The sequence below is a fragment of the Schistocerca gregaria genome, chromosome 2, assembly GCF_023897955.1.
Source record: "Schistocerca gregaria isolate iqSchGreg1 chromosome 2, iqSchGreg1.2, whole genome shotgun sequence".
NCBI lineage: Eukaryota > Metazoa > Arthropoda > Insecta > Orthoptera > Acrididae > Schistocerca > Schistocerca gregaria.
The window spans coordinates 320,829,341-320,973,519 of NC_064921.1; the positions used below are offsets into that span (position 1 = coordinate 320,829,341).

A 144,179-nucleotide genomic window follows, 5' to 3' on the forward strand; every position below is an offset into this window, starting at 1 on the left:
TATAGTTGTTCAGGAACTGAATGTCAACATGAAAGACAAAAATACTACATTCTGCTGTTGGTTTCAACAATTTATTGCTCAGAGGCCAGGAATATTGCAGCGTACATGGTTCAGTGATGAGGCATGGTTCCATATCTCTGGCTGTTTAAACTCTCAGAATACATGTTTGTGGTGTAATGAAAATCCACATACACTAGTTGAGTAGCCCATGTATTCACTATAGATTGGTATGTTCTGTCAATATCACAGCATCACATCAATGGACCAATTTTTTTCAAGTCTACTATGACAAGTGCAGTTTACATCAAAATGTTTTGGGAGTTTGTGAACCAGATGGATGCTGAAGAACTTACCTGTGGCTGGTACCAACAGGATGGCACCACATTACAAATCTCTTGAGTGCTTGCAGCTGAAGACAAATCATTTGTCACCTGCAAAGTAAGGTCACCTGATTTAACACTACCTGGCTTTTGCCTCTGGAGTGGCCTAAAAAGCAAGATCTACAGGAACAAACCACACAACTAGGATGATTTACAAGAGAACATTATTCATGAAATCCATGCAGTGACACCAGAGGTTCTCTCAGCAATATTGGACAATCTGCAGCATCATGTTCAACTGTGTTTACAAGTCAAGGGAGGTCACTTTAGCACCTTCATTTTTATTTCCCTATGAACATGGTATAACATGTTCATTTCATTTCCTGATATTCATGCAGAGCCTTTATGTGTAATTTAAGCAAATGTTTGTTTGTGGGGCTTCTTTCAAGTGGGACACCCTGTATCTGCGATGTTTGAATATTTGATCATATTTCACCAACATGTGTAGAGCTATGTTGCCTGCCTGCAGACAACTGCAGAGATTTGCATACCCTCTGTCTTCCCTGCTACCTTATCAACATACACTGTTCCTCATTTCTCTCCTCAGCCTTAAAGTTATTATCTGAACGACATGGCAGAAACACTCACCTCCATCAGAGCAAAATCATTTCTGCCCCACTACATCATTCAGCCACTTTCTCAAAGGCCTTCTCAGTTGCACGAACTTGACTGTGGAATAGCCTCCCACACTGTATTAAAGAAATGAATAACATCTCCAGCTTCAGAAGACAGTTAATGACATATCTACTGAATCAACTACAGTAACTACCATTGTACCTGTATGCACTTATTGCTCCTATTTATCCTTCTTTCCAAACACATCTTTTGCATTTACCAGTATTCTTAGCTTTTACAGTCTCCTTAAACTTCCTCTTCCCACATCTTGCTATATCAGGAAACATCTATTTTGTACGCCTGTAAATTCTTTTTTTACCTGTCACTATTATTATTGTAATTGTTCTCATTATCATTATCATTATTTGTGGCAGCAACAGGAGTTCTAGTAGAAGTACTGCAGTATTAATTGTATTAGTTCATGATCAGTATTACTTACTCACATTGTCTCTATAGACACTCAAATCATTTGAATACTATTTGTCATATTAAAATTATTATTTATTAGGTAACTATGAGGTAAAAAAGGTACTGTATAAGTGAAATGATGGTCAGATGTAAGAGAGGGCCTGATGGCCTTAATCAAAACAGCCTTAAATAAATAAACAAACAAATAAATAAATAAAAATCACTGCATCTCCTGAAATTACCTGGATTAGTACTTGTGAGGGTCGTATGGCAATACTAGCATTTCTCAAACTGACTGCCATTCTTGACAAGTCTGCATCAGTTTGCACACTTGTTCATTGTGATACGCAAGGTATTTGCTTAAAAAGTTTTGTTCAGAGGAAGATACCTAACAGGTTAATAAATGAGATTTTTTGGTAAAATGCATAGAAGGTAGAATTAGTGACAATTGCATTATATAATTTAAATATACAATATCTTTTAAGGTTAAATAGTTTGCTGGTTTCTGCAAGTCCATTAATGTAGTGAACCTCTTGTGATTATACTATTACATATGTGATTTGATGAGTCATGGTCCAAGTATTGCATTCTGATGTGCTGTGCTAATCATATATTTGAAAATGGCTTTACAATTAAAATCAAATTAAAGGAAGTAAAATAAAATGAAATTTGACTTAATCTAATGACAGCCATTGTAGTAAAATGTTGACATTCAGACAATTTTTTGGTGGCTGTGCAACTTGTTGGAACCAAATTAATAAATAAGAAATGTAACAATTATGTAATTTCTAATTTTTTTCTCTGGTGACTTAGAGGATATTATTTCAGGTACACATGAGGGCTAAAAACTCCATTTTAATGTACAATATGTCAATTACTTGCTTAATTGTCTTCCTAAGAGACATTTTAAGGTATTTGTATTCCAGTCAACTGAGATCCTCAAAAGAATAAAAAGAAATCCTTACCCTAATTCTAGACACAAAAGTGTCTTCTAGTTTCCAGAATGAATCTTCACTCTGCAGTGGAGTGTGCACCGATATACATCTCTTGGCAGTTTAAAACTGTGTTCCGGACTGAGACTCAAACTCAGGAACTTTGCCTTTCATGGGCAAGTGCTTTACCAACTGAGCTATCCAAGCATGACTCACAACCCATCCTCATGGCTTCAAATTGTGTATTGTGCTTGAGTAGCTCAGTGGGTGAAGCACTTGCCCACAAAAGGCATAGGTCCTCAGTCTGGCACACGGTTTTAATATGCCAGGAAGTTTCATATCAGTGCACACTCTGCTGCATAGTGAAAATTTCACTCCCTCAATATCTCCCAGGCTGTGGCTGAGCCATGTCTCCACAATATCCTTTCTTCCAGGAGTGCTAGTTCTGCAAGGTCTGAGGGAGAGCTTCTGTGAAGTTTGGAACTGAGGCTGTGAGAATGGGTCATGCGTCATTCTTGGGTAGCTCAGTTGGTAGAGCTCTTGGCTGTGAAAGGCAAAGGTCTTGTGTTTGAGTCTCAGTCTGACACACAGTTTCAATCAGCCAGGAAGTTTCATGTCTTGTAGTAATTTAACTGCTAAATTGGTTATATCTCTAATTATTTTTTCATATGCATAGTTCTATCAAACAGTGAATTATGCTTTAATCTGTTCAGTGTTGTGTTAAGCACTGATTTCTCATTCATTACACGAGACTCACTAAGGATTACATGTGCATATATTTTATTCAATCTGCAGTTGTCATAGCACTGTTATATGCATCTTGAATTTCTGTTTCTCCCAAGAAGCAGCCATGCAATAATATGCTTCCTAAACAAATATTTTGCTTTCTATTTCTTGGCTGTAATAAGTCATTCTGTTACACGCTGAAAAGACAGCCTGCATGTATTTCATGCAGCCTTTTGTTGGGGGAGGGGGCACTAGAATCAGGAGCAGATTGGAAAGTAAACTCTGCAAAACATGCCAAAAGTTTGAAACTTGCAGGAGATAAAAATACTGTATGGAAAGTTCTGACAATAAGTAATCATTTTAGGAATAAAGGACACTTACTGAATAGCAGAGGATGTTAAGTCATTGATAGGCATCCAAACAAGACTGAAAACTTTATTAGCTTTCAGACAAAATCTATTTTGAGCTAGAATGCGCATATACTCAAATATTTGTGTGTGTGGTTCAAATGGCTCTAAGCACTATGGAACTTAATATCTGAGGTCATCAGTCCCCTAGACTTAGAACTACTTAAACCTTTCTAACCTAAGGACATCTCACACAGCCTTGCGTGAGGCAGGATTCTAACCTGCAGCCATGGCAGCAGCATGGTTCCGGAGTTAAATGCCTAGAACCACTCGGTCACAGTGGCCGGCCTGTGTGTGTGTGTGTGTGTGTGTGTGTGTGTGTGTGTGTGTGTGTGTGTATGTGTGTGTGTATCATAAAGTAATAACAGCTAAGTTACAATGGTATGTAAAACTGATGGAAGAAGTGACTTTCACATGATGTGGTATATCGCCATGTATCATAGCTCAATGAAAATTGTACCATACATAGGAAGGACTGCTATATAGACTGCTGTATAGAAGGTAACTGAAAAACATACACTATTAGATGAACATAAATGGCATTCTTATTCAAAGACAATAATTAGACTGAAATCATTGCAATTTATGGTGGGGCCCAGGACATTACAAAAGGCTGGACATGGTCCATATTGCATGCAAGACCATAGATGGCAATGCATGCTCTGCAGCATGCTCCCTTGCAAGCCACGAGTTTTGTAAGGCATTCTTGTGGTGGGGTGTTCCGTTTCTCCACTAGTATGATTGACAACTGCTGTAAGGTCTTTGGTGAATGTGGATGTGGTGCAATACATCTCCCCAATGCATCTTGCAACCATTCAGGGGGATTTAAGTTGGGGGAATGGTCAGATCAGTCCATTCATTAAATATCCTCTTGCTCTGTGAGCTGCTCCACCTGCACTGTTTGATGCAGTTACACATTGTCATTCATAAAAATGAAAAGATACACATGAGGAGGGAACACAGTGTCACACTTATGTTGAGTGGTGAGTGTACTCTTTTAAAATATTTGGAGGTCAATATAAGCATTATGTCTCCCCACACTGTAACAGCTGGACCACCAAGCGATCATGTTTGTGACTGTTCCTGGGTGCAATATGTGTTCCTATTTCTTACTGTATGGGGTTATGTTCAGAATCACTACTCAGACTGAATCTGCTCTCATCTGAGAAGAGCATGTCTGGCCTCATTACTTGTTCCCTGGTCTCTATCTTTTGACACCAATGCAAACACTACTCATCAGGTAAAGACAACACCCTGCAGTTGCTGTGTCTCCATGGAGAGTGATGTTGCTTGTCTTGCAGTTCTGTTAAAAATGGTTGCAATGGCACCCACTGTTTGACATGGGTCCCTCATTGTCTGTTGCACAATGTAGCGATCATCTTCCTCCTCTCCTACAGGCAGCTGTGTCTGTAGTTTAGAATGCTCCCCATGCACGTGAAACAATGCTCTAAGCAATAGCAATCTACTGAACTTCACTCATCATACTTCATTCTTCTTCCAGTTTCCTGACAGTTCTTCCTGATGTGAAGCCATCCAAATGTTGTCTCTGAGCCACTCTGTAATGAAGAACATTGCCACATTGCACCATAACTATTTGCTATTTTACTCTCTCCATCTTGTGATGCCCAGTTTTCTGTGTACAACTAGGAGTCCTCTGGGAATATGCACTTTATTCATTTCCTCTAAATTGTTAATATTCTATGTTATTTTATCTATCTTATCCTTAAATTTTGCAGAGCAGTATGCTATGAATTTTAAAGAATTCAAAGCAAGGTACATCATGTAAATAACTGGGAACACAGAGCAACATCCTTAAGTTATTGAGACTTTCAATACCTTTTACTTTGTTGTGTCATAACTTCAGTACTTGATGAAGGAGCCACATATTACACAAGCAGAGGTATCATTACTTTTGAGAGTTTTGTGTTTATAATGTGGCACTGTCAAGAAATTATTAATGTGGCAGTTTAAAACTACTTTTGTTGCCAAAAACAGTTAAGTGCTTGGAAAACATACTCAGATGTCAATGTACTTGTGTACATGTACACACCATCATCTGCCATGTAAATGATTAAAGCTGCAATTCTCTGTGACAGCTGGAACAGCCACCAGAGTGTGCTTATGTTGTTGTTGTTTAGTTTTCTCACCAGGCCTCACAGAATATACAAGGGGAACTCAAAAAGTAAAGGGACCTTTGAGTAAAGGAATCTCTGTTCTAATGATAGAAAACTAAAATTATATTCTTTTCTATACAACCTCCCTGCGCTTCAATGTACTTTGTCCAACGTTTCACAAGTTTTTTGATTTCACCAGTTTTTTTTTTTTTTTTTTTTTTTTTTTTTTTTTGTCGCACATGTAACCAATTTTGTACAATATTAATGACTTCTGCATTGGCTGCAAATCTTATTCCACTGAGTGCTTCCTTAAATTGTACAAACACATGGAAATTGCTTGGAGCCAGGTCTAGACTATAGAGCAGGGTGAGGGGGGTTTCCAGCAATTCCAATCCCAACTCCTTTATTGTTTTGGCCATTTGTTTGGCAGAATGTGGCTGAGCATTATCTTGCTGCAGGATCACACCTATTCATAGTTTTTTGTGATGTTTGGATTTGATTGCAGGTTTCAGTTTAGTTCACAACACATCACAATAGTTCTCAATGTTCTCAGTTTTGTGTTGTGGTGTGAAATGAACAGTTACCACACCTTCCATGTCCCAGAATAGTGTTAGCGTAATCTTACCAGCTAATAGTTGACATTTAAAATTTTTAACATTTGGTTATGATGGGAGTTTTCAAACTATGTTCACAGCCTTACTTCCCACTTTGTGATGGGGCACCCATGTTTCATCCACACTAATGATTTGCTGTAGTAATCCATCTCCCATGCAATGATGACAGTCCAAATGTTTATGAGAGATGTCAATCATTTGCCCCTTATCCTGCACTAGCAATTATTTTGGTAACTGTCTTGCACATACTTTCTGAAAATTTTGCATGTCACGTAAGGTGGAATATGCTGAACCATGCCTGATATGTGAAGTATTGGCAATTTGTCCACTATGATTCATTTGTTTTCCATCACCATACCCTCCAAATTGTCCTCAGTTATTGAAATTGATGGCCTGCTCAATCTTTCCTTACCACTTAGAGAAGTTATTCCCTGTCTGAAGCACTATATCCATTCATAGGTCTGACTTTGCAATAAACAGCTGTCACCATACTGTGCTTGCATTTGATGAATAATTCCTGCAGATTTAACACCTTCCGCAAACAAAAAGTGAATCACTGCCTTCATTTCCTCCTTGATGCAGATCCACAATGGAGCTGCCATGTCTCACAGTCTGCTACAATATAGTGACTTACAGGGGAACAAGAATGACACATTGTATAGAACTGTGGTGGACAAAAATACTTCAGCCCTGGATACTATCAGTTTTACCAAGCCCTATGGTGAAAAATTGCAAAAGTCACTTTACTTCATGACTTCCCCTTGCATAAAAGGTGTGAACAGAATCAGATGATGAGAGATCACTGTGAAGGACATGGAAATACCGTGTACTTGTGTGAGACAGAATTATCAGCACCAGACAGTGTTTGAAAGAGGGCTCAATGTGCGTCTCCTTTTGACCGCTGGTTGGATCATGCAGTATCCAGATTTGTGTGTCAGTTGGAGTGACAGGGCCCTAATGCTGGACACATGGGAATGTACCTGCCGTCAAGCTTCTGGATGACCATGTCTGACCACCACAAGGAGTTATCCCAATATTGTGCACCAAGCACATTGTAACACCTTCACATGTGCACCTGCTGTCTGAGAACAAGGCAATGATTCCCTGCAACATCCTGTGTTACCCTGCACCATTGGTCAGAGATTAGCAGCAGCTGAACTAGGGAAATACCATCACATGTGTAGGCTGCCATTAACACCACAATGCAGATGGATGTATTTGGGGTGGTGCCATGACCGGAAAGCATGGACAGTTGATGAATGGCATAACAATGTTTCTAGCAGTGAATTGTACTTCTGCACTACCCCACATGACCATTGTCCACAAGTATGGCAGTAGCTTGGAAAGAGGTCCTATTTGTCCATTGCTTTGGAGAGGCACAATGGTGTTACTCCTGATTCCATGGTGTGGAGAGCCACTCAGTATGATTTCAGGTGATGGCTGGTAGTGACTGAGGGAACTCATGGCACAATGGTATGTTACAGATATCCTGTGCCCTTATGTGGTGCCTCTCATGTGACAGTAGTGTGGTCCAGTTTTCAACAGGACAACACTCATTCACACATGACATGTGTCTCAATTAAATGTCTATATGTCCCTGATAGGACATGTATGGGGCCAGCTCAGATGCCATCTCCATCCCAGTGGCAGTACCCAAGATATCAAGGACCAATTACAACAGCTGTGGGCTACCTTGCCTCGGGAGAGAATACAGCAGCTTTATGATACCCTTCTTAACCAAATCAGTACAAACATCCATACCACAAGTGGTGCAACATCATACTGATAAGTGGGCTCATACTGCCAAGTTCTTTATGAATTTGACTCGATTTTGTAATCACTGAAACAACATCGCATATCTTTCTCAATGCACGAAGTTTCGTTTTGTTTCCTCCTCTGCTTCTGGATGCTTCAATTTTTTAAACAGACAGTGTAGATTTTTTTAAAGTTTCATTTTTATCTGAGGAAAACTCTTACTTTCCATGCAGTGTATTGGTAAGTAACATTCCAATGCAGTCAATTAAATAGTTTACAATTTCTTAGTAATTTAAGACAACACTGTATGTCTGTATCTGTCTGTTACAGACAGCTTTCCAAGTTTCCTTAAACATGTATAAGAGTCTGTTTATATTGTAATTCTCCTCTGATATTAACTACATAAGTCAAGCTAACAGATGATAGTTTATGAAACTTCTTGGCAGATTAAAACTGTGTACCCAACTGAGACTCGAACTCGGGACCTTTGCCTTCCTCAGGCAAGTGCTCTACCAACTGAGCTACTGAACCATGACTCACACCCAGTCCTCACAACTTTATTTCTGTCAGTATCTCATCTCCTACCTTCCAAACTTTACAGAAGCTCTCCTGTGAACCTTGCAGAACTAGCACTCCTGAAAGAAAGGATACTGTGGAGACATGGCTTAGCCACAGCCTGGGGGACGTTTCCAGAATGAGATTTTCACTCTGCAGCAGAGTATGCGCTGATATAAAACTTCCTGGCAGATTAAAACTGTGTGCTCGACTGAGACTCAAACTCGGGACCTTTGCCTTTCGCAGGCAAGTGCTCTACCATCTGAGCTACCGAAGCACGACTCACATTCGGTCCCGAGTTCGAGTCTCCATCAGGCACACAGTTTTAATCTGTCAGGAAGTTTCATATCAGTGCAAACTTCGCTGCAGAGTGAAAATCCCATTCTAGAGGATAGTTTAGTTTCACCCAGTCTCACAATGTTGCATTTATGAAATCATGTCTATTTGTGCTACTGTAGAAGATGTAGTTGTTGTCACCCTCTTCACTACATACACACAGTTTTGCGTAGGAGATGATGTATTACAAATCTAGTCCATATGTCTTGTGAAGAGATTATGTTTGAAGCTCCAGAGAACATCATAATTTTTAAGTCCATTGAACATCAGCAGCTGCAATACCAATGTTGCACATCATCAGATGTCATACCAGTGTTGCATTCATACCATAGACTGTGTCTGTGTGTAAGTTTTACTTCCTGTTTCAGCTGGACTACTGCCCTTCTTTGTTCCTTGCTTACCTGTTTCAGAGTGTAACACTGCGTACGAAATATGTCACTAGAATTACACAGTGAATAGTATCTTGATTGTCAGTGGCCTTCTTAGCCAAAACATCTTGTGACATAGCAGTGTGGATTCTTCCCATCTGTTACATATTTATGTACCCATAAGTAACCAATCTTTTTGCTAATTTCTGTCTTATTTGCAATACATTTATCTACTGGTATGTAAAATGTACATACAAATCTCAAGTTATTATTTAGACTTAATTTCACTGGAATTTATTATTCAGATTCTTGTTTGCATTGTTCTGATTCCATTGATATAATTAATTTTCATTGTGGCAATCTTAATTAGAAAATATAATTAACTGCTAGATTGCTGTGTAACAAAAACCTATGAGCTAGCCAATGTATTTGAGAAAAGTAGCGTATACCATTTAAGCATTCCAACTTTCTGGTTACATATTTTAAATTACCAAAAATGAATTGTTTACTGAACTTGAAGTTCAGAACTGCTGCCAATTTTCACTGCAGATTTTGTCATTGCCACTGTTAGATTCCAAACTTTTGTTACTTCCTTTTTTGTCTGTATAAAAGAAACACAGCATTGACTGATTAACTCATTAATTAATAATTTCGTGTAATTTACTGTAATTTGCAATATAGTACTCACACATGTAAACAAGGGATTCACATGGTGTAAGGATAACAGTGACCAAGTTGTTGTTGTTGTCGTTGTCTTCAGTCCTGAGACTGGTTTGTTGCAGCTCTCCGTGCTACTCTATCCTGCGCAAGCTTCTTTATCTCCCAGTAATTACTGCAACCTACATCTTTCTGAATCTGCTTGGTGTATTCATCTCTTGGTCTCCCTCTACAATTTTTCCCCTCCACGATGCCCTCCAATAATAAATTTGTGATCCCTTGATGCCTCAGAACATGTCCTACCAACCGGTCCCTTCTTCTGGTCAAGTTGTGCCACAAACTCCCCAACTCTATTCAGTACCTCCTCATTAGTTATGTGATCTACCCATCTAATCTTCAGCATTCTTCTGTAGCACCACATCGAAAGCTTCTATTCTCTTCTTGTCAAAACTATTTATTGTCCATGTTTCACTTCCATACATGGTTACACTCCATACAAATACTTTCAGGAATGACTTCCTGACACTTAAATCTATACTTGATTGTAACAAATTTCTCTTCTTCATAAACACTTTCCTTACCATAGCCAGTCTACATTTTATATCCTCTCTACTTCGACCACCATCAGTTATTTTGCTCCCCAAATAGCAAAACTTCTTTACTACTTTAAGTGTCTCATTTCCTAATCTAATTCCCTCAGCATCATCTGACTTAATTCGACTACATTCCATTATCATCGTTTAGCTTTCATTGATGTTCATCTTATATCCTCCTTTCAAGATGCTGTCCATTCCGTTCAACTGCTCTTCCAAGTCCTTTGCTGTCTCTGGCAGAATTTCAATGTCATCGGCAAACATCAACGTTTTTATTTCTTCTCCATGGACTTTAATACCTACTCCGAATCGAATTTTTCTTTTGTTTTCTTTACAGATTGCTCAATATACAGATTAAATAACATGGGGGGGCAGGCTACAACCCTGTCTCACTTCCTTCCCAACCGCTGCTTCCCTTTCATGCCCCTCGACTATTATAACTGCCATCTGGTTTCTGTATAAATTGTAAATAGCCTTTCGCTCCCTGTATTTTACCCCTGCCACCTTTAGAATTTGAAAGAGAGTATTCCAGTCGACATTGTCAAAAGCTTTCTCTAAGTCTACAAATGCTAGAAATGTAGGATTGCCTTTCCTTAATCTATTTTCTAAGATAAGTTGTAGGGTCAGTATTGCTTCACATGTTCCAACATTTCTGCGGAATCCAAACTGATCTTTGCCGAGGTCAGCTTCTACCAGTTTTTCCATTTGTCTGTAAAGAATTCGTGTTAGTATTTTACAGCTGTGACTTATTAAACTGATAGTTCGGTAATTTTCACATCTGTCAACACCTGCTTTCTTTGGGATTGAAATTATTATATCCTTCTTGAAGTCTGAGAGAATTTCGCCTGTCTCATAGATCTTGCTTACCATATGGTAGAGTTTTGTCAGGACTGGCTCTCCTAAGGTCGTCAGTAGTTCCAATGGAATCTTGTCTACTCCCGGCGCCTTGTTTCGACTCAGGTATTTCAGTGCTCTCTCAAATTCTTCACGGAGTATCGTATCTCCCAATTCATCTTCATCTACATCCTCTTCCATTTCCATAATATTGCCCTCAAGTACATCACCCCTGTATAGACCCTCTATATACTCCTTCCACCTTTCTGCTTTCCCTTCTTTGCTTAGAACTGGGTTTCCGTCTGAGCTCTTGATATTCATACAAGTGGCTCTCTTTTCTCCAAAGGCCGCTTTAATTTTCCTGTAGGCAGTATCTATCTTACCTTTAGTGAGATAAGCCTCTACATCCTTACATTTGTCCTCTAGCCATCCCTGCTTAGCCATTTTGCACTTCCTGTCGATCTCATTTTTGAGACATTTGTATTCCCTTTTGCCTGCTTCATTTACTGCGTTTTTATATTTTCTCCTTTCATCAATTAAATTCAATATTTCTTTTGTTACCCAAGGATTTCTACTAGCCCTCATCTTTTTACCTACTTGATCCTCTGCTGCCTTCACTGCTTCATCCCTCAGAGCTACCCATTCTTCTTCTACTGTATTTCTTTCCCCCATTCCTGTCAATTGTTCCCTTATCCTTTCCCTGAAACTCTGTACAACCTCTGGTTTAGTCAGTTTATCCAGGTCCCACCTCCTTAAATTCCCACCTTTTTGCAGTTTCTTCAGTTTTAATCTACAGTTCATAACCAATAGATTGTGGTCAGAGTCCACATCTGCCCCTGGAAACGTCTTACAATTTAAAACCTGGTTCCTAAATCTCTGTCTTACCATTATATAATCTATCTGATACCTTCTAGTATCTCCAGGATTCTTCCACGTGTACAACCTTCTTGTATGATTCTTGAACCAAGTGTTAGCTATGATTAAGTTATGCTCTGTGCAAAATTCTACTAGACGGCTTCCTCTTTCATTTCTCTCCCCCAATCCATATTCACCCACTATGTTCCCTTCTCTCCATTTTCCTACTCTCAAATTGCAGTCACCCATGACTATTAAATTTTTGTCTCCCTTCACTACCTGAATAGTTTCTTTTATCTCGTCATACATTTCATCAATTTCTTCATCATCTGCAGAACTAGTTGGCATATAAACTTGTACTACTGTAGTAGGCATGGGCTTCGTGTCTATCTTGGCCACAATAATGCATTCACTATGCTATTTGTAGTAGCTTACCTGCACTCCTATTTTTTTTATTCATTATTAAACCTACTCCTGCATTACCTCTATTTGATTTTGTATTTGTAACCCTGTATTCACCTGACCAAAAGTCTTGTTCCTTGTGCCACCAAACTTCACTAATTCCCACTATATCTAACTTTAACCTATCCATTTCCCTTTTTAAATTTTTCAACCTACCTGCCCGATTAAGGGATCTGACATTCCACGCTGCGATCTGTAGAACGCCAGTTTTCTTTCTCCTGATAACGACGTCCTCCTGAGTAGTCCCTGCTCGGAGATCCGAATGAGGGACTATTTTACCTCCGGAATATTTTACCCAAGAGGACACTATCATCATTTAACCGTACATATAGCTGCATGCCCTGGGGAAAAATTACGGCTGTAGTTTCCCCTTGCTTTCAGCCGTTTGCAGTACCAGCACAGCAAGGCCGTTTTGGTTATTGATGCAAGGCCAGATCAGTCAATCATCCAGACTGTTGCCCCTGCAACCACTGAAAAGGCTGCTGCCCCTCTTCAGGAACCACACGTTTGTCTGGCCTCTCAACAGATACCCCTCCATTGTGGTTGCACCTACGGTACGGCCATCTGTATCGCTGAGGCACGCAAGCCTCCCCACCAACGGCAAGGTCCAGGGTTCATGGGGGTAGTGACCAAGTATTTCTCTAAATTTCTGACCAGCAACATTTTCTATAAGCCAAAATCACATTAGTCCTTGTAGTTCATCAAAATTGGTAAATTCCAACCTACTCATTTTTTGAAGCATTACATAGTTTTCAAACTAACACTTTGTCCATATGCCCATCTATAAGTAGTCAGACTTCATCCAGAATTCCCAATTTGTGGTTGTAAGATGGTAAGATCTCTCAGTGCTGACTTCAGCCACAAATGTACATATCACATACAGGGTGTTACAAAAAGGTATGGCCAAACTTTCAGGAAACATTCCTCACACACAAATAAAGAAAAGATGTTATGTGGACATGTGTCCGGAAACGCTTACTTTCCATGTTAGAGCTCATTTTAGATTCGTCAGTATGCACGCTCAATGGAGCACGTTATGATGATTTCATACGGGATAATCTACCTGTGCTGCTAGAACATGTGCCTTTACAAGTACGACACAACATGTGGTTCATGCACGATGGAGCTCCTGCACATTTCAGTCGAAGTGTTCGTACCCTTCTCAACAACAGATTCGGTGACCGATTGATTGATATAGGTGGACCAATTCCGTGGCCTCTATGCTCTCCTGACCTCAACCCTCTCGACTTTCATCTATGGGGGCATTTGAAAGCTCTTGTCTATGCAATCCCGGTACCAAATGTAGAGACTCTTCATGCTCGTATTGTGGACGGCTGTGATACAATACGCCATTCTCCAGGGCTGCATCAGGGATTCTATGCGACGGAGGGCGGATGCATGTATCCTCACTAACAGAGGACATTTTGAACATTTCATGTAGCAAAGTGTTTGAAGTCACGCTGGTACATTCTGTTGCTGTGTGTTTACATTTCGTGATTAATGTGATTTGAAGAGAAGTAATAAAATGAGCTCTAACATGGAAAGTAAGTGTTTCCCAACACATGTGCACATAACATCTCTTCTTTCTTTGTGTGTGAGGAATATTTCCTGAAAGTTTGGCCATACCTTTTTGTAACACCCTGTATACAAAAATACGTACACCTGCAACCATGAAACACAAGAACTTTTATGTGTATAATCTTTCCAGTGATATGTGTAACCTAAATGAATGGACATTTAAATAGAACTGTGTTGTCTATAGCAAGTGTGTGTAGGTTATTTCCATCAGATTGAGCTAATGTTGGACTCGGTAATTTGTGTTATGACTTGACTTGAATGAACCACTGAAGTGTAATCATCTTTAACAAACTGCTGTAGGACAGTGTTGTGAGCAAACTGTGACTTTTTGTGTAAGTGTGAAATGTATTTTAGTGACACAAGAGAAAAACTGTTAGGTGTTGTGGCTTCTGATATTGATATTTGTGTTGATAATGTCTTCATAGCAGATAAACAGGTTACCATAATAATAGAACTTTGTAAGGAATAAAATGTGTGTGTAAATCCCATCTAAATTAATGCCATCAAAAACATGGTCTTCTGCACATCTTTGAGCGTACACCATCATGCACTCATTTAAAGTTTCAGTTTTGAGGTGATGAAAACTGGTGCCAGCAATGATGAGACTACAAAATCCAGGTCTGTACCACTACAATTCCTATTTCATTTCTGTTAAAACCATGCCGTCTTTAATCAGCCTGTATATGGACATGGAACAACGTTAGCAGTACCTGTATGCTATGCACAAGGGGATGATTACTTCTTCCGATGCATAAATACTATTGGAGAGTAAATACTGATCTGAAATCTGATAATATGATAATTGATTTTTCACATATTGGTAAGTGTTATGAAGAGGTTGTAAAATGGCTGAAATTTTTTCTGATAGAACATTGGTGTTCAGGGGACGTAAAAAATTTTAACTTGTTATTTATTTGCAACAGGGTCTTCAATTTGCCAAGACATACTCACCCATTCTGCTTGTTTCTCTTCTTAGATATCTTAGAGTTTTTGTTGTTTGCTTTGAAGTTACAAAGCATATGTATTACTGAAGTTGGTATTAATTCACCCATTCAATTTTCCATGTCCTATTATAGCAATGAAAATAAAATTGTTATTGTTTAAATGGTCTCTGTATTATTTATGGTGAAAAGTGTATCAACATCATCATCATTCAAATACAGGAGGTAGAGATCATCAAAACCAAAATATTTTATATGGAACATATGATCCCTGAAGTCAACTTGTAATGCTACAAAACATGTTGTTAGTGATTCTGATGTAAGATGTGTCAGTCTTACTGTCTGGAATGTGTACTGACATTCAAAACTGCAGATAAACAGGTTACCATAATAATAGAACTTTGTAAGGAATAAAATGTGTGTGTAAATCCCATCTAAATTAATGCCATCAAAAACATGGTAGGAGATGTGTGTGACAAGGCTGGAGTTTGATAGTAGTGAGTAGCATTTAAATTTATTGCAGGGATATAAGGCATGAGGCAAGGGATTGGGAGCAGGGGTGGAACAGGAATGTATAGAGATGTTGTATAGGTTGGGGTGTGGTGTGGCAGAATACCATTGCATGATGGGTGGTGAGTTTAGTGGGGAGGGTATTTCTCACTTCAGGGCACAATGAGAAGTTGTCAAAACCTTGGCAGAAAATGTGACTCAGTTGCCTCAGTCCTGGGTGTTACAGAGTGCGAGAGGAGTGTATCTTTGTGACCAGACAGTGGGTATGTGGGAGGTGGTGGGTGACTGGAGAGGCATGATGTGGGACATCTGTTTCTGGACAAGGTTGGCAGAATAACTTCAGTCTGTAAAGGCCTCAGTGAGACTCTTGGTACATTTGGAGAGGGACTGCTAACTATTACAGATGCAATGACAACAGATTGCTATGCTGTCTAGGCTGTATGGAAAGGACTTCTTGGTGCGGATTGGGTGACAGCTATCGAAGTGCAGGTGTTGGAGGTGTTTAGTACATTCAATGTGGGTGAGATACTGATGTAACCATTCTTGAGATGAGGGTCTACTTTGAGGAAGGTGACTTGTTGGGCCAAAGAGGACGAGGTGGAGATAAGATTCTGAAGGAATGTGGATAGGGTGTCATTACCCTTGGTGCAGATTATGCAGATGTTACCAATGATTCTGAATCAGATGAGTGGTTTGGGATTCAGGGTGGCTTGGAAGTATTCCTAGATTGCATACGAATGGGCTGGCATAGGTTGGTGTCCACGCCATAGATTTGTTTGTAGGTGATGCCTTCAAAGGAGAGTTAATTGTGGGTGAAGTTAAAGTTGGTCATGGTGACCAGGAAGGAGGTTGTTGGCATGTAGTCGGTTGGGCATTGGGAAAAGTAGTATTTAGTAGCAGCAAGGCATGGGTATTTGGGATATAAGTGTAGAGAGAGGTGGCATTGGTAGTGCTAAGCAGGATGTGGGGTGATAAACAGAAACTCTGGAGAGTTGTTTGAAGAAATTGCTGGTGTCTTTTATGTAGGGTGGTAATAGGCTGAAGTTGTTGTTTCACAAGGGCAGAGATTCTCTCTGTGGGGGCATAGTAACCAGCAGCTATGAGGAATCTGGGTTGTTGGATTTATATACCTTAGAAAGCATGTAGAAGGCAGGAATGTGGGGAGTGCTGGGGATGAGGAGACAGACATTCAGCATGAGGTTCTGGGATAAACTTCAGGGTTAAATATGTCTGCTTGTGTCTGTATATGTATGGATGGATTTGTGTGTGTATGTGTGTGCGAGTATATACCTATCCTTTTTTCCCCTTAAGGTAAGTCTTTCCGCTCCCGGGATTGGAATGACTCCTTACCCTCCACCAGGTAATTCCTTCAGTTCATAACTACAGTGGTGGAGTCTTTGTCAGCAGGTAAGGATCAGTTGTTAAGTGGTGGATTGTTGTTCCTTCTGTGGATGTGAGGACACTTTCAATGTAGACGACTTGGGGAATAATGGAGAAGCAAGGCTTAAGGTTAGCAAATCCTGGAAAATTAACCGGGTGATTTTGGAGCTCTCAGGGTGTATCACAGCCGAATGGAGGAATAAAAATAGTCAGGGAGGGTTTGGTATTGGTTTTGGAAAGAGTCTGGTTGGCCAAGAGACAGCTGGATTATCCATTTGCTGAACAAACTGCCCAATGTGATGTGCTTCACGACTTTAATTACTGCTTAACAGCTTGTGCCATCTGGATTCTTCCCACCAACACAAGCTTTTTTGAACTACACAGCTGCCAACTCTCCCTACAACATATCCTTCATTCGCATAACGGCCTTGGCTTCAACCTTGACTAGTTGCTGTTCTTCACCTTTTCATCCCCTGTCCTCCTCTGACTTTAGTACCATACTACACACACCTTCTATCCTGCCAACATATGTACACAGTCTTTTTCTCTTTATGCTTCTCTCCTCTGCCTTTGCCCCACCCTCCCAACAACACAACCTCTGGATGCTGTACCTAGCAACCCTACCCTGTCCCCACTATATCTGTGTGCACGCTCCCACAGACAGCAGTAACATTTTCTCCCATCCTTACCCTGCCATTCTGCTGCCTCCTCACCCAGTACCTCTTTGTTACTACCACTACCTACCCCATCTAGATAGCTGTTCCTTGTCAGATGCAGTTGCAACTGGGCCTTATGCCTTGGAGACATCTATAACCATGAGTGTGTGAGTTGTGCTTGTGTGAATGTTTGTGAGTTTTCAATTTCTGAAGAAGGACTTTGACCAAAATGCAAAATGTTTCTAACACCGTTTTTCATTATGCCTGTTTCTGGCTCATCATTTCCTCTGTGTGGTGAGTAGCAATCTATCCTTTCCATGTTATTGTTATCTGATAAATTTGTAAAGGACATAAACATATTCTAGCTCTCAGAACCATTAGCTCTTTCATCAGGGAGGGCAGAGAGATACATTGGAGAAAGTTAAAGAGGGAGGGTTGGTCACACAGACCACAGGGTGAGAGGGGCCCACCAGTTGTGAGGACAATAGTTTTTAGGGCAGGCAGGTGTTTAATATTTTGGAAGATGAATGGCAGCTAATAAGTAGCCATAAGAAAGTTTCATTTCCAACTCCATTAAAAACCTCTGTAATATCAATGTTCAAATTATTTTCTTGGAAGAAAAACATCTGACTACACTCTTTTTTTTCTTTTCCCTGAAAGTGGGGGGAGGGGGGAGTGTGTCACCTCCCCTTGCCACTGGGCTTGGATGCCCTTGGTGAGGACAGAAGGGAAATAAAGATCTTAATCTATTCCTCTGTCCTTTATATGTGTCTGTTGGCAACATGAAAAATTTCACCTTATTTAGCTAAATGTTCTCTCTCGTATTTTTATAAATAATCTGGTACCATATAGTAGATGTATCCAATGCATGCTAATCACCCAGGCTGCTCTATGTGTATTTCCCATAAAGAAAAAAAAGGTATTAAGTCAGAAAGTCAGACAGCACACTTTAATGATCATTTGTCAAAAGTATTATTTGTTATTGTATGCCTGGTGTTGTTATCATAATGTCAAGAACAAGGAACTGAGTAAATAATATATAATTCAGTAACTTCAGTCTTTTTTCTGGTAAGAAAGAAAATACATATTTTACATGAAATGCTGTCAAGTGTTAGTAGACTAAAAAACTTATTTGTAAGTGATATTAGAAGTAGATATTGACAACTAATTTGTGTAACAATTATTATTAACAAATTGTGGCAAAAAAGACTCAACAGAAAAATAAATGTCTGTCTACAACAGGAACTGTTTGTGTATTTTGCTTTTTACTTTATAGTTTCAAGTAACAAGAAAAAAATCTTGTAATGTGCATACAATCTTTGTTTATGTATGGAACTTATTGGTTATCAATGCAAGCCCAAATGTATGATGAGTGATTCAATCTTTTCTCTCCAGATAAAGATGTATATATTAGAGTGTAGCAAATATCACAGTAGGCAATCTGAACATCAGACTACAACTGTTAAGAGATCATTTATTATGCAGCTGAAGCAGGATCAGAGATGTCAATGCTGTGTTTGAGAGAGGCAGGTAAGTGCAAAAGCAGCATCGAGCTCCTCTCGGTGGTGTCCAGCTGTTGATAACACAGGCTCTTCTGCTTGTAGTGCTGTTGAGAATGGAACCATTTAAGTATTGTAATACAGCCAACACTTGACAGGTAATAAAACTTAAAGCAACACATTTTATCAAATAAGTTCGAATGCATAAGTGTGTGACACATGCAGACAGATATGGAAATTCCAGAATGGAAACCACAAATTAATGTAAGAAAAGGCAATTACTCACCTGTGTGCAGTTGAGGGGTCATGTACAGAAATGTAACAGATCAGGAGAATTTTTCTATTTCGCAATTTATAAATGTAACAGGAATTTAAAAAAAGACTTCAGAATGAGTCAAGCCGAAAGTAATTTCATGCTGAGGCACCTGAATGAGATACTACAGTACCAGTATCAAAGCTTCTAAGTTATTTCAGATTTATTAAAATCAAACAACCCTTCTGTTTTTAACTCTTAGATGGTACATATCTGAATTGTTTCCACTTCACAAAATAAATCTTTTGATTACTCTCCTGATACAACTTTGGAGTTTATCCCTCCACTGGATTCAGTGCACCATTTCTGTGCATAAATATTACAAATGAAAAGCAGTTCCATGTCAGAAATATATTCACCTGCAACTCAAGTCTTCATGACTGATATATTTACCTAGGGGTATAATCTCTTGTATACAACTCTAAAGAAAATATACAACATGAATTATACTCTTATTTCTGAGAATGTATAAAGCTGACTAAGTGATTTTGAAATGACAGATTTATAGAATTGTGTACATAGCATTAATGGTGGCACAAACCCCCTGCTCCCCACAAGCTCTTGGTTTGCCTTACTGTCACAATCAGAGATTAATGTTTTGATTCTCTCATACTGGTAGTGCTGATGTGCATTGCTGCCCCACTGATATAAATGCCCACTGTAGTGCCTGTATCTATAATGGTGTCCACATTAGAAGGTGGGTTAATGCGCAGCAGCAGTGGGCAATAAACAGCATGCTTCAACCAACAGCATAGTTCTGTTGTTTCTCTCTGTAGGGAACACTTCAGGGTACGCATAGAATATTTAGTGTTGATTGTTAATTTAGGTATAATAAAATACTTAGTTATTGTGGTGTTAATTATGGTTTGCATAAAGCATACATATGAAGTATTGCATTAACAAGCAATGCCAATAGTTGTCTAGGTGTATGAATTTTTGCAGGGAGAGTCAGAATCAGAAGCAGTAGGCCAGCAGGGCACTCACCCCAGCATTATCACTGATCAGGGTAGACTACATATAAAGTGTGTGATCTAATATGGAGCAGAGAGCACATTGCTGATGTTGGAAAGTATTTTTTGTCTCTCTCTGTGTATTGTGCATCAGGCAGATGCCTTCTTACACACACACACACCACTCTAGTGTCAACTGCTGAGGTATTGAATTTTATATCAGGAAATGGCTGGAAGCTACAAGAACAGCACATATAGACAAATAGTCTAATATGGCTACAATTATTACCAAATAGTGATTAGGTTTTGATGTCATACTGAACTGCATCAAGACCTTTACATTACAGTACCAAATCAGTGAGCATTAGGTGTGTTGCTGTTGTTTTGGATTACAGGCTAAACAGAGGGAATGACTCTGATACCTGTAAGTTTTTATACTTAGAAATTACTGTTTGAAACACTTATCATTTTCATTACATTTGACGTGTTCTTTGACATACATCTACATCTACATACAAACTTTGCAAACCACAGTCAAAAGTGTGAAAGAAGGTATTTCCCATTACACTACGCATTGGGATTACTTCCTGTTCCATCTGTATATGGATATTGGAAAGAATGACTACTTAAATGTCTGTGTGCACCATACTGTAATTAGTCTAATCTTGTTTTTGTAAACCCACTCAGAACTTCACGTAAGGGCATTTTGTATATTCCTACATTCCTGATTTAATATGCTCTCTTACTCTCCCCTGATTCAGACGAAACTATGACCATATGTGCTGTCCTCTTTTGTATATCCTCAACATTTTACATTAGTCATATGTGGCATTGCTCCCACACACTTGAGCAGTATTCTAATAGAGGTCACATCATTGTCTTGTAAACAATCTCCTATGCAGACTGACTGCATTTTCACAGTTTCCTACTAATGGCCTGCAGTCTACAACCCACCTTATCTATAACTGACCCCATGTGATTATTTCACTTCACATAACCAATATCCAAAGCTGTATCCATCCTGGTATTAATTAGATAAACACTGAAATAGAAACACAATGGTTACCGGATGCTTGTGTAGCCATTGCTGTTAGACCTGTTCAACAAATCTTTTTACATATTTATAGAGCCATTCACCATACTTAAATTGCATCATTTGTAATTTGAGGCAATGTTTCAATGCACATTTTGAAGCCTTGTACTGAAAGAGTAATGGGCTTGGCATTAGTATAATTGATTACCATCAATTGTAATAACTCCTGTGAAGAGCAATTTCTTTGTGCTACTTTCCAGATAGCATGTAAGTTTTCCAGTCATATTGTCATCATAGGAGGAGACTTTAACCATCCAACAATCAATTGGGAAAATTACAGTTTTGTCAGTGGTGGGCATAACAAGACATTCTGCAAAACATTACTAAATGCATTCTCTGAGAACTACCTAGAACAGATTGTCAGAAAGTATATTGACACTGCAAATATACTGGATCTAATAGCAGCAAAAAATGAGGATAATGGAATGTAGTTGAATTAAGTCAGGTGATGCTGAGGGAATTACACTCCTGGAAATGGAAAAAAGAACACATTGACACCGGTGTGTCAGACCCACCATACTTGCTCCGGACACTGCGAGAGGGCTGTACAAGCAATGATCACACGCACGGCACAGCGGACACACCAGGAACCGCGGTGTTGGCCGTCGAATGGCGCTAGCTGCGCAGCATTTGTGCACCGCCGCCGTCAGTGTCAGCCATGGCATACGGAGCTCCATCGCAGTCTTTAGCATGCCGCGACAGCGTGGACGTGAACCGTATGTGCAGTTGACGGACTTTGAGCGAGGGCATATAGTGGGCATGCGGGAGGCCGGGTGGACGTACCGCCGAATTGCTCAACACGTGGGGCGTGAGGTCTCCACAGTACATCGATGTTGTCGCCAGTGGTCGGCGGAAGGTGCACGTGCCCGTCGCCTTGGGCTGGACCGCAGCGACGAATGGATGCACGCCAAGACCGTAGGATCCTACGCAGTGCCGTAGGGGACCGCACCGCCACTTCCCAGCAAATTAGGGACACTGTTGCTCCTGGGGTATCGGCGAGGACCATTTGCAACCGTCTCCATGAAGCTGGGCTACGGTCCCGCACACCGTTAGGCCGTCTTCTGCTCACACCCCAACATCGTGCAGCCCGCCTCCAGTGGTGTCGCGACAGGCGTGAATGGAGGGACGAATGGAGATGTGTCGTCTTCAGCGATGACAGTCGCTTCTGCCTTGGTGCCAATGATGGTCGTATGCGTGTTTGGCGCCGTGCAGGTGAGCGCCACAATCAGGACTGCATACAACCGAGGCACACAGGCCCAACACCCGGCATCATGGTGTGGGGAGCGATCTCCTACACTGGCCGTACACCTCTGGTGATCGTCGAGGGGACACTGAATAGTGCACGGTACATCCAAACCTTCATCGAACCCATCGTTCTACCATTCCTAGACCGGCAAGGGAACTTGCTGCTCCAACAGGACAATGCACGTCCGCATGTATCCGTGCCACCCAACGTGCTCTAGAAGGTGTAAGTCAACTACCCTGGCCAGCAAGATCTCCGGATCTGTCCCCCATTGAGCATGTTTGGGACTGGATGAAGCGTCGTCTCACGCGGTCTGCACGTCCAGCACGAACGCTGGTCCAACTGAGGCGCCAGGTGGAAATGGCATGGCAAGCCGTTCCACAGGACTACATCCCGCATCTCTACGATCGTCTCCATGGGAGAATAGCAGCCTGCATTGCTGCGAAAGGTGGATATACACTGTACTAGTGCCGATATTGTGCATGCTCTGTTGCCTGTGTCTATGTGCCTGTGGTTCTGTCAGTGTGATGATGTGATGCATCTGACCCCAGGAATGTGTCAATAAAGTTTCCCCTTCCTGGGACAATGAATTCACGGTGTTCTTATTTCAATTTCCAGGAGTGTAGATTAGGAAATGAGACACTTAAAGTAGTAAAGGAGTTTTGCTATTTGGGTAGCAAAATAACTGATGATGGTTGCAGTAGAGAGGATATAAAATGTAGACTGGCAATGGTAAGGAAAGCGTTTCTGAAGAAGAGAAATTTGTTAACATCGAATATAGATTTAAGTGTCAGGAAGTCGTTTCTGAAAGTATTTGTATGGAGCGTAGCCATGTATGGAAGTGAAACATGGACGATAGATAGTTTAGACAAGAAGAGAATAGAAGCTTTTGAAATGTGGTGCTACAGAAGAATGCTGAAGATTAGATGGGTAGATCACATAACTAATGAGGAAGTATTGAATAGGATTGGGGAGAAGAGAAGTTTGTGGCACAACTTGACCAGAAGAAGGGATCGGTTGGTAGGACATGTTCTGAGGCATAAAGGGATCACCAATTTAGTATTGGAGGGCAGCGTGGGGGGTAAAAATCGTAGAGGGAGACCAAGAGATGAATACACTAAGCAGATTCAGAAGGATGTAGGTTGCAGTAGGTACTGGGAGATGAAGATGCTTGCACAGGATAGAGTAGCATGGAGAGCTGCATCAAACCAGTCTCAGGACTGAAGACCACAACAACAACAATAGCAGCAAACAGACCTGATGCCTTTGGGGATATCTACATACACTGAGCAGTCAGAACATTGTGACCACTGACCTACTATTGATATAAACCCATCCAGCCAAAAGCAGCAGCACCTGGCGAGGAATGACTGCTAGTCAAACAAATGCACAGAGCATTATTATCAGTGAGTGTGCTTTCCATGTGTAGAACGGGAAAGGTGCGCAATCTATCTGAATTTGACAGAGGATGGATTTTGATGGCTTAGAAGCTCGGCATGAGCATTTTGGAAATTGCATGACATGTTGGGTGTTCAAGGAGTATTGTGGTGAGTGTTTTCAATGTGTGGTGAAACGAAGGTGAAACCTTGTGCAAACATCATGGGGTTGGGCAGCCTACAGATGTTGGACAGGCTGATAAAACAGGACAGGTAGGGAACTGTAGTGGAACAACATCAGACTTTAATGCTGGGCAGAGTTCAAGTGTGTCTGAATACACTGTGCACTCTGAACAATGGACATCTGCAGCCGGTGACCCATGCATTTACCAATGTTAGTTAACACCACATTGGCAGTTATGACTGAAATGAGCACGTGACCATTGGCACCAGACATTGGTGTAGTCACAGAGCATTGCATAGTCATAGTCTGATGAATACTGACACCTTCTTCAATATGTCAGTGGGAGAGCACAAATCCATCATTTTCCAGGGGAGAGCTCCTTGTTGCCTGCACTGCAGGATGGAGACAAACTGGTGGCTGCTCCATTATGCTCTGGGGAAGATTTTCATGGGCATCCATGGATCCAATAGAGCTTGGGAAAGGCACCATGATGGCCAAGGAGTATTGTATATTGGTTGCAGACCACATACACCCCTTTATGACGATCATGTTTCCAAGTGGCAGTGGCATTTTTCAGTGAGATAATTCACCACATCACAAGGCCAGGAGAGTGTTGGAGTGGTTTGAGGTACACAGTGGCAAGTTCCAATTGATGTGCTGGCCCTGGAGCTCACCAGGTCTGAGCCTGATTGAACACATGTGAGATGTGATTAAAAATGGTATGAGAACTGATTGCCTCCCTTCTCAGAATTTGTGGGAATTAGATGACTTGTGTGTGCAGCTGTGGTACCACCTCCCTCCATTGAGCTACCAAGGCCTCATTGTTTTCATGCCACAATGTGTCACCACTGTTATCCTTGTCAAAGGTGGACACACTGACTATTAGATAGATGGTCATAATGTTCTGGATTATCAATGCAGAAAGGGTATCAGTGGCTATTAAGCAGTTGTAGCAGCAATGATTACCAAACTACAAGTGGTAACTAAAACAAATGGAAGGGTTGATATGTCCAGCAAACTGGATAAAGAGGCAGTAGTATCATATCTCAATAAGGAATAGGGAACATTGAGCTCTGGATAAGCAAGTGGAATTGTGGCTCAGGTTTATCAAAGTGGACCATACGATTACTAAATATATACCTAGTAGAACAGCTCATGATAAGAGGGACCCTCCATGGTACACAGTCACTGTAAAGTAACTTCTAAAGAAACATAGACTACTGCACTACTGTGTAATAGAAGTAAAACAAAGCATGGGGCTGTACATATGGAGATACTGAATGAAACACATTTGGCTGTGAAGAGCACAATACAGGAAGTCTTCAACAACTGCCATAGCAAAATATTGAAAGATCTCTCACAAAACTTAAAGAAATTCTGGGCATATGTAAAGGCTATTATGGGTACCAAAGTTATTGTCCAGACAGTCATAGACAAGACAGGTACTGAAATTGAAGGTAGCAAAGCATAAGTAAAAACAATGAACTCCAACTTCAAATATTCCTCTACAGATAAAAAATTCAGGACTATTGCTCTAATTTAATTTTCACACTACTGTGAAGATGAATGATATAGTTAGCAGTGTCAGTGGTGTTGAGAAACAGCTGGAACTGCTAAAATTGAACAAAGCTCCAGGGCCTGATCAAATTCATATTAGGTTCTATACCCAATTTGTGGCTGAGTTAGCCCCTCTTTTAATAACGATCTGCCATAGATCCCTTGAAGAAAAAACCATGCAGTAGTTGGAGGAAAGCACAGGTCACACTCATCTTCAAAAAGAGTAGCAGAAGTGATGTAAAAAACTACTGTCCAATATACAAGACATCCATTTGTTGTAGAGTCTTAAAACATATTCTGATTTCAAATGTAATGAGGTATCTCAAACAGAATGACCTCCTCTTTGCCATCCAGCATGGTTGCTGAGAACATTGATCATGTGAAACCCAAATTGCACTTTTCTCACACTGTCTCCTGAAAGAGATGGATCAAGGTAGTCAGGGAGATTAAGCACTTCTCAGTTTCTGAAAAGCCTTTTAATCTGTACCATACCTACACTTACTGTCAAAAGTGCAGTTACACGGTGTATCATGCAAAATTTGTGAGTGGATTGAGGATTTCTTGACAGGGAAGCTGCAGATGTTATATTGAATGAAGAGTAATTGGCAGATGTAGATGTAACTTTGGCTACACTCTAGTTAAGTGTGTCGGGTACCACATTAATAAAAGTCTCAAGACATTTTTCAGATGATGCAGTTGTCTATAATGAATTACTGTTTGAAAAAGCTGCACAAATGTCCATTCAGAAGCTTGATAAGATTTAAAAGTGGTGCAAAGATTGGCAACGTGGTTTAAAATTTCATAAATGTAAAATCGTGCACTTCACAAAACGAAAAAAAACATATTATCTTATAATTATGGAATAAACAAATCACAACTGGAATTGGTCAACTCATACAAATACCTGGGTGTAACCCTTTTTAGGGATATGAAATGGAGTTATCACAAAGGCTCAGTTATAGGTAACACAAGTGATAGACAGGTTCATTGGTTGAATACTAGGGAAATAAAATTAGTCCACAAAGGAGACAGCTTACAAATCACTCTTGTAACCCATCATAGAATGTTCTTCAACTATGTGGAACCTGTACTAAATAGTACTAACAGGGAATATTTAACTTATACAAGAGAAGGACAGTATGAATGGTCACACATTTTTTTTATCCAAGGGAAAATGTCACAGAGATGCTGAAGAAACTGAATTGGCAGACATTTGGCAATAGATGGAAACTACACCACAAAAGTCTGTTTACAAAGTTTGGAGAACCAGCTTTAAACAATGATTTTAGTGTTATATTATAGCTCCTACTGTATCACTTCCATAGGGATTGTGAGAACAAGATTAAATTACTTACAATACACACACACACACACACACACACACACACACACACACACACACACACACACACACACACACACACAGGCGGGAAATGACCATTCTTAGGCTATCCATTTGTCAGGCTGCACATGTGCAGCTTTGGTCACTCAGCAACTGACTTACAAGTTTTTGCATACAGTCAGTGCCAGACGTGGACCTGAAGGGAAGCAGACTGTTAATCACAACCTGAGAAATAAATTCAGTGTTATGACAGAAAAAAAACTTGGATCAGTGTATCATAATTTCAGGTATTATCAACAGTTAAATACTTAGTGTTTTGATTGTATAAATCAATAATTTTAAACTATTGCTTAGACTACAAATAGTAATTTTCTGGCATCATTATCATTTTCACCACTGTATTTAAGTCATCACTGTCACAGATAACGAAACTGATTCATCCAATGTGCAAAATGGGATCACTATCGGCTTTTGCAACAAAGTGAACACTGTTAATCTTTGGGCATTGCTTTGCTTATTTCTGTCATTTTACTCATCTGACTGTCTTACCATACTTTACAGTGAGTGTGATGGAAGGAGGGAATGGGAGGAGCAGGTGTTAGCTGCTTTTGTCTGGCACACCTCTCTCACCACACACATATTTCACGTTAAGACTCTGTTTTCATCATTTTGTTGTTCATGATGAATGCACTAAAGGAACCATTTGACCAACTATCTTGTCCCTCTTAGAGGAGTCTTTCTGATTTGATTCCCACAGGATCAAGTGAATGATGACCTCATAGTTGGACCCTTCTCTTGGTAATCCTTTTGTTTATCAACAATATGAGTTAGGTGCAGCATCATTGCATTTAGAATGTTTTTGTTGTTGCCTTTAGGACCATTATCTCTCCTTGAGGCATTCTTGAACAATTTTTTTCTTGCAACCTGTCCTTGAATACTACATTTACTGTAAAACTAACTCCCTGTGAGAAGGCTGGAACTATTGGCAAAATAGTATGCCATTCCATATGGTAAAGGCACCTGCAAGCAGCTGAAAGAATGCAATACAGACCTCAGTGTATTCCCATCCCTCAAAATTTGCAAGCCAACATCTTTGGTAATACATCAACTATCAAATTCACTGTGTGATTCCCCACTATGCTTTATCAACAACTGTGGAACACTGGCCCTAGATACTATGTACATTCGATAACTTCCTGGTAATCTAGCTTCTAGCTGATGCAACAGTTTCTCTGTGTACTATCAGGTGCTCAGAACCATATGATCAACAATCTACCTTGCACAGTGAGGCTACAGATTTTGATAAATAACACAAATGGCAAGAAATCTAGTCAAATAATTGTGGGAGTATGAGAATCACTTTCTTCTTATTACCTGGGACATTCAGCCTGCGAGCCTTCCTGTAGTCTTGATTCGCCACTGCTTTCCATGTTATGTTTCTGGCTGACCATGTCACAAAACTATTACTAGGTTGGAATTTTTGAGCACTTTCAAGCCATTTATCTCTGAGGCACGTGTCCGCTTTTGGAGGCAATCCTGTTTCCATGTCAATGATTTGGACAAGTTGATCACTGTTTTCACTCCGCCTGCTGTCATTGAGGAATTTGTGCATCATGTGACTTTTGTACTTGTTCCTTGGTGGTAATGTTCTGAGATCAGACATGTGAGAATCGGTAGCAGGCGAGGTGATGTTGCATGACTGGTGGTGTACACTGGAGGCATCTATGACATATGGGATTTCGGCTGCAGGGAGCTGGTGGTCACGGTGCAGTGCTGAGTAACTGTGATCCATTGCTGTTGCGTTAGCAACATAAGATAGTGCAGGTAATCCATCTGAGACCTCTACTTCACCATCTTGTTCTGAAACCAAAACCACGAAATCAAAAATTTTACTCAAAATGATGTTGTTAGTTGTACATTACATAAAAACTATTAGTACTTCATGTTGAATTAGTCCGCTGAAAAAAGACATGTGAATCTGTGAAGGTATCATAACATATACATAATATGTACACTAATTGTGACTAACAGTGATATGGAAATGGAAATGAAGTCCCTTGCTTCTTGACATAGTGTAGGGGAACGATGCGGGAGATCCGCACCACCGTACTAGGCAACGTCCTATTGGAGGTGATTTGCTGTTGCCTTCCTCTGACTGTAATGGGGATGAATGATGATGATGAAGGCAACACAACAACACTCAGTCATCTCGGGGCAGGTGACCCAGTGGGGAATTGAACCCAGGACCCTGTGCTCGCGAAGCAAGAACGTTACTGGCAGACCACGAGCTGTGGACTATAGTGATAAAGGATATGTAATTGAAGGTGGAGGGAGGGGAGGAGAGAAAGGAAAGGAAAGGGAAGGAACTGATGGTATCAACATTGAGACTTTGTGTGGAATCAGTGGCAATGGTGAAAATGTATGCCGGATTGGGATTCTAATGTGGGATCCACTGCTTAGTAGGCAGTTGTGTTAACCACTCCGCCATCTGGACATAGTGTTATCGCAGATATGTGGACTATCTGGAAAGTCTCCCCAGCTGCCTCACATTCCCACCTAGTGCCACTATCCACTATCCCACTAGATAGGAATGTGAGTCGATCAGGGCACATGTCAAGAGAGTCTGTGCATTTGTGATAAACATTGTGCCTGGATGGTGCAGTGGTTAACACACTATACCTGGTAAGCAGGAGATCCTGGGTTCAAATCCTGGTCTGGTATAAATTTTCACATGCCACCGCTGATTCCACACAAAGCCCAAAGGCAGCTGATATCTTTAGTTTCTTCCCTTTACTTTTTCTTCTCCCCCCCCCCCTCCCTCCTCTCCTTACCACCACTCCCCCCTCCACCATTAATTACATAACATGTATCACAAATGCAGATTCTGTGAGGTCTCTGTTATTTCAGACACATTCAAAAGTACGGAAACCACACATTCGTATATTGTTATAAGTCTTTGCCAGGTCATCAGTTCAAACCAAAAGATACCATTTTCATGATTGTTTGCCATATGTAAAGAAATACTGACATAGAGTATGTGTCTCTCTTAGCACATTGTTTAAGGACATATTTTTGCCATATGACTGACTGTAAAGGGTGCTTGTACAATATAGTCTTGTCTTGGTAGATGGTCACAGAAACGAAAAAAGAGGGAGTTGTTGAAATGTGAAATTGGTACAAGGTCTATTCCTCTTGAGTATCTGTAAACTCCGCTGACTTCTTTGTCCTCCATCAACAAAAGAATTACCCTTAACAGTGTTACATGCCCACACTTCATGAGGTGGTCACTAGAGATATGGAATTTGGCCCACCGTATTGATGCATGTTTTGATGGGTAGGAAGCATTTGCTAGCTCCTCTCCAAACATTGTAAATTGTACTTCAAAATGGAGAATAGTGACACAAACTATCCCTCAGAGCTCTGTTCTCAGTACTATTCTCTTTCTGGTCTGTCTTAATGATTTGCCCATCAGTGTCAGCATTCCATCAGTTCTGTTTCCAGATGATAGGTCTGTTTTCGCTGAAAATTGTGAAGTGGGAAACATCCATGATTGTGTCATGAATACGCTTGATAGTTAAGAAACACTTTTCCAGTGAAACAGGTTGCCTCTGAATATCTCAGAATTGTATATGGTACAATTCAAAACCCAGAGAGGCAAAGTGCCAGGGAATTAAAATCAGTTATAAAAATAAGGACAGAGCAGAAATGGAATCTGCCAAATTTCTAGGACTAAATCTGGATAAAAATTTAAATTGGAATACAAACATTGAGTACCTTTTGAGTAAGTTATGTATTTTCACACAAAATTTCATGCTGATGTCAATAGTGGGTGGTAATCACCATTTATATTTATCTCGCTAATGACATGTTTGTGGATTCATGTTTACTGGAACATTTCTCCTTCTATTGCCATGTACCTTCAGCTGTGTCAGTTTTCACTATTAATTACACTACTGGCCATTAAAAGTGTACATCACAAAGATGATGTGCTACAGATGCAAAATTTAACCGACAGGAAGAAGATGCTGTCATATGCAAATGATTAGCTTTTCAGAGCATTCACTCAAGGTTGGCACCGGTGGTGACACCTACAACATGCTGACATGAGGAAAGTTTCCAACCGATTTCTCATACACAAACAGCAGTTGACCGGCGTTGCCTGGTGAAACATTGTTGTGATGCCTTGTGTAAGGAGGAGAAATGCTTACCATCATGTTTCCGACTTTGATAAAGGTCAGATTGTAGCCTATCACAATTGCGGTTTATCGTATCGCAACACTGCTGCTTGCATTGGTCGAGATCCAATGACTGTTAGCAGAATATGGAATCAGTGGGTTCAGGAGGGTAATACGGAATGCTGTGCTGCATCCCAACGGTCTCGTATCACTAGCAGTATGTGATGTGGCTGCACGATCCTGTGTGGCTGAGTGTCAACTCCATATCTACGTGGCATTCATGGGATCCTGATGTAATATTACATAACATTAAACTGCAGTCTCTATAGGCAAAAATCTTGATGCTACCAAATCCTGACATGTGGTGGTAGATGTTTTTCTTTCTTATATGGAACATGACACAATCTTCTCAAAAACAACCCAATATTCAGATGTGATTTCTGAATGAGCAACCCTCTGCATAAAAATTTCTTAGGTACAGAATGTCGATGGGCTACTCTAACTACTTTGTGTGGTATCACTTAAATGGCACTCCGCTGCATTCCCAATCATGCACACCAAATTTGTGTTTCTTGCATTACGACTTCAAGGTTTTACAATTTTAACTGCCAGCTGTACTATATGAACACTTGTCAAATGGGCTATCACATCATAAGCAGTAAGTACCAAAGATGTAAGAGTTGGTATTTAAACAGCTAGTTGATTACTCACTTACAGCATCCTCATTGTGAGATGCTTGCTGACTTACCAGTATCGACAGTGTCGCATTCATCCCAGATACTGTCATCTGAGGCGATGCTGAATCTCTCGATGTTGCCTTGTGTCTTCCTGCTGTAGTTTTTGATGAGCGATGTCCATGTGCAGTGGTGTTCTGTTCCACAGCCTGCATTCTTCAACTTCCGTCTCCAGTTGGCAAACCAATTGCAGATCTGGAAAGGAAAGAAGTATGTTATTTAACAATGAAAAAGTGTAACAAGAAAATAAAGCTGTATCTGATACAACACATGTAAAATAAAATGCTGACTTGAATTTTACCAGAAAACACATTATCTCATTCTACTGGGTGTCTGAAAAGACTTTCCCTGATTACATAAATTGATAACTCAGGCTAGAAGTAAGATACAAATATGAAACTTGTGTCAAATTGTTTACAACTATCAAAGTTTTTTTCTATTTTAGGTTCACAGTAAGTAAGTAGTGGATGAGGTGCAGTGCCCAATAAGCCATTTAACCAATCAGGAGAAGGCACAATGTGTCCTGTGGTACCATGAGACACGATCACCAACCACAGTGCAGAGACACTTCCAGACAACATTTGGAAGGAATCCACCTGATGTCAAGAGCATTAAAGCCTGGTATGAGAAGTTCAAGAACACAGTATTGGTTGTTGACCTACCGAGGTCTGGTCGACCAAGAACCTCAGCAGACAGGGTGAAAGCCATAAGGCAGTATTTTCTGCGAAGTTCCAAGAAATTGGTGCGCAGGGCCTCACGTGAATTACAGATGCCAAAAAGCTCTCTCCATGACATTTTACACAAACGTTTATTGTTTTGTGCATACAAAGTACAAATCATGCAGGCCTTGTTGCCCAATGACAGTACATGTCTATATGACTTTGCGGTCGAAATGCTATCATGTATTGAGGACGACGAAGGTTATCTCAGACGAATTGCTTTTTCCAATGAAGCGACCTTTTTTGTCAGTGGAGTATTGAATCGCCATAATGTGCGCATTTGGGGTTCACAACCCTGTGGCGAGGTCATGGAGTGCATCAGAGGCAGTCCAAAGGTGAATATTTGGTGCGCGCTATTGCAAGATCGAATTAACGTGCCATTCTTCTTCACTGAGGCTACCATCACATCTGCAGTGTATTTGGACATCTTGCAACTGTATGCTGTTCCTCAGCTGCTTCAGTATCACCCCAATGTCTTGTTTCAGCAAGATGGTGCACCGCCTCATTGGGGTTTGGACGTCCATGCCTATCTCGATATGACCTTTCCTGGGCGATGGATTGATCATGATGGGCCAACAGTTTGGCCTCCATGCTCTCCTGAGATAACCCCATTAGACTTCTTTTTATGGGGTTATGTCAAGGACGAGGTCTACTGAACACATGTACCAGATCTTGAAACCCTGTGGCAACGGACAACCAGTCGCTGAATCGATCCCTCCAGTGATGTTGGCTAATGTGTGGGCAGAAATTAAATATCGCCTAGATGTACTACGTGCTACGAAGGGTGCTCATGTAGAAGTTTACTGGTGTGTGAAAAAAATTTTGATAGTTTGTAAACAATTAGACACCAGTTTCATATTTGTATCTACCTTCTAGCCTGAGTTATCAATTTATGTAATCAGGGAAAGACTTTTCGGACATCCTGTAGTATTTTGGATAGAACTTTTTACAAGGCACATTTTAGGTGATTTATGTTCTTCTTTTTTGGTATGGAAGACCTATTCATAAGCTAAAAAACCAAACTCTGCCCAAACAGGCCTGAAGGCCCAATGATAGCAACTAGCTGTCATGTCATCCTCAGCCTGCCAGTATGCTGCTGCCTGGAGATGTGTTAAATAATGCACACACTCATTGGGCAGATTAAAGCTGTGTGCCAAATTGAGACTCAAATTTGGAATTTTTGCCTTTTTGCAGACAAGTCTCACTGACTGAGCTATCCAGGCATGATTCACATCCAGCTTTCTCTGCTTTGCTTTCTGCAATACCTTATCTGTGGTTTTTCCAAATTTAACAGAACCTCTCCCGCACATCTTGAGAGACTAGCACTAATTTTATTTCCAGTGTGCCAGTTCAGTAAAATATGTGGAAGAACATCTGTGAAATTTTGGAAAAAACTGGAGATGAGACATTGGAGAAAATAAAGCTGTGAGGGCAGGTTGTGAGTCATTCTTGGATAGCTCAGTCAGTGAGCACTTACCTGCAGAAGACAAAAGTCCCACATTTGAGTCCCTGTATGGCATTCAGTTTTAATGTGCCAGAATATTTCAAATCACTGAACACTCCACTGCAGAGTGAAACTTCATTATGGAAACACAAACATTTGATTGTTATTCCAAATTATCTTTATAAAATCCTGGAGTCCTTCGACCAGTGTTACAACCATCTGGTTTCTAGATGCATACTGATGAATGCTCTTTGGAAAAGGTACATCAAACTTCTGAATGAATCATTGATACCCAAAGCCGGAGAGTAATTGATGGTCTAACTGTAATTGGTACACGGTCTTTCATGTTGGTACCATTGTTACCAGTTCTCAAATGGTTCAAATGGCTCTGAGCACTATGGGACTGAACTTGTGAGGTCATCAGTCCCCTAGAACTTAGAACTACTTAAACAGAACTAACCTAAGGTCATCACGCACATCCATGCCCGAAGCAGGATTCGAACCTGCGACCGTAGCGGTTCCAGACTGTAGCGCCTAGAACCACTCGGCCACTCCAGCCGGCTACCAGTTCTCGACCAGTTGCTTTTACGATATATTGAAAATAGTGTTTCAACATTTTGGAAAAGGTATGTATCCAGCATCAGTTTACGAGCTAAAGTTTCAGAAGCTGTTGACTCACTCACTCAATCAATAACTCACAACATTTGCAAAGCTTCCTGCTTCATCTGGTTGCAGATTAAGCAGTGTTTGCTGTTCCTGCTTCTGCCTTGGGTTGAGTGTTGTGCGGCCTCTCGACGTTGACCTCTTTCTCTCATTGTCACATGTTCTTCCATCCTCTTGTTGCATGGCATGACTAAAACGCACCATGTCTGGACACCTCATAGTTGACAGCCATTGTAGTTAGTTGCCCAGCCCATAGACGAGTCGGTTGTTTGGTTTCTCGTGCTACCACTTAGAATTTTCTTTCAGAATGCCGGAATCGATCTTGGAGCGTCCGAATGCCGGCAATCTGATGAAATTCCTTCATCGGGAAGTCTGTAGGAAGGTGCATCACCAGCCGAAGAGTTTTGTTCTGTACCATTTGCAGCATCTTGAATGATGTACTAGTGGCGTTTTTAACAGTGGAACACCCATTGCACTCTTAATGTTACCATCATTGCTTTTAATTTCACCGAACGTTGTTTTCACTTTCCTATATGCTGAGTCAGTCCTTGTGACAATAATTAATTTTTCAATTTCTTCACATTTTTCATGCAGGCATTTCGCCTTAGCTTCCCTGCACTTCCTATATTTTTCACTCCCCCAGTACCTAAGCTTTTCTTTCCAATTTCTGTGATTGCCCTTTTTAGATAGGGAAAAGTCGGGAAAGAGGACGCACTTAGTATTTAACCGCTTATATCTAGTAGATGAGAAGATTAAAAGAAACTTTTCTTATAACAAATTATTGCTGGTTTTATTTAGGAATAACATATATCACTTACAGCTGCCTAACTTTTAACACAAACCTTAAATGTTAACATATGTAAGATACTGCACATTCGTACTCTTTCCGCATAGTCTGGTAAGAATATGCAACATATAATCAAAGAGTACTCACTAAGATAAAACAAAAAAATTCACAATGTCCTTCACAACCTATGCATTCTTCATGCTACCATTGGGAGCAATTATCATACTTAGTCCAGTCTTCCGTGATAGACTCCTTCTTGGATTTGCAGATGGGTGTTCCTGAAAATGATGACGCTGTTAAGTCCAGATTAGCTCCAGAGATTCTGCGTTGTTCGTTACTGGCACTTTGTCTCTTCTTGTTTTTTCTGGTTTAGCTTGTTTTTCTAACAATGCTTTATTTTATGAAGACCCAGACAAAATGTCGGATTTTTTTGCCATTTTCTTCTTTGTTGTGGTCGATCATATTTTGACAGTGGATAAGTAGTGAATAGGTCTACACCTGTACGTACATCAGCACTCTGAACGTCAGTTGTGTCACGTTCTTGGTTTTTTCCTAGTGACTGCAGAGGCATACCTGTCACTGAGAAGCAACATTTGTCCTTGGGTCCCTCTTCAACTCATCTGCCTTCTTCAGTTGTTGGAAATTCTGCGCTCTCAGTGATTTCTGATGCAGCAGAGTCTTCTGCTGTGAAGTCATCCAGACTGAACGGGAATGTTCCCGATTACTCGAAAGATCTCTCAACTGTTTGGATTGTGGCTACTCTGGGATATGCAGCTCGAAACGAAGGAGTTAGTAACCGTTAGAAAAAAAAGAAGGAGGGGAGGAGTGTATTAAGAGTACGCGCATAGCCTTTCCCACTCTCTTACGACGTACTCTTAATTGATGCGCCACAGAGTTAAAAAAATTACATAAATGGCAGTTACTGCTTGCTTCCATTGTTCGTCGTTTGTTCTTCATAGAACGGTGATTCTTTTCCCAAATAGTTTTATTTTCTAGTGCAAACTTAGATATTGCTTACAATATACAACTTAAAGATTACATAATTTGGAAGAAAAACTTACACTTACCTGCTATAATCAATAAACATGGCGGAGCTCTTCAAGATTACATGTGATGGAGACGCTATAGAAGCAACAACTGAATATGCGAGGGTTGCCCAGAAAGTAATGCACCGCATTTTTTTTCTCAGCCGAAAGGAATACTACGAATGCGAAACGTTACGTATGTATTATCTGGAGTCTCCTATGTGAGCGCGCCAAGTTTCCATCACTTCTGACAGATAGCATAGCTGCAGGACAGTTTCAAAATGGCGTTTGTAGAAGATGTACGTTATAAGCAACGTGTAATATGAAATTTCTCACTGCAGAGGAAGAAATTGTGGGGAATATTCTGTGCAAAATCTGTGGAGCATCTGCTGTCGACAGAAGTGGGGTCAGTCGTGGGCTCGGAGGGTGAGGCCATTAGAATACGGTTCGGCGGAGCTCCACGATTTGCAGCGGTCGGGGAGACCATCCACGGCTGTCACACCTGACTTAGCCCCCTTGGACCATTTGTTTGGGCTATTGAAGGATGCCGTTCGTGGAAAACATTTTTAGGACGACGAGGAGGTGAGTCTGTCAGTGAAGTACTGGCTCCGCCACCAGGACACGGACTGGTACCGACAGGACATACACGCCCTTGTTTCATAGTGGAGGAAGGCCAGAGAATGGGATGGAGATTACGCGGAAAAATAGGGCGTGCAGAGAAAACACCATTCGTTCGTGTGTGAAGTTCTCACTATGTTCAATAAAGAACTGTTGAAGAAAAAAATGCGGTGCATTACTTTCTAGGCAACACTCGTAGGTTTTTGTTGTCAGTCACCATTGCCAGTGTAGAGAAAATGCCACTGCGAACTCTTACCAGAAACGCACTCTTACCCAACCTTACCCTATGTTCATATCTCGTCAACTGAACTGCCTATTGAACTCTTCCTTGCCACAGTATCTATAGCCTCAGAGAACTTCAAGTATATCTCTTTATTCGTCAGTAGTTTGATATCCCTCTTCTTTGCACGTTCTTCCTGACTAGTCTCCTAAACTTCAGCCTACTCTTTATCACTATTAAATTGTGACTGGAGACTATATCTTCCCCTGAATACACCTTACAATCCAGTACATGATTTCTGAATCTCCGGTTGACTACAATGAACTAACTGAAATCTTCCCAGTATCTCCCAGCCTTTCCCAAATGTACCTCCTCCTCTTGCGATTGCTGAACAGCGTATTCACTATTATTAGCTGAAATTCATTGCAGAACTCAGTTACTCTTTCTCCTCTCTCATTTCGAGTTCCCCGGAATCCTTCCTTCTACTCCTTCCTGTACAACGGCATTCCTGTCCCTCAAGACTCTTAGATTTTCATCGTTCTGTAGGAACTGAATTACCCGTGCAGCAACCTCGTGTACTTTCTCTATCTCTTCATCTTCAGCTTGCGACGTCGGCATGAACAACTGAACTATCGTTGCCTTTAAACATGCTACATTCATCGACCATGAGAAAAAGATTAAATGATCATTAAAAGGAAAACGTTCTACGAGTCGGAGTGTCAGAGTTTGAACACGATACGGTACACTATCTCATCAAATCCCGTTTAGTTCATATTTTTTCCACAAGAGGCGCCGTATCTGCCAGTACATGAAACTAGTACGTACACTACTGGCCATTAAAATTGCTACACCACGAAGATGACGCGCTACAGACGCGAATTTTAACCGACAGGATGAAGATGCTGTGATATGCAAATGATTAGCTTTTCAGAGCATTCACACAACGTTGGCGTTCGGTGGCGACACCTACAACGTGCTGACATGAGGAAAGTTTCCAACCGATTTCTCAGACACAAACAGCAGGTGATCGGCGTTGCCTGGTGAAACATAGTTGTGATTCCTCGTGTAAGGAGGAGAAATGCGTACCATCACGTTTCTGACTTTGATAAAGGTCGGATTGTAGCCTATCGTGATTGCGGTTTACCGTATCGCGGCATTGCTTCTTGCGTTGATCGAGATCCAATGCCTATTAGCAGAATCTGGAATCGGTGGGTTCAGGAAAGTAATACGGAACGCTATGCTAGATCCCAACGGCCTCGTATCATTAGCAGTCGAGATGACAGGTATCTTATCCGCATGGCTGTAACGGATCGTGCAGCCAAGTCTCGATCCCTGAGTCAACAGATGGGGACTTTTGCAAGACAACAACCATCTGCACGAACAGTTCGACGACGTTTGCAGCAGCATGGATTATCAGCTCTGAGACCATGGCTGTTGTTACCTTTGACGCTGAATCACAGACAGAAGCGCCTGCGATGTGGTACTCAACGACGAACCTGGGCGCACGAATGGCAAAACGTCATTTTTGTGGATGAATCGAGGTTCTGTTTACAGCATCATCATGGTCACATCCGTGTTTGGCGACATCGCGGTGAACGCACACTGGAAGCGTGTATTCGTTATCGCCATACTGGCGTATCACCCGGCGTGATGGTATGGGGTGCCATTGGTTACACGTCTCGGTCACCTCTTCTTCGCATTGACGGCACTTTGAACAGTGGACGTTACAGGTCAGATGTGTTACGACCCGTGGCTCTACCCTTCATTCGATCCCTGCGATACCCTACATTTCAGCAGGATAATGCACGACCGCATGTTGCAGGTTCTGTACGGGCCTTTCTGGATACAGAAAATGTTCGACTGCTGCCCTGGCCAGTACATTCTCCAGATCTCTCAGCAAATGAAAACGTCTGGTCAATGTTTGTCGAGCGACTGTCTCGTCACAATACGCCATTCACTACTCTTTATGGACTGTGGTATCGTGATGAAGATGCATGGGCAGCTGTACCTGTACACGCCATCCAAGCTCTGTTTGACTCTATGGCCAGGCGTATCAAGGGCGTTATTACGGCCAGAGGTGGTTGTTCTGGGTACTGATTTCTCAGGATCTGTGCACCCAAATTGTGTGAAAATGTAATCACATGTCAGTTCTAGTATAATAGATTTGTCCAATGAATACCCGTTAATCATCTGCATTTCTTCAGGGTGTAGCAATTTTAATGGCCAGTAGTGTAGACTGTCCGGCAGAGGCGCTACCACAGCGGAAAAATACTGGAGTTTAATATTTTGTCCCTACCGACAAGAGCCTCGGAAGCTTGTACCACACAGCTTGACACACCTGTGTGTAGGTGAGTCCCGTTTGCAGGGCGAGCGCCCGTTTCTCCTCACGGCTGGGGTACGGGTTGTCCCGGCGGCGCAGAAGCCAACGCTTCAGCTGCTGCTTGATGTCCGCCGTGAACAGCCGCTTCGCCAGCCGCTGCTCAGCGCCCGAAGTGCACGCCCTCCTGCAACAAACGGGAGGCGGGCACCAGTGAACACTCTCACACACAACACAACACATAACTGTTATCTTTGTCTGGATCTGTGGGAAACACTGTCCCAGATACAAATTAATAAAGAATAGTATGTTGTGGGAAAATTAGTCTAAAAGAAAAATAAATTAGAGAACATTTGACGCGCCTTTCAATGAGGCTCAAAACCATATACAGCAGATGGGATGTGCATTTTCAACTTCCTGCGGCGTAATTAATAGTCCATCAAATTTCGGGCACGCTGTTGTTGTTGTTGTGGTCTTCAGTCCTGAGACTGGTTTGATGCAGCTCTCCATGCTACTCTATCCTGTGCAAGTTGCTTCATCTCCCAGTACCTACTGCAACTTACATCCTTCTGAATCTGCTTAGTGTATTCATCTCTTGGTCTCCCTCTACGATTTTTACCCTCCGCGCTGCCCTGCAATATTAAATTGGTGATCCCTTGATGCCTCAGAACATGTCCTACCAACCGATCCCTCCTTCTTGTCAAGTTGTGCCACAAACTTCTCTTCTCCCCAATCCTATTCAATACTTCCTCATTAGTTATGTGATCTACCCATCTAATCTTCAGCATTCTTCTGTAGCACCACATTTCGAAAGCTTCTATTCTCTTTTTGTCCAAACTATTTATCGTCCATGTTTCACTTTCATACATGGCTACACTCCACACAAATACTTTCTCTGTCATCGGCGAACCTCACAGTTTTTATTTCTTCTCCATGGATTTTAATACCTACTCCGAATTTTTCTTTTGTTTTCTTTACTGCTTGCTCAATATACAGATTGAATAACATCGGGGGCAGGCTACAACCCTGTCTTACTCCCTTCCCAACCACTGCTTTCCTTTCATGTCCCTCGACGCTTATAACTGCCATCTGGTTTCTGTACAAATTGTAAATAGCCTTTCGCTCCCTGTATTTTACCCCTGCCACCTTTAGAATTTGAAAGAGAGTATTCCAGTCTACATTGTCAAAAGCTTTCTCTAAGTCTACAAATGCTAGAAACGTAGGTTTGCCTTTCCTTAATCTTTCTTCTAAGATAAGTCGTAAGGTCTGTATTGCCTCACATGTTTCAGTATTTCTACGGAATCCAAACTGATCTTCCCCGAGGTCGGCTTCTACTAGTTTTTCCATTCGTCTGCAAAGAATTCGTGTTAGTATTTTGCAGCTATGGCTTATTAAACTGATTGTTCGGTAATTTGACATCTGTCAACACCTGATTTCTTTGGGATTGGAATTATTATATTCTTCTTGAAGTCTGAGGGTATTTCGCCTGTTTCATACATCTAGCTCAACAGATCGTAGAGTTTTGTCAGGACTGGCTCTCCCAAGGCCGTCAGTAGTTCCAATGGAATGTTGTCTACTCCGGGTGCCTTGTTTCGATTCAGGTCTTTCAGTGCTCTGTCAAACTCTTCACGCAGTATCGTATCTCCCATTTCATCTTCACCTACATCCTATTCCATTTCCATAATATTGTCCTCAAGTACATCGGCCTTGTATAGACCCACTATATACTCCTTGCACCTTTCTGCTTTCCCTTCTTTGCTTAGAACTAGGTTTCCATCTGAGCTCTTGATGTTCATACAAGTGATTCTCTTATCTCCAAAGGTCTCTTTAATTTTCCTGTAGGCAGTATCTATCTTACCCCTAGTGAGATAAGCCTCTACATCCTTACATTTGTCCTCTAGCCATCCCTGCTTAGCCATTTTGCACTTCCTGTCGATCTCATTTTTGAGATGTTCGTATTCCTTTTTGCCTGCTTCATTTATTGCATTCTTGTATTTTCTCCTTTCATCAATTAAATTCAGTATTTCTTCTGTTACCCAAGGATTTCTACTAGCCCTCGTCTTTTTACCTACTTGATCCTCTGCTGCCTTCACTACCTCATCCCTCAAAGCTACCCATTCTTCTTCTACTGTATTTATTTCCCCCATTCCTAACAATTGTTCGGGCATGCAGCCACGCAAATAAAATTTCCTCCACTGATATTTCTGCCGCGTATCGTACGGCAATCCTCAGAGCAAGTCACGGACAAAGCATGGAATCCGACTCTTGGGGTAATTAAACTGGAGAGACGTCGTCATGGTGTCACCGCCGCCGATCATACAGCGATAAGCGAATCTAATGTCTGTACGCCTTCGCCGCAGGTGGCGCATGTGTAAGTATTTCTTTGCCGCCGACCAGCATCTGTGACCCGCATGCGCAGTACCGCCGCGTTGGAGCATATAAGGCCGCGCTTGGCATCTTGTCGTAAGTCGTGTAACTCACTCTGAGGATGGCCGGATGATACGCTGCCGAAATATCAGTGGAGGAAATTTTATTTGCGAGGCTGCATGCCCGAAATTTAATGGACTAAGCAGCTGGGATGTTCATAGTACCCTTTTAAACTTCTAAAATTCTAAGTTGAACATTGAACTTCAGATTCTCCGTCGGCACTTCATATATGGTACATGTTTTTGAGCATTATTTCTAAGGCACATTCGATGTTTCTCTAAAATTTTTTATTTCTTACTTTGAGGAAGTAGACTTTATGGTGGTCAGTTTGATACCCTATTCGCCAATTTCGTACTCCCCGTTTGGCCGTGAAAATTCAGCCAAAAAGTTTCCCTCAATTCACAATTTTTTCTTAACTACACTGATTACATTCGAGCAATTAATCCTTCTTTTTGAAAAACTAACCCTCGTCAATCTGGTACGCCTTTTTTGTTCAATCCCCAACCTTGGTTTGGCTCTGAATATACGGTCCAAAATCAAATGTGTAATTTCTGGGGAGTCTTGATTTCGCTCCGGTCAAACATTTGACCGATAATGGGTCCAATCTCCCGGTTCCTATCAAGGTTTATGGGACTTAGATCCTATGTAGGTAATGTGCAAAGTTGGTTTGCTCTATTATCACACTCAATGAGCGAGATTTCGCTCTGAACCGAGACGCGAGAGGTGGAGGCATGGTTAACAACGACAAAACAAGCCGCGAGCACTCGTCAGGCATTCCACTGGACGAGTGCCAGAGGAGTACCGTGCCAGACCCGCGCTTGCTGTGTTTCTGTGTTGCACGTGCTTATACGTGCCGTTCAAGCAACCCTAATTACCTCGGTGCTAGGTACACATTAAAATACCGTTGAATTTGTACTGTTTCTCCTCTTGACTCAACGAACTGAATTTGTGCAATCAGCGAGTGGCCAGGAAGCTCCTTCCCTGTTCTACACTCTCTTTACACAGTACCAGTAAACCCCTGATTCGTGCATAAAACGGCTTCAAATAATTTACATACCTGTGAATGGTGCATACGTGTACGAAGTTATATTGACAGCCGATCACGCCTTCTCGGTGCTTCACTATCTTTTTCAAGCTGAGTAATTGCTAGTTCGCTTTTCGGTGACATTATTCTGTGCCCCGTGTTCATGTTTACATCTGTTCAAAGGCAAGAACTGAAAAGCATATGACAGAAACAAAAAATGTTGCTTAAAATCCGTCTTGATTGCAATTTTTTTTTATTCATATTACCGGTTTCGGTTCATTCAGAACCATCTTCAGATCTGATATTTCAGTTACAGGAGTAACCCGATGTGACGTAGCATGTGAAAATTGCTGGATTTGGACGGGTTACTCCTGTAACTGAAATATCAGATCTGAAGATGGTTCTGAATGAACCGAAACCGGTAATATGAATAAAAAAAATTGCAATCAAGACGGATTTTAAGTAACATTATAAAATCACTGATTGCTGTTATCCCATAAGACATTATATCTGTTTTTGCAAAGAAACACAAAAACCTACTAACTTTACTAACAAATCTGGATATTGCTCAGTTCGATTAGCTGGCCAAATGGACATCCACAATGAGGCACCTTCCAAATTATGTCAAGTGCTTATGACATTCCTGTGCCGGTCACGTTGGTTACTCAACATATGACGCTGTTCAGCTTCTTCAAACTCTACCACACCTAGTTATAACACTATACACCAACAGCACTAATCGCCGGCTGTTGTGCCGAGCGGACCTAGGCACTTCAGTCTGGAACCGAATCCTGCCTCGAACATAGATGTGTGTGATGTCCTTAGGTTAGTTAGGTTTAAGTAGTTCTAAGTTCTAGGGGCTGATGACCTCAGATGTTAAGTCCCATAGTGCTCAGAGCCATTTGAACCATTTGAACAGCACTAATCGCTCTGGTAGCTGTTCTACACTATCTGGCTGTGTTTTAATCTGTCCAATTATGGTCTCAATGTTAAACTTAAGCTCCGCCTGCAAAAATTCTGTCTATCCAATGAGAAAAGCAATACTTTTCGTGGTGGGGCAATGTTTTTAAAGTTTGCAACGTAACAGAGACGCGAAAAAGTCTCACACTAAAACTTGCAGCTGGTGCAGTCCTTTTAATGTTATCGTAAGATCTATACTGTTCTTCTGGAGGGCTCTAGCTTTTAACATGGGCTAGAGGGTGGTCCTGAGGTAACAGAGTCGCGAAAAAGTCTCACGCTAAGGCTCTAGCTTTTAACATGGGCTGGGGGTGGTCCTAACGGTTAGCTGGCGACGTGGGTGTCCGTCCCTTATCGTAGGGCCTTCTAACTTAACACGGTTCTGCTCTCGGCTTCTGTTCTCGTTTCTCCCCTCGGAACTGCGTCTGTCTCACGGTGAGAAGGTATGACATACATTTACGCATTCTTGTGTTAGTCTGTGGTATTTCATTTGCTCACTCGTTACTTGTATTACATTGGCTAATTAAATGTCACGATTTATTCGGAGCTATGTGACATACTACTGGATTTGCTTATCATGTAAGGGTTTTCATGGAAGGTGTTGGATTTGCCTGACACCTTACAAAGCTCAAAATTGCTCATAAATTATAAAAAATATTGGATCCCCACAAAACGTCGGATGCAAAATCATCTTCTTGTAAAGCACGTCATATGTAGTAAAAACATATGTACTTTGGTATATAAAAGATGATCACATGTCCTTGAGTCGTAATGATAGTAGCTCCCCCCTCTTCCCTCCTTCCCTCCCCCGGAGATACAATATGTACCACAACTGTTTAGGTGCTGTGGTATTCATGCGAAAATGGGTGAAAGTTTGCGAATCGAGCAGCTGAGGTGGGACTTGCGTATAAGCCTCATATTCACTTACTGAGATGTGGTAAACCACCTAAAAAGCATATCCAGGCCGGCCGACACAACGACACTCGTCGTGAATCCGCTGGCCGGATTCGATTTGGAGCATGCGCATCTTCCCATCCCGTAAGCGCACGACTATCAGTGCAGGGGGAATTTTTAGTGACCATAACATGAAAAACATATTCAGAGAAACAGTTAACCTTTTACCAAGTTTTTCTGTTATCATAATAGATATCTCGTTTCGGCTGTAAAACACTTCAGTTCTAAAATTGTACTATTAATGCTTGTAGCATATCAGACCATAAACTAAATGAGAAGCGTCAAGCTTAATATAAAGTTAATTGTTTAGTGTTCTGTAAAATCTTGCTCCATGAGAAATGCAGCGCGACAGTGTTTGCTGTTCTCAGGCGAGGAGTGAGTTACTTGCTGGTCATAAGCAGCTGGAAATCGCCCCAACTACTCTCAAGCGATTGGAAGCTGCTGCGAATGGATGTGTAGGGAGGGCTACTGAGAGTCATGTACCATATATATCAATGGTACCTCATGTCATGTCCTATCTTGCGGATACTCTCTACTGTGTAGGAAATACGGGATCTGTCATTACTTTCCACTTGACTGTGAGTGGTGCATCAATAGTAGGTCTAGGGGTCCTGTACAATGGAGACAGGGGCCAGGGACAGTTTAGGATGTTACACCCATCCTCTAAATAACAAGCTGCAGGTACTGTCGTACATCGAAATCATAACGAGCCAGTGACACTCACTTCACTTGTTGGTAAACGTGATGTGTCTTGTCTGAAGGGGAGACAAACCCAAGGGGTGGGGGTATATAAGTCGCCGGCAGTTCAAATATACGGTGAATACTGGTATACCTTAGAGAAATGGCAGCCAGGGATGGGATGGAACTCTATACGCACTCAGTGTGTGTGCCTGCGGACTTCATTCAACATGTTGAAGAGGCTATACCACCAGCAATTGAGGGAACAAACTGTAAGCAGCTGTAGATTGTGGCACAAGTTGGGACAAACGATGCCAATTGTCTGGGCTCTAACAGTCATACTTCGATCATTCCAGAAGGCTGAGAATACCATCGTGGCCTCCTGAGTCCGAGTTGAGTGGAAGACTTGAACTAGAGGCTGCGAAGGTTCTAGGCTGTGATTTCCTAGACTTTTATCATAGTGTTGACATTTCTAGGGTCCCCCTAAACGGGTCAGGTGTGCATTACACATCAGGGGCTACTACCCAGGTAGCTCACTGTGTATGGGGTGCACACCAGAAGAGTCTTTTAGATGAGGCGACTCCAGATGCAGTGCAGATAACTACAGCTGTAGGAGACCCGGAAGTATCGGAGCAATTTCCCTGGTGATTAGCTGCTGAAGAATCCGCAACAAAACTGTAATTGTAACTGGATCCTTCTCTCGATCACCAGACTCACCTCCTAATACAACCGAAACTTCAGAGAAAACCTTCGTTTGATTTACGTAAGTTCCCAGATCATACTGTAGTCATTGGAGGAGTCTTTAATCGTCCAACAGTGAATTGGTATAGTTACAGTTTTGATAATGATGGGCGTAACAAGATATCTACCTAGAACAGATGGTTCGGAACCAGACGCTTGACGGAAGTATATTAGATCTAAATAGAAGAGAATATAGGTAAAGGCAAGTTTGGATTTAGAAAAGGAAGAGGGACCAGAGATCCAACTGAGTGTCTGAGGATGATGGCAGAAAAATATTTAGAAATGAATAGAGAAATGTATGTTTGCTTTGTCGACTGGGAAAAAGCATTTGACAGAACTGACGGGCGTATACTGTTGAGAATTCTGAAAGATAAGGTGTAGAGTGTAGACCGGAAGGACAGAAGGTTGGTTAAGCAACTCTCTACGGAATTATGGTACTTCAAGTAGAAAAAGATGAAACTGAAGAGATGGGCATTGAAAGAGGTGTGAAACAGGTTGTTGTATGTCACCAGCACTTTTCATTATATTATATATGCCGTGAAGCTAATCAATAAGGCCTTGGAAAATGACTTATAGTGGGTGGAGAAAGAATAAAAACCATAAAGTACACTGATGATATGATTGTGCCAGCAGAAATGGAGGAAGAGCTCCAGGTAATTTTGGACAATATTATAAGTGTGGGTAAAGAATTTGGAATGAAACTGAACAGTGGCAAGATCGAAGTGATGATAATCGAAAAAGAAGACGACACGATTAATATAGCACTAAATGGAATGGTATTACAACAGGTTCAGTTGGTAACTTCTAGCGTAATTTGTACAGAGGAAGTGAGACGCAGAATCTCTATGGGAAAGAGAGTTTTCGGGAGACTGAAGAAAAGACGAGGAGAGGAAGAAGAAGGTTTGAAATGCTAATAAATGTGAAGAGGGGAAGAAGCAACATTCAAAGGACAAGCAAGACAGAGAAATACGGAGGGCATCCAGATGACACATGTCTGGGAACAGAAAAACGGCAACAAACAGACCTGACCTCTCTGAGGACGTCCACATAAAATGTGGTGTCAGTGACCATGAGGCAATTTTAGCAGCTAAGATGGCCGTAGTACGAAAGCCAACTAGAACAAGTACAAAGATTTATATGATTAGTAAACAAGATAAAGAAACAGCAGTGTCGCATGTCAATGAGGAACTCGATACTCTTAGCTGAGAACAGAAGGATGGAGGGGAACTATGGCTCAAGTTTAAGACAATAGTTGACCATGTACTTTATAGATATACACTCAGTAGTGCACTTCTTGATGAGATGGACCCTCCGTGGTACCTATGTCCTATAAAGAAACTTCTGAATAAATAGAGACTTCTAGGTGTAAAACTAAGCATGGGACTACTGATGGACAAGCTCTGAATGAAACGCATTTCGCTGTCAAGAGACAATATATGAAGCGTTCAATGACTACCGAAGTAAAATATTAGCGAAGGAGAATATCATCTTTCAGAAAACTAACTCAAATTCTGGTCGTATGTGAAGGTGTGTCAGTGACTTCGAGATACAACTGAAATAGTTAAAGCAGCACAAATCTCGGGGGTCCGATGGATTCCCTATCAGATTTTATATTCAGAGATTTTATATTGACATCGATGTGCTGTAGAATCTTAGAACATATTTTGAGTTCAAACTTACATCGGTATCACTGTAGTTACCATGTTTGTCACGAGAGAAATCAGCAATTCTATTGATATTTAAAACAATTTTAAAATGTCGTTTCGGCTGGTCCCTCTTTAACTGTGATCTAATGTAGATTTATCGAACAAAAATCATGCCTAGTGGTTGGAAGAAAGCACAAGTCACATCGTCTACAAGAAGTGATCCACAAAACTACCGTCCAATATCCTTGACATCGATTTGCTCTAGAATCTTAGAACATATTTTGAGTTCAAACTTACATCGGTATCATTGTCGTTAACATATTTGTCACGAGAGAAATCAGCAACTGTATTGATATCATCATCATCATCATCATCATCATTTAAGACTGATTGTGCCTTTCAGCGTTCAGTCTGGAGCATAGCCCCCTTATAAAATTCCTCCATGATCCCCTATTCAGTGCTAACATTGGTGCCTCTTCTGATGTTAAACCTATTACTTCAAAATCATTCTTAACCAAATCCAGGTATCTTCTCCTTGGTCTGCCCCGACTCCTCCTACCCTCTGCTGCTGAACCCATGAGTCTCTTGGGTAACCTTGCTTCTCCCATGCGTGTAACATGACCCCACCATCTAAGCCTGTTCATCCTGACTGCTACATCTATAGAGTTCATTCCCAGTTTTTCTTTGATTTCCTCATTGTGGACACCCTCCTGCCATTGTTCCCATCTGCTAGTACCTACAATCATCCTTGCTACTTTCATATCCATAACCTCAACCTTGTTGATAAGGTAACCTGAATCCACCCAGCTTTCGCTCCCATACAACAAAGTTGGTCGAAAGATTTAACGGTGCACAGATAACTTAGTCTTGGTACTGACTTCCTTCTTGCAGAAGAGAGTAGATCGTAGCTGAGCGCTCACTGCATTAGCTTTGCTACACCTCGCTTCCAGTTCTTTCACTATGTTGCCATCCTGTGAGAATATGCATCCTAAGTACTTGAAACTGTCCACCTGTTCTAACTTTGTTCCTCCTATTTGGCACTCAACCCGTTTATATTTCTTTCCCACTGACATTACTTTCGTTTTGGAGATGCTAATCTTCATACCATAGTCCTTACATTTCCGATCTAGCTCTGAAATATTACTTTGCAAACTTTCAATCGAATCTGCCATCACAACTAAGTCATCCGCATATGCAAGACTGCTTATTTTGTGTTCACATATCATGATCTCATCCAGCCAGTCTATTGTTTTCAACATATGATCCATAAATATTATAAACAACAGTGGAGACAGGTTGCAGCCTTGTCTTACCCCTGAAACTACTCTGAACCATGAACTCAATTTACCGTCAACTCTAACTGCTGCCTGACTATACATGTAAAGACCTTTAATTGCTTGCAAAAGTTTACCTCCTATTCCATAATCTCGTAGAACAGACAATAACTTCCTCCTAGGAACCCGGTCATATGCCATTTCTAGATCTATAAAGCATAGATACAGTTCCCTGTTGCACTCATAACACTTCTCCATTATTTGCCGTATTTGCTGTATTGATATTTAAAAAATTTAAAAATGTCGCTTCGGCTGGTCCCAGCGGAGGTTCGAGTCCTCCCTCGGTCATGGGTGTGTGTGTGTTTGTTCTTAGGATAATTGAGGTTAAGTAGTGTGTAAGCTTAGGCACTGATGACCTTAGCAGTTAAGTCCCATAAGGTTTCACACACATTTGAACATTTTTTTAAAATGTTTATTTTCAGCCCAGATACACATTTTTACTTTGTATACAAATGTGCAACTGGTACTGAAAACAAACTGTATTTTAAAATTGTATTAAATAATTATGTATGTTGAAGAGAATGACCTCCTCCAAGCCAACTACACTCCTGGAAATTGAAATAAGAACACCGTGAATTCATTGTCCCAGGAAGGGGAAACTTTATTGACACATTCCTGGGGTCAGATACAACACATGATCACACTGACAGAACCACAGGCACATAGACACAGGGAACAGAGCATGCACAATGTCGGCACTAGTACAGTGTATATCCACCTTTCGCAGCAATGCAGGCTGCTATTCTCCCATGGAGACGATCGTAGAGATGCTGGATGTAGTCCTGTGGAACGGCTTGCCATGCCATTTCCACCTGGCGCCTCAGTTGGACCAGCGTTCGTGCTGGACGTGCAGACCGCGTGAGACGACGCTTCATCCAGTCCCAAACATGCTCAGTGGGGGACAGATCCGGAGATCTTGCTGGCCAGGGTAGTTGACTTACACCTTCTAGAGCACGTTGGGTGGCACGGGATACATGCGGACGTGCATTGTCCTGTTGGAACAGCAAGTTCCCTTGCCGGTCTAGGAATGGTACAACGATGGGTTCGATGACGGTTTTGATGTACCGTGCACTATTCAGTGTCCCCTCGACGATTACCAGAGGTGTACGGCCAGTGTAGGAGATCGCTCCCCACACCATGATGCCGGGTGTTGGCCCTGTGTGCCTCGGTCGTGTGCAGTCCTGATTGTGGCGCTCACCTGCACGGCGCCAAACACGCATACGACCATCATTGGCACCAAGGCAGAAGCGACTCTCATCGCTGAAGACGACACGTCTCCATTCGTCCCTCCATTCACGCCTGTCGCGACACCACTGGAGGCGGGCTGCACGATGTTGGGGCGTGAGCGGAAGACGGCCTAACGGTGTGCGGGACCGTAGCCCAGCTTCATGGAGACGGTTGCGAATGGTCCTCGCCGATACCCCAGGAGCAACAGTGTCCCTAATTTGCTGGGAAGTGGCGGTGCGGTCCCCTATGGCACTGCGTAGGACCCTACGGTCTTGGCGTGCATCCGTGCGTCGCTGCGGTCCGGTCCCAGGTCGACGGGCATGTGCACCTTCTGCCGACCACTGGCGACAACATCGATGTACTGTGGAGACCTCACGCCCCACGTGTTGAGCAATTCGGCGGTACGTCAACCCGGCCTCCCGCATGCCCACTATTCGCCCTCGCTCAAAGTCCGTCAACTGCACATACGGTTCACGTCCACACTGTCGCGGCATGCTACCAGTGTTAAAGACTGCGATGGAGCTCCGTATGCCACGGCAAACTGGCTGACACTGACGGCGGCGGTGCACAAATGCTGCGCAGCTAGCGCCATTCGACGGCCAACACCGCGGTTCCTGGTGTGTCCGCTGTGCCGTGCGTGTGATCATTGCTTGTACAGTCCTCTCGCAGTGTCCGGAGCAAGTATGGTGGGTCTGACACACCAGTGTCAATGTGTTCTTTTTTCCATTTCCAGGAGTTTAGTATGAATTCCGAAAACAACGATCATGCAAAACCAAACTCGCGCTTTTCTCACATTACTTACTGAAAGCCTTGGTTCAAGGCAGTCAAGTAGATTTTTCCATTTCGGAAAGCATTTGACTCGGTACCATATCTGCGCTTTTTGTCAAAAGTACGATCGCATAGGGTATCAAGCGAAATTTCCGACTCGAATGAGAAGATTTTGGTAGGGAGGACGCAGTAAGTTATCTTGGATAGAGAGTCATAGTCATATGTAAAATAACATCGTATGTGCCGCAGGAAAGTGTTTTGTAACCCTTGCAGTTCACGCTGAATATTAATGGCCTATGCGGAGAATACTAAGAGTAACCTCCGACTTCTCGCAGATGATGCGAAGTACTGCGTGAAAAAAGCTGCACAAATATTGAGTCAGATTGCGGTAAGTTTTCGAAGTGGTTCAAAGATCAGCAACTTACTTGCTAAATGTTCAATTACGCATTTCAAAAAAGAAAGAAACTTTGTACCCTATGGCTTAAATCGATCAACTCATATAAATACCTGGGTGGAACACTTTGTAGGGATAGGAAGTGGAATGATAACAAAGGATCAGTTGTAGGTTTATTGGTAGCATACAAGGGAAGTGCAATCAATCTGCAAAAGAGACTGCTTACAAAATGTCCGTTCGACGCATCCTAGAATACTGCTCAAGTGTGTGGTACCCGTACCAAATACGACTAACGGGGGATATTGAATGTATCCAAAGAAGAGCAGGATGAAAGGCCACAGGTTTGTTTCACCCGTGGGACGGTGTCACAGAAATGCTGAAGAATTTGGACTGGCAGACTCTGGGACACCTACAGCTACATCTGCATCTATATACATACTCCGCGTGCTACCGTACGGTGCGTGGCAGAAGATACACTGTACCATTACACTAGTCAACAACCATTTTGTATCTGGGATGGTGTGATGACTTCGAATATACCTTTCAAAATGTTCTAGCAAGTACCCTTTTTGAGTTTTTAAAGGTTTTTTATTTTTCGCATTCAGCGTTTCGCTTTTTGCTGTTTTTCTGTTTTGCTGTTTAATTGTTTGTTTTTGATTTGCAGAGGAGAGCTAGAAGATCTACAAATCGTCAGTAAATGGTTGGTGTGATAATCCAGTGGTGTGAAAGAGATCCTTGACAACTTTTGTTATGTGTGTGGGAAATTCACTCCAAAAGCCCAAAGAAAACCAATCACTGATTTGGTTAAGAAGGCATATAAATTGTATTTTGCACCTGTACTACAACCTTAACCGAGTGGTTGAAAGGAAAACGCCGAGCCATGCCATTCGCTGTTCCGATGGTGCGGTGTGAGCCTAAAACCATTATTCAGACTTTTACTTCTGTCTAACAAATATTTCGGGACATTCAAGCAAAACTAGACATAAAGTAAAGTATCCAAATATATCTTCAGTGCATTTGCCTGTGCCCAATGATGAGGGGTTGCCTGTTCCTATCTGTAACTTGAAAGCCACGGAACCAGACACCGTGTCAAGTGAATCAGAAAATATTGAACATATAGAAGAGTACTGCCCTCAATATCATGACACTTTGCCTCAGTTCTTTAATCAAAACGAATTGAACGATTTGGTTCGCGATTTAAAACTTTCGAAACAGCAATCTGAACTCTTGGGACCGAGTCTGTAACAAAGGAACCTTCTAGCTCCAGGGACAAAAATTTCCTGTTTCAGATCAGGAGGTGCTTCCTTTGCTTAATATTTCGATATGCAGAATTCAATTTGTGTATGTAGAGATGTCAATAGCCTGATGATGCAGATGGGTGTACAACAAAATCCACAGGAGTGGTGACTATTTATTGAATCCAGTAAAACCAGCTTGAAAGCAGTACTATTGCATAATGGCAATTAATTTCCATCGGTACCTTTGGCTCACGCAGTAGACACGAAAGAAACTAATGAAATCATGGCTATGCTGCTAGAGGCAATCACATATAAGGATCATGAATGGCAGCTTTGCTGTGATTTAAAAGATGTTGCACTTCTTACAGGTTTACAGGGTGGATTCACGAAATACTGATGCTTTTTGTGCCTCTGGGACAGCCGTGACAACAATAACAACTATATAGTCAAGGAATGGCCTATAAGGAAGTCATATTTGCTGGAAACGTAAATGTGAAAAATACCCTATTGGTTGAGCCCGAAAAGTCCTTTTGCCTCCTCTTCATATCAAGCTGGGCCTTATCAAGAACTTTGTAAAAGCTCTGGATAAAGAAGGTGAGGCCTTCAATCACTTAAAAGAAAAGTTTCCCAAATAAAGTGAGGCAAAGCTGAAAGAGGGTATATTTGTTGGACCACAAATAAGAAAATTGCTGAAAGATCCAACCTTTGATGCCAAAATCTCAGATATCCAATTAGCTGCTTGGTCTTCTTTTAAAGCAATTGTGAATGGCTTTTTGCGTAACAGAAAAGACAAAAGCTATGTTACCATCGTTAATGATCTGTTGGACAACTATAAGAACATGGGGTGTAGGATGTCGCTTAAAATTCACTTTTTACATTGTCATCTTGATTTCTTCCCGGAAAATTTGGGAGCCGTAAGCAATGAACATGGTGAACGCTTTCACTACGACATTCTTACCATGGAACACCGTTACCAAGCCTCTGGTCCATATACACCAGTCAGGTTGATCTCAGAGATTGGGGATACAATGGCTCCATACTTAGCAATCGTATAAAATAACTCGCTCGTCGAAAGATCCGTTTATAAAGCCTGGGAAGTTACATTATTTAAAGACTGAGAAATTTTACAATACCCAAGAAAGCAAATAGGAGTAATGCGCTGAATTACAGACGCATACCGCTAAAGTCGATTTGCAGTATGATTTTGGAACATGTACTGTGTTCAAACATTATGGGCTACCTCGAAGAAAAAGATTTATTGACAAACAGACAACAAGGATTCAGAAAATATCGTTCTTGTGAAACACAGTTAGCTCTTTATTTTCACACAGTAATGAGTGCTATATACAGGGTATGTCGAACTTATTGCATATTTTTAGATTTACAGAATGCTTTTGACACCGTTCCTCACAAGCGACTTCCAATTAAATTGCGTGCCTATTGAGTATCGTCTCAGTTGCGCGACTAGATTCAATATTTCCTGTCAGAAAGGTCACAGTTCGTAGTTACTAACAGAAAGTCATTGAGTAAAACAGAAGAAATACTTGGTGTTGTCCCAAGGAAGTGTTATAGGACATTTGTTGTTCCTGATCTACGTAAGCAATTTAGGAGACAATCTGAGCACCCCTCTTAGATTGTTTGCATATGATGCTGTCATTTACCGTCCTATAAAGTAATCAAATGTTCTAAAAAATTGCAAAACTACTTAGACAAGATATTTGTATGGTGCGAAAATGGGAATTGACTCTAAATAATGGATAGTGTGAAGTCAACCACATGAGTACTAAAAGGAATCCGTTTCGGTTACAGGATAGAATACACAAATCAAAAAGCTGTGAATTTAAATAAATACTTAGGGATTACTGTTATGAATAACATAAATTGAAACGATCGCATAAATAATGTTGTGGGGAAAGCAAACTGAAGTCAGTGATTTATTGGCAGAACGCTTGGAAAAACAGTTCTACTATGGGAGTATTACTGTGTGGTGTGGGATTCACAACTTATGAGATTGACGGAAGATATCTAAAAAGTTCAAGAGCAGTTCGTTTTGTATTATCGCGCGATAGGGGATATGAGACGCGAATTGGAGTGGCAATCATTAATGCAGAGGTGATTTTCGTTGTGACAGGGCGTTCTCATAAAATTTCAATTACTAACGTTCTCCTCAGAAAGCGAAAATATTTTGTTGTCACCCACCTACATAAGGAGGAACGATAAAATAATAGAAATCTAAGCTCGCACGGATAGATTTAAGTGTTCATTTTTCCTGCGCGCTGTTTGATAATGGAACGGTAGAGAAATAGCTTGAAGGTGGTTCGATGAACCCTCCGGGAGGCACTTAATCGTGAGTCGCAGAGCAATTATGTGGTTGTAGATTGTAGATGTAGACTCGGCACTGAGAGCAGATTACACGCTCGAACGGTGTCCAATGGTCGAGATATACGGCGTACGGAGCTTCACGTGGGGCGTGCAGACACGAATATACACGATGTTTACAGATGTGGGCACATCATGCCTCGCGTCACGGAAACCAGATACAGGCTCTCCTAAACACACTACATATAAGAAAAATAGACAACTTCCCTGTGGTGCAGTAGCGGTCAGAGAGATTCTGGAACTATTAGAAAGAGCGTTGGACTTATCAGTCTGTATTGATTTCAGTGCAGCAAGGTTAAAAGAAAAAGAAAGTCTAATGTTTCGTCGATGTGGATGCGATCAGACATAGAAGTTCAATTGTAGCATAGCTGTAGAAAGGAAAGTGTAACATAATAACAATAATAATGATTCTTATTATTATTAACCATGTGAAACACAAGACAGGACATTTTTCAGAGTTCTGATTTATCTTTTCTTTATACTCCTATTATTTTTATTCTCTCAGAATGGGCTTTTTCCTGACGCCTTACCATGCTGCTTCGGTGTTCTTGGGTCTTTCAGGCAAGTCAGGTATCCAATCCTTAATTTTCCGCCTATTTTTTTTTCTTTCTGGTGTATATAGTTGTGGTACTCATGCTTTGGTTCTTCTTTTTTTGCACCGATGCATTTTATTGTTTCAGTTTTAGTTTTTTCTACAATTTCACAGCCTTTCTAGTTAATTTCGTTGGTTTCGTTCGTTTAATATGTCCACAGAATTTTAGCCTGTGTTTTTTTATACCCAAATAAATGCCACTACGCTTCTCAATTTCAATGAGGTAATAATAATAACCATAATAATAATAATACATATGTCATTTCACGCCGCACTTTTTGCCACTTGTTTTTCTTTCCAGTAAAACCTTTAACCAAAGCTTTTTAATGGATCATATGAACACATTATCTTCTTTTTGAACTTAGTTACTAAATATGGTTTTCCAAAATTCCTCCAAAAGAAGAATCCGAATCAAGAACTGCTGCTAACATGAGTAACTTAGCAGATATCTTCGATGTAGCAAAGCAACTCAAATTACTTAATAAAGGGAAATCTCTCGGTCCAAATTGCATAGCAATTATGTTCCTTTCAGAGTATGCTGAAATAGTAACTCGATACTTAACAGTCATATACAACGCTCGATCAACGAAAACTGCGTACCTGAAGACTGGGAAGCTCTATAGATCGCACCAATGCTCAAGAAAGGACATAGGAGTAATTCATTGAATTACAGACCCATAACACTGACGTCGGTTTGCAGTAGGATTTTGGAACATATACTATGTTTGAACATTATGAATTACCTCGATGTTAAGATCTACTGAAACGGAGTTAGCACGGATTCAGAAAATATCGTTTCCCTCACAAGCGGCTTATAATGAAATTTGTGCCTATGGCTTATTGTCTCAGTTGTGTGAGTGGATTCGCGATTTTCTGTCAGAAAGGTCACAGTTCGTAGTAACTGATGCAAAGTCTTCGAGTAAAACAGTAGTGATATCAGGCGTTCCCTCAGGAAGTGTTGCAGGTCCTCTCTGGCGATGTAATGGTGAACTGTGTGCCTGGCAATCGAGAGATCGTTGGACCGAACCACGGTCGGACTACTCGTCTACAATTAACGTAGCCTTCACCTCTCAACGATGTGAGGAGACGTCAGGCTGGATTTGACGTTAAACTGTAGCTCCCTTTTCTCTGTGCGGGTAACCGGGATTGATAGGGACATGAAAGTAGGCGAAGTGGCGTCGAATTGAAAGAATTGCACACGGTCAATGAGCCACACGAAATATTTATTATCTCCTCAGACACAAATTAGTTGGCAAGCAGATGTTGGCTGATGTGGAAGTCCATGGATATTCTAACTGATTGGAAAAGCGAAGAAATGATTACCACCGGCCGCTGTGGCCGAGCGGTTCTAGCCTCTTCATCCCGGAAGCGCGCGACTGCTACGGTCGGCCGCAAGTTCGAATCCTACCTCGGGCATGGAGGTGTGTGACGTCCTTAGATTAGTTAGGGTTAAGTAGTTCTAAGTTCTAGGGAACTGATGACCTCAGATGTTAAGTCCCATAGTGCCCAGAGCCATTTGAACCATTTGATTACCAAAATGTCTCCCAGAAAGGCTTATTCTATGCGAGAAAAAGATTAAAACCGAAAAGAAGATAAAACAGATCCAGCGGATTCGGTTACTGACGATAACAGAGGATGGGGCGGATCAAGGATTTGTAGGTGTGAAGGATGGTGGAAGGATGCAGACCCCACGTCCGGCCGGACAGGAGTTTCAGGAGGGGGAGGCGGTTGAGAGCTTTGTTTTGGATGTTAAGGAGATGGGGAGTCCAGGTGAGGTGGCGGTCGAGTGTGAGGCCAAGGAGGGTAAGAGTGAGGTGGATAGGACGGCCATAAATGGTGAGGTAGAAATCATTGAGGCGGAAGGAGCGGGTGGTGCGGCCTATGATGATCGCCTGGGTCTTGGAGGGATTAACACGGAGGAACCACTGGTTGTACCAAGTGGAGAATTGGTCTGGTGGGTTTGGAGGGTACGTTGGGACCGTTGAAGGGTAGGATAAAGGGCTAGGAAGGCGGTGTCATCAGCGAACTGGAGAAGATGAACAGGAGGGGGAGGTTTAGGCATATCAGCAGTGTACAGGAGATAGAGGAGAGGGGAAAGGACAGAACCTTGGGGCACGCCGGCAGAAGGGTAGAAAACCGGGAGTTGGAATTGTGGATAGTCACATAGGAGGGACGATGGGGTTCCAGCCACTACGACGAAAACCCTTATACACCACGGACAGAGCACGTGCGTGCGCGAGATGATCTACATCTACATCTACATCTACATCCATACTCCGCAAGCCACCTGACGGTGTGTGGCGGAGGGTACCCTGAGTACCTCTATCGGTTCTCCCTTCTATTCCAGTCTCGTATTGTACGTGGAAAGAAGGATTGTCAGTATGCTTCTGTGTGGGCTCTAATCTCTCTGATTTTATCCTCATGGTCTCTTCGCGAGATATACGTAGGAGGGAGCAATATACTGCTTGACTCTTCGGTGAAGGTATGTTCTCGAAACTTTAACAAAAGCCCGTACCGAGCTACTGAGCGTCTCTCCTGCAGAGTCTTCCACTGGAGTTTATCTATCTCCGTAACGCTTTCGCGATTACTAAATGATACTGTAACGAAGCGCGCTGCTCTCCGTTGGATCTTCTCTATGTCTTATATCAACTCTACCTGGTACGGATCCCACACTGCTGAGCAGTATTCAAGCATTGGGCGAACAAGCGTACTGTAACCTACTTCCTTTGTTGTCGGATTGCATTTCCTTAGGATTCTTCCAATGAATCTCAGTCTGGCATCTGCTTTACCGACGATCAACTTTATATGATCATTCCATTTTAAATCACTCCTAATGCGTACTCCCAGATAATTTATGGAATTAACTGCTTCCAGTTGCTGACCTGCTATTTTGTAGCTAAATGATAAGGGACTTATCTTTCTATGTATTCGCATCGCATTACACTTCGCTACATTGAGATTCAATTGCCATTCCGTGCACCATGCGTCAATTCGCTGCAGATCCTCCTGCATTTCAGTACAATTTCCATTATCGCAACCTCTCGATACACCACAGCATCATCTGCAAAAAGCCTCAGTGAACTTCCGATGTCATCCACCAGGTCATTTATGTATATTGTGAATAGCAACGGTCCTATGACACTCCCCTGCGGCACACCTGAAATCACTCTTACTTCGGAAGACTTCTCTCCATTGAGAATGACATACTGCGTTCTGTTATCTAGGAACTCCTCAATCCAACCACACAATTTATCTGATAGTCCGTATGCTCTTACTTTGTTCATTAAACGACTGTGGGGAACTGTGTCAAACGCCTTGCGGAAGTCAAGAAACACGGCATCTACCTGTGAACCCGTGTCTAAGGCCCTCTGAGTCTCGTGGACGAATAGCGCGAGCTGGGTTTCACACGATCGTCTTTTTCGAAACCCATGCTGATTCCTACAGAGTAGATTTCTAGTCTCCATAAAAGACATTATACTCGAACATAATACGTGTTCCAAAATTCTACAACTGATCGACGTTAGAGATATAGGTCTATAGTTCTGCACATCTGTTCGACGTCCCTTCTTGAAAACGGGGATGACCTGTGCCCTTTTCCAATCCTTTGGAGCGCTTCGCTCTTCTAGAGACCTACGGTACACCGCTGCAAGAAGGGGGGCAAGTTCCTTCGCGTACTCTGTGTAAAATCGAACTGGTATTCCATCAGGACCAGCGACCTTTCCTCTTTTGAGCGATTTTAATTGTTTCTCTATTCCTCCGTCGTCTACTTCGATATCTACCATTTTGTCAACTGTGCGACAATCTAGAGAAGGAAGCACAGTTCAGTCTTCCTCTGTGAAACAGCTTTGGAAGAAGACATTTATTAATTCGGCCTTTAGTCTGTCATCCTCTGTTTCAGTACCATTTTGGTCACAGAGTGTCTGGACATTTTGTTTTGATCCACCTACCGCTTTGACATAGGACCAAAATTTCTTAGGATTTTCTGCCAAGTCAGTACATAGAACTTTACTTTCGAATTCATTGAAAGCCTCTCGCATAGCCCTCCTCACACTGTATTTCGCTTCGCGTAATTTTTGTTTGTCTGCAAGGCTTTGGCTATGTTTATGTTTGCTGTGAAGTTCCCTTTGCTTCCGCAGCAGTTTTCTAACTCGGTTGTTGTACCACGGTGGCTCTTTCCCATCTCTTACGATCTTGCTTGGCACATACTCATCTAACGCATGATGGGCAGCGCCTCCTGGCGGCAAGTAGACACGCAGCGCGCCGGTGGGAGAAGACGGCAGAAACGGTAAATCGCAACAGCACTAGCTCGAAGAATCCAATGATCGAAAAGAAGGCCGTTGTTGTTTAATGTCGGACAAAATTGGATTCCATATCTTACTTAGAGGAAAACCTTAATCCCTGTTAATAATATTACTTGATAATCTAATTTCAGTGGATTCTTTAAGAACACATTTCCAATAGCGAGCAGCAGGAGCGGTCAATTTTGTCTTGTCATACATCATCCTGTGTCCTTCGTTAAGGCTGTATTCCGCCACTGCCGACTTCTCAGGCTGGAACAACCGAGTGTTCCGACGATGTTCCACACACCGGTCCTGAACAGTTCGAGTAGTTTTACCAATATACTTCTTTCCACAGTGACACGATATAACCCGCGGGCTTCCTCAAGCCCAAATCATATTTAACTGAGCCAATAAGGGCTCTAGTCTTGGCCAATGGCGTGAAAACACTTTTAATATCATATTTTCTTAAAAATTCTTGAAATTTTGGATGGTATACTTTACGCAAAGGGTAAATAAGCAACAGCTTCAAAAGTATCCTCTATTGGCTTGCGTGACGGACCAAACTGAAGAGCACGGCATATTTGCTGTTACGTATATTTTGTTTAAAAACAGTCTTCAAATTATCAAGTACTTCTTTCAAATGTTCCTCGTCAGAAATGGCATAAGCTCTTTTCACCAGAGTCCGCAAAATTCCACTACGTTGGTGTGGTGGATGACAGCTGGTCGCATGAAGATAGCGGCCAGTACGAGTAGGTTTCCAATAAACACAGTGTCCAAAAGTCCCTTCGTCCTTTCTTTGAACTAAAACATCAAGGAATGGAAGTTTACCATCACTTTCAATTTTCATAGTAAGTTGAATACTCTGATGTAGACACTTAAAATGATCTAAAAAGCGATTCAAAGCATCAATTCCATGTGGCCAAACCATAAAAATGTCATCAGCGTATCTCAAAAAACACTTTGGTTTAAGAAACGAAGTTTCGAGTGGCATGTCCTGAAAGCCTTCCATAAAAAGTTTGGCGACTATAGGGGAGAGTGGACTCAGTTTGCTCAAAATATATATAATTAAAAAGAAAATACGTTGAAGTCAACACATGACGACATAACTTGGTGGTTTCTTCATCCAATTTCTCACCGGTTAGTGACAGGGACTCTTCAAGAGGAACCCGAGTAAAGAGAGACATAACGTCAAAGCTGACGAGCAAGTCAAAAGGACCACAGTACAACCATTTTAATCGTCGAATAAAGTCGAACGAATTTTATATGTGATGTTCACATTTTCCCACGTATGGCTTGAGGACTGAAGCTAAGTATTTGGCCAAATTATACGTAGGGGCGCCCAAGTTGCTGACAATGGGAGCAAGTTCAGAAGTAAGGAGTGCAGCAATCAACTGACTTACAAACTGTAAGTGTAGTGCACACATCTGACCCTGTTTGATTTTAAATAGAATTGTAGCGTGCATGTCCAACACGTGCTGAAGTGAACAGGAGTACTGTAGGGGACGTATGTTTCGTAATGTGTACCCTCACTGTGGACAGTTAGCTTTCTTACCTGAGAAGGAGTTGTAGGTAGTCCTTGCGATGCACTACGAATATCTTCGCCATTCATTCTAACAAACACACTCACACATCAACACATGAACTAAACATAAATTATCTTTCATCATTTTAAAAATAAATTGTTCCAAGAAAAGTCTTTCATTCTACAGTTTAGTTAGATGCTGTGTTGGTGACAATATGGGGGGAAAGGAAGCGGCAACAGTGGACAAGGGGGTGGGTGGGGAGACTGGCTAATGTTTGATTGCACGCAGGGGTAGTGGTCTAAGAAAGGTTGAAAACCACAGAGCTATAGCATGAGCCCACGCTCCACGCTCGCGAGATGTCACGCCAATAGGTTCTTTACGTGGAGTTGCATAAAGGACCGCGTGTACATAATGCCCTTCGTGCTCGAGTCATTGAAGCACTCAGAATTGTAGATGCTGCAATGCCGATCTGTTCATGGGCAATACTCGAATATTGCCTTTATGTTTAATGAGCGACCAGATCATGATTTTTTGAAAGGATAATGGATAATTTTGTCAGAACGCATTTCTTTGCTAAATCAGTCTCCAACGGACTGAATTATCGGACGCTAAGGTTCGTGACCCGTCCGCTTCCATAGCTAATTACGCTGCAGCGAACCTGGCTTCAGTTCTGGCATTGTAAGGACTTCTCCTTGGTGGAATGACTTCAATGGGGTGCTGACCACATGCCCCTTCATACCGCATCAAAATGACGTCATATATCAGATGGTGACGTGGGAGCCGGTTGGCATTGTGTGGTTCTTTGGCCTGATCTCAGTTAAAAAAAGAGAAATACTGTTGACATCGTCGGCTTGTAAGGGTTTCGCAGTTGGCAGCCTTGTCCTTACCTGTTCCTGCGGGAGCGCAGCACGCGCCTGCCCACATGTGGCGACGCGGCTTCCATGGCGGGCGTCGGGGGCGACCCTCACTGCGCCTCCCTCATACCTCCTGCAACACAAACGGCACCGCCCACTGTCACACACGAGTCTCTCCATGCAGCAGCAGTCTTCCGCAAATCAAGGCAGATTGCCAAAAATAACAGAAAATTTTAATGATATTCTTAAATTCATTTAGCAGCTAGTTGAGCTGCCTTCCTAATGTATCAACTCTACAAATTCGACACACTCTATCACAAGCCGTCAAGTCTTTCACCCGCATAATATTCAGTCTCAATCGCTATTTCAGTTCGACTTACATATAGTTTTCAGCAAAAATCTACAGGGGAAACGGCACACAACTGATTTGGGGATTTGGTTTTTAGCAAAGATAAAGCACCAGAAGGTATTTCTGATGTTGCATTTGATTTTGGAAGCCAGTCTTCAGAAAAATCGAGACACATTCGTGGGATTTCCCGACCCAGAATAAGAATTCAGCAAGGTAAAATTGTGCATGAACTCTGATATACTTTTGATATAGGGAAAAACAGTCAATATACAATACTAGCGAATCTGCCAATGCTTTGCAGTTCCTGAATATGCATTTGAATTGTATATACATCCTCATCTTCTTCTCCCCACTCTCTCTGCCCAATCCCTCTTCCCTCTCTCTTTCTCCATCTCCCCCTTTTCGCCCTCTCTTTGTCTATCTTCTTCTCCTGTTCCCTTTCACTGACCATCTCCTCTTCATTCCTCTCTCTGGCCATTTCCCCTCTTTCTCTGATCTTCAGCCTTCCTTATCGTTATACCAAACAAAACATACATTGAGAAGTGAAGTCACTTAAAATGAATATGTAAATCGGTTGGGATCAGTAATGTAAGGCGTATAAGAGACACCTCTCTAGCTGCTGAATCTGTGAGGATAGTAGCTTCACTGACAGTATTTCTCATAGTTTTAATCTGTGAACGGGTAGCACTGCAAAATAGTATTCTAATCATCAGTCTATAAGTTGTAAATACAACATTCGTTTTTCTCTTAAGACAGACTACGAAAGAGAAAGCAAAACAGCACATCGTTGTGTATACAGTTTTTGTTTAAAAGAATGTATAAAGAGATAGAATATACTCGGAACAAAAAAATTGTGTGATGTTTTAAATGTCTTGATATCTAAGTTAAAACTCATTGTGAGAAAGAAAACGAAACTGCACAAATGGTTCAAATGGCTCTGAGCACTATGGGACTTAACTTCTGAGGTCGGCAGTCCCCTAGACCTTAGAACTACTTAAACCTAACTAACCTAACGACATCACACACATCCATGCCCGAGGCAGGGTTCGAACCTGCGACCGTAGCGGTCGCTCGCTTCCAGACTGTTGCGCCTAGTACCGCTCCGTCATTACGGCCGGCCGGAAACCGCACATTTTCACAGCACAGCACTTTCTTACTCGAAGTTGATTTTAACATAAAATCAGCACATCGTTTAAAAAAATATACAGCTTGTATCGGTTTGAATTTTAGTGGAGTATCGTGTAACAAATTAAAACTGTCAGGAATTCTTCGAGGTTTTTGCTAACAACGTTTCCCTTAATGTACTACATATTTATATTTCTATACCCATGTCTGTCCAAAAGTTTATTGGACTATAGTGTAAAAATTGCTAACAGTAAGAACAACACGTACACCCATGCCCGAGGGACGGCTCGAACTTCCGGCGGATGGGGCCTCGCAGTCCGTGACATCACCCCTAAAACAAAATGGTTCAAATGGCTCTGAGCACTATGGGACTTAACTTCTGAGGTTATCAGTCCCGCCGGCCGCGGTGGTCTCGCGGTTCTAGGCGCGCAGTCCGGAACCGTGCGACTGCTACGGTCCCAGGTTCGAATACTGCCTCGGGCATGGATGTGTGCGATGTCCTTAGGTTAGTTAGGTTTAAGTAGTTCTAAGTTGTAGGGGACTAATGACCACAGCAGTTCAGTCCCATAGTGCTCAGAGCCATTTGAACCATTTTTTTTTCATCAGTCCCCTAGAACTTAGAACTACTTAAACCTAACTAACCTAAGGACATCACACGCGTCCATGCCCGAGGCAGGATTCGAACCTGCGACCGTAGCGGTCGCGCGGTTCCAGACTGTAGCGCCTAGAACCGCTCGGCCACTTCGGCCGGCCATGACAACTCAAACCGTGCGGCCACTCCGCGAGGCCTGTCAGGAACATTTAGAGTTTCCTGCTAATTACGTTTCCTCTTTATGTAGTGCATATTTATATACCATTTATATTAAAAATATACCATAAATATTAACAAATGCTCCTCAAGGGCCACCGCTTTAGCGTAGCACCGTCCGTGCGGGCTAGGAGGTTTGCGTGCTCTGAATCTGAATGACTATGACGGCGGTAGCTTAGCTCCCAGAAGGATCACACAAGCCGGATAGACCGAAGGGGAGGAACAAGACTTAGTGTGTCTCACAACTGTTTATTGGTCTCTTTCTCATTTACTAAGCCTGTCCTTCCTGTGTCCCTTTTGCTGACATCTCCAGCTATAAGTAAAGGATAGGGAGGACTCTCAAGTGTAGGGAAGCCAGCCTTCCTAGGAAAGTAAACCTTTAAAAGAAAATCAGGCGATCTGGAAGGCTGCAAATTGGCGGCCCCACTGTCCAACCATACTTGCGCAGCCCTTGTAAAGCGGCCATTACTGCTAATACCAAAACAGCCCCGGATCAAGGTCAGACAAACCAATGACGAAGCCGGTAAGGAAAGGTTAAGAATAGCAACCAAAGTAGTAATATGGAATGTTAGAGGTTTAGCAAACAAAGAAGAGGAGAGAGCAGAAAATTTAAAAAGGCTGAGACAGACATAGCTTTCATAACAGAAACAAAGAAAAAGCTACAGGGAAACAAGTTTGTAGGAGAATATTTGATTTTACATAGCAGAACACGAAAAAAGGAGAGAGCAAGCTAAGGGGTAGCCATTTACATACATAAAATATGGGAAAAGAGAATTGTAGAGTACATTTTAAATGAAAGAATTACAGTTTTAATTTGATTATCATTGCAGTTTACACACTTCATGAAGGGAGAAAAGGGGAGTCTGTAGATTTCCATGACAAACTGCGATCTGTTTTGGACAAGAATAACAATAAGTATCAAATAATATTGACAGGCGATTTATATGCAAGGGTAAGGAATAACCCTATCCCAAACATTGAGGGAACGATGGGAGAAAACGTCATAAATAACAATGGAAGACTGGTTAGAGAATTTGTTTCTTTCATCAACCTAAAGGTAACAGACGCATTCTTCCACTGGAAAGATATCCGTGCATGATCAACCAGAGGATTTAAGCGTCTTAACTGTTACATTATGACGAATGAAAAATTAGAAAGCAAAGTAAGAGACACAAGAGTATATTGGGGTATGACAAAGGTTCTGACCATTTCTTGGTGATATATCAAATAGATATGTACACGAAATGGTAACAGAATAAAAAGTTGACAGAAGGTGAAGGAAAAAATCTATAAATTACATCTGCTAAATAAACAAAGCATACGAGAACTGTACCAGAAGACACTTGGTCAAGAGCTAGAGAAGAAAGAAGAAGCCGAAGAAATAGAGAAGGAATTGAATAACGTAGAAACTGCAGTTAAAAAAGCTGTTCAAGAAGTCTTAGGAAAAAAGAAAAAGAGAAGAAGCAAGAAAGCGTTAAAAATCAGGACAGCAGAATTGTTATAAGAAAAAACAAGACGCATATCTTAAGTATCTCAATGAACCAACAGAGAAGAATCATTGAATTTACGAACAGAGAGAAATGCAGCAAATCGAGCAGTGAAACGAGCTCGTCAAGAATTTTGGGACGGGTTTATAAGCGTAAGGGAAGCGATATTCACGGAAGGTAAGTGATAGCTTATAAAACAACGAAAATGCTAAATCAAACCGAAAAAAAAAGAAGTTGCTCAAATAAATAACATACGACAGGTAAAATGAATAGATCACTACAAGAACTTGTGGTATAAAGAAAATTTCTCTACAGAGAATATAGAGAATGAACTTGAAATAGGGTATGTAGACAAATGTATGTGGATGAATTAAGACTCCACAAAAAACGGATAAGTGAGTGGTATGAGCTAAAATATGGAGTCGCCTTACTACAAAAGAGATTACTACATTTATTTAATATGTGCTGGAGAATGAGAGCTATTCCAAAAGCGTGGTGATATCACTACTCAAAAATGAGTCGGCAATAACTTCTGTAACTATAGAGGAATCAGCTTTCTTGACACCTCATACGAAATTTATGCAAGAATACTGAACGAGAGGTTAAATGTTATAGGCAGAGAACAAATAGGATTTTGAAGGGGCAGTTCGACGACAGATGCAATATTTATAACAAATCAAATAATTGAAAAACAGAGAGAGAATAATAGGGAAGCCCATTTAGCGTCCACTGATTTTATCAAGGCATTCGATAATTTTGATGGGTAGAAAATGTGGAGAATTATGAGGAAAAAAGAATATTCACAACACCTAACAAACATTTTAAAAGGTCTGCACAAAGACACGACTGCAATTTTACATACGAATGCACTCTATCACAGACTATAGTCACAAACAAAAGAGTAAAACAAGGGTGCAGCATTTCACGCGAACTTTTTAACGTTTATTTACATGACGCAGTTCGGAAATGGAAGGATATTTTTAACTGGGAATTAAGATTAACAGTAATTCCCACTGGAACTGTCTTTGATACGCAGGCGACGCCACACTTCTGGCGCATAATGTAGATGATCTACAAAGGGGACTATATTTACTAGGTACGATTTGTGAAGATTACCATCTGAAGATTTTAGAAATGAAGACCAATGAGCCGTGCGTGGCTCGTGTTCATGCCATTTCTTATTTTACATCTTGTTTTTACCGTACTGCCACCTCGTTATGTTGATTTTCAATTACTGATGTCACTGAGTCGCTGTCTTGCCTGCCCGTGAGCGGCAGCAGCAGCGCTTATTGGTATAGGCCCTGCCGTATTATCTTTTCTGGACTGCTGTTACTTCCCGGACGTCGTGTGTTATGAGTTGTTTCAGTTGGCACGCGGCACAAGTTTAGTCGGGGCGCGGCAGCAGTGAGGTCCGGACAGCCATGACTCACCTGACGGTTGCCGACACACGATTGGAGTGGCAACGACTTTGGTTGTTCGTCGGTCGGTCGTCTTGCCGGACGACGTGTATTTGGCCGGTGATCGCTTATGGGTTGCCTGTCTGTGCCGACTCGTGATTCGTCCCTGTTATTGTACAGTCACTACCGTTAGCATTGTCTAGTTCTTCGTGCAAGTGTTCGTGATACTGTGTGTAGTTTGTGTTATTTTGACTGACAAGTTATTTTAAATGTTGTCGGCGTACTGGCTCTGAGGAGTCGGTCGGTTGGCGTGGGGCAGTGAGAAATTCTCAGCGTGGAGTAGTTTGGCCGGGGCCCGCTGGCTGTCTCTACGCGGTGTCGGAGAGTGTGGCGCTGTTCCCATGGCTACGAGTTCCGTGGCTCACCGACCCTGGACACGAAAGTTGAGTTCTGATTTAACCTACCAGCAAGTCAAGACTGTTCACATTGTGTCGTTTGGAGTTCGTTGTCGGCTGTTGGGATATTCCCGCGAACAACAACATGGTTTTCAAGTTGAAAAATTCTGCTCACCCTCCGGTGGAGTTTCAATGTATTTGGCCACTTGGATTGAAGTGAACCACCGGAATTTTCTGCCTTGCCTTTAACGTTCCGGTTACCTGCCCTGGGCGTTGGCGTAAATTTCAGGCAGTGTAGTCTCCTCATCGTGTTGTTGCTGGCCAACACGGTGTGTAATTTGAGAGCTCCGTGTATGGTTGGTTGTGGGCGCCGATATCTTCTACGTTGTTCAGTTGAACTCCTTGTTGTGTCTTGGTCGGGTGAATTGGAAGTTATCTTGTCGGTGGGTTCGCTGACTGTCGGTCGGTTGGGTTGTCGTCGAATCGTGAATGGTTGCCCGACTGCCTGTCTCACTTAAACGAACGTTAGTGTTTGAATTATAGGCCGACTCTCGAACATCTGGGCACCCTTGTGTGTAATGCCTTTTTTTAAAATTTGTTCTTGTTGTTGGTACTTGCATGGCTTCTAGCCGGTTTTGTGTTTTAAATTAGAGTTGTTTTACTCTTGAGTCCTTCAGCCTAGTTTGAAGTACTGTTTCATGTAAGCACTTTGGCATTTAAAAAAATTCAATTTTTAAGTCTTCGGCCTTCAGCTGATTTGAATTTAACTTGTTTACTTCAACCTATTGAATTTTTAAGTCTTCGGCCTTCAGCCGGTTTGAGTTTCAGTTGTTTGTTCTTAAGGCCTTCAGACTAAATTGAAGAACTGTTTCACGTAAGGACTTTGCTATTTTTTAAAAAAAATTATTTTGGAGTTTAGTTGGTTTATTTCAGCCTAACTAAAGAACTGACTTTTAAATTTCTAATTATGCTTGCATTTTAAGTTATTGGCCTTCAGCCGTTTCTTAAATTAAAGTGGCTTTCAGCCATTAATTAATTCCAAAAATTAAAGCTATCTGTTTAAAAATTTCTTGTAATGTTTGATCAAATAATAAAGTTGTATGTTCGAGTGTAACTCACAACCCCTTATTTTGGCCCCTTTCCACAATTTATTCTATCTGTCCTGTCCTGCGGGTTAAGCAGAGCATCTCGAACAAATCAGTGGCTTTCAAATGGAAATATCTCGTAAGGACAAAAATTGTGATGAACAGCAGAACAGATCAAACAGCGCAATTATTTAGGTTGTGACCCATGAGTATGACGAAGACATAGAGAAGAAATTACCAGAGTTTGGTAATATACGTGGAACAATAAACAATGTCTAAAAAATTAAACGAGATTCAAATTTTGTAAGACAATGGCAGTTCGAAGGCTTGTTTACGGAAGCCAGTCGTGGGCTATAAGAAACTGTCAAGAAAGCGCATACAAACAATGGAGATGAAGTTTCTAAGAGCAGAAAAGTGATGCGAAAGAGCAGACAGAGTTAGAAATTAGGAAATTAGGGAAAAGCTGAATATATTTAACATTCGCAAAAATATAGAAGGAACTGGAATGAACATCTCAAAAGAATGAGTGGAGAAAGACACCTCCGTAAATAAGAAGAGTTAAGACAGTTGGGAGCAGAAGTCCAGGTAGAGAGAGGAAGCGTACAGTAACAGGCAAAACAAAAACAAGTCCTAATGCTTGACTTGAAGAAGAAGAAGATGATGCTGTTAACAAATATGTAGCCTTTGTCTGTCTGAAAGTTTATTAGAGTGTCGTGTAAAAATGGTAAGTAATTGGTCAAGAACTTTCGGAGATTTTGTCTACAAAAGTTCTATCTATAGCTGGCGTGGCCTCAACTGCCAGAGACTGCGTCATTTATGTGTGAGTTATGTTTGCTTTGAGTGTATATGTGTGTGGCCGAAAGCTCACTTTCCGACAGTATTTTTTGGTTGTGCCTATTTGCGACTGAGCTTCTCTCCTATATGGTGAGTAGCAACTACCTTTTTCATAATATTGGAACAATATAATCTTTTAAATAACAGAAAATATTAAACTTACTTCACAACGTCTTGGCGTAGATTAGAATTATGCTGCATCATATTTCATAACTGGTGCAATATTAAAACAATTATAGCTCTTAAAACGTTCTTGCAATTTTTATACCAAGTTAAAAACTTGTTGTAGTAGTCCGCTGTCCGAATACTAGTTTGACGTCAGCATCTCATATGGAAGCCACTTCATTTCCGCATAACTAGTGGAGCCTATTTTCATCGCAATCTTCTTACCGTAATCGTCTACAAATTCTACCTCTTACATTTTCCTCCATTCCGATTTCATTAATCGTTGATGCCTCTTGATATATCTTGTGAACCTACCTGTGTCTGTACTCAGGTTGTGCTCTAATGCTCTTTTCTCCACAATTTTATTCAGTGTTTTGACTGGTTATTCGATCTACCATCCAACCTTCAGCATTCTTCAGTAACATTAATTTTTGGTGAATCCACCTTTGAGTAGTCCCAGCCCAGAGATCCAAAAGGGGACTATTTTACGTCCGACCCAAAAGAATGCCACCATTTAATATTGCAGTACAACTGCATTTATCGGAAAATATAACGGCTGTAGTTTCCCCCTAGTTTCAGTCCTTCCGCAATATCAACACAGCAGAGCCACCTTGGCTGATGTAACAAAGTTACATCAGTGCTTCATTCAGACTTACCGCTGCATTTACTCAAAAGGCTACTGGTCCTTTTTAGATACCCTCTTCGACATGGCTCTATGTCATAGAGGCAAACAAGCCCCACCATTTGTCTGTGTGTAGGTGGGGCGGGGGGGGGGGGGGGGGTAAGAGTGATGATAGCGACGAAAATTTTGGTAAAAATCCCTTTTAACAATATTTGTTTACTTAAAAACTGCCTCTCCTTATCGAAAGCAGGAGAGAATTTCAGTTGGCTTGCATCACTGGGACAGAAGTGCTTTTGGGTTAGCGAGGTACATGTTGGTTGTGGTTTCAGTATGCATCATCAGTTTCTCTTGCTTGTGGTAGAGGACAGATTACACATGGCAGTAAGCATCTGGCTGATATTTTGGTAAGTAGGCAGTCGACTAATTGTAAAAGTGTTCAGTTTTTGTTGAGGATGACAAGTAAAACAATACGTAACATGTTTCTTTATTAAATCTTGTTGCTGTTGGAGATAACAGCGCAGGTGCAACAGAGAGCAGAAGAAATTAACCTCTGCTTGTTTGATGATTCCGTCGCAAATTGCAAGTATTATTATAACATTTATGGCATATTCCGTCAGTGCTTAGAGCAACATAGGTATACACTATGTGATCAAAAGTATTCTGACACCGCTATAAACATACGTTTTTCATATTAGGTGCAATCTGCTGCCACCTACTGCCGGGTACTCCATATCAACGATCCCAGTAGTCATTACACATCGTGAGAGGCCAGAATGGGGCGCTCCGTGAAACGTACGAACTTTGAACGTGGTCAGGTGATTGGGTGTCACTTGTGTCATACGTCTGTACGCGAGATTACCACACTGCTAAACAACCCTAGGTCCACGGTTTCCGATGTGACAGTGAAGCGGAAACGTGGAGGAACACGTACAGCACAAAAGCGTACAGGCCGACCTCGTCTGTCGACTGACAGAGAACGCCGACAGTTGAAGAGGGTCGTAATGTGTAATAGGCAGACAACTATCCAGACCATCACACAGGAATTCCAAACTGCATCATAACCCACTGCAAGTACTATGATAGTTAGGAGGGAGGTGAGGAAACTTAGATTTCATGGTCGAGCAGTTGCTCGTAAGCCACACATCACGTCGGTAAGATGCGTAAACACTGGACGATTGAACAGTGGCAAAACGTTGTGTGGAGTGACGAATCACGGTACACAATGTATCGATCCGATGGCAGGGTGTGGGTATGACGAATGCCCGGTGAGCATCTATCTACCAGCGTGTGTAGTGGCAACAGTAAAATTCGGAGGCGGTGGTGGTTTGGCGTGGTCGCGTTTTTCATGGAGGGGGCTTGCACCCCTTGTTGTTTTGCGTGGCACTATCACAGCACAGGTCTACATTGTTGTTTTAAGTTCCTTCTTGCTTCCCACTGTTGAAAAGCAATTCGGGAATAGCGATTGCATCTATCCACACGATCGAGCACCTGATCATAATGCACGGCCTGTGGCGGAGTGGTTACACGACAATAACATCCCTGTAATGGACTGGCCTGCACAGAGTCCTGGCCTGAATCCTACAGAACGCCTTTGGGATATTTTGGCACGCCGACGTGATGCCAGGCCTCACCGAGCGACATCGAAACCTCTCCTCAGTGCAGCATTCCGTGAAGAATGGGCTGCCATTCCCCAAGGAACCTTCGAGCACCTTATTGAAAGTATGGCTGCGAGAGTGTAAGCTCTCACCAAGGCTAAGGGTGGGCCAAAACCATATTGAATTCCAGCATCACCCACAGAGGGCGCCACGAACTTGTAAGTCATTTTCAGCCATGTGTCTGGATACTACTGATCACAGAGTGTGTTAAAAAAGTAGTGCGCAGTGTTAATGTTGCACATTTATTAAAAATGGGTGGAACATCTTCGGAACTGCAGAACCATGTGTAAAATGTGATGAAACTTGGCCAAAGTGTAAAACACGTGAAAAACGTAAATAATGAAATGAAAATGTAGTTCTAAAGAATGTATGCCGGACATAGTACATATTTTAAATATATATAGTGCACTTATTTCTTTGGTGTAGCGCAACTAAAGGGAATGAAGAGTGCGATTCCCCCCTAGTAGAAAATACGGCTCATATAACGGCGGTCCCTCTCCAGGTCATCGACGGATAAGGAACATCATAGTAGACAGAAAATCTGCGTGAACTTGCAGCAGCGATAGAGTCTCTTTTCATTACGGAATTTTATCAAAAGTACCACATGTGGCTTGTATGCAGACATTCATTGGAGAATCTTACAAAGTTTAAGAACTACCAGAATATTTATGGATTTATCGGTAGCCATTTTGCGTACAAGGACGATCTATTTGGATCGTGTCAAGGGTTTCTGATGACGAATTTTTCCTTTTGGAGGAAAGCGTAATAAGTGGATTTTTTTCTCCTCCGTGATGAGCGTTACGGAAATTGTAAATTCCGTATCTGGCTAAAAATGGTTCAAATGGCTCTGAGCACTATGGGACTCAACATCTTAGGTCATAAGTCCCCTAGAACTTAGAACTACTTAAACCTAACTAACCTAAGGATATCACACACACCCATGCCCGAGGCAGGATTCGAACCTGCGATCGTAGCAGCCCCGCGGTTCCGGACTGCAGCGCCAGAACCGCACGGCCACCGCTGCCGGCTCCGTATCTGGTGACAATAAGTATTACATTGGTAGATTATACACAGTTTACAAGGTGCGCAAAATTAAACTGACCTGCAAAATGCTTGCAGCAAGACTGACGCGGGTTTGACGTTTGTTTATGAACATCACAGCAGGTGGAGGAATTGGTCACTATTGACGTCGATTCGGCGCCGTGCTCTTTTTGAGGGGTCACGGCAAGAGAGTGCCGTGGCAAAACGGTCACGAGACGGCACTGTTTTCAGGTTTCTGTTCCTGCCCGAATCCTTTACGTATCTTCCGTATCGGCAAGTCAATGTCAATCAAAACAACGAATTTGATGAAGATGTCTTCTAGGAAAAAGCTGAACTTTTTAAGGGAAAACAGTGATGAAGACACAGACGCTAGTTCTCATTCTAAATATCTACCACGTTCTGAGGACGAATTAACACCAGAAAGTGAAATTCAGGAATGTGTTGTTTAGCATTACACTGTTCTCATAGTTCATTATGTGTATTTGCTGGTTCAACAAAGTGTTGACTTCTGTTTCCGATACTGATTTCATTATCTTTATGAAATGATTACAGTATACATTACGCCACACCATTTAGGTTCTTTAATTTTATGTTGTATACATATTAATATGCCAAAAGTAAAATTGTTGCTTGGCACTTTCTCGACCTAAAGATTCGAAATCCACATTCATGAATAATTTAACAGATATTCTGAATAGTATAAACATCTGAAGTAATAGATTGTTATTATGAGGCGTTTACAACAATATGCCTTTAATCTATATACATATATTTACTTTCGTTAGGATGACAGTAACTCTACTTCACGAAGGAAAACAGCATCACATGAGAGACTGCCATTCTGTAGTCCTCCAAAACAACAAAGATCAAGAAAGAAGGTGCAACTCACGAAGAAGGTTCATAGGAATAAAAAAAAGAAGAAACGAATGCCGTGAATATACATCTACTGCAGGTAATCCTGTTCCAGCATCAGCAATAGGGGAAATGTGTAAGTGTCCGTTAAAATGCTTACTGTTGCATAAAGAAGGAATAATAAGTGTGTTCACTGGATTTTAGGACTTGGGAGCTTTTGATAAGCACAATGCCTACTTCTTTGGCAGTATAGAAGCATGTTGTGTAAAACGTTGATAGAAAAGAAATTCTCCAGAAAACTGTTAAAAAAAAGTACTTTCATTTTCAGAGTGTAGTTTAATGGATAGTCAGTGAGAGTTTGTAAAAAATCATTTATCAGCAGTCATGGTCTACAAAATCACAGAGGCCATATCAACAATATAATGTCGAGAATAAAAATTAAAGATGGAACACCTTTTCCTGATAAACGAGATAAACATGTCAAAAGGCCTAATGCTTATACTAGTGATGTAGTGAATGGTGTCCATGCTCACATTAAGTCCATTCCCAAGAACTGCTCTCATTACAGTAGGTCCCAAAATTCTGAAAGAGTCTACTTTGGCAGTGATATGAACATCACACAGCTGCATGAAAATTACTGTCAATACTGCAAGCATGCAAACATACAAGCAGTATCTCAAAGTAAGTACAGAGAAATATTCTATGAAGAATATAGTATTAGCTTTAAATTGCCAGCAGTAGAGGCCACAGGCCTGGACAGCACACATCGCGTCTTGTTACCACACTAGACAATGTAAGCACTGAACTCCCGTGCAGCATTTTTAATAAAACGTACGGTATTAGAAATGACATTCTGGAATGGAAGATGGTACGAGTCGTTCCTACTAAGAAAGAGGAAACCTCCAACAGTACCCACGAGGGTTCTAAATTCCATCACAAATATCACAGAATGGATAGTGCAGCACAGCTTAGAGTTGTATGAATTCCAGGACGTGGTTCACACGACGACGTGTTTCGGAAAGGCTACAATACAAATCATATTACTAATTAACTGTTACTAACAGTGCACCTCTATCCAATGCAAAAGGCTACATTGTTGAAGTGTGCACCATGCCAGTTAGAGGTTGTGATGACCTATACTTACTCACTCAGCTTACAAAATACGTAATCAAGAAATTTCAATCACTTGTGTTATTGAGCTGCCCCAAGCCCACGTTGAAAGATAATAGATCGTCAAATTGCAAAATGATCAAGGATTCCCTTGGAAGAAGAGTAGACCTCTTCCAAACGGCTCAGTCTTCTCACCACTGATGATGGACTTACACAGCATCTTAAATCGATGCAGAAGTTTGCGACAAAGTATGGATGGTCTTTGTATTTATATTTTGTGACAAATAAAATAAGCATGCCGGCCAGTAAATAGTCATAGTTATCAGAAATTCCTACCTTTAAATTAGAAATGTATGAATTTCAGGTTCAGTGAGTGATCAAATATCTCACACTTTTCATATATATACACTCCTGGAAATGGAAAAAAGAACACATTGACACCGGTGTGTCAGACCCATCATACTTGCTCCGGACACTGCGAGAGGGCTGTACAAGCAATGATCACACGCACGGCACAGCGGACACACCAGGAACCGCGGTGTTAGCCGTCGAATGGCGCTAGCTGCGCAGCATTTGTGCATCGCCGCCGTCAGTGTCAGCCAGTTTGCCGTGTCATACGGAGCTCCATCGCAGTCTTTAACACTGGTAGCATGCCGCGACAGTGTGGACGTGAACCGTATGTGCAGTTGACGGACTTTGAGCGAGGGCATATAGTGGGCATGCGGGAGGCCGGATGGACGTACCGCCGAATTGCTCAACACGTGGGGCGTGAGGTCTCCACAGTACATCGATGTTGTCGCCAGTGGTCGGCGGCAGGTGCACGTGCCCGTCGACCTGGGACCGGACCGTAGCAATGCACGGATGCACGCCAAGACCGTAGGATCCTACGCAGTGCCGTAGGGGACCGCACCGCCACTTCCCAGCAAATTAGGGACACTGTTGCTCCTGGGGTATCGGCGAGGACCATTCGCAACCGTCTCCATGAAGCTGGGCTATGGTCCCGCACACCGTTAGGCCGTCTTCCGCTCACGCCCCAACATCGTGCAGCCCGCCTCCAGTGGTGTCGCAACAGGCGTGAATGGAGGGACGAATGGAGACGTGTCGTCTTCAGCGATGAGAGTCGCTTCTGCCTTGGTGCCAATGATGGTCGTATGCGTGTTTGGCGCCGTGCAGGTGAGCGCCACAATCAGGACTGCATACGACCGAGGCACACAGGGCCAACACCCAGCATCATGATGTGAGGAGCGATCTCCTACACTGGCCATACACCTCTGGTGATCGTCGAGGGTACACTGAATAGTGCACGGTACATCCAAACCGTCATCGAACCCATCGTTCTACCATTCCTAAACCGGCAAGGGAACTTGCTGTTCCAACAGGACAATGCACGTCCACATGTATCCTGTGCCACCCAACTTGCTCTAGAAGGTGTAAGTCAACTACCCTGGCCAGCAAGATCTCCGGATCTGTCCCCCATTGAGCATGTTTGGGACTGGATGAAGCGTCGTCTCACGCGGTCTGCACGTCCAGCATGAACGCTGGTCCAACTGAGGCGCCAGGTGGAAATGGCACGGCAAGCCATTCCACAGGACTACATCCAGCATCTCTACGATCGTCTCCATGGGAGAATAGCAGCCTGCATTGCTGCAAAAGGTGGATATACACTGTACTAGTAGTGCCGACATTGTGCATGCTCTGTTGCCTGTGTCTATGTGCCTGTGGTTCTGTCAGTGTGATCATGTGATGTATCTGACCCCAGGAATGTGTCAATAAAGTTTCCCCTTCCTGGGACAATGAATTCACGGTGTTTTTATTTCAATTTCCAGGAGTGTATATTCATAAAGCATCATGTATGTATGTATACACATATGTATGTATCACATATGTCTGGGATCTCCTCCCAAACCCTGGAACGATTTCAACAAATCTGACATACAAACAGAAACTTCAGAAGTATCAGCACTGTGGCACTTATAACCTCCCACCTCTCAGAGGAACAGATACAAGCAAAAACATGGCTTCTTCAGTCCCTACCTTGTAAACTGCCATTCACGGCAGGTGTGATGCGTGGGACTATTATCAGCAAGCCTTAATCGACCTTCTTTGTAGGGCAGCCTACATGTCACAGGAAAAAAAGTTATTTTTAAATCCCTGATATGTAGGCTGCCTGGCACAACAGGCATGCTGTGAGAGTAATATAGGCCTGGTTTATCGACCTGTTTTGCAGGGGCTACATGTTCAGATGAGGATCGCTAGGGGGGAATGCTGAGATAGAGGAGATGGACAGAGAGAGGGGGCAGGAGAGCATCGATAGCAGAAGGGGTAGAGGGAGATGGACAGGAATAGGAGGCAGGAGGAGATGGCCAGAGTGATAGGGGGACAAGGAGATGGACAGTGAAACTGTGGACACAGACGTGGAGTGGAGGAATGGCAGAGAGAGAGGGTTGTACAAAGCAATGGGCAGAGAGAGACAAAAGGAGGAGATGGACAGAAAGAGAGAGGGCGACAGTGAGTGATTGGGAAGGACAAAATGAACATAGGGCGTGGTGGGCGGGAGCAATTGGAGAGGGGGAGGGGGGAGAGTCGAGGGACAGAGAGAGGGGGGAGGACGAGGTGTACAGAGAAAGAGGAAGGATAGGAGGAAACGGCCAAAGAGAGGTGGGAGGAGATTAAGAGATAGAGAGGGTGCGGAGGAGTTTCAAATGTGTAAAATCTTATGGGACTTAACTGCTAAGGTCATCAGTCCCTAAGCTTACACACTACTTAACCTAAATTATCCTAAGGACAAACACACACAGCCATGCCCGAGGGAGGACTCGAACCTCCGCCGGGACCAGCAGCACAGTCCATGACTGCAGCGCCTGAGACCGCTCGGCTAATGCCGCGCGGCTGGAGAGTAGGAAATGGATAGGAAAAGGTGAATGGATGAGGAGGACAGAGACCTTAAAAGCATAAAAATACAACAAATATTCTAAATTCTAAAATGGTAGTCAATTTTATACAGGCCAATTTCTGTTATGTCTGCCTGTGCTCTGATTTGGCTACTGATCAGACATTACGCCACCTTGATAAGTGCTAGTCTAAATCACACATTTCTTGCCTTGGATCAGGGGGCGAACGCCAACGGAAGCCTTACTGCTGAGGCTGAAGACACCCTTGCATCATATACGAAAGCAATATCTCGGCGCGAAATTATTGAGGAAACGAGTGCTGTTTGTTACAGATAACCTCTTGGTGAACAGCCGAGCTAACAGCGTGGGTTTTACTTTAAAAATATTTATTTCTGAACGATCCCTTGCCCCCTGGAGAGTACCAATCATGACATCACCAGAAGCAGATCCCCGTAGAGACTACACTGTTTGATGTTAGCTCCTACTCTTACAACGTCTTACAGTTCGAATTGTCGTTAAACCCCGATATTACGGACAGAGCAGAATATCTCTGCAAATGGAAAACAGACAGATCCTATGGAAAACGATGTCTTGCTAAGTGAAGAAGGATGCGTAAGAGCTTACTGGATTCTACTGCCAGATGCAAACAAAGATTTATGCCTCAAATGCTATCACTGCTCTGATAACCGAGCTGACAGCCATCTTAGACAGTCTCCAACATGCTTACGAGTTAGCATAAGAACAGATTATCATATTAACTGATTCCAGATCGGTTATTCCTTTCTTGAAGCTTTGATGTAGCAAAAGAAATAATCTCACAAATACGTACGACATACAGGAACTGCTAACACTACGAGGTCTGTTCCAAAAATTCCGGAATTATGTTCACAAAGTTTTTCTACTTATTGTGCACGGTCTCCTTCGAAATAATCTCCTCCACAACTGATGCACTGCCACCAACGGTGTTTCCAGTTCCGGAACCAGTCTTGGAATGCATCTTGCTGGATCGTGCGAAGAGCCGTCTGCGAATTTTCTTTTATCTCGTCTATCGTTGCAAATCTTCGTCCTTTTAACGGGGTTTTCAACCTTGGAAATAAAAAAACGTCCGCAGGAGCCAGGTCTCGAAGGTACGAGGATGAGGCAGCCCAGTGATTTCGTCTTTTGTGCAATAGTCACGCAGCAACAGGGCTGAATATGCGGATGTGTTATCGTGATGCAAGAGCCATGAATTTTCTCGCCACGTTTCAGGCCGTTTCCTTCTCACATTTTCTCGCTGGCGTGGCAACTCGTCCCAATGGTACTATCGATTAACAGTTTGTTCCTGTGGCATGAATTCCTGATGATTTAATTCTTCAAAGTCAAAGAAAACTATCAGCATGGCTTTGACATTTGACCTGACCTGATGAGCTTTTTTTGGTCTTGGAGAATCTTTCCAACCCTTTGTGAAGATTGAATCTTGGCTGCAACATCCCGTCTCATCACCAGTTTTGAGTTTCTTAAGGAATATCTCGTTCTTATTTGCGCGATGCATAAGCCCTTCACAGAAGAGCCTTTCTGGTCTTGAGCCATGAGCCATGGGGAGAGTTTGGTGGCAACACGATCCATTCCAAGATGTCTTATCAGGATTTCAAGACATGATCCAACTGAAATGTAACATTCTTCTGCAATCTCTCGGACAGTTAGTCTTCGATTGGCATGCACAATTTCGTTGACGTTCCGAGCATAGTGTCGTCGATAGACGTCGAAGGGCGTCCTGAATGAGCTCCATCTTTTGTGAACCATTCAGAACATCGAGTATGGCTTAAGCACTCATTGCCATAAGCTTCTTGCATCATTTGGTGTGTCGCTGTAAAGGTTTTCTTGAGTTTCACGCAAAATATAATGCAGACGCATTGCTCCTCTAACTCTCCCATCTCGAAATTGTGCGACACAACATTCTACTCAGTACAGCACTAACTTCCGGCATTTACACATTAAACACAGATTCGTGCAGGTTTGCCAACCGCATTTCACTCCAACCCACCATTGGCGCGAAATTATGAATATTCCGGAATTTTTTAGAACAGATCTCGTATTTCACAATAGTCAACATTTCATTGTCTGTTGACCTAAGGTACATTTCGGAATCAAGAGAAGATGTTCCACCAAAGCACGCACTCACGAAGGACAGATTAGGCGTTGCGAAAACCCGGCTACCGATTTCCTGTGAAGAATTAGAGCTACAGCAAGGTAAGTGTGGAACAAGTAGTTATAGAAGTAGGAAAGATTTTACGCTAGACTACACTTAAAGGTTCATGGTGTGGGTTCCTGTAGTCATGTCCTAGTTCATGAACCACGGGCAACGTATGAGTGGCCAAGTAAGTGGTCCCGACAGTCGGGATACCAGTTACTTTGGAATAAGGCTGGGCATCTCGGACATATTCTGAGTCGTGGTCACCTTTGTGCTCATACGGCAAGGACTACCAAATCCATCGGTTAGTCCCTCAACCGTTAGGGGTAAAACCCAATGGGACTCGGGGCAAGTAAGGCTAGCAACCTGCTTCCCTGGTACTTTAAATATGATGCTGGCAACAATCAGAGCAAAATGCCTCGGACCTTTGGAGGTGACAGAGTCCCACCTCTAATTGACAAACCAGGGACTCCTAAGATACGACTTGGCAAAACAAATGGTAATGAGATGGGGAGCTATTAATAACAATGGGGGCTACTCTGGGAAGAAGGTAGAGCTGGCAGAGGCTGCAAGTAAGATGGGGCTGGATGTTTTAGCTGTTAGTGACATTCGGGTAAGGGGTGAGAAAGAAGAGGAAGTGGGAGAATACAAGGTCTACCTGTCAGGAGTCAAAGCAGGAATAGCACAATGGGGTGTAGGGCTTTACATCAGGAAAGAAATGGAACCCAGCGTAGTTGCAGTAAGGTATGTAAACGAACGACTGATGTGGATAGATTTGACAGTAGCTAGCAAGAAAATTAGGACTGTGTCAGTATATTCGCATTGTGAAGGGAAAGATCAAGATAAGATCGATAACTTTTATGAGGCACTTAGTGATGTAGTTGTTAGAGTAAAGGACAAGGACAGTGTTCTGCTGATGGGTGATTTTAACGCCAGAATTGGAAACCGAACAGAAGAGTATGAAAAGGTTATGGGTAAATTTGGAGAGGATATGGAGGCCAACACGAACGGGAAACAACTCATGGATTTCTGTGCCAGTATGGGCTTAGTAATCACAAACTCCTTTTTTAAACATAAGAACATTCACCGTTATACTTGGGAAGGTAGGGGAACCAGATCTGTAATTGACTATATAATAACAGATCAGGAATTCAGGAAGGCTGTGAGGGACACACGTGTATTCAGGGGATTTTTTGATGACACTGATCATTATTTAATCTGTAGTGAAATTGGGATTGTAAGGCCGAAAGTGCAGGAGGTCAGGTCCATATGTAGGAGGAGAAGAGTGGAGAACCTTCAGGATAAGGAAATCAGGCACAAGTACATAACAGCGATCTCAGAAAGGTACCAGTTGTTGAATGTAGTCAATTACAGTCATTGGAAAAGGAATGGACAAGGTACAGGGACACAGTACTAGAAGTGGCTAAAGAATGTCTTGGAACAGTAGTGTGTAAAATTAGGATGAAGCAAACAGCTTGGTGGAATGACACAGTCAAGGCAGCCTGTAAAAGGAAAAAGAAGGCCTATCAAAAATGGCTACATGCTAGAACTCAGGTAGACAGAGAAAGTTATATTGAAGAAAGAAACAAAGCCAAACAGATAATTGCAGCATCCAAGAAGAAATCTTGGGAAGACTTGGGAAACAGGTTGGAGACTATGGGTCAAGCTGCTGGAAAACCATTCTGGAGTGTAATTAGCAGTCTTCGAATAGGAGGTAAGAAGGAAATGACAAGTATTTTGGACAGGTCAGGAAAACTGCTGGTGAATCCTTTGGATGCCTTGGGCAGATGAAGGGAATGTTTTGAAGAGTTGGTCAATGTAGGTGAAAATGCGATCGGTAATGTTTCAGATTTCGAGGTAGAACGGGATAGGAATGATGATGGAAATAGGATCACATTTGAGGAAGTGGAGAAAATGGTCAATAGATTGCAGTGCAATAAAGAAGCTGGGGTGGATGAAATTAAGTCAGAACTCATCAAATACAGTGGAATGTCAGGTCTTAAATGGCTACACAGGATAATTGAAATGGCCTGGGAGTCGGGACAGGTTCCATCAGACTGGACAAAAGCAGTAATCACACCAATCTTTAAACATGGAAACAGAAAAGATTGTAACAGCTTTGTGGGTAAAATCTTCTCACGTATCGTTGAAAGGAAAGTGCAAGTATTAGTTGAGGACAAATTGGATGAAAATTAGTGTGGGTTTAGGCCTCTTAGAGGTTGTCAGGACCAGATCTTTAGCTTACGGCAAATAATGGAGAAGTGTTATGAGTGGAACAGGGAACTGTATCTATGCTTTATAGATCTAGAAAAGGCATATGACCGGGTTCCTAGGAGGAAGTTATTGTCTGTTCTACGAGATTATGGAATAGGAGGCAAACTTTTGCAAGCAATTAAAGGTCTTTACATGGATAGTCAGGCAGCAGTTATAGTTGACGGTAAATTGAGTTCATGGTTCAGAGTAGTTTCAGGGGTAAGACAAGGCTGCAACCTGTCTCCACTGTTGTTTATAATATTTATGGATCATATGTTGAAAACAGTAGACTGGCTGGGTGAGATCATGATATGTGAACACAAAATAAGCAGTCTTGCATATGCGGATGACTTAGTTGTGATGGCAGATTCGATTGAAAGTTTGCAAAGTAATATTTCAGAGCTAGATCGGAAATGTAAGGACTATGGTATGAAGATTAGCATCTCCAAAACGAAAGTAATGTCAGTGGGAAAGAAATATAAACAGGTTGAGTGCCAAATAGAAGGAACAAAGTTAGAACAGGTGGATGGTTTCAAGTACTTAGGATGCATATTCTCACAGGATGGCAACATAGTGAAAGAACTGGAAGCGAGGTGTAGCAAAGGTAATGCAGTGAGCGCTCAGCTACGATCTACTCTCTTCTGCAAGAAGGAAGTCAGTACCAAGACTAAGTTATCTGTGCACCGTTCAATCTTTCGACCAACTTTGTTGTATGGGAGCGAAAGCTGGGTGGATTCAGGTTACCTTATCAACAAGGTTGAGGTTACGGATATGAAAGTAGCTAGGATGATTGCAGGTATTAGCAGATGGAAACAATAGCAGGAGGGTGTCCACAATGAGGAAATCAAAGGAAAACTGGGAACGAACTCTATAGATTAGTAGTCAGGATGAACAGGCTTAGATGGTGGGGTCATGTTACACGCATGGTAGAAGCAAGGGTACCAAAGAGACTCATGGGTTCAGCAGTAGAGGGTAGGAGGAGTTGGGGAGGACCAAGGAGAAGGTACCTGGATTCGGTTAAGAATGATTTTGAAGTAATAGGTATATCATCAGAAGAGGCACCAATGTTAGCACTGAATAGAGGATCATGGAGGAATTTTATAGGGGGGCTATGATCCAGACTGAACGCTGAAAGGTATAATCAGTCTTAAACGATGATGATGATACACTTAAAGCTACCAATGCGGCGCTGATACGACAGTTGCTGGCGCTCAGGACGTTTCAGAATCAACTTTGTAAATGCTAGCTTCAGCGACTGCTGCTTATCGAGACATCTGCACCCCTCTAGTCACAGACTATTGCCTCTGGTTCGTGTGGTGAAGAGAAGATTACCAACCACATCTTCATCAACATCATAAATCAACCAGATTCCACAATTTCTATACAGCGGGATCTACTTTGACTGAACTATCTCTTCCCAACTTCAATAATTCCATTATTATCAGAGAAGAATATGTATTACTAGTTCGAGTAAAGCAACACTGGTTGTACTGGTGTTAAGAGAGCTTCTGATATACCGATCTTCTACGTCTGCACTTCGTGGATTAGGAATTCTTGACTGTTCCGGCTTCAGAATTGCCTCTAGCGTGTCCTGCGCCGTCGTCTATTTCTTCTTCCTCTGTGCATGTAATGCCGTGGGAAGTCTGGTACCTTCCATTATTTGCTATAAGTTCTCGGACGAATTCTGTTCCTTAATGTTTTATTATGTACTGATTCAATATTTAATCCTCTCTCAATATCTCCATTTCGTATCCTGTCCATCCTCGTACATCCCTTAATACTCCGTAAAAATCTCACTTCTGACGGTTGTATTTTACTCACAATGTTTCTTTCGAGTAGGCACCCAGGCTTCTATGGCATAAAGCATTGTTGGTAAAGCCATGAAATTCTAAACATTTTCATTTCTTTTCTAACATTTTTAAAAATTTCTTTGAATTGTCGCACATGCGGCTTGAAATTTTCTAACTTTTTGCTGAATGTCTTTTCCATTATAAAAACTTGCCTGACCACCAAGGTATTTAAAATTCGATACCTGTTCTAGAACGTGGTTTCCTAGCACAGCTTTTCGTCTGATTAGATCCTTTCTTCTAAAAGCCATAATTTTCGTCTATTGCCCGAACATTATAAGCAGTATATTTATATATATATATATTTATATATATTTGAAAGATTTATGAATTTCTGTAACTGTGTCTCATTTAGTTGAATCATTATTCGATCGTCTGCAAATAAAAGAGTGAATAGACACTGTTTGATAATTTAATTCCTGGATCTGCTAGCAATTTCCATTTCTTTAAAATGTCGTCAGTGCTTTATATAAAAAAAAGGTGGATGATAAGCTATACCCTTGTCTATGTCCTGTATTTGCTATAATTCGTTCATTTCTTTTAATTCCCATCTCTATGATACAACTAGAATTTCTAGACAGATTCCTTATTTTCAAAATCAGGTGTGGTGGTTAGCGCTCATTTTCTAATGTTTTTCATAATTCAATTCCATTTACTCTATCAAACGTCTTATCTAAATTTATAAAAGCGAGATGTTTCCAAATTCTTTTATCTTCTTCGTTCTACGTTCTATTAATTGTCTAATGGTGAAGACATTATCCACGCATTCTCTCCTTTTGCTAAACACAACTTGTTCTTCTCCTAAAAGACAATATCCAATAATTTTAATGTGTTATTTATTATTTTAGTATAGATCTTATACCCTATGCTTATGAGATTAACTCATCTATAATTTTCACAAGGAGCAATCACCACCTTCGCCCTAAGCGACTGAGGGATATTCCCTAAAACGTAAAACTTCATTGCCGGACATGGATTTGAACCTTCATCCTCCAGCTTGCTGAGCACTCCGTCACCCCGCTCGGTGTATTCGGGATTAGCAGTATTCCAATCGTCGTCGGACCATCCAGATTTAGGTTTCCAGTGGGTTCCCTAAATCGCTAAAGGAGAATGCCGGGGTGGTTACCTTGAAGAGACCACGCTCAATCCCCCCCTGGTACTTGTTCAACACAGTCTGTGGATCACCACTAATGAAATACACTGATGGCGGTAGTATTGCGTACACAATGAATAAAAGAGCAGCGCATTGGTAGAGCTGTCATTTGTCTCATGCGATTGATGTGAAAAGGTGCCCGACGTGATCATGGCCGCACAACGGGAATAAACAGACTTTGAAGGCGGAATAGTAGCTGGACACGTGGGTCATTCCAGTTCGGAAATCGTTACGGAATCTGATATTCTGAGATCTACGGCTCAAGAGTATGTAGAAAATATCAAATTTCAGGCCTTCATATAACGAGTGAGAGCAGCAGCGTCTGCGTAGAGTTCTCAGTGCTAACATAAAGCAACCCGTCGTGAAATAAACACAGAAATCAATATGCGACGTGCGACAAACGTATCAGTTAGGACAGTCCGGCAAAATCTGGCGTTAACGGGCTGCGGCAGCAGAAAACCGAAGCGAGTGCGTTTGCTAACAGCACGAAGTCGCCCGCAGCGCCTCTTCTGGGCTCGTGACCATATCGGTTTGGCCCTAGACGACTGGAAAACGTTGACCTAGTCAGATGAGTTCCGATTTCAGTTGGTAAGGGTTCAGGGTAGATTTCGAGTGAGACGCAGGCCCCACTCGATGGAAACAAGTCGTCAGCAAGACTCTGTGCAGGCTGGTGGTGGGGCCATAATGGTGTGGGCTGGAATGGAGTGGGTCCTCCGTAATGTCAGGCTACTTGGAGGCCATATGGAGCCATTAATGGACTTCATGTTCTCAAACAATAATGGAATTTTCAGGGATGACAATGCGCCATGTCACTGGGCCACAATTGTTCACGATTGGCTTGAAGAGCATTCTGGACATTTCGAGCGAATGATTTGGCGATCGGTAGGACTGAAAACCATAGAATATTTATGGGACACAATCGATAAGTGAGTTCGTGCACAAAATCCTGAACAGGCAATTATGGACGGCTTTAGAGGCAGCATGGCTCAGTATTTCTACTGACTTGTTCTACTGAATTGTTGACTTGTTGATTCCATGCCACATCGAGTTGCTCCATTACGCTGTGCAAAAGGAGGTCAGACACGATATTAGGAGGTATCCCATGACTTTTTTCACCTCAGTGTTGTTAGGTTGCAACCTCCTAACCCTATTTCCTCTGTTACAAATGAAAAGTGATTTATTGTGCTCAACCATAGTTCCCGTGAGTCATATGTACACGTTAGTGAATCAGACTGATGTGAGTTAGATTTAAAAAATGGTTGGAAGGTAGAACTTCGATACATGCATCAACAGTCTGTATAAAATTATCGCTGATCTCATTTCTCCTTCAATTGCGCGGTATTTAGTAGACTAAAGTATGTACGTCTTACACGATTAGCTTCACGGCCATTATCAAGTGATCAATAAGCGTTCTACGGTTTCTACACACACTAGTTACTTGATAATGGTCGTAGAGGCCGAAATACGCGGAACATATTAGACGTATAGGTTGTGTTGTAATTTATACAGCCTAATTAAAGGATAAATAACGTCAATCTGTAATTTCGTCAGTGATGACCGCTGGTATCACGCTCACACACACACACACACACACACACACACACACACGGCATGTCGCTTAAGAACGTAAAACACTAGCTCCTTCAAGTTGTTTGAATATCATTTATGGGCCATTTAGATATTATGGATCCATTGAGTTCAAACAGCTGTCGACTCTAAACGCCGTAAATTCAACTAAATAACTAGGTATTACAATTACGAACCACTTAAATTGGAAGGAATACATAGAAATATTGTGGGAAAGGCTATATTGTCGAAAGTGATAAATTTAAGCTACGCGGGCAAAAACTATGTTTATTCAGTTTGAGGAATCCAAGCGAAGAACATGATTGGCTATACTGTGGCAGGCTGCTTGAATCTGCACGCGCGACGACCTCATCGGCTAACTTCAATGCTAAATAACTCGAAAACGGCGTAACGTATCGATTTTTTTTTTCTCGACATCTGTTTCTCAGCACTGCTTCCCCTGCAACACCCTTGCAAGCCTTTTAGACTGTTACTGATCACTCTGTAAGTCGAAGGAAACCGTGAGCTATGGAAAATTTGATCGCAAACATTCGTTATTGGATAGCCATATAAGAAGTAATAGTGGTAAATTAATGACAATAACTATAAAGTTCGAACTTACCTTCATCTGCGGTTCACAATTTCTTAGGTTCGTTGGAGAGCAGCTTATTTGCCTACACTTACATTCCTTGGTATTCAATAAGATACTTGTCGGTAAACTGCAAATAAATAGGTGATGAAGAAGAAAAGCAAAGTTTATGATGTTCGCCTTAAGTTGTGGCTCATGGTCTGCACGTATACTGAAGTTCAACTTGTTTGATCCACCACACTTTTAATGACACACTTTTGCTACAAAAGCCACTGAGAATGAATAAAACGAAAATGACTGTGCTAATAAGTAGAAAATTGCCACTTTCTGACATTCGTTTTCACTTCTGATTCAGGACGCACCTTCTTTTAATCATTTGTTGCGCTTCTTTCTTTTTCTGGTTGAACATGTGGTACCGTTTCCGGTACTGGCTGTTGTATTTTCCTTATCCTTGTATCGTCATACCTGAGACGAAATTCGTCTGCACGGCGTCTCATTTTAAGCCCAGACCTTTCGTACCGAGGTACGGCAAGGCCCTAATGCATGTTCTGAATTGTCGAAACACAGTATCGTGTCGTCTTTCCACCGCTGAAACGGCTATATGTGTCCATATCGATAGCCAATAAATTATAAAAAAAATTAATACATCCCCCTCTGTTACTGTTTCTATGGGAGAGAAGTCCGCAGTTAATAGCGCCATAGCCCGCATCTCGTGGTCGTGCGGTAGCGTTCTCGCTTCCCACGCCCGGATTCCCGGGTTCGATTCCCGGCGGGGTCAGGGACTTTCTTTGCCTCGTGATGGCTGGGTGTTGTGTGCTGACCTTAGGTTAGTTAGGTTTAAGTAGTTCTAAGTTCTAGGGGACTGATGACCATAGATGTTAAGTCCGATAGTGCTCAGAGCCATTTGAACCATTTTTGAATAGCGCCATAGAGACAACAGTTGTTGGGTCTGGTGTCGGGCAGACAAACTGACCGAGTGGGATCTCAGAGCACAGGAGAAACGCTTATTTGCGTGCGGCCGAGCAGCCGTACGTGCAGCAGAGTGCAGTAGCTGACGCCTGGCGTGCCGCCAGATTAACTTCAGAGGCGTGCATCAGGGAGCATCGCGTGACGCATCTTGTCATCACTGCCGCCGACTGCCACTGTTAAGCGGAACCGCATTCGCCGCGGCGCCAGTGTAATTACATAGCGCTAAACCTGTGGTTGGGAATGTCAGCAACTAGACAGACGGAATCACTCTGACGGAGAGTGTTACATCCTGAACACCTTGACCGGGCGCTATCGAACTGTTACAGTAGAATTTACGTCCTTTTGAAATACGTTGATTAAAATTTCATGATTAGGCGAGATTGTTTACCGTACAGAAATAAGTCATGCCTATAGATGTAGAATGGGGTGAGTACATAATGGTTGTCGAGTGCGTTGAACGTTACTGGGACTTTCCCGGTGCGAGATCACAACACATAATGCCCAGAAGGCGTCAATTCGCAACTTGTCCATTACGATATTGAAGTGGCTGTGTTGTTCAGAATTACGATGCAATATTCCTTCGGAGAGGCACTCGTGTTCGAGGGAACAGGAACAGCAGCGAGTACAGCCATTATGAAGCACATGAAATGTATTCGCAGTTGCGAACATGGACGACCATCAGCTGTGTAATGGAATCACGACAATGAAAACTTGTGTCGCATCAGGACTCGAACCGGATTTCCCGCTTATCGCGAGCGTTTGCATTAGCATTAGGCTATCCGAGCACGCTCCACGGCCAGACCCAAACTTCCATTTGTTGTCAGTCACGTGTCTGCAACCTGCAAGGTCTCAGAGCTGCTTTTTCTGGTATGCAATAGGGCACACAGGACGACGTGTACTGCGCCACACGGTCACCTGTATGGACTACTTCTTGTGGAGTCGTATTCAATGTTTCATTTACGAGACTCTTGTACAGACATAGGAAGATCTGCTGGCACGAGTTTTGGCAGCTTCACTAGAAATTGGAGAGACACCATGTGTAACGGAGAGTGAGTACCAAAACGTGCTTCGTAGGTGCAATGTCTGTAACAAAGTTGGTGGGAGCCACGTCGAGCAGCTATTGTAATGCATCAGTACTGTTCCTGTAGAATGCAGGGACCTGTTTTTGTTTTGGAATAATGTAAACACGTAATCTTGAATTGTTAATGGTTCAAATGGCTCTTAGCACTATGGGACTTAACTTCTGCGGTCATCAGACACCTAGAACTTAGAACTACTTAAACAGAACTAACCTAAGGTCATCACACATATCCATGCCCGAGGCAAGATTCGAACCTGCGACCGTAGCGGTCGCTCGGTTCCAGACTGTAGCACCTAGAACCACTCGGCCACCCCGGCCGGCTGAATTGTTAATACAAATAAATGTGCTTAAGTGATAAATGGATCTTTCGTTATGTTTCCTTTCGAATAGTTTCATAATAATTGCACTGCGTCACGCCTAATTCAATTCCTCAAGCAGAACTGGATGAGTTAAACATCTGAACTGAAACCGTTATAGAAGGGAAACAGTAACTTTCCGGAAATGGGTTCCTGTTCAGAATGTTATGTACTCACTCCCCTCTACAAGTCCTAGCAGCCGCAGTGGTCACAGCCCTATGACGACTACCGCAGTCCACTTCACCCCTCCGCCGCCCCACACCGAACCACTCTTTCAGGGTTATTGTGCGGTTCGGCCTCCGGTGTACCCCCCAGGGAACGTCTCACACCAGACAAGTGTACCTCGAGATTTTTACGTAGTAGAGTAATTATGATGTACGCGTACATAGAGACAGTGTTTGCGCAGCAATCGCCGATATAGTGTAGCAGAGGCGGAATAAGGGGAACCAGCCTACATTCACCGATGTAGATGGAAAACCGCCTAAAAATCATCCACAGAGTGGCCGGCTCACCAGACCTCGACACAAGCTCGCCGTGCGGATTCGTGCCGGGGACCAGGCACTCCTTCCCAGTCCGGAAAGCCCTACGTTAGACCGCACCGCTAACCGGGCGGGCGGAACGCACGTTAATCGCGGCTAGGTTTGTACAGGGTAATTTTGCTATATGGGAACAGCTCGCAGTAATTTTCCGTAAGAGGACGTGTAACAAAAAAGGTCCTGTAGACACATGACTGGTAATGTGCTCCAAGGGAGGTACACACACTTGGAGAAAAGATCTTTGTCGGTATAGGTTTCGTCCGCAGCTCGTGGCAGTGCGGCAGCGTTCTCGCTTCCCGCGCCCGGGTTCGATTCCTGGCGGGGTCAGGGATTTTCTCTGCCTCATGATGATGGGTGTTGTGTGATGTCCTTAGGTTAGTTAGGTTTAAGTAGTTCTAAGTTCTAGGGGACTGATGACCATAGATGTTAAGTCCCATGGTGCTCAGAGCCAGACAGTATAGGTTTCAGTGACCGAAAGCACACATAAGAACGCGGGAGGCAAGTAAGAATTTTATGTCTGTACTAGTGTTTCAAATCCACACTCAAGAGTGTGGGATCAGTCATTCTTCCACAACGCCTCACAGGCGAGACATGACTACACCTCGTGTAGGTGACCCTGTCTCCCTGGATCGAAGTCATGTATTTGGTGGTACTAAGGGTAATGTGGCTGCTACATGGTGGTGTTACAGCTCACTTCCGCATTTATGTGCGAAAGCATATCTACAACATGTATAGGTACGCCGGCAAAAGGATCGGACGAGGTGGTCTTAGTCACCGGATTCGGATTTCTATCTGTTGGGGCACCTCATAGAGTCGTGTATGTGGAGCCATTCCGAACGTGCAGCCACTGGAACAACGCATTCATGCTGCCTCTGACGCCATTCACTTGCAGGATGGCACCTTTGAAAGCGTGCGTCAGTCGCTGCTCTGTCGTAGTCACGCATACTTAGAGCCCCGTGGACGCCGATGAGCAACCGTGGTATCATCACAGCGCCTCGTACACTGCATTTTGTTGTACCGGAACGAAGAATTCATAAATACTCTGGATCGTAGACAACATGCATTCCTGTCCATATGTTCATGCGACCTTTTCTGCGCGTTATCCTCTTATGGGTCGTTTCCTGCTGATCGTAACCATTTAGCAAAATCGCCTTTTGTGCATCCCCCTAAACCGCTGTGGACAAGCGCTCTTAGATATGACACGGATCTCATTTGTTTTCCAGGTACTGATTCAAGGGCATACAGTCGCTGGAGATAAAACATATGAGTAGTAATTCATCACGTGGAGGAAGTACATGACACGGATGCCATGGATATGCTGCGTAGTGATCTTAGAGAGGACGTCAGTAACGAGAAATCTCCTAGACAGCCACCCTAAGACAAGGCTATGTTTTACTCAAATGACTCAATTCATATATATATATATATATATATATATATATATATATATATATATATATATATATATATATATATATAGGGTGGTCCATTGATAGTAACTAGGCCAAATATCTCACGAAATAAGCTGGTCCGCTAGATAGCGCTGCCACAGGTCAAACGGATATCAACTCCTTTTTTTTAAAAATAGGAACCCCCATTTTTTATTACATATTCGTGTAGTACGTAAAGAAATGTGAATGTTTTAGTTGGACCACTTTTTAGCTTTGTGATAGATGGCGCTGTAATTGTCAAAAACGTGTAAGTACTTGGTATCACGTAACATTCCACCAGTGCGGACGGTATTTGCTTTGTGATACATTACCCGTGTTAAAATGGACCGTTTACCAATTGTGGAAAAGGTCGATATCGTGTTAATGTATGGCTATTGTGATCAACATGCCCAACGGGCATGTGCTATGTATGTTGTTCGGTATCCTGGACGACATCATCCGAGTGTCCGGACCGTTCGCCGGATTAGTTACGTTATCTAAGGAAACAGGAAGTGTTCAGCCACATGTGAAACGTCAACCACGACCTGCAACAAGTGATGATGCCCAAGTAGGAGTTTTAGCTGCTGTCGCGGCTAATCTGCACATCAGTAGCACACAAATTGCGCGAGAATCGGGACTCTCAAAAACGTCGGTGTTGAGAATGCTACATCAACATCGATTGCACCCGTACCATATTTCTATGCATCAGGAATTGCATGGCGACGACTTTCAACGTCGTGTACAGTTCTGCCACTGGTCACAAGAGAAATTACGGGACGATGACAGATTTTTCGCACGCGTTCTATTTTGCTACGAAACGTCATTCACTAACAACGGTAACGTATACCGGCATAATATACACTATTGGGCAACGGAAAATCTACGAAGGCTGCGACAAGTGGAACATTGGCGAACTTGGCGGGTTAATGTATGGTGCGGCATTATGGGAGGAAGGATAATTGGCCCCCATTTTATCGATGCCAATCTCAATGGTGCAATGTATGCTGATTTCCTGCGTAATGTTACTACAAGATGTCTCACTGCATGACAGAATGGCGATGTACTTCCAACATGATGGAGGTCCGGCACATAGCTCGCGTGCTATTGAAGCGGTTTTGAATAGCATATTCGTGACAGGTGGATTGGTTGTCGAAGCACCATACCATGGCCAACCATAGCGCCATCTGGTTTCCCCCTTCAAGCTAGAGTAGTTTCGTTATTTGTAGTTTTTTCGTTTGACGCTTATTTCGTGAGATATTTGACCCGGTCACGATCAATGGACCACCCTGTACATGGCTTTCGCATGTAATCCATTCAGCCACTCTCATTCGTACACATGAAGATGTGTCTCATTCTAAAAATATAACACAGTGAGAAGACAATTATTGTTCAATTAATAAACACCATTATATTACTCTAGAAGAAGTTCTTAAAACCTATAATTCCTTACACCCTGAGCTATTAAAACCTCATACAGATGTCTACACACAGTGCAACTGATTCAGTGAGTTGTCAAAAGTACCGGGTAAGGACAAACAACAGCAATAAGCAGTACTTGTAGCTAGGGATGATTGAGACTATGAGTTGTACAATTTAGTTAGTTTTGAAATATTCTGAAATTATGAATTCTCCCTCTTAAGGCTTCCATAAATGATCAAAGAATTTGTCAAACTTTACTGTGTTCGTCAAATATTTGACTGTGCACGTCCCCGTTTGACGTGTTCAACAAACACAGGGCGTTTTGACATGTTTGTCAAACATATAGGGAGTTTGACGTGTTTGGGAGAAATTTTTACTTACTAAAAATATAGTAATATGGCAAGATGGCAGTCGTTGTTTGTGTTGCTGTATGGTTAGCCCCCACCCTCATGAACTAAGGACCTTGCCGTTGGTGGGGAGGCTTGCGTGACTCAGCGGTACAAATGGCTGTACCGTAGGTGCAGCCACGACGTAGGGGTATCTGTTGAGAGGCCAGACAAACGTGTTGGTCCTGAAGAGGGGCAGCAGCCTTTTCAGTAGTTGCAGGAGCAACAGTTTGGATGATTGACTCATCTGACCTTGTAACACTAACCAAAACGGCCTTGCTGTGCTGGTGCTGCGAACGGCTGAAAGCAAGTGGAAACTACAGCCGTAATTTTTCCCGACGGGTTGCAGCTTTACTGTATGCTTAAATGATGATGGCGTCCTCTTGGGTAAAATATTTCGGAGGTAAAATAGTATCCGGGCGGAGACTACTCAAGAGGACGTCGTTATCTGGAGAAAGAAAACTGGCGTTGTACGGATCGGAACGTGGAATGTCAGATCCCTTAATCGGGCAGGTATGTTAGAAAATTTAAAAAGGGAAATGGATAGGTTAAAGTTAGATATAGTGGGAATTAGTGAAGTTTGGTGGCACAAGGAACAAGACTTTTGGTCAGGTGAATACAGGGTTATAAATACAAAATCAAATAAGGGTGATGCAGGAGTAGGTTTAATAATGAATAAAAAATAGAAGTGCGGGTAAGCTACTACAAACAGCATAGTGAACGCATTATTGTGGCCAAGATAGACATGAAGCCCATGCCTCCTACAGTAGTACAAGTTTATATGCCAACTAGTTCTGCAGATGATGAAGAAATTGATGAAATGTATGATGAGATAAAAGAAATTTTTCAGGTAGTGAAGGGAGACGAAAATTTAATAGTCATAGGTTCAATGGCTCTGAGCACTATAGGACTTAACATCTATGGTCATCAGTCCCCTAGAACTTAGAACTACTTAAACCTAACTAACCTAAGGACATCACACAACACCCAGCCATCACGAGGCAGAGAAAATCCCTGACCCCGCCGGGAATCGAACCCGGGAACCCGGGCGTGGGAAGCGAGAACGCTACCGCACGATCACGAGATGCGGGCTAATAGTCATAGGTGACTTGACTTAGAGAGTAGGAAAAGGGAGAGAAGGAAACGTAGTAGGTGAATATGGATTGTGGGTAAGAAATGAAAGAGGAAACCGTCTGGTAGAATTTTGAACAGAGCATAACTTAATCATAGCTAACACTTGGTTCAATAATCATAAAAGAAGGTTGTATACATGGAAGAATCCTGGAGATACTAGAAGGTATCAGATAGATTATATAATGGTAAGCAGAGATTTAGGAACCAGGTTTAAAAATGGTAAGACATTTCCAGGGGCAGATGTGGACTCTGACCACAATCTATTGGTTATGAACTGTAGATTAAAACTAAAGAAACTGAAAAAAGGTGGGAATTTAAGGAGATGGAATCTGGATAAACTGACTAAACCCAGAGGTTGTACAGAGTTTCAGGCGGAGCATAAGGGAACAATTGACAGAAATGAAGGAAAGAAAAACAGTAGAAGAAGAATGGGTAGCTCTGAGGGATGAAGTAGTGAAGGCAGCAGAGATCAAGTAGGTAAAAAGACGAGGGCTAGTAGATATCCTTGGGTAACAGAAGAAATATTGAATTTAATTGATAAAAAGAAAAAAAGAAAAATGCAGTAAATGATCAGACAAAAAGGAACAAAAACGTCTCAAAAATGAGATCGACAAGAAGTGCAAAATGGCTAAACAGGGATGGCTAGAGGACAAATGTTAGGATTTAGAGGCTTATCTCACAAGGGGTAAGACAGATACTGCCTACAGGAAAATTAAAGAGACCTTTGGAGGAAAGAGAACCACTTGTATGGATATCAAGACCTCAGATGGAAACCCAGTTCTAAGCAAAGAAGGGAAAGCAGAAAGGTGGAAGGAGTATACAAAGGGTCTATACAAGGGCGATGTACTTGAGGACAATAGTATGGAAATGGAAGAGGATGTAGATGAAGATGAAATGGGAGATATGATATTCCTTGAAGAGTTTGACAGGGCACTGAAAGACGTGAGTCGAAACAAGACCCCGGGAGTAGACAACATTCCATTAGAACTACTGACGGCCTTGGGAGAGCCAGTCATGACAAAACTCTACCATCTGGTGAGCAAGATGAATGAGACAGGCGAAATACCCTCAGACTTCAAGAAGAATATAATATTTCCAATCCCAAAGAAATCATGTGTTGACAGATGTGAAAATTACCGAACTATCAGTGTAATAAGTCACAGCTGCAAAATACTAACACGAATTATTTACAGACGAATGGAAAAACTGGTAGAAGCCGACCTCGGGGAACAGCAATTTGGATTCCGCGGAAATATTGGAACACGTGAGGCAATACTGATCTTACGTCTTATCATAGAAGAAAGATTAAGGAAACGCAAACATATGTTTCTAGCATTTGTAGACTTAGAGAAAGCTTTTGACAATGTTGACTGGAATACTCTCTTTCAAATTCTGAAGGTCGTCAGGGGTAAAATACAGGGAGCGAAAGGCTATTTACAATTTGTACAGAAACCAGATGGCAGTTATAAGAGTCGAGGGGCATGAAAGGGAAGAAGTGGGCGGGAAAGGAGTGAGACAGGGTCGTAGCCTGTCCCCGATGTTATTCAATCTGTATGTTGAACAAGCAGTAAAGGAAACAAAAGAAAAATTCGGAGTAGGAATTAAAATCCATGGAGAAGAAATAAAAACTTCGAGGTTCGCCAATGACATTGTAATTCTGTCAGAGACAGCAAAAGGACTTGGAAGAGCAGTTGATCGGAATGGACAGTGTCTTGAAAGGAGGATATAAGATGAACATCAACAAAAGCAAAACTAGGATAATGGAATGTAGTCGAATTAAGTCGCGTGATGCTGAGGGAATTAGATTAGGAAATGAAACACTTAAAGTAGTATAGTAGTTTTGCTACTTGGGGAGCAAAATAACTGATGATGGTCGAAGTAGGGAGGATATAAAATCTAGACTGGCAGTTGCAAGGAAAGCGTTTCTGAAGAAGAGAAATTTGTTAACATGGAGTATAGATTTGTCAGGAAGTCGTTTCTGAAAGTATTTGTTTGGAGTGTAGCCATGTATGGAAGTGAAACATGGACGATAAATAGTTTGGACAAGAAGAGAATAGAAGTTTTTGAAATGTGGTGTTACAGAAGAATGCTGAATCTTATATGGGTAGATCACATAACTAATAAGGAAGTATTGAATAGAATTGCGGAGAAGAGGAGTTTGTGGCACAACTTAACAAGAAGAAGGGACCGGTTGGTAGGACATGTTCTGAGGTATCAGGGGATCACAAATTTAGCATTGGATGGCAGCATGGAGGGTAAAAATCGTAGAGGGAGACTAGGAGATGAATACACTAAGCAGATTCAGAAGGATGTAGGTTAGAGTAAGTACTGGGAGATGAAGAGTCTTGCACAGGATAGAATAGCATGGAGAGCTGCATCAAACCAGTCTCAGGACTAAGACCATAACATCACAACATGTTTAGTGCGAAAGAGTTTGAATACAATTTATATCTTGGTGTCGTGAGTTTCCACAACTATGAAAATTCTGATCAAGGATAAAAACAAAATAGTACTGATAATTACCGAAATAGTAGACCTGTTCAAATGGCTCTGAGCACTATGGGACTTAACATGTATGGTCATCAGTCAGGCAGAGAAAATCCCTGACCCTGCCGGGAATCGAACCCGGGAACCAGGGAACCCAGGCGTGGGAAGCGAGAACGCTACCGCACGACCACGAGATGCGGGCCAGTAGACCTATCTCGTTTTTCCCAGCCGCATACCATGAATGAAAAGGTTAAGGAGAAAATCAGTTCAAATTGTTCAAATAGCTCTTAGCACTATGGGCCTTTATTTCTGAGGTCATCAGTCCGCTAGAACTTAGAACTACTTAAAAGTAACTAACCTAAAGACATCACACACATCCATGCCCGAGGCAGGATTCGAACCTGCGACCGTAGCAGCAGCGCGGTTCCGGACTGAAGCGCCTAGAACCGCCTGGGCCACAGCGGCCGGCTGCTTGAATCGATTCGATGAATCTGTAGAGTAATCATATAGACGTGGATGTAAACGTAGATGATGAAGTCCAGGACTCACACATGCGCCATGTTTTAAGCAGCTGACATTACGTCAGTGATGAGTTTGTCACGAGAACTTCATTTTAGAAACATTTATTTTCTATTAAAGGTTCTCTCGCACTTACCGCCAATAGCTCGAGTGATGCAGCTGCTGTGGGTACTGACAGTTGTCAGTGCACAGGAGCGGCCACGGCTGGGAGTTACATGTCGTTGCGTGCAAACTGAACAGCCGTGCGGAGCGCTCCTCCTTGCTTGGGTGCGGATACAGGCGGGCGGGCATTACGGCAGGTCGCTGCCGGCAAGTTCTCGCCTCGCTTGCTCCACGCCCACCAGGCAGCGCAAGCGGCACCTCGCAACAGTCACCGGCCGAAGTGTCAGCTTCAGGGAATCGAGAAAGCTGTTCTGGGAACCAAAGCGAGTCAAATACACAGCGGGGAACAGACAACTTCCACCGGTACACTCTAACTGCGTGCTACAACGTACAATTCAGCCAAGCAGTTATACCGTCTTATCGCAAGAATAAACCTGATGTAAACATTGCAGCACGTATTCTTCCGCGTTTGCTACAATCTCATTGGATTTCGCTTCACGCTGAGTGGAAGGCAAGCTGCCTCGAGTGCAGTCACGTACGATAATGAGGCTACGTTTTATGCTGTCTGTTACACGCACAGCGACTCATCGATAATATGAGACAACAGCTTCACCGGCGCTTTCAACTTGGACAGCACTGGCCGGCCAGCTGGTCCTACTAACCAGCCGTGATAAGAGCAGTTGCGGAAGGGACGAGCAGAGAAAAAATACAGCTTCGAACGCCATTCAATTTTTAAAGAGAATGAAATAATATTCGGTAAACCCCACCCTTACCGAATGCTTCTTAGGGGACCAGACGGAAAAAATGACATGCTCTCGTTCTTAGCTAACAAGGTACTGGTTCAAGTGGCTCTGAGCACTATGGAACTTAACATCTGAGGTCATCACTCCCCTAGAACTACTTTAACTTAACTAACCTAAGGGCGTTACACATTTCCATGCCCGAGGCAGGATTCGAACCGGCGACCGTAGCGATCGCGCGGTTCCAGATTGAAGCGCCCAGAACCGCTCGGCCACGCTACCTAGGTACTGTACTTAAAAAAAAAAAAGAAAAAAAACTGCTGAAAATCCCTAACTTAATCTCAGGGTAATTTTTCTGAACGTGCTGTGTACGACGCTAAAGCGTACTGCAGGGATTTCACCGCATTGTTAAACATTGAAGCCACTGCAGGTATTACTGACAGTCGGTCGTCTGATAATCTCTAAAGTCCCTCCGTATCAGTTCTGTTCGGTTCATATTGCAGTGGTACGATGGCAACGATAAAACTGCGGCTTTTATGTCGTGTGCTCGATGTTACGGAAATTCTTTTCCATGTCTATACGACGTTCATCATTGTGGTTCGTCTGAGAGCACATCTCTGGTAAAACAAGGGACGTAGTTCAAATAAAGAAAACATGCTTTTTCATTTTTAACCTTTTTCTTAATTTAAGCAACCTTTATTAAAAATCTTTTATAAAATATCGATGATTAAGAACTTATATTTGCGATGAAAATTGAAATTTGACGTGCAGCATGTAATAACAAACAAGAAGACGCGCATTTTTGATGAAATATATGGTTATATATGTATTAATTGACATAAATTTGATGAACTTTACATATAACAGATACAGGTATTCCTAACTCAAAGAAAAAATAAATACCGGAACGAGTTTTGAACCAGCGACCTATGAACTATGTGATTACCATTCTACAACGCTACCGATTTTTTTCTAGCATATGAACAAAGCAATCAGTTTATGAATTGTTGTGCACATTGTAGAATATCAAACTTGAATCTCAAGCATTGACAGTTATGGGTATATACTTTCTGATTGATTTATCTGGGTCTACGCGTGTAAAATGTCAACTTTTAATGTATATCCGTTGTCGATGAAATGTAAGATTGGCATAAATCTGTTGAAAATTTCCAGATTTCCTTTTATTCAGTTTTCTTTTTTCCAGTAGATTTCAGTGAGTTACTTTTCTTGTTAATCATAAGTTTTAAGAAATTTGCAAACTTTTTCTTATATTTTTTGGTTTTTCTCCGATTGCCTTTAATTTCTTCTCTCGGAATGTAATGTGTGGTACGTCCCTTGATCCAGTTCACACCATTGCGTTTTGTGATTGGATACGGAACATCATCTGGGTTTTATAAAACCTGCTAGTGTTAGCTACGCATACCGTTCAAAGATAATGCCTTCACTGTAGTAAATAAAGTTCCTCAGAAAATATCGAAGGCGATTTTTTTTCTGTGGACTTGAAAAAAAATCACTAAGAACAACCTTTCTAGCGGTGCTCGACGCACGTGTTTCACTACGGAGCCCCGCGGTGTAGCCGTGCGGCCTTGGGCGCCTTGCCCCGGTTCGCGCGGCTTCCCCCGTCGGAGGTTCAAGTCCTCCCTTGGATTGGGAGTGTGTGTTGTTCTTAGCACAAGTTAGTTGAAGTAGTGTGTAAGCCTAGGGACCGACGAACCCCGCAGTTGGTCCCAAAGAACTTATCACAAATTTCCAATTTTTTCACTACGGAGCAGGAAGCAGGGTTACCAATTTTCACGCTGCGTGATGACAGCGCGACTACGATACCACGACAGTACAGAGACCGCGACTGTACACGATTTTTGAAATAAGAACTGCATAGCTAAAGCATGATTAAGAGAAATACTGATGGCGGTTAATACCTTAAAATATCTGAAAATTCCATTTACCGTAACTAAGTAGTAAGAAGAGACGGTAACAATGCCAGTGTACGTACACTTTGGTTGCTGACCTATCATCGCGTTTGCGTTTCATTACATCAGGTTTATTCTTATGACGAACGAACTATAGTTGTACTGGTAAAACGTTTCGGTTTCCTGACGTGTGTCTTGCGTGCATGCGTCCCTAATGTGTGAGTTCCTGAACATATTCTGCTCGTCTAATAAAAGTGGTTGTATTACTTATGTAGCTTCCTGTCACATTTACGTACAAGCACTGTCCGTCCAAAAAGTTCCGAGGCTGTTTTTATTCCTAGCGTAAAAGCGACATCAGTGCAATAACGACGGTGGAAGCTTGAACTAACAACTGTAAACAACAAACATGCATTCGACCACTCAGTTGATAGCAGGCAATGGTGAGCAGCGAACGTTCTGCGGCAAGTGCGTCAGTGTTGTTATGTCACGAATCATGTTGCAGTAACATCTCTAAACCAAGAGTTCACAACATTCCCCAGAATTTTTTGAAAAAGAGAAAAGTTGTATGCCAAGTTTGTGCCGTGCACCTTGGCTCTCGAACAGAAACAATGACGCGGACCAATCTTTTTTTGGGTAAAAGCCGACACGGGTGACGAAACTTGGTCTTATCAATATGAAGCTACGACGGAATACGGAGATTCACATGAAGTGTCAAAGCTTTGACAACATAACCGATATTCAAGTCAGTGTGACGTGCGAGTAGAACAACATCGCAATGAAAGACTTTTCTGACAGTTTCACGTGGTCCTATGAACGTTCTATGCTTTGTACCCAAGTGCGGGTGGACTATGTAGAACAATTGAACCATTAAAACCACGATCTCGACTTTTCTCTATTCATTATCAATCGAGTCTCGAAGTTCTCCGGACTCACTAGTTTCTTACGAGTCTGTTCGTTTTCGAATCATACCCTGCGTCTTTACCTTGTGATTGCCAAACAATTCCAGTGTGACACATAAAAGGTTGGTTTTTTCACCTTTTTATGTTGACCTAGTGTAAAAATTGTGCCAAGGACAGACAGTTGGAATGAATATTCTCTACCAGCAGCGTTAATCGAATATCATTAGGTGGCAAGTGCCGGGAATCTTTTGGAATGTTTCGGCGTATATCAAAACAGTTTCAGTAACAAATATGCTGCTGAAACTTTTGTGGTACGTGCTGAAAACACAAGGTCTTATGTACTTATAAGCCGACGGTGTTCGATGAACGCACCCGATGAAGAAGTGAAATTTCCTTGTTTATCAGTTTGTTTGGATTTTACCTGTATACTTGACAAATCATTAGCGCATGAAAGTCTGGTATCTAGTGATAAGACATGCAACGTCTCGGATAGTGAACAGTGTTTCGAATTTTATTGTTAGGTTCACCTGGCTTAGTAGTCCCCCAACCGTTTATGGAGGACGTTTCCGCTTAAACCATAAAATCAATTAAAATATGAAAACGAACAGGACAAGATTTACTTCACTCACAGTCAAATGACATATAGTACAGCTTTCCACAGAACACTGAAAAATATGGTGCAAAAATATGGTGCTATTTGAAGTTCCCTCAGCAGCAGAAATGAATATCAGCTTCCTTGGTATGCGAATGACCATTAGAAACTGCAAGTGGCAAATGGTTCAGAATGAGGTGGATGAAGATGGAATGCAGGTGATCAACATAATTATGATGATGATGATAGAGATGATACTAGGACGACGATGACGTAAGGTGGCTATAATTTCGCACCTTACAAGCACTCATCTACATATTTTGCCTTGATTTACAACCGGAATTAGGTATCATTTGATAGGTTGTATATCGTATATATGAATATTTAAAGAGGACTGACATTGTCACGTACACCTTGTAAATAGTTGCTAACGCTTATTGCATGAGAGGTGACGGAGTGTCTTTATTATCAAAACAGTGTAATGAATGATTGCCTATACTAGTAGAGGTTGGAGCGCCAGTCAAAATGAGACGGCAGGCGTGAACTCGAGCACTGGGTGGAAAAGCCCGCACAGCTGCGTCACATAGGGACTACCAAGACGGACGGTCTGGGCACCTGAGCGCGGAAGCACAATACAGCGGCGCCCGGCCAGTGTTGTAGAGGAGGCCGGAAGGATAATACATCGGAAACTGAAAATCTTGGACGCAGCGGAGATGAATGAGGAAGCCTTACCTCGGAAATCGCAGGCTGGGTTACTTCCGAGGATTTTTACTCTGAGAAGCGTACCACTGTATGGTATAGGTATTTTCTCGCAAACTTCCCGCGCTGGACGACAAAAAGACTAAATGATGGTTGGTCGGCGTTCGGAAGAATCTGTAGAGAGAGAGAATATTCCGTGGTTTAGAGAATATGATACGCCTTCTGAGTTATGAGGGAGGGGAGCCGAGATTTGCTGCGAAGCCAGCGGTGGAGAGAAGTGGTCTTCCGTTTTGAGCGCCCGTGTTTGACAGTCGCTCAGTATCAGCTTTTGTTGGTACAGACGGACTTGCTGTCTTTGTTCTCAGGAGATGTTATAGTTAGAACGGTTAGGCATTGTGCTGCTGCGAACCTATACGGTTCTGGACTTTATCTCTGGGTAGGGAGTCATCCTTGAGTATGCAGCGTTCAGTGGTCGAGAGCACTTCTGTCTATACTCACGTAGAGGCGTTATCTGAATTCCGTCCTTGTGGCTGGGTGTTAGCGTTTCTTGTGGAACACAGAGAGGAGAAGACAGTATTAGATTATAATAGTCAGTGTTTGAAAGAGTTTATTTGTGGCAGGAGTTCTTCCATCGTCGCGGACGTGTACGAGAACCATCACTCCAATGCACCGGATTCATTACATATGGTGATATTGCTAATTGTTTCGGTTTATTAGAGCTACAAATCTAAACAGCTGTGATCACGTTAATTTTATTTCCATTGAGTTTGCACACCACTGAAAATGATCTTTGAAAGTAGTGTCTTCTAATTTTGGTATGTAGATGATGTGAATCATCTCGGGTTATTTATATTAGATCGCGTAGCCACAAAAAGGGGCATATTTGGGCAATTGATCAATCGTATCAGTTAGGAAATTAATTTGTATCTCTTTATCTCCACTGGACATTGATATATAAACATTTGTAATATAAAGGGGTTTTAATCTACAATAAATGTATAAGCGGAAACAGCATTTATCATTTGGTAGTTACTAGTTCCCTTAATCACTCATTTATGTTTATGTTGTAATTTATATGTTAAAGAGCAAGAAGGAGATAATCACCATTAACAGATCCTAAGATCAGCTTCAGGGGGTAGTCAAAGAGGGTCAAATCTTCACTTTCGCATTCAGTATTTCCGTTGTGCACATTCATTTTTCAACCGCCTGCAGTAACATTTGGAATGATAATTATGATAATGATGATGACGACAATGATAATGACGATGATGAAGGGCATGATTAGAAAGAAACGTGATAAGAAAAGTTGTTTCTGATCTCACAAAGCAACACTTCCTCAGAGAAGAAAGAAGGGAGTGAAATTCGGAATTTAATGATTCATGGTCGACGAGATCATTAGATGTACAGTAGACTGCTGCCAAGACAAATAAATTTATAATGAGTTCATCAGAGATGGTGCGTTACAAATGATGGGACATAACTGGGATAGAAACTAGTTGTATGCTGAGGTAACCAAACTAGCATTCTCTTAAAGCGATTTATAGAGTTGGGTTGGGTTGTTTTGGGGAAGGAGACCAGACAGCGAGGTAATCGGTCTCATCGGATTAGGGAAGGACGGGGTAGGAAGTCGGCCGTGCCCTTTGAAAGGAACCATCCCGGGATTTGCCTGGAGCGATTTAGGGAAATCACGGAAAACCTAAATCAGGATGGCTGGACGCGGGATTGAACCGTCGTCCTCCCGAATTCGAGTCCAGTGTCTAACCACTGCGCCACCTCGCTCGGAAAGTGATTTATAGACATCAAGCGTCACTTATTATTGGGTAGAAATTTCGACCAAAATGAAAGAGTATATTACCTGAAGAAATATTTCCTACCACTATTGCCACGCAACGTAATTTTAAATATAGTAATAAGTCCCATAAGTGGTAAAACGTAGCACAAACTGTCACAAATAGCTGAAGCTAGGCTCAGATGGTTACACGATTTAAGCAACACATGCGAACCACGCAAAAGTAAAAGCACAAATACATAGATTATATAAGGAAGCTTCTTTCACCTTGTACATATCGAAGCTTTACAGAATACTTTAAAATGTTACAAATTTGGACATAAATAATCCTGTTAACTTCAGATACTGAATATATTTGCACATCTGCCCCTTGCTGCACTTCTGCTGAATTCTTAACTATATTTGTCAATGAGGAGAATTATGGTTAATATGTGCACCTCTTTAGTCTACGCAATTACAGTAACGAAAACCCGAAATTGGTAACATTACAGCTTGGTTTGTCAGTTGTAATCATTTGAATACACACCGACGAAAAAAAACCACACCACCACAAAATAATTAATGTAGAGCAATGAACTTTCGGGAATAAACTTATCTAAGTAACATGATTAAGTGATAAAGATTGCAAGATCACAGGTTGAAGTAAGCGCGAGATAAGCCATTGCAAAAGTGAAATGCTGGTACATGAATAACCGGTGTAAACGCCAGAATGTTGAATGCAAGGATGCAAACGTGGATGCATTGTGCTGTACAGGCACCGGATATCAGTTTGTGGAATGGAGTTCCACGTCTGTTGCACTTGGTCGGCCAAGGCAGGGACGGTTACTGGTGTTCGTGGATGACGCTGGAGTTACCGTCTGATGATGTCCCATATGCACTCGATTGGAAACAGATCTGATGATCAAGCAGTCCAAGGCAAGATGGCGACACTCTGTAGAGCAAGTTGGGTTATGACAGGAATTTGTTGGCGACCGTTATCCTGTTGGAAAACACCCCCTGGAATGCTGTTCATGAATGGCAGTACAACAGGTCGTACCACCAGATTGTCGAACAAATTTGCTTTGTAGAGCAAGTTGGGTAACGACAGCAGTTTGTTGGCCACTGTTTTCCTGTTGGAAAACACCCCCTGGAATGCTGTTCATGAATTGCAGTACAACAGGTCGTACCACCAGATTGTCGTACAAATTTGCTCTGTAGAGCAAGTTGGGTTACGACAGCAGTTTGTTGGTGACTGTTATCCTGTTGGAAAACACCCCCTGGAATACTGTTCATGAATGGCAGTACAACAGGTCGTACCACCAGATTGTGGAACAAATTTGCTTTGTAGAGCAAGTTGGGTTACGACAGTAGTTTGTTGGCCACTGTTATCCTGTTGGAAAACACCCCCTGGAACGCTGTTCATGAATGGCAGTACAACAGGTCGTACCACCAGATTGTCGTACAAATTTGCTCTGTAGAGCAAGTTGGGTTACGACAGCAGTTTGTTGGCGACCGTTATCCTGTTGGAAAACACCCCCTGGAATGCTGTTCATGAATAGCAGTACAACAGGTCGAACTACCAGATTGTCGTACAAATATGCTGTCAGGGTGTGTCCTATAACAACTAGAGTGCCCATGCTGTTATGGTAAATCGAACCCCTAACCATAACTCAATGTGTAAGTGTAGTCTGTCTAGACAATCTGTCTAGCCCACAGACAACGTTGGTCGCAGGCCTCAGTAGGCCTCCTTCTAATCAACAACGAGCCATCAGTGGCACCGAGGCAGAATCACCTTGCAGCAGAAAATACAATAGACCTCTACTCTACTGTCCAATGAGCTCTCACTTGACAGCGCTGAAGTCGTAAATGGCGGTGGATTGGGGCAGTGGAGCACGCGCTACAGGGCGTCTGGCTCGGAGCTGTGCTTGAAGTAATCGATTTGTGACAGTTCATTATGTCACTGTGGTACCAACTGATGCTCAGATTGCTGCTGCAGATGCAGTACGGTGTGCCAGAGCCAAACGTCGAATACTATGGTCTTCCCTCTAGGTAGTGCCACGTGCTCGTCCGGAATCCGGTCTTGTGAGGGTACATTCTAATGACCACCCCCGCCAGCAATCATGTACAGTGCCTACAGTCCTACCAAGTCTTTATGCAGTATCAAAAAATGAACTTCCAGCTTCTCTTCGCCCCATTACAGGACGCAAATCAAAGTCAATGAGATGTTGATAATGGCGTCTTGGTCACCTTGAACGCAATCTTGATTAACATCAGCTCACCACGTCCAATCTCAAAGGTAACTAACGCTGACGAGCGTTACAGCATGTATTTAAAGCAACCCTGATTTGCATCTTCACAGTGGCAGTGCTAGCGTCAGTCCTATGCGTCTTATGCGAAATTTAAATAGAGATCATCTGTCAGATGGAGAAACACACCCAGAAATTTTCGTTCACTCAACTCCTTCTTGGTGTTGCGATTTTTTTTCCCGTCAGTGTAGTAAACGTCAACAACCTTGCCGCAATGGTAACGCCGGTTCCCCTCAGATCGCCGAAGTTAGCGCTGTCAGGCTTGGATGGGTTACCGTCCGGGTCTGCCAGTGTTGTTGACAAGAATGTAGCACTCAGCCCTTGTGAGGTCAATTGAGGAGCTACTTGACTCAGAAGTAAAGACACCAGACAGGAAAACTGACAATGGTGTGCTGGTGCTGACCACATGCCCTTCCTTATCCGCATCCTGTGACGCCTAAGGGTGAGGATGATACGGCGGCCGGTCGGTACCGTTGGACCTTCATGACCTATTCGGACGGTGTTTGTTTTTGTAAGTGTAGTGAGTAGCTTCGTAGTAACATCTTTGTATATATCCCTCCATCTATGAGTTTGTTTACGTGGGGCTCCCAGAACCGGATTTCGTAAACCGATTTCCCAGTACCCCTTCTGGTTGGACATGTAAACATGCCAAAATCGGTTCTGGTAATTCGGTTACAGCTGTCGGTTTTACAATTCCATAATCGATTTTCGCTCCCATGTAAACGCACAAACGATTTTGAGATAGTGCTTGGATTGTCAGGTTACATCTCGTTTTTAAAAATTTTCAGATAATATGGGCGGAATGAAGGAAAAGTAGAAATATTGGACTGAGCATGAAGCTTCCTACACATATAATATTTAACTGAAGAGAAATAGCGATTGTGCTGACTAAATCAGAATCTAGAACAGCTGTTTTCCAGACGCCATATTTAACGGGTCTAGCAAGTCCTTTTGAGGCCTTAGCATGTAAACAGGACAACGAGAAACGGTTTCCGAAATTCCGCTTGCATGTTCCGGAAGATGTGTCACATGTAAACATAGTTTACGAGAGATTTACATGTAAGGTTTTGCAGCGGGTGCCGTGCTTAGTTTAAGTTCTACGGTTCGTAACAATCTATGGCGCTTTTGACTAACTGACTGCATCCAGAGATATAATTCTTTGCCCATTGGAGAAGAATGGTTCTTTTGTCAACAGTCATCTGTCTCGATGGGTATGTAAAGACATTGTTTAGTACGAGGTTAAGTGGATCTATACAACATGAAAACGGAAACGAATTCAGTGTCAGTGAAAGATCAGTGAATTAAAATCGAATACCGATCTGTAGAAGAAGATTAGAAATGAAACAGAAAAAAATTAGTGAGTAATAATTGTACATGAATAGCTTAATAGTAGTAATTTAAAACTTGAGAACTTTATAATCTTGGCAGAAAGATTTGTAAGGAAATCCATATTGTTGTAGTGGCCACGGTAGATCCACGGAATTAAAGCGAAAGGCGTTTGGTCTAAATACGACTTTCATTACAGTTGTAAAATAGGGTACATCACACATATTAGTTGTACAACTACGACTGCGAAAACGATACCTAATAACAAAAAGGACAGCATGTAGAGTCTTTGTTTGTCTGTCCCCCCCCCCCCCCTCCCCATCTCTCTCTCTCACTAACTCGAGGTAAACTTATTCAACAAATACTTAAATAACTGCTATGTGTTAGACTTTTCTACTCTCTGCCTCCTTCTTCTCATCCTTATCTCTCTCTCTCTCTCTCTCTCTCTCTCTCTCTTTCTCTTTTTACCTACTTAGACTTCCCCTCCCTCATCCCCTTCTCGCTCTTTTGCTTACTCTCTCTCTCTCACACACACACTCTCGATCGTTGCCCCGCGCCCTCCCTAGCTACGCTAAGCTTACCAGGAACTGTTCGCGCTCTTTCCTCTAGTATGTTTGTATGACGGTATTCGTCTGTCGTTTATGTCTGTGTAGCTCATTCATTAAACTCCAGGACTGACCCACACTGTTAATAACACAATTTTCCAAGCGCTCGGGAGCGTTTTGCTCCAATCGATCTCTGCGGATCTTAGATACTCAGTGTGCGTTGGTGTACTCTATAGCACAAGGTGGAGCAAAAGTTAGTGTATTACAGTTCTTTTCCATGTTTCCATGCAAATCCATATTACGACAGATCTTTCTAATACTCATATCTTCACAGCCACAATCTCTGTGTGTATGTTGACTTACAGTTTTGCTTCATAGATCAGATACACCAGGTATACACACAGTATTGCTATATAGTTCACAGCCTCTAGCTCTGATTGCCGTTTCAGAGCATCTTTTCCGGCTGAAAAGCAAATAAAAAAAAATGGCTGTATTCTTCTAGCTATCGCGGAGGAGGTTACACCAAAGCCAACTGGATGACTCTTAGGAATTGAAGGAATTGACTCAAAACAATAGTGTACCTTCCTAACAAAGAAAGTAATAAATATCTAACATAAAAAACCTGTACCTTCCAGTTAAAGGCATGCTCAGTTTGAAGAACAGAGGGTAATCCTTCTATCATTTTTCTTTCACAGTATGAGTATTAGACATTCACTACTCTACAAATCAGCTACTTTCCTCAATTTTCACCTTATATGGAAATGAAGAAGTTATCACATTAAGTGCTCTTATGTTTTCATACATGAATTATTTAAGGTGCAAGTACTTCCAGAACTTAATAGCAGTCTGCTGTGTACTGTGCTTTTATTTTTACTGATCGCGGGAAGTCAATGCTAATAAATGAGTGGAGAAATATATTTGAGCTAAGGAACATGAAAAATTACTTCTCACTTTTGTCATAGGCAAGAAATGTGAACATGATAAAATAATCCATCTTTACTTATGCTGAACAGTTGCACAAAGACAAAATAATTATGAAAAAATGTACAAAAGAGTTCTTTTTTTCTTATTTTACATTGATATATGGGACTGGAAGGAGCTCCATGAAGTGCACAGAATAGGCCTAAGAGAAAGAGCACTGATTATTCAACAACCCTTCAATGTGGGTATGAATAATAAATATTTCAAGTCTCACTCAAAATTTAAGTTTATCTTTGGTATTACTGAAGGCAGAAGCTGTATATAGTTGTCATTGTTCAGACAGTTATTTTAAATTTTATTCTCAAGAAACTCACTAAACTGTGACAGTCACAGACACGATTCTAAAAAAGAATAATAAAAGGGTTAAATGCAAAAGTTACTGGCGATACATTTCATTAATGGCTCCAGTTCGTTAACAAGTAGAGGGTGAAAGCATGTTGTATTAATGGGTTCACAATATGTGTGTACGCACAGTGAAGAAAAACAGTGCCAGCTGTTCCGTGTACTGGCGATGATAATTTAACCCTTGTATGGGCAACTCTTTCTTCGATAGAAACGTAAATTCAGGCTATATGGTGAATTAATTTCTGTTAAAGTTTATTATAAGAAGATTCATTAATTCTAACAGCAATAAATGGCACTGTTTATGAAGTATCATTCTTAGAGAGAATAACGTTACAAACTTCCCTGGATCCGACAGTGTTATAGAGGTTACTTCTTTGAAAGGAAGATTAGAGGTCGAGAGAAAACATATCACAATACTGAGTTCTTAAGTAACCTGAATTCATAAGTAAAACAGATCAAATTGTTCTTAAATAGAAAATTTGATACAAATAAGATTTTATTGTCTACACAGTTGACACCATCAGCAACTAGTGTGACTTTCTCTGGATAGGATATGTATCAAACAGAGAGAAAAAGTAAGAAACATGCTATGTGATACGTCACGTGAGTTTAAAATTAGACACTTTTTTCAGCATGCATCAACTTCCAGAGATTTTTGTCTTAATTAGTTATAGGGTACAACATGTAGTTTTTGGACGGAACGTGTACCTAAAAACATTTCAGCGTTCATAAACTAAGGCAAGAATTAAATACTTGTTGCAAAAAATTCTCTATTTTACGTAAAGTGTATGTAAAATGTTTGTGAAAAAGAGGACTGAAAAGTTATATCCAAGTAAACGAAAACTGTTTATAGTAATTAGCGGCGAAGTATTTCGTTCATAGCAGAAGTTCACAAATACAAACTATTAACAACATATGTTGTAGGCGAAATTATATTAAAACAGTTTTCCAAGATGGCAGCCCGCCACAGAACGAGCAACATGTAAGCTATCTTAACGCCCGTATTTTGTGTTTCTAAAACAATATTGCTTATAATTTCGTTATGTCTTATCTGTACACGTTTTTTATTGGTATCTGAGATAGGAACAACCGTTCAGTAGTAGAAAAAACTATTCTTAAAACTTCTTTACATCGGCGTTCTGCTGACGTCACGCTCGCAAACATGGCCGCCGGCCGTTTTTTTGGCCCCGTGTGAAGAAATCGTGTAACACCAATCAGAGCCCGTCACACAGCTCTCAGCGAGGCGATCTGCACGCGAATACACATGGCGGACGTGATTCTACAAACGGAACATCTCGTCAGGCGCGTCGAGACAGATGCGTTGCCGTAAAGTGAGAAAACATCGGTCGTAACAGATGTAGCACCCTCTCGTTTTCAGCAGTTCGGCAGGATTGTGCAGCGGTGACTGGCATTTGTGTGGCACGATTCGTTACCCAGCAGGCGGTGGATCCTTGTGCAACTGCACTTCAGCTGAAGGCGCTGGTGAATACTTCGCGAAGGAAGGACGGAGACAGATATGTGGCCGTATCTTACCTGACCTTTAGTCCCACGCCGCAGTTCTTGTAGTCGTAGTGGTATGTAAGGCGCTGTTTTTTCCTCAGGTGCGCAGCTAAAATGATTTAGGGCTCGTCAACAGCGGTCTGGCGCACCGGGCGAGTGCAAAAATCCGACCTGCGGGATCGAGGCTGGGGGTCGGCCAGCACAAGCAGAGTACCGAGCAGAGGGTGCTGGTGACGGTGACGGAGACTTGTGTCCTGGTGACGGGTGCGCGGCTGCAGGTGCAGACGGCACTCGGCTCACGCCTGCGCCTCGGCCAGAGTCTGACTGCTGTTATTTCGGTCCGCGGCGCCCGCGGCCAGCCGCTCACACACCGTTGGCGACATCTCCCGCTGAGATACCGCCGACGCGGTGCCGACCTGCCCCAACAGCCATCTCGCGCCTTCCTCCGCCCCCATCTCGCACGTCTCCATCCGGGGCAGCTAACACTCAGTGGGCCTTAATAACCACTCCTTGTGCTGTATAGCAGGGAGGCATCGCCATAAGGGAAAGTAGCGCTAGCCTACCTCAAGGTACTGTGATCGACTCACTACTGTTGTTGTCGAGAACAGTAGTGCCTTGCCTATGGGGTATCGTCTCAATTGTGCGACTGGATTCGTGATTTCCCGTCAGGAAGTTCGCAGTTCATAGTCATAGAAGTAAAACTGAAGTGATAGCAGGTGTTCCCCAGGGAAGCGTCCTGGGACCTCTGCTGTTCCTGATCTATATAAATGACCTGGGTGACAATCTGAGCAGTTCTCTTAGGTTGTTCGCAGATGATGCTGTAATTTACCGTCTAGTAAGGTCATCCGAAGACCAGTATCAGTTGCAAAGCTATTTAGAAAAGATTGCTGTATGGTGTGGCAGGTGGCAGTTGACGCTAAATAACGAAAAGTGTGAGGAGATCCACATGAGTTCCAAAAGAAATCCGTTGGAATTCGATTACTCGATAAATAGTACAGTTCTCAAGGCTGTCAATTCAACTAAGTACCTGGGTGTTAAAATTACGAACAACTTCAGTTAGAAAGACCACATAGACAATATTGTGGGGAAGGCGAGCCGAAGGTTGCGTTTCATTGGCAGGATACTTAGAAGATGCAACAAGTCCACTAAAGAGACACCTTACACTACACTCGTTCGCCCTCTGTTAGAATATTGCTGCGCGGTGTGCGATCCTTACCAGGTGAGATTGACGGAGGAGATCGAAAGGGTGCAAAAAAGGGCAGCCCGTTTTGTATTATCACGTAATAGGGGAGAGAGTGTGGCAGATATGATACGCGAGTTGGGATGGAAGTCATTAAAGCAAAGACGTTTTTCGTCGTGGCGCGATCTATTTACGAAATTTCAGTCACCAGCTTTCTCTTCCGAATTTTGTTGAGCCCAACCTACACAGGTAGCAATGATCATCAAAATAAAATAAGAGAAATCAGAACTCGAACAGAAAGGTTAGGTGTTTTTCCCGCGCGCTTTTCGGGAGTGGAATGGTAGAGAGATAGTATGATTGTGGTTCGATGAACCTTCTGCCAAGCACTTAAATGTGAATTGCAGAGTAATAATGTAGATGTAGATGTAGAAACACGTTTCACGTTAGTAACGTAGCTCAACAGCCTTGCCGCGGTGGTAACATCGCCGAAGTTAAGCGCCGTTCCTTGATGGGTTACCTTGCTGTCTGCCGAGCGCTGTTGGCAAGCTGGATGCACTCAGCCCTTGTGAGGCCAAGTGAGCAGCTGCTTGACTGAGAAGTAGCGACTCCTGCGGGAGAGCAGTGTACTGACCACAGGCCCCTCAATATACGCCTCGCGTGACGCCGGTGGGCTGAGGATGACACGGCTGTCGGTCGGTACCGATGGGCCTTCAAGGGCTGTTCGGACGCGGAAAGTTACTATCGTAGGCTGATGTTCTTGCTGGCGCGAGGATCCCATCAGGCAATGTCTATACGCCAAAAGCCGGTTCGCCGCCTTTCCATATCATATTTCTTGGATATATTTGAAAAGTTTCATTTCCAACATTAACTGGAGCTGATAACTGTACTCGTCTTTTCAGGCACTCTGCCGGCCGTGGTGGCCGAGCGGTTCTAGGCGCTTCAGTCCGGAACCGCGCTGCTGCTACTGTCGCAGGTTCGAATCCTGCCTCGGCAATGGCTGTGTGTGATGTCCTTAGGTTAGCTAGGTTTAAGTAGTTCTAAGTTCTAGGGGACTGATGACCTCAGATGTTAAGTCCCATAGTGCTCAGAACCATTTGAACCGTGTTCAGGTACTCTCAAATGTCACTAAAAGTTAATTATGCCTTCAGTTTAAAAAAAGAAAAGAAACACACACACACACAGTTGGCGCTGCAGTCATGGACTGTGCGGCTGGTCCCGGCGGAGGTTCGAGTCCTCCTTCGGGCATGGGAGTGTGTGTTTGTCCTAAGGATAATTTAGCCTAAGTAGTGTGCAAGCTTAGGGACTGATGACCTTAGCAGTTAAGTCCCATAAGATTTCACACACATTTGAACATTTTTGAAAACACAGTTGTTTCATTATTTAAAACTTCCGGGTTGAATTGCCGTGGTCCATATATAAAACTTCTCCTTCCTGACGTTTCGTTGCCGGCTGCGGGCAACATCTTCTGTGAGCCAATTTACTTGCAAGATGAATTAAGCCAATTCCGAACAGCTTTCAAGAGAAATGGGTACACTGACAAGGAAATAGATCGAGCACTCCACCCTAGAAGAAAAGTGTCCCAAAATACACGACAACAACAACCGTCTGCTGGAAAAATTTTCTTTGATTTATTCATAACATCACGGACAGTATTGGTAAAGTTTTGACCAAGTTTCAAATGGAGACAATATTTCGACCTACCAAGAAAATTAGTGAAAGTTTAAGATCGGTGAAAGACGCACGACACCCCTTAGCTTCCCCAGGTGTGTATAAAATTCCGTGTAGCTGTGGCATGGTTTATATTGGAACAACTAAAAGGAGTGTTAATACCCGCCTAACGGAACACAAAAGGAACTGCAGACTGGGACAGATTGAGAAATCAGCTGTAGCGGAACACGTTTTCAAAGACGGTGATCACGAAATAAAATTTAGTGAGACAAACGTGATAGCTAGGACTCATATTATTATACTCACATGTATAGAGAAGCTACAGAGATCTACAAGCACGGAAATAATTTTAATAGAAAAGTAGAAGGATTTAAACTAGTGAAGGTGTGGCGGTCGACTTTGTACCAACGAAGTGACAATCGATTACCTGTAATCGAGAGAGATGGCACTAGCCAGAGATAGTTTTAAAGTCGAAAGCACGTGACGAGTGGGACCACCAGCGCCTAGCGGCCAGTCGCCGACTCACCTCAGAAGACGTTGCCCGCAGCCGGCAACGAAACGTCAGGAAGGAGAAGAAGTTTTACATATGACCACGGCAATTCAGCCCTGAAGGTTTAATTAATGAAGATGCCGGCCGTAAAAGTTTACATGCTATGATTACACAGTTGTTTCAATGTATCTGTTTATCTCGTTGACACAAGACTTAAGAGTATTAAACTGCACAACAAAATTACATGCCCCTGTGCGTACAAATACTTACGATATCCTCGTTTTGATAACTTGATCTTGTATAATAACAATATAACTGGAATGGTTGTATCTCTGTATGTTTCTCCTCCTAAAACACTGGATAGATTTCAGCCACACTTGGTACCCATATCACTTACCATCTGGCAAGAGCCACTGTGGTGGTAAGGACCGTCTACCTGTCAAAGAGCGCAGCTTACGACCGACAAATAGTCACACTATATTCGTCCAATATTTGAGGATGCAAACACTTAGTGACTTGCAACGAACTTTACAAATAATTTGAAATATTTTTGCTGTTCTTGCAGTAAAGCTTCTAGATATAGCAAGACGTTACAATTTAGTTATTCTTTACTACTTACTCTAATAGCAACACATTTCACCTACAGTATCTACATAAATCACTGCATGTATCTGCAAAATTATATTGTTGAACGACACATAGTTCAGGCGCCTTAAACGTTGCGCTGCATGAAAACGAAAACAGCAGGGCGAAATTCGCTAGAGATACTGATGAAATATGTCTGCAGATATGTGCAAAATATGTTAAAGATGGATGAAATATATGTGCGAACCTGGGCAAAGTCACAGGTCAAAAGGTCCTCATAATGTCTAGTTTCAATTTCAAACAAGTTTGGTACACTTGTTACTTACTGTCTGGAAAGAAATACTGTGGGACTGGGAACCGCCAACATCCTGTTGGGCTAGGAATGATAAGAAGGTGATGGAGAGAGAAGGGCGAAGAGGAGATAGATAGAGAGGCAGAAGGAAGAGATAGATATGGAGGAGGAGTAGGTCGACAGAGAGAAAAAGGGGGGGGGGGAGAAATTTACAGAGAGAGGGGAGAGGAGGAGATGGACAGAGAGAAGGGTAGGAGAAGCTGCACAAAGAATGGGGAAGGAAGACATGGACAGAGAGAGGGGGAGGAGATGGACAGAAATGTTGGGAAGGAGTAGTTGGACAGAGAGGGGAGGAGGAGATAAACGGAGGTAAATGAAATGAAGTCAGAGGGAAGGGAGGAAGAGATGGACAAAGATATTGGGGAGGAGCTGTTAGACAGAAAGGAGGGAGGATAAGATGGACAGAGAGAGGGGGGAGAAGGTGATGGAAGAGAGAGGGGGGAGGAAGAGGAGGAGGGCGAGGAGGAGGAGGAGGAGATGAACAGTGAGAGGAGCGGAGCAGGTGGACCGAGAAGGACAGGAACTCCACCGCCACCGACAAACTTTCACGCTATTACGTGTGGATAAAACAGAAAAAAATGGTCAGTAAACTTGGTCTCTAAAACGCGTTCCTAAACTATTATGAGCACTTATTCAGTAGATTCTGTAGGATTTTAGAAAGAATACTGTGTTCAACGTTATGAACTACCACGACCTATTGACAAATGGCCAACAAGCATTCAGAAAATATCGTTTCTGTGAAACACAACTACCTCTTTATTCAAAAGAAGTAATGAAGTGGATCTCAAATTGATTCCATATTTCTATACTTCCAGATGCCTTTTGACACTGTTCCTCACAAGGGACTTCCAATCAATTTGCGTGCTTACGCTGTATCATCACAGTTGTGCGACCAGATTCATCATTTCCTGTCAGAAAGATCACAGTTCGTAGTAATTGACGGAAAGTCAGCGAGTGATATCTGGCATTCCTCAATGAAGTCTTATGGGGGTCTGCTGTTTCTAATCTCTAAAAATAATTTAGAAGACACCTGAGCAACCCTCTTACACTATTTGCAGATGATGCTGTCATGTACGGCCTCTTAGAGTCATCAGAAGATCAAAACAATTACAGAACGATGTGGACAAGACATCTGGATGGTTCGAATATTGGCAGTCGATTTTAAATTATGAGAAGTGTGAAGTCATCCACATGAGTATTGAAAGGAATATGCTAAATTTCGGTTACACGATGAATCACACAAATCTAAACGCTGGGAATTCAGCTAAATACTTAGGGATTACAGTTACCGATAACTTAAACTTGATCTATCACAGAGGTAGCGTTTTGGGGAAGGCGAACCAAAGACAGCATTTTATTGGCAAACTCTTAGGAGATGCAACAAATCCGCAACAGAGACTGCATACACTACGTTTGTCCGTTTTCTTCTAGAGTACTGCTGAGCGGTTTGAGATTCTTACCAGGTATGATTGACGGAGGACATCGAAAAAGTTCAAAAAAGGACAGCTCGTTATGCACTATCCCGAAGTAGGGAAGAAAGTGTCACATTTATGACAGGCAAGTTGCGGTTCCCATCATTAAAACAAAGGCGATTTTCATTGCGGCGAAATCTGTTCAAGAAATTTCAATCACTGACCTCCTCCTCCGAATGTGAAAATGTTTCTTGATGCCCATTTGTATAGGGAGAAATGATCATCGTAATAGAATAATCAGAGTTCGCACTGAAATATTCGGGTGTTCGTTCTCCCCGGCCGCTGTTCGAGACTGGAACAGTAGAGAAATACCGAAGCTTGAAGGTGGTTAAATGAGTCCTTTGCCTGGCACTAAATTGTGATTTGCAAAGTACTCATGGAGGTTTTGTTGTAGAAAAAATGTTTTTCTCACGGTAGAGAAGATGAACAAGTGCTCATGACTCTTAAGGTATGCATTTTCGACACCACGTTCAGTGAGATTTTTCCTTGTTTTGGCTTATAGTACCATATCTGAAAGTTCGTCGGTGTTCTGTTTCATCCTGCACATAAATATTATATATAGGAAGCTTTAAAGAAAAGTTTCACATGTTCCTATATGAAACAGTATTGGTCAAACCTGGAACAAGACTACTTGTAAATATGCTTGGACTGGACAAGAATATGGAAACACTGTGACAAATGCATGCTTGAGCAAAAATGCAGATTCTACCGCAGGCTGTAGGTTGCGCTAATGTACCACGAAGGACACCTGTGCAAGGTCCACTATATATTACAAGTCTCAGACGTGGACAGAACTGTGTTAAACGTAGCTGTGAGTGCGTATTATTGGAGCTAGCTGAATACAGACATGGGCAAGCTATTGGCGCTCGTATGGTCGGTGCTTCCGTAACCAAGGTAGCCTAAGTGTTTGGTGTTTCAAGAGCCACCGTATCGAAGATTTATATCACATACAGGGAGAGCGACAAACATCATTCACCGAGTCACACCGCGGACGAAAGTGTTTGTTAAGTGATCATGACAGACGGTCATTGAAGAGGATTGTGACGAAAAATAAGAGTCACTGCAGAAATGAATGTCGCACCCACGAGCCCTGTATAAAGTAGTGTAATTAATATAGCGCCACCATACATATTTTATTTTTATGCTGTAATAGTATTCCACAGGTCTATTAACGTAATGAATGGGTAACTGAGATGTTCTTTTCGTAATTTGTATTAAAAAAAAAACTGGTCCGAACAGGCCTTGGAGTCCTAACGGTGCCTACCGGCCGCCGTGTCATCCTCAGCCCTTAGGCGTCACCAGATGCGGATACGGAGGGGCATGTGGTCAAGACACTGCTGTCCAGGCCTCCCCAATAGCTGAACGGCCAGCGCGTTGGAATACCACGCACTGGAGCCCGGGTTGGGGTGGGAGATTTTCTCCCTGCAGGGACTGGGTGTTGTGCTGTCCTCATCATCATTTCATCCCCATTGTCGACGCGCAAGTCGCCCAATGTGGCGTCGTACTCAATAAGACTTGCACTTGGCGGCCGAATCTCCCGCCTGGGAACTCCCAGCCACTGACGCAATACGCTCATTTCCGTTTTTTACTGCTGTCCCGGCCGTTGTCAGTTTTCGTGACAGGTGCCACTACTCCTCAGTCAAGTAGCTCCTCAATTGGCCTCACAAGGGCCGAGTGTAGCCCGATTTCCAAAAGCACTCGGCAGACCCAGACGGCGACCCATTCAAATGCTAGCCAAGTCGACAGCCCCTTCGGTGATCTGACGGGAATCGGTATTACCTCTGCGGCAAGGCAGTTTGCCGTTATTTGTACTACTGCCTGCAAAACGCATAAGTAATTCCACGTATTGCCTATGACCAAGCAAGAAATTGAACTAACTGTTCACTTCGGTCTGTAAGAAGTCATATTTTTCCGTTTATTCGGCCCAGCAGCCTAGGAGAGAGAGAGAGACCTCCCCCATGGCCATAAACGTATAGCTTCATGTGGTCCTCAGGGTCAATGCAGCCTCCTTCCTCAACCTTCCCCTGACTCGGAGCTGGCCATGTTAATGCGCCAGGAGGTAATGCGCCGTGTGGCTTGAAAGCGCTTATTCAAAGACGCAATACCTACTTGGAGGATTGTCTCCTTTACTTAACGAAAGAGGTGGTTAGAAGTTTTCCTTGGGAACGGCAAAGATACAGCGTCTTAATTGCTGCTCTGGAACCTGTTTAGAAGTACAGTTAGCCTCTGCGCATGACTCCCTCCACCCCCATCCCCCAAATAAATAAATAAATAAAAAGTATTCTCTCTGGCAGTCTGTAAGAATACTGAAATTTCACTGGAACGTTGATGGCATTCTCGGAAAAACTTGGCCAGAGGTTGGATGGCGCTCGGTTTCATTACCATCGGTGGATGGCTTGGAACTTTTCCAAAACTTCAGAGAGTAGATACGATTTCTGTTTTAATCTCTGCCTTCTGCCTCCACCAACGACGGTCTTACTGCAGCCTCGTGAGCCGCACACGCGAAGGTGGAGCCAGTACGCTATTAACTGCCACTGACAGCTGGCGCGTATGCCGTCGAGTACCGTTAAGTTTATATGGTGGGATTCGGCCACCAAAGCTTTTTCCATGGAATAGCCGACGGGGTGGGGGGGCGGTATTTGCTAACTTTATGGAGTTAGTCGTTTCAGTAACTGATGACCGCATTTAGCTGTTTGATTTGCAGGTTGCTCTTTGCATCTGTGAACGGTATTTATTCTTCTGAGTTCACTTTCATTAGCACTTTCTGATACTCTCTTCACTTTACCATTGGCAATAGTCATTACGCAATCCTGAAATTGGTACCAAAATCGGAATTAAACATAACTGCTCGCTACCTTTGCATTCACTGTTATCTTGATGAAGTTTTCCCACTTGAATGCTCGTTTATTGAAATAAATAGAATATTTTATAAGCGTGCATTTTCGTTTAATATGTAGATCCTATCTTAACTAAAATGTGGTTTTATGTGGTGGTTGACCTGCGTATTTCATGCATGACTATTAACTATTTAAGGTGAGCCTACCCCTGTTAAATGTAGACTCAATAAGAGGTTATCTCATGTGCGACTGTTTCATTACCTTTTAAAAATAAATTCTTATTATTGCATAGGGAGCGTCACTCCATTTTCCAATCACGGGGACTTTAAGGGGGGTAGGACGTCAAAAATTTAAAAAGATTGGATTTTTCAAAAACATCCCTTTTTTGTAGCGCACATTATATATTTATATTTGAGAAATTATAAGCCACATTATTTGGTCTTACAGGTACCAAGATGCAGCGCCACACCCCTTTGCACAGCATTCTTCTGTCATACATAAGTGTATTTCGCTCGGTAGAATTCGAATGTTTATATTTTCGCCAGAGATTGTCATACGTGAAACAAAGGACTATTGATATGGATTCTATCTCTGCTGCTATCGACGTTAATTGTTGTGATCGGCCGGCCGCGGTGGCTGAGCGGTCCTAGGCGCTGCAGTCTGGAACCACGCGACCGCTACGGTCGCAGGTTCGTATCCTGCCTCGGGCATGGATGTGTGTGATGTCCTTAGGTTAGTTAGGTTTAAGTAGTTCTAAGTTCTAGGGAACTGATGAAGTTAGAAGTTAAGTCCCATAGTGCTCACAGCCATTTGAACCATTTTTTGTTGTGATCGCTGATTGTGTTTGTTCTCTGTTTTGAAAGGCTTGCACTGTGGTGTTGTGAATTTCGAAACGATTTTCATTTGGCTGTGTTGTTTTGTGTTCGTTTGTGGCATATTATCACACAATATGCGTAGAATTCGTTGCTTCAACCGTAAAAAACGTCACCAGGGCAACAGATACACAGTAAAGAGTGCTACAATAAATGTTACACCAGTAGCTCAAGACTGCAACCTCTCAGACCCGGTAAACAAACCACCGCCGAGTGCTGCAAGAAGGAAACATGTTTTTGATGCTAATAAAAATGTAGTCTTTGAATATGAATGTTAGTGTAATACTATTGTTGATGTTAACATACTGTCACAGTTTTAATATTGGACAATGTTATCTGCAAGCATTGCTTTGGTGTGAAATGTGTTCCTGTGGTAGAAGATGAGAGTGCCAGGAAAGGCCTTGCTACTAACTTACCTGTGATATGCAACAAGTCTTGCATGACATTTAAAATCGTAAACAAAGTTTATGGTGTGAATTTGAGGGTAGCATATGGCATGCGCTGTATTGGCAACAAGAACACACAGTGCTGTGATGAATCCTCCACCTCCTACAGCGAAACCTGAGAGATACAGCTTACTGCTTGGGCCTGTTAAAGAAGTTGTAGAATCATCAATAAAAAGTGTTGCAGAAGAATCTATTATCGGAAATGATGGTGACTGGGACATAGTGGCCGCTTTCGATGGTACCTGGCAAAAAATATGACGCACTTCATCGAATGGTGTTGTTACAACAACGTCTATTGACACTGGCGAAATACTAGATATTGAAGTGTTGAGCAAATTTTGTCATAGTTGTGTGAAAGGGATTCCGGATCATGGATGTAATATGAACTATAAAGGCTCAATTGTAGGTATGGAAGTGCAGGGAGTTGTCAGGTTGTTTACCAGATCTGTTGCCTCCCGTGGCCTGCGATATGTGAAGTACATTGGTGATGGTGATTGTTAAACTTTCCTAAAGGTTCAAAAATGTGCTCCATATGGAGCTGAGACTATTGTGCAGAAGATAGAATGTGTGAGACATGTACAGCAAAGACTTGTCACTAGACTCAGAAGGCTGAGACAACATTCGTCAGGAAAGAAATTTTCTGATGGGAAGGGAAAGAAGGGAGAGAGGGAGACGGATGTAGAAAGTGACAAGCTACAGACATATTATAGCTTGGCAATGAGAAGCCACACAGGGGACTTGAAATACATGAAGCAACCAGTTTGGGCCTTATACTTCCACAAAATATCTACAGCCAATAAACCTATCCACAACTTGTGCCGAAAAGAAAGTGAATCATGGCATGGCTACCAAAGGCCAGTTGCTGGTGATGATGAATATCATCACATGAATTCTCTAGCAATTGCTGTAATGGAAGCCATCAAACCTATATTCAGGGACTTTGCAAATGAAACCTCATTGAAGAAATGTCTTCATGGTGGTACCCAAAACTCAATTTGTATGGGAAAGATTGCCAAAAACAATTCTTGTGGGAAGAAATGCACTTGCTATCGGTGTTTATGATGTCGTTTAATGTTTTAATGATGGCGTGCAAAGCAGAAAATATGTTTTAGGGAAAATAGGAGTTAAGCCCGGAGTGAACTGCATCAAAGATTTGTATGCGGTAGACAGAGAGCATGTAATGAAAGCAGAGAAATCATTTTTGGAGGTGATATAATCAAGAAGAGTGCATCATAGGAATGTGAAAAGGAAGAAAACTGATTTATAAAATGAAAAAAAACCTACTTATGATGTTGGACAGTTCTAAAAGACTGCCAAATACAAGCACCAACTTTAACGGCAATTAATTCAATCACAAATTTCTGTACTTAGGTACATGTAACATCCAAAATAAATATCCTATTACTTTCAAATTTTGTGTGCTTACTAAATACAAACTCCTTAATGCAAAACTCCAGAATTTTCCACGTCTATTAAAAACTGTAGTAAAAATTGAGATAATTAACTATAAAATTTGACTTTTTTCTAAACATGAAGTTTAAAATGTAACAGATCATTCATTTTTTCATAAATTAAATAAATTCTAGAGTTTCATACACCTGTAAGTATGGTTTCTGTGCTGTGCAAAATTCATAGAAGAATCTCTCTTACTTATGAAGAAAAGTGTACCTATAGCAACAAATGCAGACAGTAGTAAAAATTCACATGTAAAAAAATATTTTATTATGATTTTGAACTTCCACTGCTATGAGAGTGAATCCTGCTGGTCATGCTGACAAGGTTTTATGAATTTATTTGTAAAAGTATAGATTATGAATTTATTTGTAAAAGTATAGACAGTGGAAATTAAAATTTTCTGTGGCGCCTCTCCAGCTCCAAGTCGGCCCTTAATTTTGCATCTCAGGAGTATGCAAGATACAACCGCAATCACCCCACCTCGTACCTGTTAGCACTAAAACAAGGGAGCTCCATAAGCTGGGAATTGCAAGACGAGCTGGAATTACAAAACACCAATGGACGGAAATGCTCCTAACAGGAACATGCAGTGCCGAAGCCATAAAACCTAGACTATGGATCAATGGAAGAATGTCATTTGCTCGGATGAGTCTTGTTTCACACAGTTTCTAACTTCTAGTCGAGTTTACGTCCCAAAAGTGAATCATGGCGGTGATTCAGTGATGATTTGGGCACACATACAGTGCTCAAAATAAAGTGGTTTGAATAATGTGTGGGGTTCATAGTCGCACATCTTGTAGACATCTTTTTAAAAGATTGGGAATTATTACAACAGCCTCTCAGTACATTTACTCACTAATGAAATTTGTTCTCAACAACATGGACCAGTTTAGAAACAACAGTGACATTCATGATTATAATACCAGAAAAAAGATAAGCTTACACTATCCTTTACTCAACCTACCTTTAAACAGAAAGCGGTAAAATATGGTGCTATAAAAAATTTCGACAAATTACCAGATGAAATAAAATGTCTGACAAACAGCAGTAATAGCTTCAAAAATAAATTGAAATCATATGTCCTTGATAAGTCCTTCTATACCATAGATGAATTCTTGAATAGGAATAATTAAATCTATAAATATAGTATATGCATTTTGTGCCATTTAAGGTAATGGGGTAAAAATATAAATATTAATCCTTAAGTCAGTATTATCATACGTGCATTTCTTGTGCACTTGACAAGTTCCACATCAGAACGGCAACCAGCCGTTGCTTGCATTGAATTTAGAAAATCTAAGAGCAGAAGCAAATTTAAGAGCTTCTTCTTATGGCATCGGTCCACTAACATACAATCTTTGGTATGTGCTCTATTAAATCACACCAAAACAGCATTTTTAACATCTTCAAATGTTTGCCACCAACTTTTCTATGAATTTTTGTTGGCATTTTCTTTCCATTTGGTACTGTACCTGCTGCGATATGCAATTACGTTCCGTATTTGACTTTTTCCGTAATTAAACTCACTCGCTAATTGAGGCAGAGGTTTTCGTTTTTCACTCTCTCTAATAACAGAACAATAAAATTTCGCTGAACTATGGAAAGAACCACAAGTATTCTTTTATTTGAAGTAGCTATAACTGTTCGCTGTAGAGGGGAAACCAGAACTGCTATTAGAAGTACAAATGACAAAGAAATTTTAGAGATTGTTGTTTCACATTGTCGACAAGAAACCTTACAGTAATACAGTATTGTAATCCTCCATCTATGATTCTTTGTGGTCGTCTTAAGAGGAGGACATTGTTAGTTAAAGAATGGTCGTTGTTTGAGAAAATGAGTGGTCATCTGAAAGGGGATAAAGAAGTATTGATCTTATCGAAGTTTATTTCTGTGAGTTAAAAATATGGTCGTTTAGAAACGGGGTCATCTTAAAGCGGTGGCCTTCACGAGAGGTTTCGTTGTATATAGACTGTCAAATAATAACTTTGTCTCATGAGTTTAATGCTAAGATGCACATTTACTTTTCAGATTATATCACCACCAACAACGACAAAAAAAATCACAAAAGAATGACGTCTTCAGCATTTCCTTAAAATTTCATTTATAGCAGCAAGTATTCGAAATGCTTATAGTCTACGTCAATAAACGTTTGCAGTGGCTGGTGGAAGAACTTGTAGACAGACTGAAGGGCGATATCATTGTTGGGCCATCGGAACTTGTGCGTAGACTGTATCTTAAAGCCAATACGCAGAGAAAAAAGTCCAATGCTGTCAAATCAGACGAACATGAACGTCAGTAGTTCATGCGCTATAATGGGTGGTTGTAATTAAATTGACGGCGTTTCGAGTGCTGCAGTGTGGGCTGTACACATCACAGGGCCCTAGAACATCGTAGGTATATTCCACTTTCTGTCACCAGTTGAAAATATGGCGCTGTAGGCATTCGGAATGTAAAACGTATTCTGTTTTGACATCAATATGCTATCTGTCGCTTGGCATGTTAATTTCTTTTTGAATTGACTTTTGGTATAAAGGATTTCGAAGGTTGAAGTTTTCCGTACGAACGCAATGGCTATTGAGAGGAAAGACCTTGCTCTACTGGTAGAGTTGTTTTATCGGAACAGCAGCTGTAGCAGCGATGCATTACGGAAATGTCGCCGACAGAAAGAGCTGTAAAAAGGTCCTTTGTCAGAATGTACTAAAGAAATTTGAAGTAACAGATGAATTACGTTGTGCAACAGGGAGAGGGAGGCAGCTCATTCCCATGGTAGTTGCTGATGAAGCTGCTGTAGCTACAGCCAAGTGTGCAACACATGCCTCAAATTCTGCAGCCGGTGCTTGAGGTGTATCATGGAACTGTCTCTCTTCTGGTCAACAGTTCAAGAAATAGGGCGGCGCGTTTTACACTGGTATCTCTACAAGATTCAGAATGTGCATCAAACGAAGCTCCGTGACTGTGCCCTTCGTTTTTTGGACACATGGAAATGAATTACATGTGGCAAGGGAATATTCTTAGGATAGATGAGCACATCTTATTCTATACGGTACCATAAATGTGCATAACTATCGCGTATGGAGCCCTGGTCTGCCATATGTTGTGCAGAAACATATACTGCACTCAGCTTATATTATTGTGTTTTGTGGTTTCACATGCTCCTTCATTCTCAGACCATTGTTCTTCGAGGAGATGACATCTAACGGGCCTGTGAGGATTTTAGCAACATATTCACATTATAAGGATCTCATTGTGTAACATGTGATTTGCAAGACAGCAACGGTGTCCAACCACTATTGTCATGCAAGATAGGGCGACACCACATGTTGCTTCCCAGGTGAAAGATTTGGTTCGAGAAAGCTTCGGTAATGACCGTATCATCTCTAGTCCATTTCAAGATGTGTGGCCTTCCAGATCCCATGACCTAAATGTATGTGACTTCTGGTTGTGGGGATATGTGAAACATAATGTCTATCAGGGAATATCTGGACTCTCCCTGATCTGAAGGATAACATATGACAACATAACATCCTGTTTACTCCTGTTGTGCTGCGAGCCACTGTGGCCCATGCCTTACTACTCATGCAGCATCTTTCTGAGTCGAGAGACCATATGGAACACGTTGTAACTTGTGACCATATCCTAATAAGCGAGCCGGATCCACCACTATTAGGGGTTTGATCGTTCCTCTCCTTTTTCTGCACCCGCATCAGGTTCTGACTGCTTACAGCGCCATATTTTCACCTAGTGGTAGAAAGTGGGACTATCGACTTTCAGTGTACTCTGCGAGCCCACTGATTAAGAACAAACGTGCTAGTCTTTAGAATATTGCGATGTATACGGCCCACACTGCAGCACTTGGAATACTGACAGTATAGTTATAACCACCTGGTATGTTCTGGCCAAAATAATAAATTTATCTCAAGGGCACTGACAAGTGGGGTATGAGGTTACACTTTCGGTGTCAGGTTACATCTGAGGCAATTGAGGAGGTGTATTCAAGGTCACCCAGGGAAAACCAGGTCCTTTCGATGTGATAGTTGCTTGAATTTTTTAAGTCACTGGTGTCTGTTTAAAAGCTCTACAATTTAAAGAATATAGCAGGAAGTCATTTCTGAAAGTATTTGTTTGGAGTGTAGCCATGTATGGAAGTGAAACATGACCGATAAGTAGTTTGGACAAGAAGAGAATAGAAGCTTTCGAAATGTGGTGTTACAGAAGAATGCTGAAGATTAGATGGGTAGATCACATAACTGATGAGGAAGTATTGAATAGGATTGGGGAGAAGAGAAGTTTGTGGCACAACTTGACCAGAAGAAGGGGTCGGTTGGTAGGACATGTTCTGAGGCATCAAGGGATCACCAATTTAGTATTGGAGGGTAGCGTGGAGGGTAAAAATCATAGAGGGAGACCAAGAGATGAATACACTAAGCAGATTCAGAAGGATGTAGGCTGCAGTAGGTACTTGGAGATGAAGAAACTTGTGCAGGATAGAGCAGCATGGAGAGCTGCATCAAACCAGTCTCAGGACTGAAGACCACAACAACAACAACAACAGTAACCTTCTATCACAACGTTGCACAATAGTTGTTTTCATTTCATTATTTCAGAAGAAATTAAATCATTCTACAGATACATCACGTAAATAAGCGGTCCAAGTTTTACAGCGCTGTTTCCGAGGCTGAGGTTGTTCTTTACTGACGTCACAGCGTCAGTCAATAGCGGCGTTGAACACTTACAGTCCAACCTTACCTTGAGGCGGAAGTCTGATGCTACTTCACTTGCTCCGTCCTTTTAAAACTGCGGACCGAGTTACTGCGCGTGCAGCCGCAAATACACAAGCGCCAGAGGCGTACGTCTTGACAAGTTCTTTAAAAAGGCGCCGGATTTCATGTCTTGTACAAGCTGAAACTGCTGTCTCTAATTAATTAAATTCTTCTGCAAACGAATTTCAACTGCTTGCTTCGTCGCGGAGACGATTACACCTTGGACACGCAGTTCACTGGAAGACTACGCATACGAATTTATATTTACTTACAAAAAGATGCCACCATCCTTGTCAGACGATGAATGTTGTCAGAACCTTGGCTCACTTTTCACACATTATTGCTAACAAGAGCAATCTGCAGCACGAGCTTCTACATTTAAAGAGAGTTTTTTTTAAAGTATAGGGTATTATCCGCAGAAGATACTTAAGGGGCTACGAATAAAACCTACGGTAGGCAACAGAAGCATGGAAGAAGACAGAGAAAACATTAAATTAATGGCTTTCCTACAAAATGTAGGAAGGTTGTCGTCAAAAATGGGACGTATGCTCAGGAAGCACTAAGAGAAACTGATTTTTCACCGTTTACGGAAGACAACAGCAGTCTTGGGTTCCGCTAAAGGATTTGACATTCCGGAGTGCTGGCGTTTATATGATCCCCTGGGAGTAAGGCGTTTCGTACGTGGCGCAGACAACTCACACGGTCCATGAAAGACGCACAGAACATCGTGACAGCTCTGACAACCCAATAAATAGGCGCAACAAAGTGCCATATCGGCACAGTTCACTATATGCTGTACGAAAATGACGAAATTCTAACGTGGACGACATTCTTCTGAAACACGGTGGAAAGAAGCACTTGAATTTCGTTTGGAGAACAATTTGATTAACAGAGACAGCGGTTTCAGCTTGGACAAGTCATGGAATCTGGCGCTTTCTTTAGTAAACCTGGAAAGACGTCGCCACTGTGCCGCTCATAACGATATATCGAATTCCCAGCGTGGCCCATCCATGTGGTCACAGATTCAGTTCTTGTATACTTCTTTACTGCCGATCAAGGTCTCTGACGCTTGTGTATCTGTGGCCGCATGCGAGTGGCGCTGTGCGCGGGCTTAAAGGACGAAAAGAATAATATGGAAAACTTATACGTCTACCCTTTGGCTCCACGTCCATTCTAACATTTCTGCTTATAGATTTTTATACAGGGAACAGCATTATTCCAATTTACAATACGACATTACACAATGCAATATAAATTGAAGAAAATTCAAAACACCACAATTCAGTTACAGCCATAAGTATTCCAAAAAATTATGTATCTACACTGTGAGATCAAAAGTATCCGGACACCTTTCTGAAAATGACTTAAAAGTTCGTGACACCCTCCATCGGCAATGCTGGAATTCAATATGATGTTGCCCAACCTTTAGCCTCGATGACAGCTTCCACTCTCGAAAACATGCATTCAATCAGGTGCTGGAGAGTTTCTTGGGGAATGGCAGCCTATTCTTCACGGAGTGCTGCACTGGAGAGAGAGAGATCGATGTCGGTTGGTGAGGCCTGGCATGAAGTCGCCGTTCCAAAACATCCCAGAAGTGCTGTATAGGATTCAGGTCAGGACTCAGTGCAGGCCAGTCTATTACACGGATGTTATTATCGTGTAACCACTCCGCCACAGGCCGTGCATTATGAACAGGTGCTCGATCGTGTTGAAAGATGCAGTCGCCATCACCGTATTCCTCTTCAACAGTGGGAAGCAAGAAGGTGCTTAAAACATGAACATAAGCCTGTGCTGTGATAGAGCCACGCAAAACAACAACGAGTGCAAGCCCCCTCCATGAAAAACACGACCACACCATAACACCACCGCCTCCGAATTTTACTGTTGACACTACACACGCTGGCAGATGACGTTCACCAGGCATTCGCCATACCCACACCCTGCCATCGGACTGCCATATTGTGCACCGTGATTCGTCACTTCACACAATGTTTTTCCACTGTTCAATCGTCCAATGTTTACGCTCCTTACACCAAGCGAGGCGTCGTTTGGCATTTACCGGCGTGATGTGTGGCTTAGGAGCAGCCTCTTGACCATGAAATCCAAGTTTTCTCATCTCCCGCCTAACTGTCATAACACTTGCAGTGGATCCTGATGCAGTTTGGAATTCCTGTGTGATAGTCTGGATAGATGTCTGCCTATTACGTACTACGACCCTCTTCAACTGTCGACGGTCTCTGTCAGTCAGCAGGCGAAGTCGGCCTGTGCGCTTTTGTGCTGAATGTGTCTCTTAAAGTTTCCATTTCACTAACACATCGGAAACAGTGGACCAAGGAGTGTGGAAAACTCAAATACAGACGTATGACACAAGTGACACCCAATCACCTGAACACGTTAGAAGTCTGTAAGTTCCACGGAGCGCCCCATTCTGCTCTCTCACGATGACTAATGACTACTGAGGTCGCTGATATGGAGTACCTGGCAGTAGGTGTCGGCATAATGCACTTTATATGAAAAACGTATGGTTTTGGGGCTGTCCGGATACTTTTGATAACATAGTGTATATATGTATGCTCCACGTCTTCTCCAAAACCACTGTACCGATTTCAATATGTTACCAGGGAGAATAATAGCCGCAAAATTAATTTTATCGCACGATCTCCACTACCGATCATCAGTAAATGATTATTTTTTTAGGCGATAATATTTTTAAATATGTATGTATTGGATGTTGTAGATAAATAAAAGAGAGAGTAACTGGCGCCAAAGCAGACGCGAGAAAGACACAGCCAAGCGGAAAATCCATGGTGGCCTGTTATTACTGGTAGCCAAGAAGCGGGCCGCAAGGAGGAGCTACGACAGTCAACCGCAAAAGCCAAACTATTGCTACACAGGGAGTAAACAGCGCATGTCTATGGTTGTTTGAAAATGTCCCGTAATTATCTCTGGATTGTCGGAGTTGGTATGGAAAAGAATTATTGATACTGAACAGGAACATGTAAGCATTTTTTTTTAAATAGTGAGACTGTCCACCCCGACAGCTGAACGATCCATCGATTTCACGAGTGCCTTTGATCGCGTTCGACACCCATTTCTCCTCCTGGTGGCGACACGTATGGGGTTCCCATTACTCTGTCGATGCCATTCGCCGGTTACTACTTCCCGTGGTCTTGATGGTACAAGTCAATGGGAGGCTTGTAGGACCGATTCCTATACGCCGCTCTGTGCGTCGAGGATGCCCTATGTCTACTTTAATATATGCCATTGCACTTGAGCCCCTCATCACTAGTCTTACCTCTGGACTGCAGGATCTCACTTTACGTGACTGCACCTTTCACTGCAGGGCTTATGCGGATGACCTCCTCTTTCGCACAAGCTCCTCCACGGAACTCAATGACGCCATCCAATGGATCCACCAGTATGGACGTCTTTCTGGTAGCATTCTTAATGTCCGTAAATCGACTATGACGCACATTGGGCGCGGCCTCCGTGCTATGGTACCGACTCCACTCCCAGTCATTACCACCCTTCGTTACTTGGGTATCGAATTTACGAACTCCACACACCGCACAGTGTCCCTCGCTTAACTGCGGCTTTTGCAGTCGATTCGGCACCAAGTTCGCGGTGAAGTGCACCGTAACTTAAATCAACTCCAACGTGCGTCCTATGTCAACATGTATGTCGCCCCTAAACTGGTACACGTCGTCCAGATCCTCCCAATGCCGTTACTCCTTGGCCGCCGCATCCAAGCAGCCTTTGGATACTTCGTGTCAGCAGGGGCTTTTTTCAAAGTCCGCTACAACACTCTAACACTGCCTCCTGAAAAAAGGACTCGTCAACGTGCGGGCACGATCTTCTGCACTCTTTGTCCATACTATATTGCGGCACTGGCGGGGGCCGGTCCTGTCCTTAACACGCAGTCTCTTTGATACCCTCCGACCAGCTTCTCTCGATCCACCGATCAATGTGGCACCTATTTGTCCATTATTCTACCACGTCGCCAATTATTTCGTAGAACTCAGCTACGCTCGGGCCGATCTTCCAGTCACCCGTCCTCCCCGTAGAAAAGATTATTAACGATTGTTTATGCTGTCCAACTCTTGCGACCCCTTGGTGCTACAGCACACTGACATTAACTGGCGAACGGGATTTGGGGGTGTGCGCATGCACCCTTTTTACCGTCGTCTGTGTCTGCAGTCTGGTATGTTTTAGTCTACGGCAAATTCCTGACTAATAGTCGACTTTATCGCGTAGGACTGGCCACATTCCCACTCTGCCCTGACTGTCAGCTCGAAGACACCGACGAGCGCCGTCTTACGTGCCCCCTCAAACTAAACGTATGGCTCCTCATCCAACGAATCGTGGGCTTTTGCCTCTGTGTCCCGCCAACGACGGTAACCCCAGATTTATTGTTGTTGCTCCAGACATTTCACTACCCTCTTGCTAAACACCATACCCTCATCTGGTTTTAAGGACAGGCTTTAGAATACCTGTTTCAGAGTGGTCCGCATACAGTCGTTGGTTTCTGGTACAAAGTTGTAACCGCGCATAGCACCCTCACCCGAAAACCATCTTACCGACAAACTTTTGCCGGTTATCTCCGCAGAGTATTCCTTGACCCCCCCCCCCCCCCCTCAAAGTTGGGGTGTGCCATGCCTACCCGTCACATGATGCAACACCCTTACCCACGTTCTCACGTACCGACAAAAAACAAGGAAAAAGACAAAATGTGTTATATTTTGTTGTATTTAATGTTTTTTCTAATATTGTTGTTTAACTAACAATCATTTGTATATGTTTAAATAGTACCTTGAAGAACTGTTGCTTTGTTCAATAATGATTATTGCACCAAAAATTTTAAAAAAAGGAAGAAGACAGAATACGTTATATTTTGTTGTATTAAAAAAACAAGGGTCAGCGCGTTGGATTGCCACGCACGGGGGCCCGGTTTCGATTCCCGGAAAGGGTGGGAGATTTTCACCCCTTAGGAATAGGTGTTGTGCTGTCCTCGTCATCATTTCATACCCACTGTCGACGCGCAAGTCGCCCAATGTGGCGTCGCACTCAATAAGACTTGCACTTGACAGCCGATCTTACCGCCTGGGAACTCCCGTACACTGACGCCATACGCTCATTTCCAATAGTGAGACTGAAGTGAAAGAAGATCCTGATACCTAAAGGATGAGTGACTATTATAGGGTTCTTTTGGTCAGATAAGACCAGTGATGAAAATTCTGGTCTTGTTGAGACTTTTAATTTCCTGCTTAACATAGTCTTAATCTGGCGAAATTCAAGTATAATTCTAGAAATATGTAAAGGTTTTTTATGAGGTATAACCCACGAAACATGTCGCTAAATAAATAAGTAATACAATAGCTGGCAAATTTTGTGCCTGGTAGCGGTAATTAAAAAAAAACCTTTACATATTTTTTGAGACACTCAATGTCGAAAAATAGTGAAAATGGTTTCAAATATTTCTAGAAGACCTACAGTAATGGCTGGTATTAATTAGTTGACTGGATGAGGAAATTCTCTCCGTATAAGTTTATGTGTTCAAGATATCTAACTTCTTGAAGATCCAGAGTCACTGAACACTCGGTAGTAGCGATTTTAGTACTTTTATTGTTGTGGTCTTCAGTCCAAAGACTGGTTTGGTGCAAATTTCCACGGTACTCTATCCTGTGCAAGCCTCTTCATCTCCGAATAACTACTGCAAGCTACATCCTTCTGAATCTGCTAACTTTATTCAACTCTTGGTCTCCTTCTACAATTTTTACCCCTCCACTCCCTTCCAGTATTAAATTTGTGATCCCTTGATGTCTCAGAATCATCAACAGACCTCTTCCTGTACTCAGATTGTGCCATAAATTTGTTGTCTTGCCAATGATATTCGGTACCTCCTCATTAGTTACGTGGTCTACCCATCTAATCTTCAGCATTCTTCTGTAGCACCATATTTTAAAAACTTTTGTTCTCTTCTTGTCTAAACTATTTATCGTCCAAGTTTCGCTTCCATACATGCAACACTACATAAAAATACCTCCAGAAAAGACTTCCTAGCGCTTGTCTATATTCGATGTTAACAAAATTCTCGTCTTTAGAATCGCTTTTCTTGCGATCTCACCATCACTTAATTTAATTCGACCACGTTTCGTTATCCTTCTTTTGCTTTTGTTGATGTTCATCTTATATCCTCCTTTCAAGACAATGTCCATTCCATTCAACTACTCTTCGAAATCTTTTCCTGTCTCTGACAGAATTACACTTTCATTAGCAAACGTAAATGCTTTTTTTCTTGCTCCTGCACTTAAATTCCTACTGCAAACTTTTCTTTGGTTTCTTTTACTGCTTGCTAAATGTACAGATTGAATAACATCGGGAATAGGCAACGACCCTCAAAAATGGTTCAAATAGCTCTGAGCACTATGGGACTCAACATCTGTGGTCATCAGTCCCTTAGAACTTAGAACTACTTAAACCTAACTAACGTAAGGACCTCACACACACCCGTGCCCGAGGCAGGATTCGAACCTGCGACCGTAGCAGTCGAGCGGTTCCGGACTGAGCGCCTAGAACCGCTAGACCATCGCGGCCGGCGCAACGATCCTGTCTCACTCCCTTCTCAACCACTGCTTCCCCTTCGCGGCCATCGACTCTAATAACTGTCCTCTTGTTTCTATGCAAATTATAAATAGCCTTTCGCTTCCTGCATTTTAACCCTACTGGAATTTTAGAGAGTATTCCAGTCAATACGTCAAAAGCTTTCACTAAGTCTACAAATTACGAGGGTCGGTCAAAAAGTAATGCCTCCCATTTTTTTTCTACTTAATAAAATTAAGTTAAGTGAAAAATTTGAATTTGGCGCCATTCCTCAAACCTTCTTCTGCAATCCACTGCAGTAGTAAATTTCTGTGTCAACAGGTGGCAGCACAGCAGAAGTTTGTAAGATGGCCGACATCGATGTTCGTTTGAGACAGCGTTGTGTGATTGAATTCTTGAATGCAGAAGGTGAAACGCCCATACGCATTCATGAAAGACTGAAGAAGGTGTATGGTGTTGTGACAGTGGATGTCAGCACTGTTAGACGATGGGTTCGTCGTTGTAAGGAAGCTGAAGGGCAAACACCGTTGACTGACGAAAAGCGGAGCGGCAGGCCGGTGAGTGCAGTGACTCCACACAACATTCAGCAAGTTGATGACATCATTCGTGGTGACCGTCGGGTGACTGCAGGTGAAGTGTGTCGCATTATTTCTCTTAGTAAAGGCAGTGTGATCACGATTATTAAACAATTGGGGTACTCAAAAGTTTGTGCACGGTGGGTTCCAAGAATGTTAACCGATCAGAATAAAGAGGCAAGGAAAACAATAGCCTCCCAACACTTGCAGCGCTTCCGTTTGGAGGGAGATGAGTTTCTGAAAAAAATTGTGACCAGGGACGAAACATGGGTGCATTTTTTTGAACCCGAATCAAAGAGGCAGTCAATGGAGTGGCATCACACAAGCTCGCCGAGGAAGAAAAAATTCAAAACTGTGCGATCGGCAGGGAAAGTTATGGCAACAGTTTTCTGGGATACAGAGGGTGTGATTCTGGTTGATTTTTTGGAGCAGGGATGCACAATAAATTCTGTTCAATACGTCACAGCCCTCAAAAAACTTAAAGCACGTCTTCAGCGAGTTCGCCCAACAAAATCAATGGCAGATGTTCTTCTTTTGCATGACAATGCAAGACCACACACCAGTCGTCACACCTCTGACGAGATTGTCAAAATTGGATGGGAAGTTTTGCCTCATCCCCCATACAGCCCTGACCTGGCACCATCAGACTTCCATCTGTTCGGGCCACTAGAAGAAGCTCATCGTGGGATTCATTTTGAAGATGAGGAGGCCGTCAAAACATCCGTGCGTCAATGGCTTAGGAAGCAGAGCTGTGATTTTTACCGTGCTGGGATACATGCCCTTGTTCAAAGATGGACCAAAACTGTAGAGATGGGCGGAGATTACATTGAAAAATGACAAAATGATCCTCAATGTTGTGGTTTTCAACCTATGTAATTGCATTTAAATTTCCTGACAATTAAATGTAGAAAAAAAATAGGAGGCATTACTTTTTGACTGACCCTCGTATATAAGCGTAGGTTTGCCTTTCCTTAACCTATTTTATAAGATAAGTCGTAGGGTCAGGAGTGCCTCGCGTGTTCCTGTATTTCTCCGGAATCCAACTGACTTTCCCCGAGGTCTGTTTTTACCAATTTTCCCTCTATTCTGTAGACAATTCGTGTTAGTGTTTTGTAGCCATAACTTATTAAATTGACAGTTCTGTAATTTTCACGCCTGTCAACAACACTTTTGTTTGCAATTGGAATTATTGCATTCTTCTTTATGTCTGAGGTTATGTCGCCTGTCTCTTAGATCTTGCATAGGAGATGCCTATCAGTAGTTCTGACGGAATGTCGCCTACTCCAAGCGCCTTGTTTCGATTTAGGTCTTTCAATGCTTTTTCAAACTTTTCTTTCATTTCTCATCTTTATCTACATCCTCTTCCATTTCTGTAATATTGTCTTCAATTTCACCTTCCTTGCGTAGACCCTACATATACTCCTTCCAGCTTTTAGCTTTCCCTTCTTTCCTTCGTACTGGTTTTCCATCTAAGCTCTTGATATTCATATAGCTCCTTCTCTTTTACCCCGAAGACTCTTTAATTTTCGAGTAGGAGGTATCTGTTTTTGCCCTACTCAAAAATGCTTCTAAAACCTTACATTTTTCCTCCAGGCATTCCTGCTTAGCCATTTTGCACTCCCTGTCAATCTCAATTTTTAGACTTTTGTATTTTCTTAAGCCCGTTGCATTTGCTGCATTTTTATATTTTCTCGTTTCATGAAATAAATTCAGTATCTCCTGTATTATTCAAGGATGTCTATTAGCCCTCGTCTTTTTGCCTATTTGATCCTCTGCCTCTTTCGCTATTTCATCTCTCAAAGCTACCCATTCGTTTTCTATAGTATTGCTTTCCCCTGTTCTAGTCAGCCGTTGTCTACTGCTCCCTCTGAAACTTTCAGCAGCCTCTGGTTCTTTCAACTTATCCACGTCCCATCTCTTTAATTTCCTGTCATTTTTGCCGGTTCTTCAGTTGTAATCTACAGCTCATAACCAATAAACTGTCGCCAGAGTCCAAGTCCACCACTGGAAACGTCTTACAATTTACATTCGGGTTCCAAATCTCTTTCCTGCCATTAAATAATCAATTTAAAACCTTCCGGTGTCTCCAGGTGTCTTCCACAGGCTTCTTTCATGAGTCTTAAACCGAATGTTAGCGATGTTCAATTATGGTCTGTGCAAAGTTCTACTTGGTGTTTCCTGTTTCATTCCTTTCCCCGGTGCACTGCTTTTCCTTCTCTTCCTACGTACAAATTTCAGTCCCCATCAGAATTAAATTTTCCTCTCCTTTAAATATTTGTATAATCTCTTTTATCTCTCTCCTCATCGTCTACCGTGCTAGCTGGCATATAAAGTAGTACTACTGTGCTTGGTGTGGACTTCGTGCGTATCTCGGATACACTAATGCTTTCACTATGTTGTTCATAGTACCTTACCCGCTTTCCAATGTCCTTACTCATTATTCAACCCAATCCTGCATTATCCCTCTGTGACTCTGTATTTATGAATCTGTGTTCACGTGACCAGAAGTCTTGTTCCTGCTGCCACTGAACTTCATTAATTCCCACTATATCCAACTTCATCTTATCTATTTCCCTTAAATTTTCTAACCTTCCTGCCCGATTAAGGGATCGAACATGCCACCCTCCCATCCGTAGAATGCCAGTGCTGTTCCTCCTGATGACGCAATTCTCCTGAGTGGACCCCGCCCGGATATCCGAATGGGGGCCTATTTTCCCTCCGGAACATTTTATCCAAGAGGATGCCATCATTATTTAACCATATAGTAGAGCTGCATGACCCCGGGAAAAATTACGACTTTGGTTTCCCTTTGCTTTTTACTGTTCGCAGTACCGGCGTATCAGCACAACAGGGTGGTTAATATTTTGAGACCAGACTGCTGCCCCTGTAACTACTGAAAAGGTTGTTGCCCCTCTTCAGGAACGACACTTTTGTCTGGCCTCTCAACAGATACCCATCCGTTTTGATTTCATCTGCGGTAAGGCTATCTGTATCGCTGAGGCACGCAAGCCACCCTACCGACGGCAAGGTACACGGTTCATGGGAGGTGGGGATGGGAGCCGATTTTACGCCTTTGAAATGTAAACTGAAATCGAGCTCCCAACCCAAAATATCTTCATCTGAATGCTATTGGGAGAATTTATATTTGTAGGAGCCAAGGCCTGAAGTGGTACTTTTTGCATAAATAAATTTACCGGAAAGGAAGAAATCGGCGTTGCGGAGTCTGGGGATATAATTAAAAACAGAATTTGCTGGGAACAAACTGGCTTTAAGGAACAAAGTGGTCATAGGGGTCATCTCTCTGACTGTTGAGCGGTGTATTCCAGCCTTTCTTATTTAACAAATGAACCAACAATACTGAAATCTGTCAAGATGTTCTACGAAAATATACTGATAAAATAGCAAGAGAAGTCTTGATAGGCGCTATTGTGAAGCAATTTTTAAGCATTTCATCACAAAGGGAAAGGCGAGAGAATTCCTGTGATCGTAGACATAATTGTTTCGAAGTAAGAAACGTCACAGAACGCTCATGCAGTCAGACATAACATCTGTTGAAATGTAATCGAGCCTTGCGCTCATACCTAAACTGTCGAAACACTGAACAGTCTTAAATATTAAAATGTATCACTAACATAAAACAACCGTAGACCAGCAAGTTAGTAACTATACTTTAGTGTATCGATAGGGTAATTTTGTAACCGATCCCTCTAACACACAAAATTAAGCGCACTGGGATTAAAAGTAGAAATGTGTTACAGAATGCACTAGATAACTATCTACAAAATGCTTATGTTAACACAGCGTACTGAATCCAGAAAACACGTTTAAAAATTGGTTCAAATGGCTCTGAGCACTATGGAACTTAACTGCTAAGGTCATCAGTCCCCTAGAACTTAGAACAACTTAAACCTAACTAACCTAAGGACATCACACACAGCCATGCCCGAGGTAGGATTCGAACCTGCGACCGTATGGGTCCCGCGGTTCCAGACTGTGAGGTGATCACTGCTTGGCTCCCTGTCTGTCCTAACATTTCTGCTTATCGATTTCTATGCATAAACCAACATCATAGAAATTTACAACATGAAATTGCATATTGTCCACAACATAAATTCAAGAAAATACTAAACAATGTAATTCAATTACATCCATACGTATTATAACAAATACACGGCTGGAAAGAATTAGTACACGTGGAACAGACAACGTCGATTTTGATGTACTGATGGCATACGCCATCGTGGGAACAGCGTCGTGGCATGGCTACCAAAGCGTGCTCTATGTCTACCTTTTAATAGAAAATGTTCACAGCTAGAAGGTTCCGTGGTGTGCAAACTTGTGAAACAAGCAGGTACCCTTGTCATAGAGACGCACTCGTGCTTCCTACAGCTAACCGTAAGGGCAGCAGTGGCAGATCGTACAGCTATCACAGCACGGGTAAGAGGACTAGTGAGCCCAGACGTGTCAAAACATACAGCTGCGAATCGGTTGTTAGCAGTGGGATGAAAGCACATTCCGTCCGCACCCAAGTGACGGTCGTTTGCCCGTACGGTGTAGGCATGGTGAGCGCTGTCGCATACAGTTCTTTCATCCGAGACACCCCCAGGCCTTTTGGACTGGGGTACGAGTAACTACAACTCTCTTTCATTTGTGGTGTTTCTAGAGTAGTCGCCAACCAGTGTCGGTAGATGCAGAATGTTGTTAGACGCGTTCTTTCGTCGTTCTTGCAACAAGAAGTTGATATGTTGTTCAAACAGGATAGTGTTCGCTCATACACTGCCCATGAAACTCGAAGTTCACTGCAAGACATGTAGCACCTTCTCTGGCCAACACGATCTCCGGACTTGTCCCCAGTCGACACGTGTGGGATACGATGGGACGAGAATTGACTCGTATGGCTCGTCAATAAACAACTACTACAGAACTACGTGAACATTTCGAGTAGGCCAGGACTGGAATTGCCATGTGTACAATCGAGTGGATGCTAGAGTCAGCGTGTCCAATGTCACCCGTGGATGCTACATCGCGTTCTATTATGGTTGTTTCAGCATGGGTCGATGCGTGGTACCGCAGAACCGCTTTTACTATTGATCTGTAAATGTAATCATTACATGTACTCCATATGCACTGTTGCAACAGTAAAGCTTGAGTGTATGTATGAAAAGGCCGCGCTCAGTATCATAGTTTGGAGTTTTGGTGCTTGGTTCCTATTTGAGCTAGGAACATGTGGTACAAAGTTTCTGATTTGGCTCGGACCAGCAGCCATTTCTATGGTTCGTCGAACATCTGTCTTACTGTAGCTACGTTAAGCATGTTAAGCAAAGATTGAACGACGAACCAGAGCCAGCGTCCAGGAAAATTGTGCGAATCGATTGATTCCTTTTCCAAAAGATGTTAATGGGGCTGAAATTAGCGCTCAGCTAATGACATCGTTTGTATGTGCACCGTTCGAATTTTACATGCAAAAACAGTCACTCTTAGCTAACTCCGAACTGGAGCGAGACTGATACTTCAAATTTGGTCCACCGGTGTATGGTACCTTGGTCTAAGGTAAGTTTTAAAACTTTGAAAGTATTTTGCTTCGTTTGGACTTTACATGCATGAAACACATTTTTCTGAGATATATCTGAAACGCACTACTTTTATATTTTAAACTTCTTCGAATCGGTTCAATCTTTTTCACCAAGATAGGTACAGGGTCATAACGAAGTTTTTTATTCAGTAATACAATGATTTGAAGCGAAGAGTATCGTGACACGTAAAATTTGTTCTTACATCTTCAAGCGCGGAAAAGGTTTCAAATGAATCAAATAAATAAAAATTGCATTCTTACGATGAAATTTACAACTCACTTTCAAAAATATAGCTTAATTCAGATATTACGTGCAAAAAACCGTCTTTTGTGAGGTTTTTAAGAGCGCCACATGAATGTTTCAAACTTGTGCGAATCGTCAGATTTCGTAAGAATACATGTAATTAATGGCCGTCCTGTTCTTTTGCAAAAGCTTTGTCCATTTCCAAGATATCACCAACATGGTTCAAAAGACAATTGAAAACCTTTACCTGGTTAGTAATCACCGTAGTCAACAAAAAAGCTACACTGGCTGCCAAGCTATAGCAGTCTCATGTCAAAATTACGGTAGAGTAAAAACTGGGAACCAGAATGAAAAATGCTTGTATCATAGCACAAAAAGGTGAATATGTCCTGGACAGCTTCAATGGCTTTTCAACCAAAACATCTTGACATATTCACCCTTTTTTACGAGTTAAACCCGCTTTCCCAGCGCAGTGAACTCTCTTGGCTGCAAGGTGTTGGCACATTAGCGTCTTTCGATTTACAGGCTATTATCTCTAATCCTGTGCCGAAAATCCAGGCGATTCGCCAGCCATAGTAAACAATATTTAATACCATATGGCTGAAGAGCATACATGTAATAGCTTAAAAAAGGTTTCCTGGGGGATTAAATTTCTGAGGATGGATTTGTCCCTGGGGGAGGCGGGCTCGCTACAACACTTTTTTTAAATTCTGGATGGGGAGAGGGGATGGATACATCCTAAACTTCAATGACAAGTTGTGTCATATTGCACAACGTAACAAAGGCCATGTTGAATGACAAGATGGCATGTGGCATGAGATCATGTATCTTGTTACTTTACTTGACAGGTTGCATTGTACGAGGTAGGTACTAACACTAACAAGTAATAAAGCGCGAATATGTCAAGAAGTTTTTATTTAAATGTCTTTGAACCTGACAGATAAGTCGAAAAGCTAGTTCCCTTCTTTTAAATTCCTAACTCCGCCGAAGACACTTTCATCTTTATTGTATTATGATAGAAACATTTTTCATTCTGATAAAAATGTACGTATGTATGTTCGTATGTACGTATATTCCATGTTTCCTAAACCATTTTTCATTCTCATAAAAATGTTCGTATGTATGTTTGTATGTACGTATATTCCATGTTTCCTAAGCCACTGGACCGATGACAACCAAAATTGGTACACATATCACTTACTATCTGGAAAGAATCGCTGTGGGTATAAGAACTACCTACCCATCAAAGGAGTGGGGATGACGGTGAGAAAGAAAGTTAGCCCAAGACACGTGAATACGTAAACTTTATTCGTATAGTACTTGAGAATTAGAGCACTTAATGACTTGCCACATAATTTACACATAATTCCAAACCTTTACGGAACTTTTTCTCGCTGACAATAACCACGAAATGAAGAAAGTAAACATGTTTATCGCTTAGTTATTTTCGTTGTACTTAATTCATTACTTCTTTACTAGTAACTGTATTCGCGACACAGACAATATTCACATATACCACTGAATGTACCAGCTAAATAATGCCATTGTACGATACATAGTTCAGGAAAGACAACCTTATAAACACAAGTGCATGAAGAACTTCTGCATCGTGTGTGACATTTAAATTTACGCTGAGGTGACAAAAGTCACGGGATAGCTACATGCATATAATATACAAATGGCTGTAGCATCGCATACACAAGGGCAGAGCATTGGCAGGGCTGTCATTTGTATCCAGGTGAGTCGCTGAAAAGTTTTCCGACATGCTTATGGCCGCACGAACGCGGAATGGTAGTTGAAACTACACGCATGGGACATTCCAATTCTGAAATCGGTATGTCATTCAATATTCCGAGGTCCACAGTGTCAAAAGTGTATCGAGAATTCGAAATTTCAGGCATTACCTCTCACCCCGGACAACGCAGTGACTGATGGTCTTCACTTAACAACTGGGAGCAGCTGTTAGTGCTAACAGACAAGCAACATTGCGTGAAATAAGGGCAGAAATTAATGAAGGCCGAACGACGAATGTTTACGTTAGGACAGTGCGGCGAAGTTTGGTGTTGATGGGCTATGGCAGCAGACGACCGATGCGAGTGGCTATGCTAACAGCACGACACCGCCTACAGCTCATCTCTTGGGCTCGTGACCATATCGGCTGGACACTAGATGACTGGGAAACCGTGACCTGGTCGGAAGAACTGATGGTAGGGTCCGAGTGTGGTGAAGAGCCCACTAAGTCATGGACCCTAACTGTCAACAAGCCACTGTACAAGCTGGTGGTGGCTCCATGATGGTGTGGGATGTATTTACATGGAATGGATTGGGTGCTGTGGTCAAACTGAACCAATCATTGACTGGAAATGGTTATGTTCCGCTACTTTGAGATCATTTTCAGCCGTTCATAGACTTTACGTTCCCAAACAACGATGTTATGTCACTGGGCCTCAATTGTGCGTGATTGGTTTGAAGAGCATTCTGGAAAATGAGAGTGAAAGATTTGACCACCCAGATCGCCCAACACGAATCCCATCGAACATTTATGGGACATAAGCGAGAGGTCAGCTTGTGTACAACATCCTGTACCAGCAAAACTTTGGCAATTATGAACGGCTATAGAGGCAGCATGGTTCATTATTTCTGCGGCGGACTTCTAATGACGTGCTGTGTCCACGTCATGTCGAGATGCTGTACTA

General features: G+C 42.3%; 1 protein-coding gene across 2 annotated transcripts; it reads right to left on the reverse strand.

The window, feature by feature from the left end:
* Window positions 1-18,598: 18,598 nt before the first annotated feature.
* On the reverse strand, window positions 18,599-112,684 carry LOC126336961 (homeobox protein Mohawk). 2 transcript variants are annotated; one of them, XM_050001162.1, is made up of 6 exons: window positions 112,409-112,684; window positions 62,985-63,084; window positions 39,957-40,122; window positions 32,157-32,337; window positions 28,608-29,093; window positions 18,599-19,282 (listed from the first exon to the last, which is right to left on the reverse strand). In XM_050001162.1, exons 2-6 carry the CDS (start codon window positions 63,038-63,040, stop codon window positions 19,182-19,184), a joined length of 990 nt encoding a protein of 329 aa, XP_049857119.1. In that variant the 5' UTR covers window positions 63,041-63,084; window positions 112,409-112,684; the 3' UTR covers window positions 18,599-19,181. The 2 variants fall into 2 exon arrangements, with proteins under 2 accessions (XP_049857119.1, XP_049857120.1); XM_050001163.1 differs by lacking the exon at window positions 112,409-112,684 and adding an exon at window positions 98,799-99,057.
* Between the last annotated feature and the right edge of the window lie 31,495 nt (window positions 112,685-144,179).

Excerpts from the sequence above, each read along its gene's own strand:
- LOC126336961 (XM_050001162.1), bottom strand. The coding sequence starts at position 63,040 with ATGGAAGCCGCGTCGCCACATGTGGGCAGGCGCGTGCTGCGCTCCCGC. Across the intron at positions 32,338-39,956 it reads CGGGACTCACCTACACACAG|ATCTGCAATTGGTTTGCCAA; the intron begins GTGTGTCAAGCT and ends TTTCCTTTCCAG. Across the intron at positions 19,283-28,607 it reads TCGCAGGCTGAATGTCCCAG|CACTACAAGCAGAAGAGCCT; the intron begins GTAATAAGAAGA and ends CATTCTCAACAG.